The 141300-nt window shown below is 45.5% G+C and overlaps 5 protein-coding genes and 1 long non-coding RNA gene across 34 annotated transcripts in view; 3 read left to right on the plus strand and 3 right to left on the minus strand.

The window, feature by feature from the left end:
- Positions 1-963: 963 nt before the first annotated feature.
- Positions 964-30156, plus strand: STRADA (STE20 related adaptor alpha). 19 transcript variants are annotated; one of them, XM_082373126.1, is made up of 14 exons: positions 983-1385; positions 6207-6329; positions 9363-9442; positions 12149-12206; positions 14438-14466; positions 21053-21155; positions 21555-21676; positions 23441-23549; positions 23655-23778; positions 25373-25544; positions 26076-26180; positions 28367-28608; positions 28912-28954; positions 29236-30156. In XM_082373126.1, the coding sequence occupies exons 3-14, from the start codon at positions 9407-9409 to the stop codon at positions 29386-29388; spliced, it is 1296 nt and encodes a 431-aa protein (XP_082229252.1). In that variant the 5' UTR covers positions 983-1385; positions 6207-6329; positions 9363-9406; the 3' UTR covers positions 29389-30156. The 19 variants fall into 19 exon arrangements, with proteins under 19 accessions (XP_082229245.1, XP_082229253.1, XP_082229256.1 ...); XM_082373129.1 differs by having other exon boundaries at positions 9363-9418; XM_082373127.1 differs by lacking the exon at positions 6207-6329 and having other exon boundaries at positions 976-1100.
- A 145-nt stretch (positions 30157-30301) lies between these two features.
- LIMD2 (LIM domain containing 2) lies at positions 30302-35178 on the plus strand. Of its 6 annotated transcripts, XM_082373137.1 has the most exons (6): positions 30302-30561; positions 31457-31641; positions 33616-33710; positions 33895-33939; positions 34019-34158; positions 34256-35178. In XM_082373137.1, exons 3-6 carry the CDS (start codon positions 33669-33671, stop codon positions 34413-34415), a joined length of 387 nt encoding a protein of 128 aa, XP_082229263.1. In that variant the 5' UTR covers positions 30302-30561; positions 31457-31641; positions 33616-33668; the 3' UTR covers positions 34416-35178. The 6 variants fall into 6 exon arrangements, with proteins under 6 accessions (XP_082229263.1, XP_082229267.1, XP_082229262.1 ...); XM_082373141.1 differs by lacking the exons at positions 30302-30561; positions 31457-31641 and adding an exon at positions 32038-32483; XM_082373136.1 differs by lacking the exons at positions 30302-30561; positions 31457-31641 and adding an exon at positions 32666-32823.
- A 1464-nt stretch (positions 35179-36642) lies between these two features.
- MAP3K3 (mitogen-activated protein kinase kinase kinase 3) lies at positions 36643-98566 on the minus strand. 3 transcript variants are annotated; one of them, XM_082373112.1, is made up of 17 exons: positions 98125-98559; positions 90048-90169; positions 88341-88433; positions 79240-79280; positions 71169-71268; positions 66332-66445; positions 59543-59663; positions 49852-49985; positions 46203-46276; positions 44305-44372; positions 44004-44096; positions 43168-43359; positions 42485-42633; positions 41733-41864; positions 41118-41247; positions 40575-40752; positions 36643-39387 (listed from the first exon to the last, which is right to left on the minus strand). In XM_082373112.1, exons 1-17 carry the CDS (start codon positions 98126-98128, stop codon positions 39159-39161), a joined length of 1974 nt encoding a protein of 657 aa, XP_082229238.1. In that variant the 5' UTR covers positions 98129-98559; the 3' UTR covers positions 36643-39158. The 3 variants fall into 3 exon arrangements, with proteins under 3 accessions (XP_082229238.1, XP_082229239.1, XP_082229240.1); XM_082373113.1 differs by lacking the exon at positions 88341-88433 and having other exon boundaries at positions 98125-98560; XM_082373114.1 differs by lacking the exon at positions 40575-40752 and having other exon boundaries at positions 39220-39387; positions 98125-98566.
- Positions 98567-103629: 5063 nt separating this feature from the next.
- Positions 103630-110940, minus strand: TACO1 (translational activator of cytochrome c oxidase I). The gene is made up of 5 exons (XM_082373135.1): positions 110469-110940; positions 110058-110164; positions 108254-108381; positions 107582-107759; positions 103630-107246 (listed from the first exon to the last, which is right to left on the minus strand). The coding sequence occupies exons 1-5, from the start codon at positions 110746-110748 to the stop codon at positions 107046-107048; spliced, it is 894 nt and encodes a 297-aa protein (XP_082229261.1). The 5' UTR covers positions 110749-110940; the 3' UTR covers positions 103630-107045.
- Positions 110941-111131: 191 nt separating this feature from the next.
- LOC309618811 lies at positions 111132-117997 on the plus strand. The gene is made up of 2 exons (XR_014238631.1): positions 111132-111637; positions 115898-117997. It is a non-coding gene; the product is annotated as an uncharacterized lncRNA (long non-coding RNA).
- Positions 117875-141300, minus strand: part of DCAF7 (DDB1 and CUL4 associated factor 7) — a 25998-nt gene continuing 2572 nt past the window's right edge. The window contains exons 2-9 of one of the 4 annotated variants that reach the window (XR_014238629.1): positions 130507-130665; positions 129678-129789; positions 129166-129284; positions 126252-126461; positions 125171-125288; positions 122708-122945; positions 120321-120398; positions 117875-117938 (exon numbers count right to left, since the gene is read on the minus strand). Coding sequence is in view for 1 of the 4 variants with exons in the window: in XM_082373134.1 (XP_082229260.1) it covers positions 122773-122945; positions 125171-125288; positions 126252-126461; positions 129166-129284; positions 129678-129789; positions 130507-130665 (891 nt within the window). In the remaining 3 variants the exon portion in view is untranslated. Of the gene's footprint in view, positions 120399-122492; positions 122946-125170; positions 125289-126251; positions 126462-129165; positions 129285-129677; positions 129790-130506; positions 130666-141300 lie in introns of those variants that run through there. The other 3 variants (XR_014238628.1, XR_014238630.1, XM_082373134.1) reach the window with 3 other exon arrangements.

Here is a 141300-nt window from a genome sequence, read left to right on the forward strand (position 1 = left end):
TTCTTCCCCGTCTTGGAAGTGAGACCAGTATAAATCCGTGTCAAGGGTCGTAGCTGGGAAGGGCGAGTGTTCATTACTTGATGGCGTATATCCAGTTTTGGATCTAGCCCACCGCACCCCTGTGGGCGGAGTAAGTCACTGAAAAAAAAAAAGTCTCGCAGAAGGAAGACTTGCTCCATCCCTTACTGCTTCATCCTTTCTCAAGCCCTGCATGCCTTGGCTTAGGCTAGCTTCCCCAGCAAGGCAAACCTGACAGGTTTCTGCAAACAGAACATGTCTCTCAGAGTTGTGGGTAGGGAAGGATCCAGGACCAAAAAGATCCAGAGGGGGAAAAAAAAGATAGTTGAGATACTTTCCTCCTTTTACCTAAGGTGGCACAGAGAAAGGGTGGGATTCCCCTTTGTAGCTTGTCCGTCTTGTGCCCGAGAGGCCAAAGTGAGGGGCATTTGAGATATCTTCAAGGAAACTGCGAGACTGATTTTTCCACTGAAGTCCCACCACACGAAAGGAAAAAGAACTTTAAATAAGTACTCAAAGTAGCCAAGTCAGCAGCCAGTGTTGGTTTGCCTTATTCTAGTCCCCTTGACTCTTCATTACTGAAATCATCCCACTGCCTTCCCGCTTCGGGGGTGGAGGCTCTGGAGAGCCCTTTTCGGACCCCGAAGACCACACCAACGACAAGCTAGGTCTTTGGCTTCCACACGCGGGGGGAAACAGGTCCCCTCCGTTGGAGACCGAATGCCCTCAGGTATGCGCAGCGCGTAATGAGGTAACTCAGCACTGGAGAACCGCTCTGTGAGAGGCCGCTGCTGAAGGCCCGCCGCACCAGACGAGACGCAGGAACCCGGCAGAGCTTCCCCACCTGCCGGGCCGAGCGGGCCGGGGCGGGCCGGGGCGGGCCTTCCTCTCCGCCACGGGGCGGGGCGGGGCGGGGCCGGGGCGGGGCGGGGCGGTTCTCTACCAGCCCTCCCTGGGTCCCTCTACTGCGCATGGCACGTTGCGTACCTCCCTCCCAGCAACTGGCCTGGCGGCAACGCGGCCTTAAACCAAGGAGGCGGAGCTGAGATTGGGTCGGGATTGCTTGCTAACTCCAGGACCAGGTACCGGGCTGGCGGGGCCGCCTGGTGCGCTCCAGGAATCGGTCCCTCCTTGCCCTGACGCCGATACCATCTCCTCGGGGGCGGGCCTGCGGCAGAGCGGCCATCCTGAGCCCCACCTCGCCCTCTACGGGCCCCTTTTCACCCGAATTCTTGTCGATTCCCGCAACGAGGGGCTGCAGCCCGAGAGCAGAATAGGCTTGGGCCTGGCCCGGAGACACCGGAGCAGAGTTGCCGGGCGGAAGAGGCGAGCGCCTGCTGCCTCTCCTCTTCCCCTCTCATTTTCAGGTGGGAAACCTGGGGCCCAGGTGGCAGTTTGTTCTGATCTGGCAAAGAGGAGGCATATCCTAGGTTGCCCTCTCCCCGCATCCCCCACCTCATCCCCATCTCATCCCAGGCTGGATAGGCAGTGGGTCAAGCCCTCGTAAGGACAGAGATCAGGTACTCCCTGAATCAGCCTAAACAGAGCTTCTGATTGTCTTGTTTTCCAAAATGTTTAAGTGCCCACAGTAGATTGGGGTGGAGATGAGGGGCGGGGGTAGGGAAGTGAGCGAGAGGGAAGGGGTGTGGTTAAATAAAATTGTTCAAGTTTTCAGGAAATGGGGAACTAACTTCTCTGCCCAGCCTTCTGCTAAGATATCCTAGTATATTCTAACCTGACTTCTCCCAAAAGAGCAAAAGCCGTTCGAATTGATTCTTTTCTTATTGTAGTATCTGTTGGGGTAGAACCGTATTCCAATATGTATTTGTGGCATTAAAACAGTTTTTCATTGATTGATGGATACTTTTCTTTAGAGACCCCCCCCCCCAAGACTGTTTCTTGTCCCTGAGAGTTGAAAAAACCAAATCTTTTCTGATTTTCAAATCTCCTCAGGCCAGGAGCCTATTCAGCCATAAGTTAGTGCTGAACGGGTTAAATCTGTTGCCCTCCCCCCAACCCTTTAACTAGGTTTCTTAGAGGTATTGTGGCTCAAACGCAGTGTTTATAGTTGTATCGCAGACATGGAGGAAGTTTAGAAAACCAGTGACAAAAATAGGGAAAAAAGGAAAAATTAAATCAAAGTAAATGAATCTCCTTTCAATACCACTTGGCATCTGGTCAACCTCATTGTCAAATCAGGTGATGCTTTTTCAGTCATTATATCTTTGCACACACAGTCTTGACACTTCTCCCTAAGCTTCTCTGTTATCACTCATGGTTTCTAGAGCACAGGCTTTGGAACAGACCTAATCAGTCCTCCACCACTTGCCTGTGTAACTTTGTTTTTTTGTTTGTGTGTTTTTTATTTTTTGGCCATACCACACAGTGTGTGGAATCTTAGTTCCCCAGCCAGGGATCGAACCTGCAGTGGAAGTGTGGAATCTTAACCACTGGACCACCACGGAAGTCCCATGCCTGTGTAACTTTGGGCATTTAACCTCTCTGAGTCTTAATTTCCAGATCTGTAAAACGAGGATCTATAATACTTCTTGTGAGCTGATCTCCGTGAAGCGTTTGGCACAGATCCTGGCACATACTAAGTTCACATAAGTGTCTGCTGCTTTTATTATTTTTACCATTATTAATTTAACAGATACGGGAGTGCCAATATTAAGTGTTGGTCACAGTAGCCCCTGGGACTGCAACAGTGAATGAAATGCGTTCCCTGCCTTCACAGAGTCTCTATTCTAGTGGAGGAAACTGATAAATAGGCAGTTAAGAGAGTGGTAGGTATAAGCGTTGAATACAGAGGCCAGACATCTAACGTGGGTGGGGCGGTCAGGGAGGACTTCCTGTAGCACAGGACACCTGAGATGAGTAGTGAAGGACAGGTAAAAGTTAACAGATTGGGAGAGTGTTAGTGGTCCACAAGGGGAAGCAGGATCGTTAAAGTTTTCCCTTTGGGTTCCATTTCCTACCTGCCTTTCAAGCTCCATGTCCTAAATATGGACCTATCCCAAGGCTTACTTCCCAGCTTTCTGCTTTTCTCTCACCATTTTCTTCTTTAGTGAATTTTTGTCGCTCATATAGCTTTAGCTGCTAACTTTCAAGTCCACATAGCCATTTCTAACCCCTCTTTTAAGCATCAGTCTTTTCAGTACTTCTCTAACTGAATGCTATTTCTACTTGGGATATATAACTGTTTTCTCAACCTCAGTATGACCTAAAAACTCAAACTCATCTTTCCACCAAAACTTCCATCTCTGAGCTTTCCCATTTTGTCTTTGACACGCTACTCTTTTCCCAGTTACTTGGGCACAAAAAAAAAAAAAGTCGGAGTCATCAGAGTTGTTCACAGTTAGAATGGGTTCCCTGATTAGGTAGTGAGTCTCTGGCATGAGAAGTTTTCAAGCAGAGACTAGATAACCTTATATTCAGGAGTTTTTAAAAGCGGTTCTTCCAAAGGGTGGAGGATAGGCTCGATGACTTATGGTGTCCTTACTAACTAAATTTTTTTTATTTTTCCTTCTCCCTATCCATCTATTTCTTAATATTCCCTCTGCCACAGGGTCTTATCACCACAGATGTGGTCCAGTATAATTGTATTCTAACTGGCACTCCTTTCCTGGGTTATTTTCACCTCCCCCTCTCCCATCCCTTTGCAGATTAATATTCCTTAGAATGTTCCTTAGAACAAGGCTTCTCAAATGTCAATATGATGGTCCACAGATCAGCAGCATTACCATCATATGGGAGCTTGTTAGAACTACCAGGCCCCGCTTCAGACCTTCTGAATCAAAATCTGCATTTTAACAAGATCCTCAAGTGATGTACATGCACAGTAAAGTTTGAGAGACACTACCGTAGACCACTGTTTTGTGTTTGTCACCTTTCTGTTCAAAACCTACAGTGGCTTCCTACTGCCCGCTGAATAAAATCCGTGCTCTGGCATGCACTTAAGGCCTGTTAATTGTTCTCATATGTGTGGAGTTCTGCTTCTGTAACCGCCCTCACATTAATTGGAGAGTATATGCAAAGTGCTGAAATACTGCTCGGCACATTTGGTCAGTCCTTCAGTATTACTGAGTGCCTACTCTGTGCTAGGCGCTATTCTAGAAACCAGGAGATACACCTGTGGATATGTAAGCACTAAATAATCAGCAGCTAATACTATTGTATGCTTGGAATTCCCATTTTCTTTAAGTCCTGTTTGACATTCAAGCCCCACCTCTTCAATGAAACTATCCAGGTCCACCTAGCTAACTGTAATCTTTCCCTTTGCTGAACTTCATAAAGTGTTGCCCATTTCTACTTCTGCATTCCCCAGAGCTGCTGAATTAAAATTTTTGGAGGTGGGAGTTTGGGCGGGCATCCGTAGATTTTTCTAACTACACAAATTAATTTGAAACACATCCTGGTTTGGGAACCAGTGGTTCAGATCATTCGCGAAGCTGTTGAAGTGGCAGCCTAGAACCAGTTCTTGGGTCTCTCCAGTTGGGCAGTTATATTTGTTTATACAGTGTTTTGGAATTGACTTTATTTCTGTTTCCAGTGTTTTTTCCAGAGCATAGATAATTCCTTCTGAGGATAAAAATCATCTCTTTATCTACATTAATACTCTCTTTTCTTTCTGTTGTAGACTACAGATGGATATGGATGTTATTTTCTCTTAAATTTCTTTGGCATGATGCTTTGTGTTTAATGTTATTAGACAATGTGCATTCTAATAATCTTTTTTTTCCAAATTCAATCTATATTTTTACTATTTCATGGCAGGATAAATGATTCTCAACATGGTGGGGTGGGGGCTTCTATAAGATCAGGGTTGGGGTGAGAATAAATGCAATTTGGTAAAAATCTATAGATGATTTTGAAAGGTCTCCTCACTCCCCTGGATTGAAAACCATTGCTTTGATTTCTCTGAAGCAGTTCTAAGGATTTTTAGATTCTGTGTACCACACTAAGTCCCCACCCCCATTGCTGTACCACTGCCACAACCCCTCACAACCCTAGCCCCCCCTTAAAAAAAAGAAGGGAAATGTGGCAGGGTTTTTTCTAGATTCTTCAAAAGCATTTCTGAGTATTTATTTTAGTCATTTTACTTTTAAAATCAACTTTATTCAGATGTAATTCACCTATAACAAAATACACTTTTTTTGGTTTTTTTGGCTGCGCTGGGTCTTTGTTGTGGCGTGCAGGCTTCTCTAGTTGCGGCCCACAGGCTCTAGAGCATGCGGGCTCAGTAGTTGCAGTGTGCGGGCTTAATTGCGGTATGTGGGATCTTAGTTCCCTGACCAGGGATCGACGGGCCCCCTGCATTGGGAGCGCAGAGTCTTAACCACTGGACCACCAAGGAAGTCTCAAATACGCCTGTATTAAGTGTACAGTTTGTTGAGTTTTGACAGATACACTCACATAACCACCATGCAATAAAGATACAGAACTTTTCCATCACCCTGAAAAGTTCTCATGTGTCTCTTTGAAGTTGGTCCCTCATCTCACTGTTGGTCCCAGGCAAGCAAGATCTGCTTTCTGGGACTTCCCTGGTGGCTCAGAGTTTAAGAATCCACCTGCCAGTGCAGGGGACGTGGGTTCAATCCCTGGTCTAGGAAGATCCCACATGCCACGGAGCAACTAAGCCTGTGTGCCACAACTACTGAGCCTGTGCTCTAGAACCCGCGAGCCAAAACTACTGAGCCCATGTGCCACAACTACTGAAGGCTGCGTGCCTAGAGCCCGTGCTCTGCAACAAGAGAAGCCACCGCAATGAGAAGCCCGTGCACCGCAACGAAGAGTAGCCCCGCTCACCACAGCTAGAGAAAGCCTGTGCGCAGCAACGAAGACCCAACGCAGCCAAAAATAGTAAATAAAATAAATAACTTTATAAAAAAAAAAGATCTGCTTTCTGTTGTATTTTTACTTTTTCTAGAATTTCATGTAAATGGAAACAGTATGTAGATCTGTGTCTGACTTCTTTCACTTAACATGAAATTGTTGCCTATATCAGTAGTTTGTTCCTTTTTATTGCTGAGTAGTATTACATTGGTGTATGTACCACATTTTTAAAATCCATTTACCAGTTGGTAGATGTTTTGATTGTTTCCAGTTTGGGGCTCTTGTGAATAATGCTTTTACGAGCATTCATGTACGAGTTTATGAGAAAATATGTTTTCATTTCTCTTGAGTAGATTACCTAGGAGCAGAATTATTGGGTCATAAGAAGCTGCTAAACCATTTTCCAGCGTGGCCATATGTGTTTGCATTCCCACCAGCAACGTATGGGAGTTCCAGTTGGTTGATATCAACACTTGGTATTGTCAGTCTTTATGTTTAGCCATTTTGGTGGGTGTTTAGTGGTATCTCATTGTTGGTTTATGTACATTTCCCTGATGACAAGTGATGTTGAACATCATTTCATGTGCTTAGTGGCCACTCATATATCTTCTGTTCAGATCTGTTGCCCATTGTTTAAGCTGAGTTGTCTTATTATTGAGTATAGAAATTCTTTATATATTCTGTATATAAAGTCCTTTGTAGACACACACACTCACACACATATACATGCACACACAATATGTTTTCTCCTAATCTTTTCATTTTCTTAGTGGTGTCTTTCAAAGGCAGACATTTTTAATTTTGATAAAGATCAATTTATCATATTTTTGTTTTATATTTCATGCTCTTGATGTTCTTTTTTTGAATCTCTACTTACCCCAAGATCATGAAGATTTTCTCCTCTGTTTTCTTTAGTAGTTTTAACTTTCTCTTTAGTTCTATGATCCATTTCAAGTTAATTTTTGTGTACGATGTAAGGTAAGGGTCAATGTTCATTTTTTCTAAATAGATATCAAGTTGTATCCAGACTATCTTTCCCCATGAAATTACTTTGGCCATTCTTTTGAAAATTAATTGACCATATCATGGGTCTATTTCTGGATTCTCTGTTCTATTCCACTGATCCATTTGTCTATCCTTAGACCGAAGTACACTGTCTTGATTACTATAGCAATAAAGTAAGTCTGGAAGTCAGATAATGTAAGTCATAACTTTCCTTTTCAAAACTGTTTTGGCTATTTTAGGTCTCTTGTATTTCCATGTAAACCTTAGACTCAGCTTATCAATTTCTTTTAAGAGTTTGCTGGAATTTTGATTAGCATTGCACTGAATCCGTAGATCAGTTTGGAGAGAATTAACATCTTAATGATATAGAGTCTTCCAATCTATGAACATGGTGCACACCTCTTATCTAGATCATCTTTAATCCCTCTTATCAGTGTTTTATAATTTTAAACGTACAGGTCTTATCCATAATTTATTAAAATATTCCTAATTATTTTATGGTTTTGTAGGTATTATTGATGGTATTGTTTTTTAAATTTCATTTTCTACTTTGTCATTGCTAGTATATAGAAATACAATTGCATTTTATAATTGACCTTCTTTCTAAATTCATTTTAAGTATAATGATTTTTTTATAGAATACTTACAGTTTTCTATGTATACAATCATGTCTACATAGAAAATCATAAAGAATTTTACATCTTTTCCAATCTATATGCCTTTTATTTCTTCTTGCCTTTTTGCATTGGCCAAGACCACTAGTACAATGATGAATAGCAGTGATAAGAACATTCTTGCTTTCCTTCTGTCCTTAGAAGAAACTCATTCATTCTTTTTACTGTTAATAGATGTTAGCTATAATTTTTTTTAAATTTTTTAATTTAATTTTATTTATTTTTTTATACAGCAGGTTCTTATTAGTCATCAATTTTATACACATCAGTGTATACATGTCAATCCCAATCGCCCAATTCAGCACACCACCATCCCCACCCCCCAAAACTTTTTATACATATCTTTTAGCAAGTTGACTTGGTAAATTCTATTTCTATTCTATTCCTAGTTGACTATTCCTAATTGACTAAGAGTTTCTTTTTTTTTAAACTTGTGGGTTAGTGTTGAATTTCGTTAGATGCTTTTTCTCCATCTATTGAAATAATTTTATTTTTACTTGCTTACTCAGTTAATAAGGTAAAATGACATCAATTCATTTTTTAAAATTCCTTAAAATTGGTTGTTCTTTATTTGCAAACAACTTCAAACAAAGACAGTTTTGTGTACATTAATTCATTTTTAAATGTTAAAACAATCTTTTATTCCTGAAGTAAACCCCACTCGGTCATGATGTTTTACGCTTTTAGCCATTCTAGATATAAATTCTTAACTATAAATAGCAAACATAAAATAAGATCAGGATGATATGAAAAAAGATACATTTGAGAAATGGCAAAAGCTCTTGGAAATGGGTAACAAAAATGTAAAACTTAGTAGAAAGGTTGGAAAATAAAGTTTGAAGAAGTCTCCTAGAAAGCAGAGAGTTGTAAAGTATGAGTGAAATAAATACAAAATTGAGGGCTAATTCTAGAAGTACACCTTTAACTATTAGAGTTTCTGTTCCTATTTCTTGTCAAAGAAATAATATTCCCCAGAATTGGAAGCCCCAAATCTCCACACTATAAAGGCTGACTAAGTGCAACTGACTAAGCAGCTCACCCAGATTGCAGCAGGCTGGAGGGCCTCTGGAAGGCCGTCTCCAGGGGAAAATTGGAATGGATGAGTTTGAGTGTATGGAAAAACACACTGATGAGACTAATAGCAGAAATGTTGAAGTATTTGGAAAAGTTAATAGCTACATGGAAAAACAAGCAAGTGAAAAAATGAGGCAATTATTAACTCTAGGGGGAAGAAATGAGTGTATGGGAAAGAAGACGTGGTCATCTCTATTTGCCTCAGCGAAGAACCATGTTTGCATAGTCCTAGTAATGTAAATTTGGACTATTAACCAAAATTTATGTCAGAACTATGTTGGGAGAATGAAGGCAGGAATGTAGGGTGCCGGAAGTCGATGTAGGAGAGCTTAGTCTTCACCTACCGTGGTAGGAAGTTAGTAGATAAATGTCTAAAATGGATAAGTCATGACATATAAAGAGCATTTAAGAATGATGATAAAAAGGAGGATAAACAGACAAAAGAATTGAAGGTAATTGCTTCTGCAGAGGGGTCAGTGGAGGGTTGGGTCACAAGAAATTTAAAAATTAATTTAAACAAAAAATCCCTATAAAAAACTTCTCTTACAGATATTACAGTATTTCAGAATGTATTTGGCCAAAGTACATCCAGGTTTATTGTCACTGAAAGTTTCTCTAAACAAATCTTTAGAATCTAGAAATTTGTAGGTCTAGCACAGTGCTTTGAATGGTAGACTCATAGTAAGTTTTTGTTAATCAACAAATATTTCTATAAAAGCAGATTTGACTAACAGCCTGTGTCTATTTTCCTTTTAGGTTTAAATTTTTGAAATTGAAGTAGGTCTACACGTTAGGAACTCATGTCTTTTCTTGTAAGTAAACCAGAGCGAATTAGGGTGAGTGCTTCTCTTCTTCTGGCTTTACTATTTTTTATTTTCTGAAAAGCAGTGTGTTTGGCAGATATTGTAGGAGGTTTGGGGTTTTTTTTTTAATGTGGTGTTCAGAATCATACAGAAGTGAGGAATGTAGAAAGTAAAGCAGCTATTGCAGCCTCCACTCCTAAGAAAAGAACTTGCAGGGACTTCCCTGGTGACGCATTGGTTAAGAATCTGCCTGCGAATGTAGGGGACACGGGTTTGAGCCCTGGCAGGAAGATCCCATGTGCCGCGGAGCAACTAAGCCCATGCGCCGCAACTACAGAGCCTGTGTGCCACAACTACTGAAGCCCGTGCGCCTCGAGCCCGTGCTCCGCAACATGAGAAGCCACCACAGTGAGAAGCCCGTGCACGGCAACGAAGAGTAGCCCCCACTCGCCACAACTAGAAGAAGCCTGCGTGCAGCAGTGAAGACCCAACGCAGCCAAAAATAAATAATAAAAAAAAAAAAAAGAAACGAATTTGCAGAGGCTGACCAGAGACATAGAATATACCCACCAACTTGTCTGATAGAGAAGAAGCAAGGTGGCTTATTTTATGATTATCAGTCATTCAACATTAAATGAGTTGCTGGCCCTTTTCAGCATAGATGTGTACCCACTAATGATCTGCCTGTTTCCTACGTGTGTTCAGTGAGTTTGTGTGTTTTAAAAATCAACATCGGACTTCCCTGGTGGCTTAGTGGTGGGGAGTCCGCCTGCCAGTGCAGGGGACACGGGTTCGAATCCTGGTCCAGGATGATCCCACATGCCGCAGAGCAACTAAGCCTGTGTGCCACAACTACTGAGCCTGTGCTCTGGAGCCCGTGAGCCACAACTACGGAGCCCGCATGCCACAACTACTGAGCCTGCACTCTAGAGCCCGTGAGCCACAACTACTGAGCCCATGAGCCACAACTACTGAGCCCACATGCCACAACTACTGAGCCTGCACTCTAGAGCCTGCGAGCCACAACTACTGAGCCTGTGTGCCACAACTACTGAAGCCCGTGTGCCTAGAGCCTGTGCTCCGCAAAAAGAGAAGCCACCGCAATGAGAAGCCCACGCACCACAACGAAGAGTAGCCCCTGTTCACTGCAACTAGAGAAAGCCTGTGTGCAGCAACAAAGACCCAACGCAGCCGAAAATAAATAAATTAATTAATTAAAAAAAAAATCAGCATCAGATTGTAATCATTGGAAAACTTTTTTGAACCCGGGCCCTTGGCAGTGAAGGCACAGAGTCCTAACCACTGGACCACCAGGGAACTCCCATCATAGGTTTTAATTGAAGGCTTTTTGAAAAATTTTATTACACCTGAGAACTTCACTAGCTAAAATGACCTCAAGAACAAATACTGGGTTTAGCTTCTTTACAAGCTTCCTAAATGATTTCCTAAAAGACTGTCTTGTTTATTATCAAGTACTTAATTTCTAACTGCTGTAGTAATTATTTTAAAATTCTGTAACACTGTATGTGTACTATGAGACATTGGGAATATACCACTTTCTTTTTTTTTTCTTTTTTTTCTCTTTTGGCCACACAGCTTGTGGGATCTCAGTTCCCCCAACCAGGGACTGAACCCGGGCCACAGCAGTGAAAGCCTGGAATCCTAACCACTAGGCCACCAGGGAACTCCCTTAATATACCACTTTCTTTAAATATTAAGGTGTAAATTATACTTTGTGTTCCAGTGAATATAAATTTTTTATATCAATTTTTTTTAATTTACAGTGTTCTTTTTTTAATTTGGAAAAAATTGATATAGAGAATGATGTTACAGTTTCAATTCATAGTCCATATTATGCAACTTATTTCTGAATGTTCCTTAATCTTCCTTTTTCTTATGTTTATGCGGTAAGAATAATTTATATTGGAAAGAGTAAACCTCGCTATTAATTAAGAGAAACAAAACAGAATCCCTCCTTAGCCTGAATTCTACCCACTGGAAAGAATACCCCTAAGCCAAGGTTTAATACCAGCCCCTGAGTGAAATATAACCTTGATCCCATTGCTTTTATGTATGAGCTTCTTTTCTATTTCAACCTAACCTGATTCAGGTGAAACCAGACCGCTGATCAGTATGATGGAAATCCAATACTTGTTTGAAATAGTCCAGTAAAGTGAACCATAGATTAGTCATGCTAGTTTGGTCCTGTAAACTTGGTAGAAAATGTAAATGTTGGTGATGTCTTTAGAAATCCTAGTGGATGAAAGAATATGCAGTTTGCTATTTCCTTTTACAAACTAATAGAGGTTTGTGAAAAACTGTTTCATCCCTATTTTCTGTGTGTGAATTCCAGTATTTTTCAAATTGGCATTAATGATCCAAAGCATCTGTAATAGACAGTCATGGAATGAGTAAGATGGAACCAAAAGGCAGTTTTATATATAGGAAGGACAAAAGCATTCTTCATTATTAGGGCCAGTACTACTTGTTTCTCATCTGTCAGATTTAAGAATTTGTCATCAAATTAGGCAAAGAAGAATACAGAAAGGAATTAATCTATTGTTTGCAGTTGATTTAAATCCAAGATTCTTTTCAAAACTTTTCCATAGAAATGTAGCTTAACTGTACTGCATGATTCGCTTTTTGTAGTTGTCTTTTTGTCTGTCTATCTAATGGCTGATAGCTAATTTTTTGTGGCTTGGAAGAAATACTAATTCTCTTTGGGGTTTTCCTCTTTAGCGGTGGGTCTCGGAAAAGTTCATTGTTGAGGGCTTAAGAGATTTGGAACTATTTGGAGGTAAGTACAGTATGGCATTTAGCCATCACTTCAGGATAAATATCGCTGCCTTTTTTGTTGATTAAATCAATTTTCTAGAAATTAGCAATTTAAGGGCAAGTTGTTATATTTGTTTGGCTACAGCTGTTATATTTACTTGGCTCCTTTTTGAATCCATGCTTTCTCCAAAATTTGAGGACTAATCTGGCAGTTGTCCTTGGCCTGTCTTGATTGTTAGAAAGCCAGTATTTACTTAAAAGCACACGTGTTTCTTCTAAGTATTTGTCTATGAAATACATATCCTTAAAGGAAAAGAAGTAGGTATTTAAAAGTCTCTAGCCTTGAAGATTTAAAAAATAAAATTATAGTCAGGACAAAGGTAGCAGTGATATAAAAGTCATGGTTTTCTGATCAATCTAGTTGACTCATCTTTTCATGAGACTTAGAGACTAGAGAAAAAAAAATCTGTCAGGACAAAAATACTAACTTCCTGTTGTAAAATCTAGATGTTGATTCAGAAGTAAAGTAGGTTTGCAATTTTGAGGTTTAACAAATCCAGGCACTCCCCTTTGGCTATTTTCCAGTTGAGCTGTTTTGGGAACTGTGATCTTAAGGCAAGGAAAATTCTTTTTCTATAAAAATAATAGTAGTAAAGCCCCTTTCTTTTTATCTATACACCATGATACTCTCTTCAGCTCCTATAGCTAAAGAAATGGGTTATCAGATAGAGTATGTTGGTTCACTGATCCAAACTACCTCGAGAGCCTTGAGTAATTGAAAACTCAAACTTGTTAGTTACTAGGTGGCACCTATTAATTTATTTTCCCTACTGCCACTCAAAGAACTTCGGGAGTTGAATTATTCATGAACTTTGTCAAAGGGTTTTATAGAAGACAAATGAGAGTTTAGAAAAATGATGAGTTATTTTTGTTTTGGTTATAAAGAATAAAAATAATCTGCACAGTAAAGGAAAGGCTAATGGAACAAAAATACTATGTTCTGGTGCTGTTCTCATTTTTTTCCCCATCATTAATGGGAATACAGTGGTTTAAAAGTAAACATTGGCATTGATGGAAAATTGAGCTGAAAGTCCAGTTTACATTAATTAGCTAAAAATATTCCAGTTATGTGAATTAGATTAATGGATTTTGGTTTCAGTGTCTTGAGTGTAGGATCTCTGGATGTCTTTTGATAATTCCCTTGTCTCTGATCTGAGGAGGATGAAGAGATTGTTCTGTATATTGTTTACAACTTAATGAAGCGTATGTTACCAAGGTGATACAGCTTGGAATTTGCCTTCTGCTCTAAGGAGCCTTGGTTTGATTTCCTTTTACCTATTCACCTGGCTTCTTATCTTTGACTTGTAAGAAGCCCCTCTTAAGCAACCGCTCCTGCCATTTGTATACCAGAAAACTGATGTCCATGGCACACACACACAAATCTTATTTTGATAAATTGAGGCTAATTTACTCTGCACCCAATATCTAGCAATATAATTTAAGATATTTGGAGATGTGTAATCATTCCAATACTCTACAGTTAAAATCTTTACTTTGATCACTTTTCAGAACAGAGAAAATAAAAAGCACAGATACAGAATTTGTCTTATTTTGGAGCAGAAAGTCATTTAAGTTGTCCTTTGCTTTATTCATATTCATCAGGAGTAGCAGAGGGCCAAAAAGCCCTTGCTTTATTTTCATTTAGAATAGAACGTATCTGACTGGAGAATCAAATTGGGTAATGGTCCCACAAACACATGTTACTGTATTAAAACTTTTTTGTCTTTTTTATGGCAAACCTGTTATCTAGTCCCTGAACTCCCTGGGAAATAGCCAACCATGTATATAATTTTATAACGAATTTTTTGTTCACAGTATAAGACTCTGAAACTAGCCTATTGAAAGTAACATTGTGTGCTGATGGAAAGTAATTGTATGACCAGAACTATAGCAGTTGAGTTGTACTCAGTAAAGAATACCCGTAGAATAAGAGCCTTGCCAAGTTTTGAAGAGCCATAGATTCATGTTTAAAACTCCATCTATCTGCAGCATTTTTACTGTGGATCTCTGGGTGTGTGTGTGTGTGTGTGTGTGTGTGTGTTTATACGTAGCACTGCAGGCACTTTTTGCTGTAATGATTCTTAAGTGGTTTCCATGAATAAATGCAGTCCTAAGTGCAGTAATTGCTGTTCTGAATGTGGGTGTGTCTTCTTCCAAAACCCCAAATGCCGACACTCAATCTCTCCACTCCAGAGCAGCTTCCGGGTGACACTCGGAGAAAAGTAAGTGATTTTCCAGGCTCTAGGACTGTGGCTTGTTGCATGGAGGTGACTTGTGGAATGTTGTATGTTTTTTGGTTGGCTTATCATTTTATGTTTCTGCTCATCTGTCATTGAGTTTTATACGTGGTATAATTCTTCTGCTTGTGGGGACTTAGGTTTCACCCTAGAGAGATTCTGATGTGTACTTTGAAAACTGAAAAACTCTCAGGCACTTTTTCTCTCTCCTCCCCTTTGTAGCCCTACCATTCACCTGCCACCCCCTCCAAAAACTAAAAGGGACAGTTTCAACACTGACATGTGGTTATCTTTCAGTGGCTAGTAGTACTAGATTTCCCATCCTTAGTCTAGATTTCAGTCCACAGAGATAATATAGATCTCTGTCTAGATTATAAGGCAGGACGTCAAATCTAGTTTAAAAACAAAACCCCAGGTTTTAAAGTACAAAACAGAAAATGTATTTTTTTTTGGCAGAAGTTTCAAGACTCTTGCCCTGCTTCTTACTCTTCTAGTTTATTTTACCAGTGGAAATAACAGCAGCGTACCAAGCTGCTTTTATTTTTTTTAATTTGTTTATTTATTTTTTTATTTTTGGCTGCCTTGGGTCTTCATTGCTGCTCGCGGGCTTTCTCTAGTTGGGGCAAGCGGTGGCTTCTCTTATTGCAGAGCCCGGGCTCTAGGGCGCGGGGGCTTCGGTAGTTGTGGCATGCGGGCTCAGTAGTTCTGGCTTGCAGGCTCTAGAGCGCATGCTCAGTAGTTGCGGCGCTGGGGCTTAGTTGCTCTGCGGCATGTGGGCTCTTCCCGGACCAGGGCTTGAACCCGGGTCCCCTGCATTGGCAGGCGGATTCTTAACCACTATGCCCCACCAGGGAAGTCCCCAAGCTGCTTTTGATACTGTGAATCAGTGTCCTATACAGAGAGGATAAGAGCCCTTTTCTCCATACACTTCTTCCTCTTTGCAGATAACAGACCTTTGTGCCTTTTGCAGGCAGCTCCAAGGTGAGTGAAGGGTAATGCTACTGACTAGGAATTTCTTTCTGAGTAAAGCTTGGCTGCGCTTTACTGGCCAAGAGCACTTCACTATCACATCCCAATATTTTCCAGTCAGGAGACCAAAAACGTGCCCTATAGGATCAGTTGGGTATTTTTCCAGAGTACAGTGCCAATTACATATAGTTCTTATATTTTCACAGCTGCTGATGTTATACCAAAAGTTATCCTGTGTGAAACCTTTGGGAGGTTGAATGTACTTATTTGTTGGACATTTCATAAATATTGTGTTTGTGTGCTTTATTGTATTTTGTTTTACACTCTTTAAACAAAGTTATCATTTTATGGTCATTTCCGGATAGCAGTAGCTTATGTATTTTTCAAATGCTTCAAAATGAACAAAGTGCTTTTCATGGTGGGGGAACTAAGAAAAGACTTTGATAGAACTAGTTTCTTTCTCTAGGCAATTTGAGGTTATACATTATACTAATAAAACGATGCCATGCTATGTTTAAAGAGAATGGGCTAAATATCTCCTTTTCATCTGAATTTTGACCTTTTCCAAATCTGAAGCAGTATAATGGACTAACCTGCCTTTCTTCTGGTAAAACCAGACCAAATCTCTTCCTTTCAAAATACTGCCTTTGTTTGTTTGTTTTCCTAAATAAAGGTCGCCTTCTGTCTGAGTTCAGACTATAGAACATCCACAAAGTAGAAAGCATCCATTTTAGGGTCATTTCCAGGGAGTTGGGGACAGAACGGTAGAGGGGGTCACAGCAACAACCAGACTAGTTCATTTCATGCGATTCTGGATTGCCCAATGAACTCATATTCCCAATTACCTAAAGAATTTCATTTTCTAAAACTAACACTTTGAAGTAGTTTTCCATAGTCAACAAAGACAGTAGAAATATTGTCAGGTTACGAACTAATCATATCAGTAGTTTAATGAATCATTTCTCACCTAGGCTCAACAAAAGTGTGGCTTTAGTGTGTAGCCTGGTAGGTAGTATGTCTTACGTGCGCTCCTGGCAAGGAAAAGGGAGATAGGTAATTTTAAGAAAAAAGTATCCTGTATGTAGTTTATCCAAAGGGAGTTATTTAAAGTGCATATAAAAGAATTTTTTAAAATCTCAGGTCTCAGCTGTCCCTCATAGTCCTTTTTTTTTTCAAATTAGAGAAACATAAGGAGTTTGCCTAGAGATCAGAGGAGAGACCTTCAAATACAAAGTCGTTCTAGGTTTGTTCTCATTGGGGCCATATTGTTACCTGCTAAAAAACGCAGTACTTTCTCACATGCAGGTGTCAGATTCCGATCTGTGAAGTTCCCCTGGTAACAGGGAAGCTAGGGAATGTGTTGTAGGAGGGCTGGCATTTGCAGTATAAGTCAGCATATTGAACTGTCTCCAGTGGAACCGACTGGTACGTTTGCTCTCCTCTTCAGCCCATGGGAATAACAAGGTCATGGGCAGAAAACCTCCTGAGTTCAAACGTTGCTTAAATGATTACTTTTTAAGTAGATGCCAGCACTGTTGTAGGCATTGGGGAATACATCAGTGAAGAAGACAGACAGGCCCTGCCCTGACAGAACTTGCATTCTAGTAGAGAAGACAGGCAATAGACAAAATAACACGCAGTGATCACTATGAAGAAAATCACAGTGATCACAGCGAAGAAAATAAAGCAACATGACATAATAAAGTGACTGGGAGCTACTTTACTTGGCAGGACAGAGTCTTCAATGAATAGGTGACATTTAAGTTGAGACCTCAATGACGAGGCGGAGCAGCGATGAGAAAGTGGTGGGGCAGGAGTGTTCCAAACAAAGGGACAGCTGGTGCGAGTTTGCTAAGACTGCTGGTTCGCGTGGGTCAGGTGCAGTGAGTCAGGGCAGCCCTGTGTGGGGTGAAGTCGTGGAAGAGGGCAGCGGCCGGATCGTGTGGATCCTCACAGGCCAGAGTAGCGGGTGTTGGGTCTGAAAGCAACCCCCTGAGTTTTGTGTTAACTGGTGACACTGATTTTATTGAGGGCAGGTTGATACTTGAGAAAACAGCAAAGCAGAGCAAGAGTATGTGCAGCGGGTTAGAGGTATAAGGTTAAGATAGGACTCTCCAAAGTTAGCTTAGCCTGCGGCGAAATTCTCAACAGCTGGGGAGTCGCCATTTCGGAGCTCTTGGTTTAGGCTTTTTGCTCAAATTGTTACCGAGTCCAAGCTTGCTCTGCTCGCCGCACAACAGGTCACTAAATCGGGAGACGAGGTGTTGAGGCAAGGGATATGACTTTATTCGGAAAGCCGGCAGACCGAAAAGATGGCAGACTAGCGTCTCCAGAAAAACCATCTTATCGGAGTTTGGATGCCAGTTTCTTTTATAGAACAGAGCAGCGGGGAGGCGATGAGGAAGTAAAGTAAAAAGGCCATAACTTTTGCAAATATGCCCTGGGATGGCCAGCCTCGGGGAGGGGATGTGTTCATTTCTTCTCGCTTGCAGCCGTCCACAGGTGCACAGGGTCAGGATGCTTCCCTGAACAAAGGCACTTTGGTTTAACATTCAGGCAGAGGGGCAGGGTTCCCTGAGGCGGGCCATTGTGTATAGACAGTATCCTTTAGTGAACAAAAGCAATGGAAGCAAAGGTTAAAGTAAAAGAAACAGATCCAACATGTAGTCAGATTTGGCTCTTCCCTGTTACAAAATCTCTGCTCCGTTTTGTTCCTTGATTGTCTGTATCCCTCTCACCTGTGTGAGGCACTGGCGTGGCACCAGTATCTTGTTTTGAAGACAAGATAGTTTCAAGAAGCTACAGTGGCTATTAAGTCATCTTAGAATCTGTTTTCAGAGCATTTGGAAACACAGAAGCCTGTAAAAAACAAAATCAAACCAACTTTAACTATCGATCAAGCTCTATTTAGGAGTCTCTGTTTTCTCCACTTTCTCTGTTCCATCTTCTTTGCTGAACAGGAGAGTGACCAAAAAGTAGACAGCAAAGGAGAGAGGGGAAGAATAGAATTCATATTTACTGAATACCTGTGATACACCAAGTAGCGCTAAGCTCTTTACATATTTTATCTCATTTCATTGTCACAACAACCCTATGAAGTGGGAACTGTTCCACTGATGAGATGATGAAGATCTCAGGGCTTAGAGGGACCTGCCCAGGGTCACAGAGCAAGTGATAGACTGAGTTCAAGTTCTGCCTATCCCTGGCCCCTAAGCCTAGAGTCTTCACATTATACCATATGTTTTACTTAAAATAGCCTTTCCCAAATTATCTTCCCCCAAATTTAACAGATGTTAGGCACAAAAGACTTCTCTGGACAGGTATCTTTGGGAAATGTTAGGTTAAACAAAGTTAAACTTTGTCAAATTACAGAACTTCTCAAAGCCCTTAATATGGGAGTACCCCTTGTGATTGTCCATGAGAAAAGAGTGCGCTGCATTTTGTAACTTAACTGGACGTGTAAACTTTTTTCATGCATTAACTGGCAGGTCAATGTTCCATGGGGCCTACTTTGGGGAAATCCTGCATTAAAACAACTAGGTAGAAAAATGGACAAGAGACAGAAAAGGCATTTTCACTCTGGAGAAAACCCACATAGCCAATAAATAAATGAAGAGATGCTCAACTTCATTCGCACTCGGAAATGTAAATCAAACCCACAATGAGACTGGCAAAAATGAAGGCTGAATATACCAAGTGTTGGGGAAAAGATGGATCAACAAGAACATACATGTATTGCTGGCGGGAATGTAAATTGATACAACCATTTTGGAAAACAGTTTGGCATTTTCTTCTAAAGTCGAATGTTCATATACTCTGTGACCTCCAGTTCCACTCCTAGGTATAAGCTTTAGCGTAACTCCTGCATATATGTGTCAAGAAACACATTCAAGTGTGTTTTTAGTAGCACAGTTCATAATAGCAGAATGAAAAGTAACCGCAAAAGCCCATCAGCATTGGAAGGATAAATTGAGGTATGTTCACAAGATGAGTATTATACAATATGGCTAAATACAACAATATAGGTGAATCTTAGAAATATAAAGTTGATTAAATTAGAACTGTGATTTGCTAACAGGGCTCAATTCTGCTTGACTGGGTTCCTCTTAATGTTAAGTGGTGCTGGAAGTAAAACCCCATTTGGTTTCTTTCGTCATTGGCAGCATCAGTTGTTTTGAAACCACGTGTGTTTCAAACATCAGGCACCCCCCCGACCCCAAGGTGATACCACCACGTCAGAATATTCTCGACTCCAACACTTTTCTGTCTCGTGCTGAGCCAACAGCCTTCGTGTATTCAAAGGCCTTTTCCTGATCAGAGGGCAGGTTTATGAACGCAGCATATGAAATGTGAGCTGGCCTAAGGCTCTTTGTTTCAGTTAGACATACATCTCAAGAAAGAGGATCCAAAAGAAAGAAAAATACTCACAGTCCCTAAATCATACAAATAAATTTAGGTTTGGAAGAAGGAAACTGAACCTATTAAACTGAAGGAAGAGCCGTTGGCCTGCCATGTATTTTGCTGCGCACTTTTCCATCAGGACCTCACATGTGACACCCACATCCTAAATGGCTGGGATCCAGCTTCGTTTGCAGCCTGAGTGCACAGGGACGAGGGAGCAGGTCACTTCTGCTGCCTGGGGTGATGGCTGAGACCTGACAGCTCTGTTCCCTGCCTGCAGCCCAGTGTGTTAGCTGTTTTCTGGCTTCACTTGGAAATGTCAGGGAATGATTGGTCTGGCCTCTTGGTTTGCTAACAAGGGGGCCTCTTATGGCCACATTTTGCCTATAGCAAGATTCAGCGTTTGATCTTTGGGATTTTTTAGTCAGGACCTTAAAAATAGGACCCTAGGGACTTCCCTGGTGGCGCAGTGGTTAAGAATCCGCCTGCCAATGCAGGGGACACGGGTTCGAGCCCTGGTCCGGGAAGATCCCACATGCTGTGGAGCAACTAAGCCCATGCGCCACAACTACTGAGCCTGCGTGCTACAACTACTGAAGCCCATGAGCCTAGAGCCCATGCTCTGCAAAAAGAGAAGCCGCCGCAATGAGAAGCCTGCGCACGGCATGGAAGAGTAGCCCCAGCCCAACACAACTAGAGAAAGCCCACACGCAGCAACAAATACCCAATGCAAAAAAAAAAAAAAAAAAAAATACCCAACGCAGCCAAAAAAAAAAAAAAAGGACCCTAATGCAGCAGGAAATTCAAGAGAAATCCCACCTCTCCATTCCCCTTCTCTTTTCTAAATGTGCCTTTCTCCAGACATCCTTTCCCAAGTAAGAATTTCATAGTTTTTAGCAAATGAGCCAGCTGTTGGGAAGGAGAAGCAAATCAACTGTTGACTAGAACTGGCCCCCGTCCCCACCCCCATTTGTAGAGAGCGCTCACACTTACTCTGATATTAGTGCCAGTTACTGCATTGAACAGCTGATGTTTTACTTTATATTTCTCATCAAGTAGTGCTGGAACTGTTTCTTTGCTCCAGGGTCAGAATTTGTATGTTTGTTTACATGCCAGTCTCCTTGTGGGTCTGAATTACCATCTCCCCACTCTCATCCCGTCCCCAAGTTTCCCTTACTAACCTGTTTTTCTTTTTCTTTAGACCAATGAGGCGAGCGCAGAGTCGATAGCATCCTTCTCTAAACAGGAGATCATGAGTAGCTTTCTGCCGGAGGGAGGGTGTTATGAGCTGCTCACCGTTATAGGTAATGTCACGACTGTCATGCTCCAGGGACCATGGCAACCTCCTCAGCATCCTCAGGTGAATGTGTGCCAGAAGCTGTCAGCCAGGTAGCAGGATTCGTGGAGACAAAACTGGCTTTTGCGGTTCTTCTATGGTTTTCTTCTTCCAAGTGTGGGGGAAGAGACTATGTTTCCAGGAGAGACGCTCTTTTCAATTTTTTCTTTTGGGCTGTACACTTCTGGTGTCCTGGGCCATAGTCAGTTAGAATAGTTGGCTGAGAAGGAACTGATGGAAGAAATATCAAGAAATAAGAGAAATGAAAGTTTTAACTTGAATTTTCTTTTGAAATCAAGTCTCTTTAAGGAAGTTGAAAACCTGTGTTGCTCTTCTCCCTGTTTATGGCATTTCTCTTTTCTTTTAGGCAAAGGATTTGAGGACCTGATGACAGTGAACCTAGCAAGGTACAAACCAGCGGGAGAGTATGTGACAGTACGAAGGATTAACCTAGAAGCTTGTTCCAATGAGATGGTGACATTCTTGCAGGTAATCAAACGTGAATGTGACACTTGGAGGGAGGGCTCTTAGTTCCAGTAGTAATCACAAGGCATCTTTACATCTGTCATCTGAAATAGCTGGCAGGAAACGAAGGTAGACCAAGCCAAGAAGTTACGGAAGCTCTTGGTGAAGAATCTTGGGCATTTGGCATTAAGGGTTCTATAACACTGCTCAGCCCAATTTATATTCCCCTCTTCTTCACCAAATCCTCCTGTGACTCATTTATTCATGTATTTATTATTCAGGGAGGCTAAGTAACTCGCCCCTGGTCGCACACACTAGTAAGTGGCAGAGGCAGGCTTCACACCCAGACAGTCTCTTTCCAGGTGCGGGAAGCGGCGGCCGTCTTCCGACTCTTAGTGTCCTGCTTGCCTGAGGTTCCTTTCTTCTGGAGAAGCAAGTAGCTGCCCTGTTTTTAAACTGGGAGACGCTGTAGGTCTAGTAAGTGCCTGGGGATGAAGGCTTGCCCTGGGAACTCCCTAGATTTAGGGCCTGGCTCAGTGTATTTTCAGTACAGTTGGCTACAGCCCATCCCCCTTCTTCAATTACAATGTTTTTCTGAATGCACGCTTATCTGACAGTGCCTCAGTGTTCATGTGTTCAGAGTAGTTTTTGGGTCTGAGGATGGAACAGAATGTCAGTCCCAGCTCAGTTATTTGGGAAAAAACATATCTGAGTTTGTTCTAGAGCATATTGAGCTTTGTGATTCTTTTCTTTATCCTGTAGAGCCGTGGAAAGGTAGAAGGTGCTGCCTATTTGACCTTGGCTCATTTCCCAGAGGCCAGGACGCTGGAGTTGCTGCAGTTCTTTTGTCCAAATTTTTGTTCACATCTTTTGTCCAAATTTATTTTAAAATTCCATCGGTCTTACACTTTCCATAGCTGCTTCTGAGGAAGGGAGCTCTCAACCTGAGGTCGCTGGAGAAATCTATTCTAATGTTTAGTAGTTGTTGTTTGTTCTTTAATGCTTTCTTTCCGTGTTTCTATTGCTAACAACATTTTCCTTTATAATAGGAAAACACTTTTTTGTTTTATCTTTTTTTTTAATTTTTAAAATTTTACTGGGTCTTCATTGCTGCGCACGGGCTTTCTCTAGTTGCGGCAAGCGGGGTCTATTCTTCGTTGCGGTGCGCGGGCTTCTCATTGTGGTTTCTTGTCTTGTTGCGGAGCACGGGCTCTAGGCGCGCAGGCTTCAGTAGTTGTGGTTCGCGGGCTCTAGAGCACAGGCTCAGTAGTTGTGGCGCGCGGGCTTAGTTGCTCCGCGGCATGTGGGATCTTCCTGGACCAGGGATTGAATCAGTGTCCCCTGCATTGGCAGGCGGATTCTTAACCACTGTGCCACCAGGGAAGTCCTTGTTTTCTTACCTTAAAGAGGAGTTCTGTGCCTTGGCCCTTGAGGTTGAGCTAAGCTTCTAACTTCCTAAGTCTGCAGTAGGCGGTTTGTTTTCATGGCCTCCGAGGTGGTGCACTGTGGCCCTCTGCTGTGTTGTTAGCAGTTTCCCTGTTGGCAGGGAATGGTTTCTCGAGGTGGTTTAGGATCGGCTGGCAGAGCCCAAGTTAGGCAGAAGCTGGCGAAGCAGGGCTGGCTTCCCTGGTTCCTCTCATTCTAGGGGCACCTGCTCGGGCTGCTCCCAGGACTCTGAGCAGGGCACCCAGGGAGGCCTAGGTCCCCGTATTATTCATGCTGCCACCTTCATGTTGAGCGTCCTCCTCGGTGCCCCTTGGTTCTGACTGCAGCCACCATTGCTTTCAGGGGGAGCTCCATGTCTCTAAGCTCTTCAGCCATCCCAATATCCTGCCATATCGAGCCACCTTTATTGCAGACAATGAGCTGTGGGTTGTCACCTCGTTCATGGCATACGGTGAGTGGGAACGGGGTCCTGGCAGAGATGGGTTCTAAGAACTCTGCTGTCAGCTTGCTCATGTGCTGTCACCCTTTTCTCTGTCCCCACGATCCTCTTCCTCAGGCTCTGCAAAGGACCTCATCTGCACACACTTCATGGACGGCATGAATGAGCTGGCGATTGCTTACATACTGCAGGGGGTGCTCAAGGCCCTGGACTACATCCACCACATGGGATACGTGCACAGGTGCTTTCTTGGGCCTATTAACCCTTTATAAGAGTGGTATCTGGGCCCATGAGCCCTCAAGTAAAGGTTGACTGAAGTTAGTGAAGCCAGAGTTTAAATCAAGGGTCGAATCCTGCCCTCGCCTCTGCTGGGAGGGCAGAACATTTACCCTGTCAGTGCTAAAGCTACTGACTTTCTCTTTACCAAGCAGCTTGGTCCTGAGTATTGTATGAGGGGAACACCTGATGTGGGCCTCTGCACCCCACCCTCTTCTTCCTTGGAGGACCCATACTGGGGTGTGCCCTGGAGTCAGCCCTATGCTGGGAGGCTCGGGAGAAGACAGATTGCTCTGTAGATGGTATCCAGAAAAGCAGCTTGTGGTAGGGAAGATAATAAAACTAGGACCCCTACCTAACTCCACATACAAAGGAGCACTTCAGATTGATTAAAGGCCTACATGGAAACTATAGACTTAGATAGAAGGAAATGCGAGGAAATATTTTCGTGACCTGAGGCATACCATAACTTCTAAATGTTTTACGTGCACAAAACATAAGGCAAAAAATGGATGGAATTGATAATATCAAGATTAAAACTTTCTCTCCAATACAGGACACCAGGAACAAAGTTAAGAAAGGAGTTACAGCGTGGAAGATGTTAGTTTTGTCTAAAACACACAGGAGATTAGTAACAAGGAAATTTTGTGAATCAATAAGAAAAGGATAGCAAAGCAATAGAAAGATGAGCAAAGGATATGGAGTTTATAAAAGAAAACCCGAAAGACTAATGGTCGTATGAACAGACACTCAAATCTAGCAAGAATCAGAAAATCAAATTAAAACAGGAGGATGTCACCTTATACCCGTGGGACTGGCTGTAATTCAGAGGCTGGGTGAGGACCAGTGCGGTGAAGAGGTGGGTCTCCCGTCCGGATAGTGGAAGGTGGCCCAACACAGCCAGTCAGGGTCACTCGGAACCAGGACCATCAGTGCTGCCTCTGGGTGCATACCCCAAAGAAACCCTCCCACAGGCCCATCAGGGGACAGGTATGTGGACATCTTTGTTCATATTTGTGGTGATGAGAGGCAGCACGAGTGTCCTTCCTGGAAGAATGGATTAGTAAGTGTTAGACCCCACCCTAGAGTGCAGGTGGCATTTAGAAGCAACAATTAGGTGTACACAGTTGGCAACACAGATGGATCTTGGAAACATAACACTGCAGAATGGGCTGCATAACACAGTACCATTAGGTCAATAGAAAACGCGTGAGAAAAAACAATACACTTCCGAGAATACCTACAAACAGAAAGTACAGATTAAAGGCAGTAGATGGTAGAGGAAGCAGTGGTCGGTGAGCATAAAAGAGAACTTTAACAAAACATAAGTAAGTTTTAAAGTCTGGTGATATGTAAATGGGGTCATGCTATTTTTTTGTGTGTGTATGTTTGAAAATTTTCATAAAAATGCGTGTTCGCGTATATATATATGTAGGTATATGCGTATAGTACACACACACACCTGCCGGGGAGAGAGCTGACTGGGTCTAGTGTGTGAAGACAAAGGTTTGTGGTGTGAGGGTCTCCTGCTGCCCCGTGACCCCCTCCCCGCCCCCCAGGAGTGTCAAAGCCAGCCACGTTCTGATCTCAGCGGATGGGAAGGTCTACCTCTCTGGTTTACGCAGCAACCTCAGCATGATCAGCCACGGGCAGCGGCAGCGTGTGGTCCACGACTTTCCCAAGTACAGTATCAAGGTTCTGCCGTGGCTCAGCCCAGAGGTCCTCCAGCAGGTCTGTGAACTGGGTCTCAAGGAGCCCCCATTCCCCCACCAACTCGTGATTCCCCAAGGAGGCCTTCAGGAATTTCTGGGGGTGGGGGTTCCTAGAGGGAGGGCTTCCCTGGTGGCAGGTAGAACTGGGACGCCTCTCGCACGGGTGTTCCACGCCCTTGGCAGGTGATGTCGTTCCCCCCCCCCCCCGCCCCCGGGGAGGGTCCCAAACTGCGCGTGAGGCTCTCTTCAAAGGTGCTGCCATTTCCTGGGAAGAACGAGCATTGGGGAAGCGTTTGGTGCTCCCCGCATCCCTGTTGTAAGCAGGAGCACTTCCTCCTCCTCCCACATAGCATCAGCAAGACGTTCGTTCCTTCTGAAACAGCAGTGACCCCTCAGTAGTGCAGGCGAGGAAAGTCTCAGCAGCTGGTCCCGATTTGGGGACAGGCCTTCTTTTCCTCTCCCCAGTTTTTGCTCCACCCGCTTCTTTCTCTAAGAACAATGGCCAAGGCTACAGTGTGGAGTGACCTGTGGCTCTTTTCTCCTGATTTAGAATCTTCAGGGTTACGATGCCAAGTCTGACATCTACAGTGTGGGAATCACGGCCTGTGAACTAGCCAATGGCCACGTCCCCTTTAAGGACATGCCTGCCACCCAGGTGAGCCTGCAGCCCAGGGTTTCCTTCTGCCTGCCTGCCTGTCTGCCTTCCACAAACACTTGCTGAGGAGCGGCCACACTCAGGACACCAGCCTGGGATACTAAGATGAAAGACTCAGTTCTTTCCTTCAAGAGCCCCACCAGTGGGGAGATGTGTAACTGTTTACTTCTGTCAGTGGTATCTGTGGTGGTACTGGAGCCTCGGGGGGTGGGCTCACAATTTCAGGCCTGGAGCCCACACACCAGGTGTCTATTTAAAACATATAAATTAAGCTAACAGAGTTTTATAAATTTATAAAATATGTTCTGTCTTCTTACCTTGATCCATATGCCTGGAAGGCCCGTTTCTAATTTAGAATTCTTAGGCTTCTCAGGTTCTGTGCCACCACGTTCCAGTCAATACCTTTGCAGCCTCCAGCCTGCAGGTTCTACTTCTGTTCGTGCCCCTTTTAACCACCGCCCTTGGCTTCTAGGCATACACGCAGCTAGTGGCATCGTCCAGCCTTGGAGACAGACCCAGGGAAGAGGGTTATCCAGGTCTTATCAAGTCCAGGAAGTGGACTTGGGTCATTTGGGCAAGGATTACCTGGGTCCCAAGTACCTGGAGCATGATCTAGACCTGAGAGGGGGTGGGGGCGGGCGTGTAGGCTCTGAGTCAGCCTCTCCCTGAGCCCACAGACTGCTTGCCCTGTGGGGAGAGGAGCAGCTAGAGAACGGCCAAAGGGCAGCTCTAGAGGAGGGGATCTGGGAAGGCTTCTGGGAGGAGGTGACCCTTGAGACTTGACGGCAAATAGGAATTAACTGCGTGAAGAATGGGAACTGGAAGGAAACTCTTTTCGGCAGAGGGAGCAGCATGTGCAAAGACCCAGAGTCAAGAAAGAACAGGATCTGGGAAGAGCAGGTAGTTGTAAATGGCTGAAGTACGGGTGCTTCTGGGGGGCTGCTAGGTGACGTGGTTGGAGAAGGAAGCAAGGGCAGATCACGAAGGACTTTGCTTGTGTGCCACGCCAGGGTGTTTGGTTTCTGTCCCAAAGCATGTGGAGAATTGCTGAAGGCTTTTAAGCATAGGAGTGATAGTATCAGATACATATTTTAGAAAGATGACTCTCGCAGATGGATTAGTTCTGGCAGACTAGTTCGGACGGTATGGAAATCTATCTAGGTAAGGAGTCTAGAAAATCTAAATAAGACAGAAACAGATGCTCAGGAAAGACTTAAAAGGCCATTTTTAGGTAAACAAGATACGGATGCAGAAACAGCAGTGTCCAGGAGCACTTCCTGAGGTTATGGAAATGTTCTGTACCTGGGCTGTCCAACATGGTAGCCACTAGTCACCTGTGGCTATTGAGCACTTAAAATGTGGCCAGTGAGATTGAGGACTGAATTTTAAGCTGAATTTAAATAAATATAAATAGCTATGGGAATTCCCTGGCAGTGCAGTGGTTAGGACTCAGTGCTTTCACTGCTGGGGCCCAGGTTCAATCCCTGGTCAGGGAACTGAGATCCTGCAAGCCAAGCGGCATGGCCAGAAACAACCAAAAAAAATCTCTTTCTCTCTCTCTCTCTCTCTATATATATATGGCTACATGTGGCTGGTGGCTCCCACACTGGACAGCACAGCTCTAGAAGGATTTCCAGGTTTCTGCCTTGAACAGCTCATGAGGTCCATGAGGACAGCAGTCCCCAAGGTGGGCTGCTTTTACATGTGTGGAGTCTGAGGGCTTTGGAACAGCTGTCCAGGCCTAGCCCGCCCCTGGGTGCACTGCTCCTGTGCAGCCCGCTGCAGTGACAATCGGCCAGAATGAACCCCCTCGGACCCACCCGGGCGTGGCACACTGGGGCTGGGCTTTAAAGAAAGGACCTGGCTGCCACCTTGACCCTAGGGTGAGGGCTCTACAGTTAGAAAGATCTGATGCCTTATAAAGGGGGAGAGACTGCAAGCCCCTTCCTTCCAACCACGGTGGAGGCGGGTACTCTTTTGCAGCCCTCCTCCTCGTCAGTTCGGCCTCGCTGGGGTGTGGCTGCCGAGTCAGTGGCTGGCACTCCTTTGGAAAAGTCAGACTTTTTCCACTTCTTTCTTTACTCCCCCCGAATCACTCGTGTGTTGGGAAAAGTATACTTGTGAAGAAACGCTATAGGCCTTCCAGGGGCCCCCTCCAGCCTAGCCCCTGGCTCTGTCCTCCCCAGATGCTGCTGGAGAAGCTGAACGGCACGGTACCCTGCCTGCTGGACACCAGCACCATCCCTGCCGAGGAGCTGACCATGAGCACCTCGCGCTCAGCGGCCAACTCTGGCCTGAGTGAGAGCCTGGCCCCCAGCAGCCCCAGGACCTCCAGTGGCGACACGCCATCCCACCCCTATCACCGCACCTTCTCACCCCACTTCCACCACTTTGTGGAGCAGTGCCTTCAGCGTAACCCGGATGTAAGGTATATCTGCTGGGCTGGGAGTGGGCTTTGTGGGGAGCCCAGGGGGCTCTGGAGTGCAAGGCCGGGCTCGAGAGGATGCATCTGTCCTGTAAAAGTCTGGGTTCCTGGGAGGAGTCCAGAGCCCCCTCGGCAGGAGGGATCAGCCCAGGGTTTGCTAGGAAGCCAGCCTGGGTAGCTCTGGCTGTTGTTTCTTGGTGAGCGGAGGGAAGGAGAGGGGGCACTTGAGGGTAAGGTAGAAGCAGCAGGATTTGGGAAACCCGGGGCACAGGGCTGATGCTGGTCTCTCCTCCCCTTCCTCTACAGACCAAGTGCCAGCACCCTCCTGAACCATTCTTTCTTCAAGCAGGTACAGTAGCACTTTCCCAAGGCTCCCTGGTGGTTTTTCTTGCCTGTGGTTCCAACCACCCTCAGTCCCCTTAGCTTTGGGGTCTTTAGATATTCTCTCCTCCTCCCTTCAAATCAGAGAAATGACCGTGTTTCCAAAGCCCCTTAAAGGCGCTGCTCCTTCCTCCCATAGAGACTCTTGGCTCCAACAGCCCATCTGTCCCTGGGCCGTGGTCCCTTGCCCCATGATGTCCTGAGACTCAAAGCAACAGGATCCACCCCCAACTCTCTCTCCTCCCCCAGATCAAGCGACGTGCCTCAGAGGCTTTGCCTGAGTTACTTCGTCCTGTCACCCCCATCACCAATTTTGAAGGCAGCCAGTCTCAGGATCACAGTGGAATCTTTGGCCTGGTAACAAACCTGGAAGAGCTGGAGGTGGACGACTGGGAGTTCTGAGCCTCTGAAGAAGGTGCACATTCTCCATCCCGGGCTGTGTGAGCCTCCGGGACCCTTCCTGAGGGCTGGCTGCATTCCCACCCTCCTGGGGGCAGATTGAGCAGAAGGGACATTTCTGCCAGGAGAGTTGGCTGCTTACTGACTGGGAAAGAAATTCCTGGAAGGAAACTTTTTTTTTTTTTACTGCTCCAAAGGCTTTTGAGACACGAGGGAATCCCAACAACCAGGGATCGGTAGGGGCCTGAAAGCTGACATTCCCAGTCCTGTGAGCTCAGGTGACCTGACCTCTTCAGAAGGAATAGATGCTGTTCTGGTTGTGGCGGCTGAAGTCCAAGGCCAGGGTTTGACTCACCCGCCCAGGGAACTGTGCGACTTCTTCCCACTCTGGCTCTCCTACCAGCCTAGTTGCGTCCTTCTCCCCTGCTCTCAGATCCTATAGGTCCAGAGGGGCAAGCAATAAGACTCCCCTCCCCTCAGACCTCTCCCTAATAACTGAAGGCAAGGGTATTGTCTCTTTATAAGCACTAGGTTAAGGCTAGGGCAATCCATCCTTCTCCCCCTTTTTGCTTGGGCCCTGACACCTGAAACCATCCCTTGGTTCATCTTTGTAGCTCATTCCTTTCCCACGAAGAGTCCGTCTTACCGACTCCTGCCGGCCGCCTTGGTGCTTCCTCCAAGGGCCATGATGTTTTGCCTAGCCTGAGGGCCTGAGTCCTTATGCCATGTCAGTTTCATTGCCAGAACAAATTAAAAGTTCCAGAGAATCCACTGGAGAGCGACATCGTTGTGTGTTGGCCACGCAGGCCTGGACGTGAGTCATTCCACCCCGGGTTCTGCCATCTGAGAGTGCTCCCACAAGTGCTTGTGGGAGCACAGCGGTGACTTCCTTCGTTAGCCAGACAGCCTCACAGCACACATTTCTTTTAAAACCCGTAATGGATTTGCCTCTTAACTATCTAACGTTGAGACTATTAATTTTAGCCTGTGGCCATCAAACTGCTTTGGGGCTGGAAAGGTCTGAGTGCTGGAGACCGGCCGCTCTGCAGGACCACTTCTGGGCCACTGGAGCCCAGGCAGAAGAGGCTCACTTTTGTCAGGAAAGGAGGTGGACGGGGTTGTTCTGGAACAGGACTCCGTGTCTCCTCACCGTTGGGACTCATACTCAAAGAGCAGGTAACCTAAGACCCGGCCCGGCCCTTCCTGTCGTCCTGGCTGGCAGCCAGGGAGTCCGGGCCAGGCGATGAGCCTCACCTCGGGCTCCTGCACGCGCCCCCCAGCCGGGCCCCTTCCCCCACCGGTCTCTCGGGAGGGGTGCCCCTCTCTAGCCTGGGTACTTCAAATGTCAGATCAAGGAAGTGCCCCTCCCTCTTCCCTGTAGCTGCTTTAACCCGTCAAATGCCCTCACTTTCCCTTTCCTCAGAAATTGTAACATCAGTTTTAAAAAGAAAAATAGAAAACCTCTTCCCGTGGGCAGTTACAGGGGTTGAGGGGAAGGGACTCGTACCAGCCCGGAGGGCGTGGGGAGACCTGAAGCGGAGGGAGTGAGCAGGCCAGGTCACATTTATTTCCAACCCTCTTGCCAGCTCGTTTTTTTTTGTAAACCGCAAGTTCCCTTTTCTTAACACCCTCGGCAGCTTGTTTTTTCCCTCTCATCTGCTTGCTCCACCTTGCTCCACCTTGCTGTTGGCGCCCCAAGGGCTGATTCTGTGAGGCAGAATCCTGGGCAGGGCAAGGGGGCCTGAGGCGCCAGCCAAGCGCTGCTCCTTGCACCTCCGAGGGCTTCACGTCTCTTGCATCACCACGGCCCCCTGTGAGCATCTGACGACAGGTGTGGAAGCTTGGCTGGTAAAGATGCCCGTTAACAGTTTTAGAAGTTCTCACACACCCCATCCAGGGAGTTTGGGGGGCTGCAGCTCAACCCAAACGTACATCTTCCTCCAGAGAGGGAGGGAGGCTGAGGAGAAGAGTGAAGCACAGCCTGGGTGCCCTGAGCCAGCCAAGGGAACAGCTGGGGGCTGGGGATGCCCGCGGCCCCGCTCGCTCGCTCGCTCGCTCGCTCTCCTGCCAGGTGAGTGCCATGAGCTGTTCTGTTCCTGACAAGCGTGTGGGCCTCGCTCTTGAGCCACTAGTTCTGTTCCTGCCATCGCATGGGAACAAGCTATGCTTAGGGCTGTGCTTCGTGAAACAGCTTCCAGCTGCGACAGGGAGGTGGCTTCCCTGTGCTCCCCGCAGAGCTGAGGCTCTACCCCACAAGTGAGTGATGCTCCTTGGGACCCTTAGTGCCGGAGCCCAGGCAGCCGGCTCGGCCTGGGGGGCGGGGGGGCGGTGGGGGGAGTCAGGAGGCCTGGCCTCTCACGCCAGCCCTGCCGCTCCAGCTTTGTTACTTGAACGAGTCACTTTGAATCATCAGGCCTCGCTCCCTGTGTCAAATGAGGTTTGGATGAACCCAGGTTTGCTTGTTCGAAGGATGGAGATCTCTTTCCCTGTACGGGGTGCCGGCAGGGGCTGGGAGCGGGGGGTGACGAAGCCCTCAAAACCCCTCCACAGAAGCGCTTTAGGACGGCAGCCTCTGGGCACCACAGCCGCAGGCTCCCTGTTTCCCTCTCTCCGGGGCGCCAAGAGAAGGCGCTGAGGGCTGGTGGCCGAAGCTGACCGAACACGGAGACCCCAGGGCCCTCCTGCGGCGCGGGCCGGGCCTCGCAGCCTCGCGTGGCCGGACCGCGTGCCCGGCCGCCCCTGCCATCTTCCTCTGCGGCCGTGCGGGCGCGCGAGGCGCCCCTGGCGGCGGGAGGACTCGGCGCCCGAGGGGGCGTGGGAGCCGCACGGGGACGCTGGGCGGGCCTCCGGGGCGGCCCCCGCGGGTCCTTCGTGCCGCAGGGCCCACGGAGCGGGGAAATGGAGGCAGCGAAAGGCCCAGGCGCGCCGGGTTATCTTTTCCGCCGCGAGGGCCTCGTCGGGAGCGCCATTTGTCCCGCGACCCCAGTCATCTCCACCTGGACTCGCCCCTGCCCCGAGGCCTGCGGCGCGGGTCCTCCAGCTCCGGTCCCTGCCTCTGTCCGGAGCGGGCCGACGGGGCGGCCGGTTTCGCGAGGACGGTGAGCGCGAAGCCCGAGGGGGCGGTGCGGAGCGCTGGGAGAGCGGGGTGGGCGCGGAGGGCAGACAAAGGCGGGGGATGCCGAGCGAGGGGAAGACAAAGCGCAGAAAAGGGGTCGGTGGCGGCGCCGGGGCCCCGGAGGCGGCTCCGGGCGCGGCGGAGCCAATGGGCGGGCGCGGGGCGGGGGCCGGCGGGGGCGGCGCCGCAATAAGGCGGCGGCGGCGGCCGCCGGGGCCGCTCGGGGACCACAGGCAGCGGCGGCAGCTCGCGCCCGCGCACTCCTCGCACCCGAGGCGTTCCCCGGAGACCGACCCCCGCCCCGCGGCCCAGGCCGGGGCCCGGTGAGACCCGCGGGCAGGCCAGGGGAGGGGCCGGCATCACGCTCGCAATCCGGGCGGCCCAGGTGGGGGCTGTGGGCGCGAGGGCCGCCGCCCACGGGGTCCCGACGCCGAGCGCCTCAACCCGTCGCGCTCGCCCGTGGCCCCGAGGCCAGCGTCCGCCCTCCGGGTCCGGCCTCCAGACAGAGGCGGGGTCGAGGTCCTCTCGGCTGGACCCGCGGGAGTCCCGGGTCTGGGGTCCGGTACGCGGGATCGGGACTGAGGAGCGGGGCGCGCGGGCGGCGGCTCGGCCGGGCGGGGCGGGCGGCTCAGCCCGCGAGCGCTGTCCAGGGGCTGGGTCGGCCGAGCGGGGAGCGCCCGGGCCCCCGCGCCTCGGCCCCGCGCTGGGTAGGGTCGGGCCGGGGTCAGGCCGGGGCAGCGGATTCTGGCCGCGCCCCCCCGCCCCCCTCGGGCCCGCCCTCTCCTGACCTCCCCTCGCGCCAGGCGGGGTCCCGGTCCGCGAAGTGCTCCGGCTGCTGCGCGGAGCCCCTCCCCCAGCCGCTGCCAGCTAACTGTTCTTTCCCCGACACATGGTTCCACTCAGGGACCCCTGCCCCCTGCGGAGCCGCGTGGGGGACGAGCGGGCCAAGGGGGAGGTGGGTGAGGGGCGGAAGTGGCAAGACCCAGAGCAACAGGAAATGACTTAGGGAAAGTCCCAACCACGGCCCCCCAGCCCCTTGCCTGTAAACACCCCACCCCCACCCTGCGGGCTGGGGAAGGGCTTGTGGGGCCCTCTCAACCGACTTCCCCTTGCAGAACCCAGCGGGTGCCGCGGCTCCACACGGGGCCTCCATCGCCGCCAACGAGCCATGTTCCAGGCTGCAGGAGCCACCCAGGCCACCCCCTCCCACGTAGGTGATCAGCCGGGTGGGAGGGCACTCCATCCCCGCAGGTGTCTGGCCTGAGGGTGAAGGCGTGCCGAGCGGCGTGTTTGCCTGTCTCCCTTCCCCTCCTCCTGAGTTTCCCTGGGATCTGGGCTGGTGATGGTCTGGGGCACTCCTCAGCTGACCCTGCCCCGCCTGCCCTCTCCCTCAGGAAGCCAAAGGTGGCAGTGGCAGCAGCGCGGTTCAGCGCTCCAAGGTAGGGCCCTGAGGCTGGGGTGTGCGGGAGGGCGGGCCGGTCGCTGGTCAGGCCCCTGATGGGGTCTCTCCCGGATCAGTCCTTCAGCCTTCGCGCCCAGGTGAAGGAGACCTGCTCTGCCTGCCAGAAGACCGTGTACCCCATGGAGCGGCTGGTGGCCGACAAGCTCATTTTCCACAACTCTTGCTTCTGCTGCAAGCACTGCCACACCAAGCTCAGGTGCGCCCTTGCCCTACCCCCGCCCTTGCCCTACCCCCGCCCTGGCCTTCCTGACCTGACCCGACCCGACCTGACGGCAGCTGTTCTGCTTCTACAGCCTGGGCAGCTACGCGGCGCTGCACGGGGAATTTTACTGCAAACCCCACTTTCAGCAGCTGTTTAAGAGCAAAGGCAACTACGACGAAGGCTTCGGCCGGAAGCAGCACAAGGAGCTCTGGGCCCACAAGGAGGTGGACCCCGGCACCAAGACAGCCTGAGGCCCCTCTCACCGTCCACTCTCTCCTCCCTCTGTCGAGGGCCTGGAGCAGGCAGGGGGCAGGGTGGGAGAGAGGTTGGACCGGGCCCTGGTGGGGGCAGGGTGGGAAAGGGATGAGGCCGTCTTGCTCCGGCAGAGGGTCTTGGGGGCAGGGCTCTGCTCCGGGATTTCTTCCTTCTCTCTCCGTGGGTGGGGGGGTTAGGGAACCAGGACTGGGCTTTGCTCACCAGCCCGCTTCCTGCTGCTTCCAGCCTACCCCACCTCACCCCACGGCCCCCTGGGAAGGCCCCCCAACCCACCTTCCCTATCTAGGTGCCTTTTCTCCAGCAAGGAGTCAGCATGCCCCCCTCAGGGTCCCAAGCTCCCTCACTGCCACCCAGGGCCCTGTGTGGCCCCCACGTCTCCCCATCTACCTCTGCCCTTAGCCTGGTCCTGAGCCATGGAGACTGCAGGAAGGTGAGCCAGGGTGCCCCCTGCTGGGTCTCTCCAAATGCCCACCAGGACCCAGTGGGGGAGGGGAGGGAAAGTGGAAGAGCCCTGCCCTCCCACCCCCACCCCCACCCCCACCCCCCAAGGCGAGGCAGGGCATGCCCATTAGGGCTTGGGACCATCTCACACCACGGAAGCAGCAGAAGCTACAGCACCTGCCAGGCTGAGAGCCACAGAGACTGGTGGGGAGCTGGCAGGGTCACGTTTCCTTCTTCTCCCATTTCTGCAGGTTTTGACTGTTGTAATCAACCCTATTTTAAACATGTTTCAACAGATCCTGACTCTGTATTATGTGGCCTGATGGGGGGTTTTGTGGCAGGAGGGACACAGAGTCACCACACAGAAGTGAAGGGGGACAGGGTCAGCCCAAAGCACTCCTGGCCTTGTTGGTGGTGGGGGGCTGGTGGTGATGGGTGTCAGGGGAATGAATACTGGGCAGCCTGAGAAAAGGGGGTGTGCTTCCCAGCCAGGTCTTCATGCTGTCAAACCCAGAGTGTCTGATGACTGAACTCCACTTTGCACCTCAGTCTGTGTTGCTTAAGGTCAGGCCGTCAGTGGGTAATGGTGCTGTGCCTCGCTGCACTTCAGTATGTTGGGGTACAAGACAATCCTTTTGCTAAGTCCTTGTCTGAACCCCCTTTGCCCTGGAATTCAGGAAGGCATGGTGGGAACCAGCAGATCCAGCGATTTGTATCAAAGGTCTCCGAGTCTCTGTGCCCTTTCCCCATCTGTCCTCTTCCTCCTGCTTTTTCAAGCTCCAGGGAATGGGGCAGCCGTGGTCATCATCCCAAGCAGTCTAAGGAGAAACAGCTCGTCTGCTCTTCTGAGGGGACAACAGTTTACAACAGAGCAAACAAGGCAAGCTTGGAGGACCTAAGATTTCTGCCCCCCCGCCCCCACCCCAGCAGAATACAGGCAGGATGTCTGGCTTGTCCTGCCCCAGACCCAACCATCCTGATTCCCCCCAACTGCCTGTGGACTTTGTGAATTGGTGGAACAAGAAGGCAGACTCCTGGGGGATTTGCTACCTCCACCCCATACACGTCCTTAAGTTCCTAAGTGACCTCATGCCCATAGAACAGGGCAGGGAGCTGGGCCTCAAACTCCGATGGCAGGTGGGCAGGCCACTGTGCTATGTTGCCCCTGGAAATGGCAGAGCTAACAGCAAGCAGAGTTGGCACCCTGAGCCTGGGTCCTCAGAGCGTGAGGAGGGCTGCTGAGAGCCTCACTCGGGGCAGGTTCAACGTCTGTACCAGAGGCCTCAGACGGGGACAAGGATGGTCTTTCTCTGCTCCGAGCTAAGCAACAGCAGCAGATAGCCCTGGGGGAGCTATCAATCAGAGAGGTGGCTCCTGGAGGTGCCCGATCCCTGCCCTGCAAGGATACGACTCAGGTGAGTCCTTCCCTGGGCTGGGAAGACCAGTGGATGCCACAAAGGTCCTGGAAACTGAGCCGCATTGATACTTGGGTCAGGTGAGCTGACAGTGCCACCTCAGTAAGTCAGCTGTGGTAGAGCCGCCCTCGGCAGACCTCCGAGGAACGGGGGGGAAGAGAGGGAGCCACTTCTGAGCTAGCAGTGGTACCAGCCAAGTCACACCATCCCGGGACCCCTCTTGGAGTCATTTCAAGTTCTCATCTGCTAAGGGAGGCAAGCTTGTTGCCAGGCGCCGTACCCAGCTTCTCCCAGGTAAACACCTATTCCCTCCACCCCCCAGCCAAAAGCACTGCCACAGGACCCCTTGGGTATAAATGATCCCTTTTATTATAAGTAATGCACGACACTGGCCTGGCTTTGCACTGCAAGCCCTCGGTCAAGGTATAGTCAAAGTAACTATGGCTGCAGGTTCTTCTGCACGATCCACAATTCAGACACAGACACAGAGCTGGGGTGGGCAGGAGGGGCAGGAGCGTGGTGGAGTGTGGACTGTTCCCAGCCCTGGCCTCTCCGCGTCGGGCTGGCCAAGGCTGACATACCCCACGGAATGATGAGCAAGTGGTGGCAGGCCCTTCCCACAGCCAGCCTGGGGCTGCTAGGAGACGGCCCTTCAGATCCTTTGGGCCGGGCCACCCTAGGCCCCACAACTTTTCATCTGGATTATTTAATAAAAAAACAATAAATTAAAATTAAGCAACAGCTTGGTCCTGAGGATGCTGAGCCAGCATGTCCACAGTTTTTGGCACACCAAAAATCAGGGTCTTGGTTTTTTGGAGTGTAGGATTTGTTGGCTTGTTCGCAAATTCATTTTTAAAAACATTCCCTGTGCGGCAAGACCCCGGGGGGGTGGGGCTCTGTGAGAGCCTGAACCTGGGACACAGAGTCGTCTCATCTTGTCGGCACCGGCACCACGCCGTTTCCTGTTGGGGGTCAGGGACTGGGGGTGGGGGTGTGGGCCCAAGAAGAGTGCTACAGCCATCAGGACGGGGTCGTGGAGAGGCCGAGCTGCCGCTCGGCAGCTTTGGTCGAGGCAAGGGGCCAGTCCCCACCCTGGGCAAGAGCCAAGGTGGAGGCAGGCAGGAGCACATGCTCACTGTCTTCAGAGCGCCCGGCTGGGGGTGCCTGACAGAGGCCCCTGGGGCAAAAAGGATGGAAACAGAGGGGCCCAGGCCCAACTGGCACCGTGCAACACACATTCCTGCAAAACCAGCTGCTTTCATTTTCTCTTCTCTCTCTTGAGGCGTCCATCACCTGTAACAGTCTAGAATTGATATATATAAAAACCATCAAATATGATCTGAGATATAAATTAACAAGTACAAGGCCTCACATTACATGATGTGAAAAGGCTAAAAACAGCGATAGAAACTACATTCATAAAAGTGCATCGTCAACATACAACGAAGGCTTTGGCTTGTTCTGGTGCCCGTGGGGAAGTGGGCAAGGCTGGCAATGAGCTACCTGGCGCTAATCCCCAGCTCCTTGGAGACACCCATCCCTGGGCACTGGCTTTTTTTTTTTTTTTTTTTCCTTTAATGACAACTCCCAAGGAAACTGGGTGTTGAGAGGGAGGAGCTCTAGCAATAGGCACATTTTTGGAGGGGAGGGGCCGGAAGAAAGGACCAGCGCCCAGGCTGAGGTAAATAAGGCCAACTCTAAGCTGCTTGGAGATACTGGCTCCCTGACCCCTGCTGCCATTCCTCCCCCATAGGAGCAACAAGGGAAAGAGGCTGAGACCTCATGGGGATGAGCAAGGCTGGCCAAGGAGGAACAGAGCTTTGCAGTTTTGGACACGGTGGCATCAGAGAGAGCTCTGGCCTAGCGGGTCGTGACCCGCAGACAGCCTGCTACGACTCCCCCGGCTGCCCTGAACGGCCGGCTCAGGTGCCTTCACTGTGTTGTCCATCTTCCTTCTGCCCCAGGAGGGGAACAGGTGCCGGGCCAGGAGCACAAAGGCCATGACCTTCAGCTCTTTCCAATCTGGCCCAAGGCCCAAGCCCACAGCAGGGGTACTCAGAGCCCAGAGGGCACACGAAGTCTCCAGTTTAGAAACTGGGTACAGCATAAGAGTGACTCCAACTTGTAAAACAGAGACAATTGCATTGACAAAACTGGGTCTCCCGCTCAGTGGGGGCAGTTCCACATCTCAGGCCCCTGCTTGAGGGTGGGAGGGGGTCAGGGTCAGGGTCATGGGGGCAGGCAGGACAGGCTCCTCCTTCCCTGAATAAGGCAGCATAACATTTGCTTCATTCATCTTTGGTAAAGGACAGGGACTGGCAAAGCTGGCCTGGGGCTCCAGGGAGAGTGCAGCCCAGGCCTCCGCTTTCCATTGGCTGCGGGATGCTGGGCTTTACCTCAGGCTTGGCTGGGCTCATCCAGCCCAGAGATGCCCTGGCGGTCTCCAGACATGGGGAGGAGAAACAAAATAACACTCTGAATGAAAGTAACACTATTCAGACCCTCGTGTCCATCCTGTGCCCCCAGACTCTCTGGGGTCTGGTGCTGACTGCGGTGTCAGGACACAGTCCCGAGGGTGGGGCCCACGGCGCCTCGCACGCTGTTGCTAGCCCCTTCCCCTCCAGGCTGAGCTTGGGACGCTGGAGCTTCAGGTCTGGCAGGCTGGGGGCTCCCAGTCCGTGAGGCTGCAGCCACCCTACCTGGCTCTGGGCCCCGGCAGCAGAAGGGCACAGACAACGCGGGCCGGACTGCAGCTCCGTGGCCCACAGCCTCGCCTGGGAGAAGCAGCAACTTCGCTGAGCCCCACAGCAGCCCCTTGCCTATGCAGCAGGGGGCGGCCAGCAACAGCGTGGCCTTGAGAGCTCAGTACACGAGCTGTGCAAAGTGGTGTGTGAGCAGCTCCTCGGCCGAAGGTCTCTGGCGGGCCTCCACAAAAATGCGCCTCAGGAAGTCCCGGCCGTGCTCAGAGATGTGGGAGGGCAGCTGAGGATTGGTGGGCTGGGTGGCAATCTTGAAAATGGCGGCCATGGCTTCATACTCTGCCCAAGGTGGTTTCTCTGTCAGCATCTCCACCACAGTGCAGCCCAGGCTCCTGGTGAGAGAACCCCAGTGTCACCCCCTCAACCTGCCCCAGGCTCCCAGCTGCCCTGCCCACTGTGGTGAAAGGAGGTGCCCTTCCCAGAACACACTGAGGCAGGATGGGCCAAGCTGAGGGTTGACACCCCTGTAGAGGGTCCCCAAGGCCAGGAGAGGCTTCAAAGCCCCGTCAGCTTCGTCCACGTGGGCTTCATCAACCTACACCCACCCAGATGCTTCTTGACACTGGGGAAGAGAACCACTTCAGCATGTTCAGAAAGAGCTCTGAGATAATGGTATTAGTTCCTGTTGCTGCTGTAACAAATTACCACGAACCTAGTGGCATAAATTTATTATCATTTTGGAGGTCGGAAGTCTAAAATGAGCCTCACTGGGCTAAAGTCAACGTGTCAGTGGGATGGTTCCTTCTGGAGGCTCTGAGGGGAGAATCCATTACACTGCCTTTTCCAACTCCTAGAGGCTGCCTGCATTCCTTGGTTCATGGCCCCTGCCTTGCGTCACTCCAACCTCTTGTTTCCTTTGTCACATCTCTTACTGCCCACTCTGATATCCTGCCTTCCTTTTATAAGGACCTTTGTGCTTATACTGAGCCCATCTGGAAAATCCAGGATCATCTCCCCATCTCAAAGTTCTTAAATTAATCTGCAAAGGCCTTACTGTCATATAAGGTAACATTTACTAATCCCTTTGGCATTAGTACGTGGACATCTTCAGGGACCATTATGCATCCCACCACAGTAACATTCTAAGAGGAAGTGATGCTCTCACAACTTTCAGGCCCTTTCAGAGGATGGACATGAAGTTAGGTAGAGCAGATGCAAGCCACCTGAGCACTAGGAGGGAGCGGAAGCCTGCTACTGTTGAGAGACAGATCCAGGCCTTCACATTGGATCCTAGTTCTTTCAGGGATTCAGCAAACATCAGGGATGTTTTCCATGGCCTAAGTTCTCAGTGATAACAAAACAGCTGCTCTTCAGAGTTAAAACACAACGCATCTGCTGTATGTACTGCTGCAGGCACCACCACCTCTGCCCACATGGAGCCTGAAACCTGGCCTCGCTGGCCAGAGGTGAGTTCTCACTCCCTCCTGCCACACTGCAAAGCCCCCAAGCCTCATTTCTAAGTTGGAGCCACTACAGCCCAGGCAGGGAGATGGGGTCCCAGCACGTCCCCAGTGCTCACCACACGTCTGCCTTCCTTCCGTAGCCCTCACCGCTGATCACCTCAGGGCTCATCCAGTAGGGTGTGCCAGTGACTGAGCGCATGCCCGTGCCTGACATGCAGATGGTCTGCAGGCGCTTGCTGGCCCCAAAGTCCCCCAGCTTCACATTCCCAGCAGAGTCTCGGAGGATGTTGGCTCCTAAGGCATGAAAGGTCATAGGCTGCAACCCTGGACCCCTGGGCACTTTCCACCATCCTCCCTCTGTCTCTCCCTCCCAGGTCAAAGGGCTGCTGGGGAGGATGGGAGGCTACCATGAATTAGACATGAACTGCACAGAGCAAACAGGCTAGTGACGGGAAGCCTCAGCCCTACAGCACCAAATCATCACCATGGCCAACATCTGCAGAGCACTTCGCAGTATTTTCCCAAATTGCTTAACTGATCTTCATGCCAATCCCCCAAGGAGGCAATTAGGGTTCCACTTTTCAGAAAGTTCAAAATGACCAGGCCGAAAGTTCCCAAGTAACTAGGTCACGGGGACCACACAGCCTGCCCCTGCTCACCCTTGATGTCCCGGTGAACAATCATGTTACTGTGCAGGTAGGACATGCCCTCCAGGATCTGCCGGGTGTATTTTCGGGTCACACTCTCTGTCAGAGCTCCGTAGGCCTTCAACTGGTCTTTCACTGAGCCCTAAAGCCACAGGAGTCAGAGGGAGTCACTGCAGGAAGGCGGTGGGAAGGGGCAAGGCTACTTCCAGCCCCCAGCATTCGGCAAAGGAGTGATTCTTCCAATTCCCATTTGTGATGTGCCAGGCACTTTGCTAGGGGCTGTCAGGCAGCTTGAGAAAAGTCTGAGACAGTCCTTTCCTCAAGCAACGGATGACCCAAATCCAGAAGGGAGGTCTGTCTGCTCCAGGTAAAGGCGGTACTTACTAGACAGTGCAGCTGCCCTGTAAGCCTCAGGTTAGGGTAGCCTGGGACATTTCTCATCCCACACCATCACTGCAGCCAGACGCAGGGCCTGCTGACTCCAAGTCCTGCCACTGCCTCACCTTCCCCCCTGAGCCTCTGGAGTCTCAGGTAATCAGACCCATGTCAAAGGGACCCCTTCTCCACAGCCCCCAGCCCCAGGAGAGGTCCTCTCTGGTGTGTCCCACATGCATCAGGGGCACATACCCCCGGCATGTACTCCATGAAGATGGTCAGCGTCTTCTCGGCACGGTCCCGCAGGCAGCCATAGTACTGCACTATGCGCTCGTGCTGCAAGTTCTTCAGCAACTGGATCTCACACTCCAGTGCACTCACCTCCTAGAGGAGAGGCCCAGTGGTCACCTAGGCTTTCAGGGCCCTGGTTCTACCTGCCTAGGATCAGCTCAGCTTGCCCTAGTCAGTGGCCTCAGAGGAGTCTGCCTGCCTTGGGAACTTCAGCTGGAGAAAAGGGGGGACTCTCTCAACTGTTTGGCCCTTGTCCACAATGCTGGCTAAGCCTTGGGATGGTGGCACTCCCATGCTGGAAGACAGCAGACAGTGGGGTGGGAGACGGGTTTGTGGGTGCAACTAAGCAGTTTAGATAACCGCTGTATTTGTCCACTCCAACTGGAATGAAGGTCACATCCAAAGCTAAGCTCCAAAGACAGGCTCCTTCCTGGTCTGAGAGCTAGGAGAGAGAGGCATGTCTGGTGAGGGTGGGGCAGGTACTGCTCTTTGTAGCACTGGCCATCACCTCCCAGTTTGGGCTGCTTGGTACTTTGGCACCAACTCAGTTCCTCATACCCAATCTCTCCCCTGGGCCAGGGTCAACAGCAAGGGAGCTTGGGAGGAAGAATGATGGAAGAAGCAACCTGCAGCATCTTGAGCAATTTGTGCAACAAGACAGGTATTTTCTTGAGAGGGAGGAATTGGAAGTCAGACCATGGGGAAGGCAGTACCTTGCTTGTCTCTGGACTGTCTGGGTCAAACTGGACCTGCTTGGAAGCAAGTTCTCGTCCTGTGTCCACATCATAGCACAAATAGACCCTGCCAAAGGCACCCTGGCCCAGGAGCTTCCCCCGGCGCCAATTGATGGGGGCACTGGGAGCTACAGGAGAACAGAAGGAAAGAGCATCAGAGTTCGTGCACTTAGTTACCGATATCCTGCCTCATCCTACAGAGGCCCGAGCTGCCCCCTCACCCGGCATCATCACATCTCTCAGCATAGCATCTCCACGCCCATCTGGAACAGGCTCAGTGCCCTGGTCAATCAGACCTTAAGGCCCAAGGCCTGAGAAGCAGAGGATTGGCTAAAATAGTGGTTAAATGTTCATCTGAATTGATTAAATACCTTCATACTTCCAAGGCCCCCAAATATCTCATTATGTCAGGGATTAAGGAGACTGCTCTTCAGTTTAAACATGGAAAAACTAAAGGCCAGAGAGAAGTGGCTTGTCACACACCAGTGGAGTGAGGACTAAGGTCCAGGGGATCTGCTGCCCACCCTCGGGCTCTTCCACTGGGTGCGGATGGGCCAGAGCTGCCACTGCCAACAGCCCCGGTGGACCCGCTGGCCTCCCGCCCTGCAGCTGGTCTGAGCATCCCCTGGGCAGCCTCCACTTGGCCAGGGCCCACTCCTCACACTTGGTTGGCACGTTCCTCTCCTGCACAGAGAGGGCGTTCTCACTGTCCGCACTCCGCAGGCGCCCTCGGGGGTCCAGGTACTGCACCGCCAGGCCCATGTTCTCGCCATTTGTGCTCAGGGAGCGGCTGGAGGGCACCAGGGTGAACAGGTTGCCTTGATGACGCCGTATTCGGGGAAATGTTCTTCTGCCTGAAGGGTTGCAGGGGCCAGAATAGAGCAAGTCAGACCCCTGGCCACAGGCTGAATGTGCAAACCGGGCCATAACAGCAGCTCCAGTCGGGTGAGCTCTCCAGAACCTATCTGCCCTCCCACCTGACTCGTGCCAGAATGGCTAATGTCTCAAGCATCCTGAGAATCAGGACAAAAGCAGGAATTAGCAAGCAGCCAGATGGTTTAGGGAAACCTAGCCAAAGCGAAAGCATAGGGCTGGCCCCTATGTCCTACATCACTCGCAGGGCCAATCCACGGCTGATCTGTTTTCCTTGGCATCCTAATCCTAGACCTCTGAGGAAGCTCCACTCCGTTTGCTGCGTGAGGCAGAAGAGGGCGCTGGCGAGCTGGCGCCCTGGAGCACGCTGTGCACTCAGACAAAGGACAGAGTTCCCAGAGGCAGCAGCAGTCTACAAATACCAGCCTCCCTCTTTTTCTTTTCTTTTTTTTTTTTTTTTAAACCCTGACTCTACTGCCTCAAGCCTGGGCACAGTTCCTCAGGAATAAAGGAAACATGGGGCCTGGAGTGCCTGGGCCACCCGCTCCAGTGGCTTTTCCTGGAGGAGCTTTAACCACGTCCCTTCTGAGGTGGCCAGCAGGGGGCAGGGTGGAGGCGCACTCACCGTCATTGTAGTCCTTGTGGTGCACGGACACGTGGTAGCGCCGGGGGTAGGTTCCACCTTTGACCCCTTTGTCATAGAGCTGAGTTTCCCGATCTGAGTAGGAGAGAGGAATCACTGGCTTCTCGACAGGCCAATGTTAGTGATCCATTTAAGCCTCTAGGTCACCCGAGACCTCAGAGCAGCAAGCCCGAGAATTAAAATACAGCCCTGGCTTCTCTTCCCAACTCAGCCGTCAGAAGCAGACTGCCTGCAGCCCCACCCGGACACCCCGCAGTGCTCACCCAGGCTCTGGAGAACTCACCCGAGAATTCCTGTCTGTTGTCTGGGAAGCTCTGGGCTCGGGACATTCGTGATTTCCGGAAGGATGGGCTAGAAAAACAAAATGAATCACAAAGTAGACTTCAGGGTACCTCCAAAGCAGCTCAGCAGGGCAGAAGGCAGGATACTCAGACAGACTGCTTCTCCTAGCTCCTTCCCACACACGTCATTACATGGTAGGAAGCAGAGTTGGAGAGAAACAGCCCTTTTCTCAGCCTACTACTCTCTCTTCACTAGTCTGAGGCCCACATCTGACGGGACCCTGAATAACGAAGCCCTCCAGTGCTACCGACCTCCACCCTGGCTGCACAGTGCTTTATCTTACCCTTTCCTCCCACCTTGGTGACAGGGAAAGAGCTGCACAAAGTCCCTTGCCCAGCGCAGTAATAAAGACAGCAACAGCATCTTCCTTCCAGACGAATCACCACCGTCCCATTTTAGAGACGTGGAAAACTGAGGAATAGAAAGGTTAAAGGGCTTGTCCAAAACTATTCAACTAGTATTTGGTGGAGCTGGGTCTATATGGCTCCAGATCCCATGAAGGGAAGATGAAAGCTCTGACCTTAGGTTATGCTGGCCCTCAAGGAAGTAAAGTCCAGGTCACTGAGTCTGACTCCCAAGGAGAAGAAAACAAAGCATTGGAGGGACAGAGGAAAAATTCAAGAATCAAGTGAATTATCTTTCCCAGCATCCACCTGAACGGTTCTTTCCCTCATGTGAGAGTGCCTTTTGAAAAGGTCATAGGTCAGAAACTCTCAAGGCAGTGATGCAGGGGCTGTCCCCTACTTCCCAACTGCTAGACCTTCTGTGGTCCTGTCCCACAGCTCCCCTCCCCCGCCAGCGTGGCCACAAAGCTTAGAAGAGAATTCAAAGCCAGAGTCAGTTCCTGTCCTGGCAGAGCCCTCAGTTTGCAGCAGCAACTCTGGCACTTTCACCTGTGCCTTCTTACTCTTTTGGTTGGAAAGCAAGCCTAAAATAAGGCCGCAGATTGGATGCCAACAAGCAACTGTGACTGTTCTATGATACCGAGAGGGGAGACCACGCTCACCAGCTCACAGGTCTGTTAGGAGAGACACGGTACAGATCTGGCCACGGTCACAGGGTGATGACCCATGTGAGCAATTAATCAGTTACACAAAGAAAAGAAAATCCCCAGAACTGTTCCTTAGCCTCTGACCACAGTCCTAAGCCCAGCCGGACGTGGTCAAAATGTGCTCTTGGGCATAGTAAGGTCAAGGAGAGAGACTGCCTACATCAATGCCAAAGCCACCTCCAAACACCCCCGCTGACGGGCAAACCAGCTCCACAGAACCATGTGGTGTGTAAAGGATGACGCTTGTTCCCTCCCAAAGTGTAAGAACGAGATTACACACCAAGCATGCAGTGTGGTAAGCTAGGCAGTCTGAGTATCTTGTTTTCTGGTTTTTATATCCCAGTTTCTTATTCCACCAGAAAGACTTGGAGAAAAAAAAAGAAAGTAAACCCAAAGGTGATAATTCAGTTTTGTCCCCCAAGCACTGAAGGTCGTCCAGATCTCAGCAATGAGGCTAAGGGTACAAGGGCAGCATGTGTTATGTGGGAAGTCAAAACATGTAAAGTGCTTGGAACAACAGAGCAAGCATTTAATACATGTGAGCTTCTATTATAACCTATTACATTCATCTAATTATACAAACATAACATTCTCCCTGTTTGAAAAATTAAGGAGAGGGCTAGGAATGCTAGCGAGAGGTTTCTTTCCCAGAAGCGTGACGTTTTAACCATGGGCCTGCAGACCAGTGTGTAGTTCAGGGACACACAAACTAGCCGACTCTATTTCCTCAGCTCATCAGTTCCAAAAGTGCCTATGCACTAACCCCCGAACCAGCCGCAGTCTCATACCTGTCTGCGGACCTGTCCAAGGACTGGCAGCTTCCTGACAAGGAATTTTCAGCACTGCTCAGGGGATCCAGCATCTGCAAGGCAAGTCATACAATAGAACCCCAGCCCCAATCCCTGCCAAGGCCAGCAAATGGTCCTTTTTCTTTTCCAAAATATGAAAGTGCCCTTTCTCCGCCAGGGCAGTGGGAAGAATGGTTAGGAAGGTACCATCCTCCCCCGCAGTCTGAAAGGCAAGTTTCCAGGAGTGAGAAAAATGCCTGGCTGGCATCCCAAGGAGCTCTGCCAGGAGAGCAGAGCAGAGACGCTGCTGCTCTTGTTGGCATTTTCTTGGCTTGTGAGCGCTGGAGCTGGTGCTGGAGATGGTCCTACCCTGCAGAGGCTTCCATTGCATTTGGGTGGGACCATAATGCTTCTGTTTACACTCCACAATTTATAATTTACAATTTATAATTGTATTGCCCTCATTTCACAGACAAGCCACTGCAGGTCTAGAAAGGTTAGGAGAATTGTCTGAAGTCATGAAACTAGTTAGTACACAGCTGACACAGAACAAAAATTTCCCAGTTCCTGGTTCTCATGCAGAGCCAGTAAGTATCTATGTAAGTTAAAATGTTTCTCTGGCCCTTGGTCAAATGCAGTAACAAAAAGCCTTCAGATTAGCTTTTTCTCCAACTAATCTCCCCTTTATTTTGCCTATGGGGGGTATTCACTATCAGAGAATTTATTATCTGAGATCCAAAGTTAAACATTACATAGGGAAGCAGAGGATCAGAACTATGAAAATTCATGAACAACTTTCATAAAATAGGTTATCTCTTCCCATTTAATGCTGGAGTCCATCTCACCTATATTGTCACTCATATATTGTCATATATGATTTTTTTTTTAACTGCCAATCAAGGCAAATTAATTGCAAAGTAAAATCCCCAAAATCTTGCTAAGGATATAGGATTTCCCCAAGAGGATAAAACCAACACGGGAAAGAATTGCTCCCAAACCATAAAGTGCATATTTGGCAAAGTTAGATCAGAAAACAGAAGAGAGAATGAGCAAGTATAACAACATGACAGGTGTGATGAAGGAGGAAGAATACCAAAGGTTCAAGAGAGGCCTTTGGAAAATACACTGAACCCCGTGAAGGCTTCTGTAAAAAAAAAAAGGAGCCTCTTTAGGACAGTGCTGCCGAAGTCAAAGAGGAAGTGAAGGAAGTTATGTTGTGCTAGTAAAATTTTTGTTAGAAAAATTAAGCCAAAAAAAATTAGCCTGAATCATGCTTTGTTCATTCTAAAAATCAGCAAATAGATGCAACTATTACTCAAATCTGATTAAAGAAAAAACAAAATAAAGTTATCTTAGTTTCATTTTTCAAGAAAGTCCCAGTTGGATATTCTTTCACTATATACTATGCTGTTTTGGTCTCTGTTAAGTGGATTTATCTTGAATGGTCCATTAGCAGCAGCAATTCTCTTCAGCTAAAGAGGCGGGCACTGGGGAAGGACCTATGCATTCTCCTGCTGCCACCTTCCTTGGCCTCTTTCTAAAAGTCTATCCTCACTACAAGTCTAAGACTCCCATGCCTTCCAGGGCCAGGCAGGTAAAGAAGTAAAAGGACCAGGATATAGGACCATGGAGAGGGATAGAGGGCAAAGGCAATCAAACTCATTAGCAAAGTCACCCCTAGCACAGCTGATGTCCGGAAGCACTCTGGTTAGAGAAAATGGAAAGGATGGTCAGTAAGATATCCAAGAAGGGACTCTGCAGCTAAAAGCACTCTAGGTCACTGTTCTAAACCTAAATTTATCTGGAAGGCAGGACTGTAGAAGAGAGAAGAGGCAGTGTAAAAATGCTTCTCATAGCCTATATAGTTTGAACAATGCTATACAGAGATTAGCTACTGAGGGGAAAGAAAAGTTGTAAGAATCAGTTTTAGGAAAAAGAAGTTATAAGAATCAGGTTCTTTTGGTAAAATCCCCCATGTGATGGTGCTGGCCTTCTACTGGATGCTTTTACCCTTAAGAAATTTCCCCTTTCAAGATCAAATCCCAAAATTTGTAAGACAGATGTTTTTCTTGCAATCAAAGCTCATTGAAAAAACTTCAGAATGAAGCCAGAGATCTCATTCTTGCTGAATTCACTAAGCCAAAGTGCCATTTTCATCAAGTGGGCCACAAGTTAAAAAAGCTAGCCATTAAAATGGGTAAGCCATTGTGGTAGACGCACCCTAGGATGTCCCCACTCCACCCCATCCCAGTAAGTCAAAGCCTTGCATAGCCCCCGACCCTTGAGTATAGGTAGAACTTGTAATTTGCTTCTAGTCAATAGACTATGGCAAAGAGGATGGGATATTCATTCCCATAATTGTGTTACATTATATGAGACTTCGTCTTTTTTTTTTTTTTTTTAATTTATTTATTTTATTTATTTATTTTTGGCTGCATTGGATTTTTCGTTGCTGCGTGCGGGCTTTCTCTAGTTGCAGTGAGCAGGGGCTACCCTTTTGTTGCAGTGTGTGGGCTTCTCACTGCGGTGGCTTCTCTTGTTGCGGAGCATGGGCCCTAGGCGTGTGGGCTTCAGTAGTTGTGGCACACGGGCTCAGTAGTTGTGGCTCCCGGGCTTTAGAGCGCAGACTCAGTAGCTGTGGCTCACGGGCTTAGGTGCTCCGCGGCATGTGGGATCTTCCCGGACCAGCGCTCAAACCCGAGTCCCCTGCATTGGCAGGCGGATTCTTAACCACTGCGCCACCAGGGAAGCCCGAGACTTCATCTTTGCAGACTAGAGCAAGAGATTCTTCTGCTGGCCTTGAAGAAGCTACCATATTTTGAGAGGGCCACATGGCAAGGAACTGCAAGTGGCTTCTAGGAGCTCAGAGTGGCCCCTGGCCGACAGCCAGCAAGAAAACAGGGACCACAGTGCTACAACCACAAGAAACTGAATTCTGCCAACAACCATGTGAACCTGGAAGGGAACCCCAAGGTTCAGAAAGAAATGCAGCCTGGCTGACACCTGAGTGCAGCCTTGTGTGACCCTGAGTGGAGAACCCAGCTAAGTCATGCCTGGATTCTGGACCCAAGGAAACTGTAAAATAATAAATGTCTGCTGTTTTAAGCTGCTAAGTTTGTTGTTGTTTTATTTAGCAATAGATAACTAATACAGCTGTCTACTATCATTAAAAGTCCACCCAAAGGAGCCAGTCCTACTTTGGACTGGTATACTCGTTACCTTTCATTAAGAAAAATCAAAACTAAAATCTGGTTGAAATGAAAAACAAAATCTGTCTGTTTAGGACTGGTCACATGTTAAAACTCTGCTGAAATGACAGGTCGTTGTAAGGAAGTATACAAACAGCGGAGTGGTGTTCTGCAGGGAGACCAGTGAGAGGACCACGGAAGAGGAAAAATCTGCCGAATGCACATCCAGCACCAAGGAGGCTAGGTAGCTTAGATTCTGTCTTTGGTAGGAATTGATATTTGGCCCCTAGAAAGGAAAAATTCATATTTGGGCAGGCCTGGTTTACAAAAAAGCTACTGGATAGGACTCAAGTCCCTCACCTCCACACCATGCCCACTGAGAACTCCCCCTGCTAAGCTTGGTCCGACACGTCCCAAGACACACCCCAGCCCCCAAACCCCCAGCCCCAGACTATACTCACGCACTGCTCGCTGGTCTCTGGGATGAACTCCCCCTCGCTGTTGATGCTGGTGTAGGACCCCTGTCGGGCAATCCGCTGCTGCCGCTCAGGCACATAGCCAGGGGGAGGCGAGCTTCGGCCAGGGTTCTGGGAGCCTAGAGCACAGAAACATGACCTTTGACTGCAGAGCCAGGACCTGCAGCCTGAGAGGAGCAGACCTGGGGCCAGCTCAGACCAAGCATCTGCTTGGTGGTGGAGAGCTGGTTTGGCTCTTTGAACATCCTGGAGGAGAGGGAGGGCCTAACAAAGTGCTGAGGTTCAAGGAAATTTCCTGAGCCAGGCAGCTCCCCCCCCTAATCCAAGGACCCCAAGAAGGAAGAAAAATACTTAAGAGAAAAGTTAAAGAATGGTGGGTAGGGTTGCTCTTTGAAAGATAGGCTTTAAGATGTTTTAAACTATTATTTTCAATGTCCTTCAAGAAACTGACTCCTTCATTCTTCTACACGAAGTCCGTCGTTCAGAATACAAGGATCACGCGGTTTGTAGGGATGCTACGTTAATGAATTCACCACCAAGAGCACTTGGTGCTCCAATCTCTTGTTGGAGGCATCAACCCATACTCTCTCCAAGAACCACTGACACGATCTCGGGTGGGAAGGCTAACCTGAGGCTCTTGGTAGTCTGGCTTCCCCACTTGACTCGAGGGCAGAGGCCAGAAACCAAACTGCTCTAAAAACAGGCATAGAATTATGCTGGATTTCCACTTGCAACACCTCACTCACAGGGTAGAGGCTACCGATTCTGAGAATAAGGAGGTACCTGAACCATGCCTTTCAAATGATCTCAAACAGCCCATGGAGGAAAGAGTCTGTTTGTCCACGTTTTCTAAGCCCTGGCAGAAACTGATGCTGCTCAGAGTATAAATTTAGGGATGTTATGCCATGAACTAACAGAGCAATGCAATCAGCCAAGGAAATTTTTCTTTTCTTTCTCCGCCCCCCCCCCCCACAACCCCCTGGCCACCTGCGCAGCATGCGGGATCTTAGTTCCCCGACCAGGGATCGAACCCTCGTCCCTGCAGTGGAAGCACGGTCTTAACCATTAGACCGCCAGGGAAGTCCTTCTTTTCTCTTTTATACTCTGTTACCTTGTCTTTAATTCTCACAACACTCCTACAGCGGAGGTGCATTATTATCATCCACAGTGTGCAGAAGGGGAAGCCAAGGCCCAAAGTCATGTAGTGTCTTAAGGGTGGTGCTGCATCTAGAAAACAGGCCTTGTGACTCCCAGTATATTTCAGCCACGGCAAGTTCGAGACCACAGTTTATTTCCAAAAGGGGCAGCCATGCTGCTCATACGTTCCCCATAAGCAATCCAAACGGGGGGGGGGGGGGCGATCCCACCGGGATCCCACCCATGGGGAAATGTGACAGCCTTTCTGCAAGGAGCAGGAGGGAGGCAAATATGGGGGTTTCTTGACAGCACAAGGGCAACACAGTGCCATGTCTCATGCAGCTCAAATTCAGAGTTGTTCTGTCAGTGACCACTTGTGAGTTGGATGCAAGATGCCATCTGGCTGACAGAGGGCTCGAAGGCAATGACAAGATGGAGGTAAGGGGAAATCGAACAAGAAAGCTACTCCATTTTTCAGAGGGCCAGATGTCAAAGATCCATGCAGCTGGCCATTTCCCTTGCCACTGTAGCACAAAATGCCAGTGTAACCATGAAAAAAAAGATAGTTTTCTTAAGCCCTAGCATGCCCCAAAGCACAGAGCACTTTTTTAACACATGGCTTACAAACATTAGCCCAGTGCCTACTTCCCACTTCCGGCTTTGGAAAACATTCTAGTAGCCCACAGGTTCTATGGAAATCCAATCCCTATGCTGGCAACATTTGTCAGCAGCAGAAGCGACCTAAAAAGGTGAGCAAGGTATAGTAAGAAAAGCCTAGGCTTGAAAATTAGATAAACAGAGGTTCAAATCAGGCTTTCACTTATTAGCTGAATGATTTAAACTCTCATCTAAATTTCCTCATTTCAAAAATGGGAACAACTATCTACCTCATAACCGTTTTTGGAAATTATAAATGAAATGTGGTAGCACAGGTACACATACACGTGGTAGGAACTCAGTAGAATTCCATTCGTTCCCTTCACTCTGTGTAGCAGATATAATGGGTTAGATAGACTCAAGAGCCATTCTACCCTTCTAGTGTGCCTTCCAGCACTTCAGAAGTTAATCAGCTAAAAGCTATTCTAAGACCTCCTTTCGGTTCAGCCAGTCAGACACACTTGTGTGAGATCTGGACGGCTTCCTGCTGTTCCTGGGCACAGTCCTGGAAGCCTTGGTTTTTCTGCTGCAGCACTAGCAGAGGCCCCACACCTGATCTCTAGTTTTCCTGATGTCAAGACACAGGTGCAGGTATCCCTGTGTAAGTGGTGTGTGGACAGAGCAGAGGCGCCCTGTGCTTCTGGATCTGGTGGCTTCCTCATTACAGAAGGAAGAGGAGCTCTGCAGTGTGTCTTTAGACTTAGAGTCTGTTTCTCACTCTTCATGATTTTACAGCCAGAATGTGCACCAAATGCCTCTTCCTGAAACTAGTCCGAGTGGATTCTGTTCTGTGCAACTGAACCCTGACCAATACATTCTGGAGAGAAAAGGTATTACATATTTGACCTACAACAAACAAAAAATGTCTCTTGTGAGGAACTGATGAGAGAGGAAGAAAAACTCTTACGTATTGATGATATCCGACACACTGGTCCAAACTACCCCCAGGTAGGCTGAACTACCCGCGATCTGTTACACGGAGCATCTAGGGTGAGACCTCCCCGGCATAAAAGATCCCTGGCCCCTCAACACCCATTCTCTCCTTCACCGGCTGCCACTGAACTCTCCCCTGGTTTTGCAGGTGGGATGGGACTAGCTCACATGAGGCCAGCAATACAGACCCAGGAGGGGCTGGGGGAAAACAGCAAAGGTTTTCTGAGCTTTTATTTCCAGCCAGAGACTTTCACTTTTTCCAATACACATTGCTGCCTGCCGAGAGCCAGCCTTGTTATCTGATGGGCAATGGGCCAGGGGCTATTGTGCACAGGCCCACAGCTTGGGGCAGGAAAGGGAAGTCTCCCCAAACCAATGGCTATCAGAGGAAGCGAATGGAAAAACCAGGAGTTGGCAGAACTGCTCCAGAGCATTTTCAGTTTTGTTTTTATCTTCATTTCAGAAATTAGGGGCTAATGAGACACACAACAGCATCTGAGAACGAGTGAGACAGGGACCTGAATAGGACAGGACACTGAACTGTAAGACTACTGATCCTCACGTATTTACCAGCAGGGACAACAGTGAGCCAGACGGCACGCACACAGTGCTATGCAAGACGCCGCTCATGCTAGGTCTCAGAAGGCAGGCAGCTTCTCTGGGCCACCCTTCCCTGGCATTCCAGCCTGATCTTGCTCTAGTCTCATCAGGCCACTCATACCCAGGGGCCCCCTCTCAGCACCAGCGGAAGTAAAAGAACAGAGTAGTAATCCTGTGCTCAGAAGGCTCTCTTCTGAACAAGGATTTCAGCTGCCAGCTGTCTGCATTCCTCTAGGGCTTGCTGGCTCTCTGCTTGCCTCCTTGATCTGGGGCAGCAAAACCCTTACCCTAGGATACGGTTGATTCTTTTGCTCTGTCTTCTGACTCAAAGCTGAAAGCTAGGTTCTCAGACTCTAGCCCTTCTCATAGGAGACTCCTGTCAGGAAGCTGATGCAGTCGGGAAGTTGCCTCCACAGGGAGCTAGTTCTAGGGCTTTGGGTCAGTGTTAATGTGCAGGTCATTGCAAGTACAAAGAGAGAGCTTTTTTCGGCCATCGACTATTTTCTCTAAACCTTGTTCTCTCTTAGGGAGCTGATGAGGGGAAGAATCAAATCTTTTTTTCTTCTTCAATATCCTCGCACTGGACCAGGTTGTGCAGAACAGAGCTTCTCAATATTTTCATCTCGTAAGACCTTGAGAACATCCTGTGTTTCAACTTTCAAAACTCCCATTTTATTTTGAAGTTGTGACCACCACTAAACAGTTTCTGGTCTCATCTAGTATCACAGAAGAATTTTTAGCAAGAAGGAGAAAAAAACCTGTGCAGTGAAGGAAGCTGACCTTTTTGTTTCCATGTATGTGGTCACTACCTCTGCAGTCCTGGTTTCCACTCTTGCGTATCTGTACCAGGACTGGAGGTTTGCGCTGTGTGTAGCTCTCTAACTTGTTACTGCCTGGGTGTCACTGTAAGTCATCTCATCCTTTCAACATTCCTTTTTTTCCTCTGCCTGAGTTTTTCCTCCTCTGCTCTCAGAGGAAGAGGGCTGCCCTCCTCCTTACCAAGGCACTATAAGCCCTCTGCCTGGACTCCCCAGTTCACCCCCAGCAGGAGTCAGCTCCCCTATGGTCCCCTCTTCACCACCTTCAATCTCCTTTTCAGCTGTCTTTGTGCCTCCCTTGATAAACATGCTCAGATCGCTAGCCTAAAAAATATCCTGACATTATTTCTGCCCACCTCTTTTTTTCTTTTATGGCCAAACCCCTTGAAAGAACTGATTGCCTCTACTCATCAGCTACCCATTTCTTAGTGGGGCAATCTGGCTTGCCCCACTGTGGGACGCAGTGGCAGGACGAGGAGCAAGATGGAATAAGAACCGAGGCGAAGGACTTAAGATGCACTAGACCAAATGGGAGTCAGACGTGGCAGGGACAAGTCCTTTAGTTGATGGCTTAAGGGCACCACCCACTGCATTATGGAAGAAATAGTGATTGAGCTCAGCTTCAAAGGTGATAGAATTTCTACAGGCAAAGACACAAGGAAGGGTAAATTCGCGTAGGGAAATTCCATTTGCCTTGTCTGGAGATCTTCCCACAGGGGTCTCTCTTTTGGGTTAACACATTCCCTAGTAGGTTTTATTTATTTATTTATTTATTTATTTATATTTTTATTTTATTTTTAGCAGACTAACGGGCTTGAAAAAAAACTGGAATTCAAGGTATGTATATTATGATGGAAAAAACAAAAGGTGAACAGGATAGCTGGTTTCAAATATCTGAAAAACTGTCATATGAAAGATGTTATCTGTGTTGCTCAAGAGAGCAGTACTAGAGTCAATGCGTAAAGTGAGAGAAGGCAGAATTTCAATTCAAAATAAGGATGAACCTCGAATAAAGAGAGCTGTCTAAAATTGGGGTGGGCTTCGTTGCACTTCCTCATCACTGAAACTGTTGCAGTGGGAGCTGAAGGACCTGCGCGCTTGGTCTGTCACTCACACGCACTGGGAGTGCAGGTACAGTAATGCTGGTGGAGGAGGAGGGCAGAGAGCCCCCTCCTGCTGGTGGGGGGTTGAATCACTAAGGCTTCTGGTTTAACCCCATTTGTAGAGCTAGGACTTCTCCTAGTCCCTCATGCTTAAAACTTGACTCCTCTCTTTCTGTTTCCTTCTATTCCAGAAGGCCTTACCCTGTACCAGCACAGCAAGCACTCAGACATTTGTGGATGAAAATGACAAGTTTGTGTCTCTTACTCTTGGTCTGTCCTTTCCAACCTGGCTGGTACCATGTAACGCCTTCTTCCCACCTTCTCTTACTTTCCCTCCTACTCCTCTGGTCACTCCTTTCCTGCGTCCTTTGCAGGCTCATCCTCCTCTAATTGGCCACTGTCCGGATTTCTAAGGCTCAGTCCCAGGCCCTCTTCTCATCTCACTTTGTAGTCTGTTTAGAAACTCTCATCTGGGCCCGTGGCTTCGACTGGACAATTTCCAATTGTTTCTTCTACCTCTGGTTTTCTCCCCTCTCAGCTAGAGATCTGTATAGTTAGCTGCCCATCTGCTATCACCTCTTGGCTGTCTCTTTTTTTTTTTTAAAACACTAATATGTTTATTGGTGAATCGATAATCATACCAAAATATTCATAATTATACCAATTCAACCTGTCTAAAACTTTAGGTCTGCCCTTCTCAGTGCCTGAAACCAGGCTCTCTTCTAGTCTCTGTCTTGGTGGAAGGCACTGCCAATTATCCAAATCCACAAACCAGTAACCTACGTCCTGCTGTCTCAACACCTGAAAATCCAATCCAATACCACAGTGGTTCGTAAACCTTTTGAACTTATAACTCTTTTCCACTTCTAAAATTTGGGACACCGAAGAGCTTTTATTTATAGGGGTTATATCAATTGATATTTATTGTATTAGAAATAAGGGTCAAAAAATTTTAAAACACAATAATACACAAGTACACATTCCATTAGCCATAGAGCAATGACATTACCTCAGGCAGGTAACCTCTGGAAAATTCCACTATATATATGTGAGAGCCAAATCATGTCTTAGTATTATTATGAAAATAGCTTTGACCTTGCAGATCCTAAAAGGATCTCAGGGACCGCCCCCACCCCCGCCATGTCCCCAGACCACGATGCCATGTTCTGTTGGCTTTACCTTCTAAATGCCTCAAATCCACCTGTTCCTTCCTCTCTCCACTACCCTCACTAGCCTAATCCACGCTTCTGTCTTCTTTCACCTGGACCACTGCATTAGCTAATACGGTTCTCCCTTGGATCCATGGTGCCCCCCTTTGATCGGGCTCTCCACACTATATGCAGCTGGAGCAATCTTTTCAAAATACAGATCTGAATATGCCACCCATTCCTCTTCACTTAAAAATCCTAAGGTGGATTTTCACTGCTTTCAGCGTAAGGATCAAAATCTTCATCACGGTCCCCAAGGCTCGGCCTCCCTCCCCAGCCTCAGCCCATCCTCCTTTCCCTTGTTCTCAGCTCTCCAGCCCTCAGGGCTTCCTTCTGTTTCTCAAACACACCACACTCCCTCTGCCATGAGGCCTCTGCATGAGTAGCTCTCCCGCCTGGAGCTCTCCTCCCTATATCCCCTTTGAGTAACTCCCCTTCATGCTCTGGGTCATAGCCTAAGGCTTCTCTGGCCCCGAAATCAGGTCACATCCTTCTGTTACACGTGCTCACAGCACCACACACCTTCTGGTTGCAGCCTGTAATTATAGATGGGTCACATCATGACACATAAGGTCTGACCTCCCGCAGGTGTGTAAGGGCCATAGGGACAGAACTGTGTGTTTTGCTTCCCATGATTCTGGCACACAGCAGATACTCTGGCAATTATTTCTTGAATGAATAAATGAACAAATGAGTAAAAATGCAGTTTGACAGGGAGAGGGATACAAAAACAAGACAATGTGATAAGCATTAGAATAGAGATGGGTACAAGGGGTCACCATTCCCAGTGGCTTCCCACCGCCCACCGAACAAGCCCACGTGCAGTCAAGGGTCCCCAGCCAAGGCAGGCATTCTTTCCCAGCCTTCTCTACTTCTCCAAATATCAATACACGAGCCAGTCTGAAGGATAAGTGGGATCTCCACCAGCAAATCACTGAAATGCCCTCTCTCCTCATCCTTGCTTATGGAAATCCTCCATAATCTCTAAAAATCCCAGAATGCATTTCCCAGGTCATTCCAGTTAGAAATAATCTCTGCCATTTTCCAGCTTTTAGAAAGGCTGGCAGGCTCTGCCCACTTCTCTCGTCAAACCCACCATTCCAAACCACCTGGGGTTCTCAGAAGCCACCACCTTCTTCTGTGATCGTGCCTGGCAGATGCCCTTTTCTGTGCCCGGAGTATCTGTCCCTGTGCTCAGTAAATCTTCCTTCGTTTGTCAGCTCTGATGTTCCCTCTCTTTAGTGAAACCTTTCCCCAAAGTCCTGGGCGCCGTTGGTTACTGCCTGCTCTGTGCTCCCGCACCACCCTCAGCCTCCCAGGTGCCTCCCAGGTGCCTCCACCGTGGCACTCATGCCAGCCCAAAGGCTGGTACCTAATGCTTGCTGACTGAGGGAACCCAGGATCTGTGTGTGCTGGGAGGCTGTGTTGCCCATTCTCTAGATAGATAGGAAGTCGTTCATAGAAATCTTACTCCCAGTGAGATTTCAGCCCTCTCAGACAAGGAAATTCCATATACGGCCCCTACAGTGAGGGCCCAGCATTTAGCCTCCACACACAAGTCACAGGCACTTGCTTAGGAGCCGGAGGCCCAGTCACTGCCCTGTGTCCATCCTCACGGCTTACTCCGCAAAGGAGCAATGCTGCCCTCCTCCAGCCCCTTGCTCTCTGCAAGGGCTCTGGAACAGAGGCCAAACTAGCAGAGATTCCCAGGTTCCAGGGCGCCTGGATTCTAGGGCCAGAGATACTCTGGATAAGGTTTCCTTGTTGGGGTGCTGGCTCTCTCCTCAACCAGCTTATTGAAAACGCAGCCACCAATTATCCACAATGTTAGGGAAATATGAAACACATATACAGACTTTCAGCTTGGCAACACTTACTACCAGTGCTTGCTAGGGTTCCAGAAATTACTCAGTGAGGCAAAGTCAGTGCCTCAGCAACACATTCTTCCGGCTGCCCCATGAGGAGGCTTATCACTCCCAGACAAGCTCAGTGACAGGACTGATGCTCAGACCTCCCCAAGCTCAGCTCTAGATCTCCAGAGAGCAGCTCAGTTTGATGCAATTCTACCTGTATGGACAGACCCTGTGTGGACAGACCCTCTGTGGATAGACCCTGTGTGGACAGACCCTGTGTGGACAGACCCTGTATGGACAGACCCTGTATGGACAGACCCTGTATGGACAGAACCTGTATGGACAGACCCTGTATGGACAGACCCTGTATGGACAGAACCTGTATGGACAGACCCTGTATGGACAGAACCTGTATGGACAGACCCTGTATGGACAGAACCTGTATGGACAGACCCTGTATGGACAGACCCTGTATGGACAGAACCTGTATGGACAGACCCTGTATGGACAGACCCTGTATGGACAGACCCTGTATGGACAGGCCCTGTATGGACAGAACCTGTATGGACAGACCCTGTATGGACAGACCCTGTATGGACAGACCCTGTATGGACAGCAGCAGGGGTCTCAGCAACGTTAGGGCAGCAACCTCAACAGAACTATTGTTAAGGCCAGACTTCCCTCTTGAAACAAACTGCACAATTCACGAAATGAGCTTTCTCCTCAGACTGTGGGAAATGGAATCCAGAGCAAAACTGAATCGCCTGGTATAATGCACAGACCTGATTTAGATTCCTTTCCTGGGGAGGCCTGGCAGCAGCTACATAGCTTTCTTCCTAATGAGCCAACTGTATTTACTACGTCAACAGTCTCCTGTCCTTCCCAGACAATTTAGTTTGACTCTCCAGGAGTTTCGTTGGAGAAACTTCGTTCCACCTTCCTTGAAGCATTAGGACTCCTCAGGAATCACAAGCAAGAGGTTTGATGTCAAAACTCAATCTTGGACCTGATTCGTAACTTCACAAGTCCCCAGTCCTTTGGGGAAAGAATGGTCAAAAATGAGGGCATAGTGCTGCTGGAGGTCTTCACGCAGATGTTTGAGGAGGTCGCTTTTTCAGGGCTGCTGAAAAGGAATCTGATTCCGCCACCACGTCATGAGAGTGTGAGCTCCCGGAGGGTCAGGACTCCATCCCAGTCACTTGTCTATTTCTTCTCCCCAAAGAAAAGCATGGAAGACTATTCCGAACAGCGTAGCAGTCAATAATGTTTGATGACTGTTTCATAATAATTAATTTTTTAAAAGAATATTAAAAAAAAAACATGGGCAGATAAATCAGATGAGAGGAAAAAAGGGGTGAGATACTCACTGACAGAGAGGTGCCTGCTCCTGGGCTCAGGGGGCTGGTAGATGGTATTTATGTCTCCCGCAGACTGGGAAGCTTTGATCCGCACCTGCCTGGACACCCCGGAGTGGGGAGGGGAACTGGTCTGCAAGATAAGAGGAAAAAGGCTGAGCTCGCTAAGCAGGCAGGCTTAGAAAGGCCCCCCGCCCCTCCCTCGGACTCCCCATGCTCTCAGCCGCCATCACGCTTTCAATACATGAGCTACCCAGCTTTCCCTCAAATCTCACTCCTCAATTCATCTTGGCAAATCACTATTTACTCAATGCAGTTATCCAGCTTCACTGATATAGAGCACTGAGACTCGGTGCTCCAATTTATTAGGTGATGACCCAGACACAGAAGAATAACAGGCATTCCTGTAATAATGTGCCAAACAGAAAAGCGTTGTAAATACCCTCTCATAAAACTCTCCAGAGAGCTTGGGAAGAATAGCAGGAAAAGCAGGAAATTATTTCAGTGGCAAGATCACCTGCCACGTGGGGGGTCAGAATGGAGAATGGTGGCAACTTCTGCACCAAAAATTCTGGTTGATAAACTTTTAAAAAATAGCTTGATATGCTGCTTCTTCCCCAACCATAATCACTCCTGGAAAATTAAGGTAAGAAGATCTCAGCTGCTTCATATTACTGGGGTTTACATGTGAACCATCTCAGGATTGCGTTCATCTCAGAAAGGCTATCACGGTACCATTCTGCCAGAGGTCAAGGACTTCAGAACAGGGTCAGCAGCCTTGCCACACCTACCCCACTTTGCACTGACCCAGTTGGGCCTCAAGGTGAGCCCTTGAGAGAAAACAAAGCAACAGAAAGGGGCCCTTGCACTGAGAAAGCTTAAAACTGAAGCTTGGAGGTGAGCAAGTGATGTCAGGATGTGCTCATAAATAAGGAGAGCACTATGGAGAGTGGGAGCTCAGAATTTATAAATAATTTGGGTCAAAGTTTCTACTTGTTTCTCTCTCTCTCTTACCTCCTGTAAGAAAAAAAAAAGGTCCAACCTAAACAAACTATATCCTGTCCTCCAGGAAAAAGGCTTCCCGCTCTCAGGGCTAAGTTCAGCTGCCAAGCAGCCTCCTCTAGTCCCCCCACGCCAGACTTTATCACATGCAGGGCTGTCTTGACAAACTGTCTTGCTCTAACGGGAAGTCAGACCAAGGGGAAGTGAGTGTTCTTGCTAAAGCCTCCAATGTGCAATAGCTCTCTGCCGAGGGTCAGAAAGGAAAAAACAATCAAAGCCACACGCTGGGGAAGCAGGCCAGTGAAGGGCAAGGAAAAGGCCACAGCCTTACAGTCAGAAAGAGAAGAGCTGCACGCTGAGCACCCCAAGGACACCTGCTTAGACACGGGGCCTTACGGAAGGTGGGACTTCAATACATCTTGGCAGCACGAGTCTGAAACGTACCAAAGAACATACATTCTGAACTCTCAATTTTAAATCTAGAAGCTGAGCCAGGAGGTTCAACAGCCAGCATGAGCACAGGTTTCTAAAAGGAAAGGCTGACTGTGGCAACAGTTGGAAAACAGATAAAGGGAATCAGGGAAGGTTTCAAAGCAGGGCTTCCCACATTTTCATGTGCACACAAATCACCTGGGACCTTGATGAAATGCAGATTCTGATTCAGTAGGTCTGGGCTGGGGCTGAGAATCTGCATTTCTAACAGCTTTCAGGTGATGCTGACGCTGCTGGTACATGGACCACACTTAGGGCGAAGGTCTTAGGAGGTGAGTCACACTTGGGTTTAAGGCGATGGTTCTCAGCCCGAGCCGCCCAGCACAACTGCCTGTGGGGTTTTTAACACCTCAGGCCAACTACAACAGAATCTCTGGGGGTAAGGCCAAAGGATTGGTGTTTTTTAAATCTCCCCCAAGTGTTTGTAATAGTCAGTCAAGTTCAGAAAACCCTGATTTAAGGAGATAAAAAGAATGGCATGGTAAACAAAAATGAGGTTGATGCAAGGATTCAGTGAACCTTGAACAAGACCTAGAAGTGGGAAAGAGAGGAAGGAGGAAGGTGGGACTAGGAAAAATAAAAGAGACCTGTAAGAGAGTGTAAGGAGAGCTAACAGGTATAAAGTGTGTAGCTGGCAGAACATTCTAAAGACAGCAAATAGAATGGTCATTTCATTTGACCATTCAATGAAAACCTCACTGAAAGGCTCTGGGGGTAGCAGTGTGCTGTGGCCGACACAAACAACATGAAAAATTACCAGGGAACCACATGCACAAAGACTGCAGTCACTGGAAGCTAGGAGATTAGCAGAAAAAGAGATTATAAAAGTTGACCCACAAATCATCTCAATAAAAGATTTGGTGGTATCAGACAAAGGGAACAGGTGAATTCAACGATGCAGGGGGAAAAGAAGAGGTGTGTGTGTGTTTGCTTTAGTTTGGTTCACGGACACATGAGCTGAGAAATGGCACCTTGGATGTCACTAGTCCTCTGCTTCAATGGTGGCAACAAGAGACATTTGCATGGAAGACCATGACAGTTATGATAGCTGTGGAAGAATCCAGGTTATTTAATAGATTTACAGCTTTAACATCCATGAATTTATTAAAAGCCTTAAAAAAATCTGCTTTGAAGCTATACAACTTGAATAAAGGATGCCATGTTTATACCCCTTATACAAATTCTTATTTCCGTTTTGTTCTATGATAATCCTCAATATTCAAGGGGTTCATTCAAATTGAGATTAGGTGAATAAATCTGTATTTTTATTATCCCTACTCTTCAATGCATCACAGACTTTGTTTATACATATGTATGCTTCGGCTTCCTTTCCCGACTAAAGAGTTCCAGGCTTTTTAGGCCATACGCATATAAAACTGACCCCAACCCCTTATAAAGTTTGTCTTCCCTTGGACCTTTCCTAGCTCAGTTAACCTTCTGAGCTGTGGGGAAGAGAATGACACATCTCACAAGTTTTCCTCACGGGCAACATTATACTTTCTGTTCTGTTTCTAATGAACTGTGAAAGAACCTGGGTGAGGTTTTCCAAGGACTACAATAATTCTAAGATCCCTTTCCTGGATGGTATCTAATACATACTGGACTACAGTCTGAACATCTGCATTCAAGACCAGCTCTGTCACTATTTACTGTTTCACCTAGGGCAAATCACTCTAAGCCTCAGTTTCCCCAAGGGTAGACTGGCGATAACAGATGCCTAACCGATCGCTCAAAGTTGCAAAAACCGAATGAGAGATGAAAGTACCTTATACATGTAAAGTGTAATGATTTTTAAACAGGGGCCAGACTGAAGCTATTCTGCCCAACAAGTTTCATTTTAACTTCCTGCACTTGCCCCATTAGTTTCTTGGAAAACTGAAAATAATTACCATTTAGATTATCCTTGATATTTTGAACTTAAATAGTGTCAAATTCATCGATGGGAAATTTGGGAAGTGGGCAACATTTAGATGAGAAGATTGTAAATTTACTTTTGTCAGAGAGAATCTGAGGTAACAAAACAAAATGCCATTCACAGTTTAAGGTGGTTGGGTATTTAGTTTTCATCATATGCAGATACAAGTGACAACAGAATGTTAAGCTTGAGATTATGTTATGACAGTGGAAAGGTCGAGAAAGTTATAAGAAAGTCAAGAGCAGAAAGATAAATTAAGAGTTAGATGCACAAATGTTTAGAAAAGAAGTCTGTAATAGGAAAATAGCTAAGAGCTGATGGCCCAAGGCAGAGGGCTAGGGCAGCAAGAACTACTGAAGGAGACGGTGAAGTATCTTAAAATGGCAGTAAAACCAAGGCTAGAGAAAGACTCTTCAGACTAAGAGGAGGTTCTGTGATTGCCCAAATCCAGGAGTTCTCAGGTAAAAACAATATTGAAGCCTAAGACCCGGCCTTGGCCAGGTGAGATGGGAGGAGTATGACTTTCCACCTTGGTGAGGGATGAAGACAGAGGAAAGATCAGAAGCTGTCATAGAAAGATCAATACAAAAGGAATCCAGAGAGTAGAAAGAGATAGTGCATTTAAAAACAGGAATAAGAAGGGAAGTAAAGGTATAGGTGGTAACAAAAGGTGGATGAGTTGACAGATTGCTAAAAATGGAGGAAACTAAGTAGAGAACAAAGTGGCTGACAGTTACCATCAAGAGGAGATGAAGACCAGGTCAATATGGTATCCTGGAGAAGTGTATGTAAAGTGTGATCTGTGGGCTGGTGCCAGGGTACAACCTGTGGTGTATACCAGTCCTCAACAAGGTAAATACCAAAATGGAAGAGCAACTCTTTAAGCACTTTTACAACAATTTGGCAGTGACTCATGTCTATTGAACTTAACAATAAAAGTTGTGGGCTTGTATTTTATACGTCTCTAGTTAATTTTTCCATTTCACCTTTCAAGTTTTTAAAAAAGAATTGGTCCATAACAGATTAGAAACTAGAAGAATAAAACTGATATTTCATCACAAACAGAGAAGCACTTCTAGAAGTAGGACTCCTAAGCACATAGCAATTTTGACTCATGATACCTCTGTTTATTGAGAAGCCTGAGGTCTAGCTGAGGAAGTCCCCAAGAAAAGATTTCATCACCACCAATGCCACTATTAGTCTTAAATGTAAATCTTTATAAATGCAAAAAATAGGAGTAGCTTAAGTGTTCCAACAGTAGCAAAAATGGTTATTTAATTAAATTATGGTATATCCACTCAATGGACTTATGCATCCTTATAAATTATAATCATGAAGACTGTATATTAACAGAAAAATGTACATGACAATGTTAAGTGAAAAATTAAAGTAGAAAATTGTATAAATACCATGACAACACTTACAGTGTGTATACATATGGCCAAAGAGGGGCGTATGCAAAAATCAATCAATTGTGTTACGGTGCTAGGATTATGTAAGACGGTCCTCTTTTTTTTTTTTTTAAGTTTACAATAAGTTATACTGACTTTATAATAATTTTAAAAAATAAACATCCTTAGAAAGAGAGGCATCAATGTGGCACTTATTTTATGCGATATCTAATGCCACGCCATGAGTGTCAGAGCTCAGGTGGTCATCTCTCAAACAGCTCTGGTGTTGCAGCAGTATCTGCAGCTGAGTGCACCCCTTAATGGATGGGAAAGAGAATGCAAAGAACCAGTCGTCTACAGCTTCTCATCAGGGGAGTGGAGGGATCACCATCAGGGGTGCTAGTTCCCAGTTAAACAATCACATCATTAAACTAAACCCCAATTCCAGCTTCTTCTGTAAAGAAGGGGTTTGCAGAATATGATTTCTGCTTGACTCCTGCTAACAATTCAAGAAGTATTCACTGTGTTCTCTTAAGCGGATAGGTTCCAAAACAAGACACAGCTCCTGTTCTGAAGGAGCTTATAATCTTTTGGGGTAGAACTTACAAATATGCAACAACTAGAGGGCAATTACTCAGGAACCTATAAACTAGTGTGCAAATTATATCCAATGACTAAAGGAACAGGGAATAATGAAAATGGTCTCAGTCAAAAATACTGACCAAACTGCAGCAGGTAAATCAAGCTAGAGCCTTAAAAAAGGTTGACAACCATGGTCTGGCAAAGAGGAAGAAGGAAGACCTGCAGAATAGTGGAAGCATGCTGAAGAACTTGGAAAGATGAGACTGGGGAGTTGAAAGGAAGGGTAGTTAGTGATAAACCTTGGGTGCTAGGCTACATTGAGATCGTACATGATAGGCCACAAGGAAGGACTACAAGGAGCAGGTGAGTAACTTGAACAGAGAAATGAAATAATAAAGTACATATTTTACTTCAGAATACTTCCCAAAACACATCCAGAAAAAAAGACATTGTGAGAGAGAAGACCAGTCCTCATGCTCAAGGACACTTCGATAATATTAGAAAATGTCTTCTTTATTCTAAGCCTTCCTAACCGCATTCTCCTGTGTCTTTCGCTAATCAATAGACAGTCCAAGGTCTCTTTAAATATAAATGGTCAGCATAAAGCACCATTCCATCTAAACTCTGTCCTGGTATGGGGTGTCCATAGTTCTCAGGCAGTAATGTCAGCCGTCCACAGTTGGCTGTCTTCAAGCATAAGGAAAGGAAAGAGTGCCAAGAAACCTGCAGGAGCATGCATCTGAAGAAAACTGGTAGAGCCATCAGTGATTAGAAGACAGACCCAGATTACAAGCATTCTTGTGAAATGTAGGCCCCCAGGGACCCTTTAGGAGAGGAAACTACATAAGGGATGATCCCTGGCTTCTGAAGGCCCCCATAGATTGCTGCCATTTGGTAAGGTATCAGCTGGTAAATTACAAGAGGCCCTTTAGCCCATGGCCTTTTTCCCACTGAACAGAAGGGAAAGTTTGTTTCCTACATGTGTCCCAAGGGAAAGTCACGGTTGCCGAGGAGTTGCGGGAGTTGGGTTTACAAAGCATGATAGTCTCAAATCCTTGACAGCCTCTGCTAATTAGCTCCCCCACGCTGAGCAAATCTCTCTTGCTGGGGTCCAAATCTAGTCGAAAGAACATAAATACAGAGAAAAAGAATTTCCTCCTTTATCATAAAATGTTTCCCTTCCTCCCACACCACAAGCCAAGTCACCTTCAGTTGCCATTTTAACACCAATGATCTGGCTTCGCAGTAAGATCAAATGCAGAAGGCTAAATGGCTACTGCCCCGGTGGGCTGGGCCACACCTACGTTCTCGCTTTAGCAGTGACTAAGGAACACAAAATTCTGTCGAGGAAGCAAGGTGGAATCCTGAAGGACAGCAAGCTTTGTCTTCAGCTGTCAGGCCATGACAGGGGCTACTTACATGGTTTCTGTCGTGGGACAGCAGCAATATCCTAAGGCTTTTCATGCTTGAGCTTCTATCCAAAATATCAATTGCTTTATCAAGATCATCTTGGTTCTTCAGCAGGATGGAGAGCTGTGACACAGGACACAGAAAAAGGAAATCACATAAAACATAAGTCTTTAGTTTGCAAAAATAAGCAAAAAAAAACAACAAAAAAATAAATTTGGAGGAAAACAATCTCAGTGGATACTATGGGGTCTTAAAAGATCTAACTGAAACCATAGAGATATTTTCTTTTCCTTTTTATTAAGTTTACAATTCAATAATTTTTGGTAAATTTACAGAGTTGTGCAACCATCACCACAATTCAATTTCAAAACATTTCCATTGCTCCAAAAAGATCTCCTGTGCCCATTCATAGTCACTCCCCTTTTCTACATCTTACCCCAGGCCACCACTAATCTACTTTCTGTCTCTAGAGATTTGCATTTTCTAGACATTTCATATAAATGAAATCACACAATTCATATTCAATTCAATTCAATTCATAGTCTTTTGCATCTAGCTTCCTTCACTTTGCTTAACGTTTTTGAGTTCATCCATGCTGTAGCACATATCAGTACTTTATTTCAAGGTATTTTTTTTTTGATGGTATAAAAATACTTTAAAAAAATTTTTCACTTTTTAAAAAAAATTTTTATTGGAGTATAGTTGCTTTACAATATTGTGTTAGTTTCTACTGTACCGCAAAGTAAAACAGCTATACGTATACATATATCCCCTCTTTTTTGGATTTCCTTCCCATTTAGGTCACCACAGAGCACTGAGTAGAGTTCCCTGAGCTATACAGTAGGTTCTCATTAGTTATCTATTTTATACATAGTATCAATAGTGTATATATGTCAATCCCAATCTCCCAATTCATCCCACCCCCCCCCAAGATATTTTCTAAGAAAAGCTTCATCTCTAAAAATACCCTTTACTCCAAAGCATCAAATCCGAAACGGTTATAGGCCCCATATTTCTTCCCAAATTAAGCAGTAGAATCATGTCCCATTCTACCCTGTGCTGACATTAACAGAATAAGCAGAAAAGGCACAGGAGGAGGAGGGGGCAGGCAGAGGATGAAAACGTTACTCAAATAAGAAGACAAACTTAGACTGCATAGAAGGGTTTAGTATCTTAATGTATAAAGGTTAAAAAAAATCAGTGACTAGAACCAAAAACTACTTCCTCTGTTTTCATTCCACTGAAGTATTAAAAGAGATGGTTCTTGAGGGTACAGATAAGCCTGACTCACTGTTAAAAGCAGAAGATATTATGAGTACTTAGTATTAAAACATGCAAAAGTATGCTTTGCCTAAGACGTAAAAAATGTCAGATCTTATGTATTTGGGGCAAACATAAAGCAAAAATCCAATTAATTTCTTCAGTTCCCGATTCAGAATACAAGGAAATGAGAACTCTAAACCCCTGGCCAGGAAAAAACAAATAGTAAAATCAGTATTTAAAATAAAACCTCGAGACAACCCATGGAATGGGAGAAAATTTTACAAATCATATCATATTGTAAAAGAATTCCTTCCTGGGTAACATTCAAAGTAGGGATAAATAAGGACTGGTGTTGGGGGAGGTGGGGAAGGGGCGGGTGGAGATAGGGGAAGATAAAGAAATTACTGGAGTAGGTTTTAACTTAAAAAAAAAAAAAACTACAATTTTGCAAATGTATGATAAGGGTCTAGTATCCAGAATATATAAAGAACTCTTACAATTCAACAATAAAAGGACAAACAATCCAATTTTTTAAAAGGGCAAAGGATTTGAATAGATATTTGTCCAAAGAAAACAAACAAATGGCTAATAAGCACATGAAAAGATACTCAACATCATTAGTCATTAAGGAAATGAAAATTAAAAACCACAATGAGATACCACTTCACGCCTACTAGGATGGCTATAATTTTTTTAAAAAAGAAAAAAAAAATAGAGAGAATCACAAGTATCGGTGAGGATGTAGAGAAATTGCAACCCTCGTACATTGCTGGTAGGAATGTAAAGTGGTACCAGTTGATATGCGAAAGTTGGGCAGTTCCTCCAAAAGTTAAATACAGAGTTTCTACAAGAACCACCATTCCACTCTTAGGTATATTTTAGAGAATTGAAAACATTTGTACATATAAAAGTTTGTACACAAATGTTCACAGCAGCATTATTTATAATAGCCAAAAGTGAAAACAACTCAAGTGTCCATCAACAGATGAATGGATACACAAAATGTGGTATATCCATATAATGGAATATTATTCAGCCATAAAAAGGAATGAAGTATGAGACATGCTACAACATAGATGAGCCTTGAAAAGATGCTTAGTGAAAGAAGCCAAACACAAAAGGCCACATATTGTGTGATTCCATATATATGAAATGTTCATAACAGGCAAATCCAGAGAGACAGAAAGTAAATAAGTGGTTGCCAGGGACTGGGGAGTGGGGAGAATGGGAAGTGACTCCTAAGAAGTAAAGGATTTCTCTTTGGGGTGATGAAAAAGTTCTGGAATCAGGTAGTGATGTTAGTTACACAACTCTGTGAATACACTAAAACCACTGAATTATACAGTTTAAAATGTAAATTTAAAAATAAAAGGGTAAATTCTATGGTAGGTGAATTATATCTCAATAAAGCTATTATTACAAAAATATAAACATAAATAAAATAAAATCTCAACAGATTTTTTCATTTGTGGTTCACAAATCCTGACAAGGCAGGGTTTAGAGGGCAAAGAAAAGAAAAATAGTTGAGACATTTGAAATTAATAAGATGTAAATTAGTCAATTCTTGGTCACTGACATTAGCAGACTACAGAAAGACATGAATGATTTAAAATAGTAACAATTATGGGAGTTCCCTGGTGGCCTAGTGGTTAGGATTCCAGGCTTTCACTGCCATGGCCCAGGTTCAATCCCTGGTCGGGGAACTGAGATCCTGCAAGCCGTGCAGCGTGGCCAAAAAACAAAAACAAAAAACAACAAAAAACAAAGTGATGAAAAATAAATGCTCAAATAAATTAGTCTTCACTGACTCAAAAAAGAACGACAATTACTTACATTTGGCTCTAAAACCAGTATCTGTATAAACATCTGAATAAAGGAGTGCCCAACATTCTGGGCAGTCACTCCCCTGGCAAAAGAGTTTGAAAACGGATTTTGGGACATCTGAAATTCTTAATGGAAATATTAATGGAAAGAGAAACGAGTAGTACTAAATCATCCAGAAAAGTCTTTACTAACTAAAGAACACCTTCTTTAATGCTGATTGGCTAGCTGACTTTAGCCTCACTTTCTTATATAGTCATTGATGCTTGAGCTGAAATTTTTTAAACTTCTATGGATTTGACATTTGTATTTGGGAGGGTTCTCATATCCTGTATTTAAAATGTGTTACTTTACATACTTTAAAATACTTACATCTGTGTTATTTATTAACTATAGAGTTAGTGGTTTATTTTTCAAATTTGCTGTATTTCTAAAATTTATCCAAAAAGCAAAAATCAGATGGTGTTATTTTTGTTAACTATTTGGCAGTGCATATATCCAGTTGTGGTTGTACATTTTATATGAAGAGGACCACAGAGTTTTTGCCAACAAATCTCATCTCCTACAGATTTAAGCCCCAAAGTAGAGGAAATTCTTAACTTTTCAACCAATAACATAAAACTACAAAGTAAGGGGGCTTCCCTGGTGGCGCAGTGGTTAAGAATCTGCCTGCCAATGCAGGGGACATGGGTTCAAGCCCTGGTCCGGGAAGATCCCACATGCCGCGGAGCAACTAAGCCCGTGTGCCACAACTACTGAGCCTGTGCTCTGGAGCCCGCAAGCCACAACTACTGAGCCCATGTGCCACAACTACTGAAGCCTGCGTGCCTAGAGCACACGCTCTGCAACAAGAAAGCCACTGCAATGAGAAGAGCGTGCACCTCAACGAAGAGTAGCCCCTGCTCACCGAAATTAGAGAAAGACCGCACAGCTACTAAGACCCAACGCAGCCAAAATTAAATAAATATAAATAAATAAATTAAAAAAAAAAGACAAGAAAAACTACAAAGTAAGGACCTGACTCTCAAAGAACCATGAGGTTGCCCAGCTTTCCTGTCTTGCCCCCCAACTCAGTTCCCTCAAGGTGCAGGCTCCTTACTGGGCACAAACACAGTGCCTTTCAGACTAATGCAAAGCACCAGCCTAAGCAGACTGCAGCCTCTAGCACGTTCCTTGGAGCTGGGAAAGCAGCCAAGTAACTGACATTCAAAAGAATTCCTTCCTGGGTGATGTTCAAAGTATGAATAAATAAAATGGCTGTTGGGAGGGGTCAGGAGGACTAAGAGTTAAAGAAATCATTAGAGTAGGTGCTAACGTTTGGAACCAGCTACAATCAGAAGTTAAACTCTGAGAGACGAATCCAGCATTTATGCCTGTCAATAGAGGATCTACCCACCAGTTTTCCACACCTCCCCAGCCCTACTGAACCCTCTGCTACTAAGGCTGTGCTGGAAGGAAAAAGATAACCTACAAAATGTAAAGGAGACAATATAAGCCCTGAACCTAATCCCGTACCTGATTCCACCATGGAGTATTAGAGCTACCAGCATTGAATGAGCAGAGGGAATGGACATAGCTACGTAACCTCCCATGTAGTAAAAAAGAGAAATCGCAGAATTACTGGAATTAAGAAAAGAGGCTCCAGAAAATGAAAACCTGCAGATGACATTAAAGGAACAAACTAGGAAATCCTCAGTTAAACAGAGAGAAAAAAGGTAGGCAGCTGTGCCTCCCTTGCCCGCACACCATCCACCTTTCGTACCTCATTGTTCATGTAATGTAGATCAAGAGGCTGCCCAAACACTGTCGTCACCTTGTGCTCCACATCTTCATATCTCACAGGCCGGCTGAATGCTATAATTCTGAAAAGGAACAGAAATCATGGTTAACTGTATATTTTAAATGCAGGGTTTAGAAGCTATGGCTCCTGAGTGTTATCTTCCTTTTCTTTTCAACATAGAATTCTCTTTATTTTTCATGCAGCTTGCCTTTCTCTGTATTTTTTTCTTCTCTTACATCTACCTTTATCTTTTCACCCTTCTTCTGAGCATCTCTCAGGTTTGTCAATAGTACCTATGAGCAGTACTCAATCTCAACCATTGTTCTTCCACTTCAGCTCAGCTCTTTTGGTCATTGACAGTGCAGTATCATAGGAGGATACCTGGATTTAAAAACTATGCTTCAAATATTCCTGTTAGGAAGAAAACCTGGGGATTGGAGCAGCAGTCCTGAAAACATGGTCTTAACTCCTAAACGACTCAACTCCAGGACTTGAAAGGTCTCTTCCATTGTTCATTTTTGAGATGCCACAGTAATCTCAATGCTGATTATCCTCAGAACTGACATTTCCTGCCATAGTCACAGGAATTCCCCTTGAGTTGGTTATATGCCTGATCAGTTTTCTTAACCAGTGACACATGTGTGCATGTAAGTAGTGTTGATGTTGATGCTTTTCTAGAGAGACTCTCCAGGTCAGTTCAAAGAACAATTTCTATAAATAGATGGTAGAGTAAGAACATGCTCAAAGAGGTCTTAAAATGATTTGTCATTAAATGTCACAGCAAAATTTACAAGTGGGGATAGATGAAACAAGGTTGGCAAAATGTTGATAATGTTGAAGCTGGGTGACAGGTCCTTGGGTGTTGAGTATCATATTCTATTTTTGTGTGTGCTTCAAATTTTTTTAATAAAAAGCTTTAATTAATGCATCAGGTTTAACTATATGATACTGGACGTAGTCAACCACTTTTGCATATAAAAGTGGCAATTTTATATGGGACCAACCCAACACTCTAAAACTTAAATAATTAAAACAAAAATAAGCAAAGAGGGACTTCCCTGGTGGCGCAGTGGATAAGACTCCACACTCCCAATGCAGGGGGCCCGGGTTCCATCCCTTGTCAGGGAACTAGATCTCACATGCCCTCCGCAACTAAGAGTTCACATGCCACAACTAAGGAGTCCACGTGCTGCAACTAAGGAGCCCATGAGCCACAACTAAGAAGCCCGCCTGCCGCAACTAAGACCCCACGCAACCAAATATTAAAAAAAAAAAGCAAAGAGATAAACAGAATAGAATATCAGAAACCCATATATATTATATATATACATACATATATATATAAAGAAAATATAGGATTGAAAAAAATATTAGAGTAGGGAAGGTCTTCCTAAGCATTACATAAAATAGAGAAGACAAAAAGGAAGAAGACAAGTTTGACAACAAAAATTTAAACTTTGATGGGAAAATAAACCATCAACAAAGTTAAAAAGAAATACCAAACTTGGAGAAAATACTTGCAAAAATCAATAAGAAAAAGACAATCCAATAGAAACACAAGCAAAGGATATGATGAATGGCTAATGAACACATGAAAAGATGCTTAATGTGATAGGGGAAAATGTATATTAAAACCACCTTAATCTGTTAGCATGTCTAGACTTAGATGAAATCTGACTAGTGTGTGGCAGACTAGCAGCACTCAGCCATCAGCCTCTATAGTTCTTGCCCTCCTCCATACTGACAGGAAGAAGTGTGTGGTTCTTCCATATACTCCCTGCTCCCCCAGAGTGGGAAGTGGTATAACCAGAGGAAGAAGCAATAAGCCACAGGAAAGAGGGATCTAAGCCATTTTTTAAAAAATTTATTTTATTGAAGTATAGTTGATTTTACAATGTTGTATTAATTTATCCTGTATAGCAAAGTGATTTAGTTATACATATACATGCATTCTTTTTCATATTCTTTTCCATTATGGTTTATCATAGGATATTGGATATAGTTCCCTGTGCTATATGGTAGGATCTTGTTTATCCATTCTATATACAATAGTTTGCATCTGCTAATCCCAAACTCCCAATCCATCCCTCCCCCACCCCCCTCCCCGCTGGCAACCACAAGTCTGTTCTCTATGTCTGCGAGTCTGTTTCTGTTTCATAGACAAGTTCATTTGTGTCATATTTTAGATTCCACATATAAGTGATATCATATGGTATTTGTCTTTCTCTTTTTTTAAAAATAAATTTATTTATTTATTTATTTTTGGCTGTGTTGGTTCTTCATTGCTGCCTGTGGGCTTCCTCTAGTTGCGGTGATCAGGGGCTACTCTTCCTTGTGGTGCACAGGCTTCTCATTACGGTGGCTTCTCTTGTTGCAGAGCACGGGCTCCAGCAGTTGTGGCACATGGGCTCAGCAGTTGTGGCTCGCGGGCTCTAGAGTGCAGGCTCAGTAGTTGTGGTGCATGGGCTTAGTTGCTCCACAGCATGTGGGATCTTCCCAGACCAGGGCTCAAACCCGTGTCCCCTGCACTGGCAGGCGGATTCTTAACCACTGTGCCACCAGGGAAGTCCTGTCTTTCTCCTTCTGACTTACTTCACTTAGTATGATAATCTTTAGTTCCATCCATGTTGCTGCAAACGGCATTATTTCGTTCTTTTTTATGGCTGAGTAGTATTCCATTGTATATACGTATCACATCTTCTTCTTTTTTTTTTATTAATTTATTTATTTATTTATGGCTGTGTTGGGTCTTCGTTTCTGTGCGAGAGCTTTCTCTAGTTGTGGCAAGCAGGGGCCACTCTTCATCGCGGTGCGCGGGCCTCTCACTATTGCGGCCTCTCTCGTTGCGGAGCACAGGCTCCAGATGCGCAGGCTCAGTAATTGTGGCTCACGGGCCCAGTTGCTCCGCGGCATGTGTGATCTTCCCAGACCAGGGCTTGAACCCGTGGTCCCCTGCATTGGCAGGCAGATTCTCAACCACTGCGCCACCAGAGAAGCCCCATATCACATCTTCTTTATCCATTCATCTGTCGATGGACATTTAGGTTGTTTCCATGTCTTGGCTATTGTAAATAGTGCTGCTATGAACATAGGGGTGCATGTATCTTTTGAATTATAGTTTTGTCTGGATATATGCCCAGGAGTGGGATTGCTGGATCATATGGCAACTTTACTTTTACTTTTTTGAGGAATCTCCATACTGTTCTCCATAGTGGCTGCACCAATTTACATTCCCATCGACAGTGTAGGAGGGTTGCCTTTTCTCCACACCCTTTCCAGCATTAGTTATTTGTAGACTTTGTAATGATGGCCATTCTGACCAGTGTGAGGTGATACCTCATTGTAGTTTTGATTTGCACTTCTCTAACAGTTAGCGATGTTGAGCATCTTTTCATGTGCCTGTTGGCAACCTGTATGTCTTCTATGGAGAAATGTCTATCTAGGTCTTCTGCCCATTTTTCGATTGGGCTGTTTGTTTCTTTGTTATTGAGTTGTATGAGCTGTTTGTATATTTTGGAAATTAAGCCCTTGTCAGTTGCATCAATTTGCAAATATTTTCTCCCAGTCCATAGGATGTCTTTTCGTTTTGTTTATGGTTTCCTTTGCTGTGCAAAAGCTTGTAAGTTTGATTAGGTCTCATTTGTTTATTTTTGCTTTTATTTCTCTTGCCTTGGCAGACTGACCTAAGAAAACAGTATGATTTATGTCAGAGAATGTTTTGCTTATGTTCTCTTCTAGGAGTTTTATGGTGTCATGTCTTATATTTAAGTCTTCAAGCCATTCTGAGTTTATTTTTGTTTATGGTGTAAGGGTGTGTTCTAACTTCATTGATTTACACGTGGCTGTCCAGCTTTCCCAACACCACTTGCTGAAGAGACTGTCTTTTCTCCATTGTATATTCTTGCCTCCTTTGTCAAAGATTAATTGATGGCAGGTAATGTGGGTTTACTGCTGGGCTCTCTATTGTGTGTTCCATTGATCCAAATGTCTGTTTTTGTGCCAATACCACACTGTTTTGATTACTGTAACTTTGTAGTATTGCCTGAAGTCTGGGAAGGGTATGCCTCTTGCTTTGTTCTTTTTCCACAGGATTGCTTTGGCAATTCTTAGCCTTTTATGATTCCACATAAATTTTAGGATTACTTGTTCTAGTTCTGTGAAAAATGTCATGGGTAATTTGATAGGTAAGCCATTGGATTTTAATGAAATCTGGCTGGCTGAAATCAGTAGGCACCATAAAAGCTGTTATCATCTAGAACTGCGCTGTTCAATATGGTAGCCACTAGTCACATGTGGCTATTTAAATTCAAATTAAATTTTAGAATTGGCTCTTTCAGTCCCACTAGCCACATTGCAAGTGCTCACTAGATACATGTGGCAAGTGCCTAGTATACTGGAGAACACAGCTATAAGTCGGCCCTCCATATCCACAGGTCCATATCTGCAGATCAAAAATATCTGAAAAAAATTCCAGAAAGTTCCAAAAAGCAAAACTTGAATTTGCCGCATGCTGGCAACTATTTACATGGCATTTACATTGTATTAGGTATTATAAGTAATCTAGAGATGATTTAAAGTATACACGAAGATGTACATAAGTTATATGCAAAGACTGCACCATTTTATATAAGAGACTTGACCATCCAAGGAGTTTGGTATCCACAGGGGGTCCTGGAACCAATTTCCTCGGCTACCAAGGGATTACTGTAGAACCTTTCCATTACAGCAGAAAGTTCTACTGAACAACATTGATAGGATATTACTATAAACCATAATCTATCCTTCACACAAAGCCTAACATCTCAGGAAGATAATTTCTCTATAACTTTTCCTTCATCCATCACTACCTTTCATTTTTGGAAATTATACTGCTGAATGTATTAATTTATATCCACCAAGAAATCCATCCATATTGTAATCCTTATATTTTTTTTCCTTCAAATCAACTGTCCCAAGCAATAATTAGGTGCGATCTAGATATGGGTTATCTAGATACAAGTGTTTTCTGGATTCTTTTGAGAGAATACCTTTCTATTAATTCAAAAGGGGCCAGCCTTTCTTTCTTTTTTTCTTTTCTTAAATTTATTTATTTTTTTGGCTGCATTGGGTCTTTGTTGCTGCGCGTGGGCTTTCTGTAGCTGTGGCAAGCAGGGGCTACTCTTCCTTGTGGTGCACAGGCTTCTCATTGCGGTGGCTTCTCTTGCTGTGGAGCATGGGCTCCAGACCTACGGGCTTCAGTAGTTGCAGCACGCAGGCTCAGCAGTTGTGGCTTGCAGGCTCAGCAGCTGTGGCTCACAGGCTCTAGAGCGCAGGCTCAGTAGTTGTGGCACACAGGCTTAGTTGCTCTGCAGCATGTGGGATCTTCCTGGACCAGGGATCGAACCCATGTCCCGTGCCTTGGCAGGCAGATTCTTAACCACTGCACCACCAGGGAAGTCCCCAGGGCCAGCCTTTCTGAATAAAATACCAGGAGATCACTCAGATGTCTCTAGCACAGTTAGAAAAACATCAGGCTCCGAGATAAGTTTTCCTGCATTTGGTCTGGTGATGAGCCATTCAAAACCCCCAAAAGCAGCCCAGAAGTCTGGTCAAGATCAGAAACCAGCACTCCCAGGTTTGGTAAGATCTAAGCTGCTGCTACCACCTTGAATAACAGACATTTTTAGGCCAGTACTTCAAAGAGGGGTCTAACACCCAGGACAACCATCCTCACCAGTGTTCAGACACGAAGGGAAGGAGATCCTAATCTACAGTCCTCTTCTGCCCTCCTGAGGCTAAGAGGCAGGAAGGGTAGAAGTCTGATGCCCACCCTTCCAAAGCAAAGGGAAAATCAGCCCACCAGAATGGATACCTGGCAATGATGAATGGGAAAAGTCAGTACCTCTTTCCTCTTTTCTGTAAATTCTTATTCTATAAGGGCCTACAACATTTAGGTAGATACTGTCCATATTCCCTGTAAAAAGTAAAGAAAGCCCACAATAACAGTTTCTACAAAATCCTAAGACATGAAATACACGAAACCAGAGCTGTCTGGCACACAGCAGCTTGAACTTGGCTTTCCCGCACCGACTTTATAAAGTCCTCAATTCCACACACAGTACACAAACAGTGAAACGCCATGGCTCCCGAAAACAGCTCCATAAAAAGAGAATGCAGTTTTCAAAACCTTGATACCAACACTGCCGCTCAGGGCTTCAAAAGCCTGACCACCTTAAATATTTGTGGTTTCGATCTGGCAGCATCTCTGAAACTAAACACATACACTTTCTCAGTGTAAGTCCGCTCACTGTTAACTGCATACCACTTAGGGAACAGGAATTCAGGAGAGCGTAACTGTGTAATTAGGCTCCAACACAACTGAGCTTTTGATTTCATATCTTCATACTTCTGAAAACTCTCTGCTGCTCCAAGTTTGGCAATCCCTCCAAAACCCAGTCAGGTCAGAAGTGTGAAAAGGAGCAACAGTGAAGTGACAATTTAAGTTCCATGCTACTGGCAGGTCATAGGACAAACAGCTGGGGACAGAGCTCAGAAGACCTTCTTCCCTCCAGCCCTGGAACAGCCCTAGAATTCACATGGCGGCAGCAGAACCCTGGCTCTGCAGACCACTCTTTGTACAGTGTTTCCATCCGGCAACCTCTGACAACCTTGCAGGCTTCCGAATGTATTTTTTCAAGGGAGAACAGCAGCCAAAGATCTCCTCTGGAGCTAGTTTCAAAGTGGGCTGAAAGATGCCAACAGTAGAGAACTACCAGTACAAGAGCATTTGAAGGCACTAAGGTCCGCTGGTGGGACTCCTAAAGTAGGTGGATCTTATCCTGATGGGTATGCTCTTTGCCCCTCCAAATGCTCAAAGCAAAGGAAAAAGGGTGGGGCAGTTATCAGTGGGAGAGAAAGGCAAAGAGGGGGAAAACTGATATTGAAAAGCATGCTTGTGCGCATGCTTGTGCCACATACATGCACACACAGGGTCTCAAATATCCCCTGACCAGAGTTCTGTATGCTTTCTTAAAGGTTTTCCTTAAAATAACTTGAGAAATTCAGTGGAGTCATTTTTCTCCACTGAGAACTTCTACCTTGACTTCCTACAAAAAACTAAATACTGACAATGGAGAAAAGGATACAAGGGTTTTGTAACATTACTTTCACTTCCCTAACAAGGTAAAATACAGAATGCAGACTGAAAACCCCCTCTTTCTATGTCCTCAAATGAACTGAAATCTTTCACAACTGAGGTACTTGATGCAGCTTCCCATGACCTAGAGACATTTTAAACTTTTTCTTTTTCCGCTGAGTTGGGTCTTCATTGCTGAGCACAGGCTTCCTCTCGTTGTAGCGAGCAGGGGCTACTCTTCGTTGTGGTGCGCGGGCTTCTCGTTGCGGTGGCTTCTCTTGTTGCAGAGCACGGGCTGTAGATGCGCAGGCTTCAGTAGTTGCAGCTCGCAGGCTCTAGAGCACAGGCTCAGCAGTTGTGGCGCAAGGGCTTAGTTGCTCTGCAGCATGTGGGATCTTCCCAGACCAGGGCTCGAACCCGTATCCGCTGCACTGGCAGGCGGATTCTTAACCACTGCGCCACCAGGGAAGTCCCAAGACATTTAAAAGAAAAACTTCCAATTCACCAACCCGACCCCTGATGTGGACAAAACCAGGGACACTCTACCAGGGATGGGAATGGCACCACGTAACAGGAGAATCCTCATCTCCCTCTGATGCCCATGGCTGGCACAGTGTCAGTGTGTCTGGAAGCCATGACTCAGTAGAGCTGGGGTCCTGACTTCCTCCCCTAGCACAATGGTGGATCTCACAGTAGCAAAATAAGAGCAGAAGAGTAAAACATCAGCAGTTGAAATGGCTTCCAATTTTAAGACCAGAGACAAGGTTCAATCAGTAGGCCAAACCAAGGGTGAAACTTTCCCCTTTATGCCCTACCAACCCCATTCCCCAGCCAGTGACCCCACAGGAATCACTCCAGGGCAACGGCTTCCACAAGCTGAACGCTTTCTAAGAAATGCAGCACACATGAACACAGCCACTCATCAGAAGGCAAACTTACCGCCTCTCCCCGTTGTGCTCGAACTTGATTCTGACGTCACTCTGCCAAAGAAATGATAGACAGGTCAGCGGGTTCTCTGGCGTGTGTCACTCCTGCCCTTCCCAGGTAAGCCTCAGGCAGTCCTTTAGCAACCTTAGGCAGACATCCCTGATGGCTCCTGTTAGAGCTTCTCTACCCCGACAGGCATTCCTTTCAATGAGTTCTAACCTCAGCGGCAACAAAGCTCTTGGGACAAGATCCTTTGGTGGCTGCCCCAGCTCAGGTGCTCTGCTCTGACATATCATTTCTAAGTTCAAACACTCTCTATTTCCACAACTGGCTCTGGAGTTTCTCCCACTATACCACCACCTCCTGGCCAGGACACCGTTCCTTCTGGGCTGATGTAACTAGACGGAAAAAGAAGTCTTAATACTGATACTTCCTAGCTCTACGACCACAACCAAGTTACTTATCCTCTATAAGTCTTAGTTTTTCCATCTGCAGAGTAGGGCTAAACATACCTAATTCACAGAGTTGCTATGAGAACTAAACGAGAAAATATAAGTAAAATACCTAATACATAGTAGACATGCAATAAATGGTTGCTGCTGCTACTAATGATTTCCACGATCCTTTCAAGGCTGCCCTCAGTGGGAGTAAAGTGGCACTCTGGACAAATACCTTATAATTGTCCCCAGCTCTAGCCTAAATGACCATCATGTGTACCCTATAAGCTCCAGGAGGACAGGGATCATGTCTCTCTTGTTTCTGTAGCTTCAGTGACAGCAAAGGTAATAGTATATATCTGTGCTTACAATATTTATTAAACGGATTAATTGATTGAAGAATAGAGTTGGGTGTAAGTGTCAGAAATTAAGACGAGGTAGGAGTGTTAGAATGTTAAGGAACAAATCAGGGAGGACGAGAGATACTGTAAAGGGCAAGCAAACAACCTGAGGGAGTTAAAAATGACAGGAAAAGGGAAGAGATATAGAAGAAAAGAACAGGTACATGGGAAAAAGAAAACTAAGATAGTCGGGAAACCAACAAGTAATAGAGGGGGAGGTAAGAAAGTTCATGGTCAGTGAATGAAAATTATACTGAGATTGACAAATTAAAAAACTGTGGCTTGGAAGAAAGAAGAGGGCTTCAGAGTATCTGAAGATGAAGAACATACAGCAGACAGAAAAGATGACAGAAAAGGGAGAAAGTTGAAAGGTAGGGTGGGTGCACACAGGACTTCCTTTTCCCAAGAGATTGGGAGGCTAGAATTCCCTTCCAGTCAAATGAACTAGACTGGTGTTTCTAATTTACACTCTAAAAATTATTGAGGACCCCAAAAAGCTTTTGTTTATGTAGATTATATCTACTGATATTTGCCACGTTAGATATTAAAACTGAAAAAATTTAAATTTTATTTAAAAATAATTAAAAACCGTTATGTGTTAACATAAATACATTTTAATTAAAAAAACTTTAAAAAAGTGAAGTGAGAGAATGCCAGTCTCTTTAATGCATGGCTTAATAGGAGACAGCTGGATTCTCATATCAGTTTTTGCTTTCAAACTGTTGTGATAATACGTATTGTGTAGCCTCTGGAAAACTCTACTGTACATTCTTAAGAGTATGAGGGTATAAAGGGCAAGGAACATCTTAATACTATTATGAAAATAGTTTTGACCTGAGGGACCCTCAAAAGGTTCTTGAGAACTTCCTAGGGGTCCTAGAACACACCTTGAGAGTCAATGAATTAAAATATAAGAATACAGCCTCTAACTCACTATTTTAAAGACAGGGAAATGGAGGCTCAAAGAGCTTCATGACCCTGAAAAGCTCACATACTAAACAGTGGACAGCAAAGCTCCCCTGAGGAGCAGGCCTGCGATGTGACAACTTTTCAACCTACAGCCCTGAGACAGCCCTTTCATCCTTTGATGTAACATATGGGCCACTGGATCCCATTACTAATAATATGACAATAGTTAACATTTACTGAGGATTTACTATATACTAAGTCTTGTTCTAAGCATGTTACATATATCAATTAAACTAACCCTCACAACAGGTACTATTATTGTGTCTATTTTACAGGAGAACCTAATTTACAATGAAGTTAAACAAGCTCTCTCAAGATTATAATGCTTTAAAAGAAGCCCAGATATGCTACAACTTAAGTGTCACACAGGCAAGGGAGATTTATTTTACTCACAGATGCAGGGCTTCAATGGGAGCACTGAAAGAAGGAAACTATCAAAGGATCTTTTGAGACCTTACTTTTCAGAACTCATGGAGGAGATGGAGTAATAATGGAGCCAGCATCGGGAGACCAGGGGAGCAATCATGCAGGAAGCTATGGGGCCTGGGGAACCAGTAGGGGAGGCTCTGGCTGAGGCTGTGCGTAGGTGGAGATGGAGGAGGTGGCATGGGAAGGCAGTGTGCCCCCTCTGGTGTGCGTTCCAGGTGAGAGAGACTGTGTGTGTATGTGTGCACATGCGCGCGTGAATATGAGTGCACAAGCAGAAAGATGAGGCACTGCTGCAGAGGAAGTTATCATGGGGCTTCAAGGTTTGCATGAGTGACAGCAGTGTTTTCACTGTCTTCTTTTTCTCCTTCCCCTGAACTACTAAGCAGTTCCCGTGGCAAGGCCCTCCGAAGCACAGTGCCTGCAACACGCTGCCGCATCGGACATGCTGTCTCCAGCTTCCCATGCTGTCCGGTTCCACAACTAGCTCTGGAGTACCCCAAGTGCTCACCGCAGTTTGCAGTCCTGTCTGTCCCTACAGCTGGGTTACCACTCCTTTCACCTCCTCCTGCTCACAGCCCAGCACACCTTGGTGTAGCACTCATTATTATTATATTTTATTAATCGATTCTATTTTTAGAACAGCTTTAGAGTTACAGAAAAATTGAGCAGATAGAGCAGAGAGTGTCCATATACCCTTCTCCCCCCTCCACCCCCCAGTTTCTCCTATCAGTAACATTAGTATGGTGCATTTCTTTTTGTTACAACTAATTAACCAATATTGATGTGTTAAATAAAGCCCATAGTTTATTCAGATTTCCCTTTTTTCCTGTTGATTAAAAAAAAAAATTTATTCCTCTGTTGATTTTTATCTAATTTTTTATAGTAATAAAAAACACATAACATAAAAACACATAACATAAAAACACATAACAATAGCTCTCATTCTAAACTGGGGCATTATATTTAGATGCACCTATGAAGGAATCCCCTCTGTCCCTTTGTGGGACTGAAGGAACTAAATTTATTTCATCGTGGGCCACAATCCAAATACTATTCTACTTGAATTTAGTGAGAAAGGGAATTAAACTTTTGCCTCAAACCACAAATCACTCCTACTCAAGACTAACCTAGCCTGTGATTAGTAAGCAGTGTAAACAAAGACGCCTAGCCTTCTGAATCCCTTGTCTGATGTGGCTACAGCCTTTCCAGAGCAGGATGCAGGCCCATGACTGGCTTCCATGTACCACATGGTGTGCCCAAATCTGCCAAGTTCCTAAATCTGAGTGACCCCTGTCAGGCTGACTAGAATAGCCATAGATAAGAAAGTTCAGATAAAGCTAACCAGATTCAATTCCTTCCTGCCCACCATCCTCCTTGCCCCTCCGAGGCATTTCGCACTGGTACCCGCGTCCTCTGTTGTGAGGTTCTCTCCTCTTGCCTCTGTGACTCTATCCCAAGCCAGGGAACCTGCCACCACTCTAACCACTTCTGCTTCTTCGCTGGTTCCTCTTCCTCATGCCGTCTCACACCCCTCCCCCAACACGTAACTGTGCCTCAGTGTTTGGACTTTTGGCCTCTGGATTTCTCTCCCTCTTCTCACATCTTCTCCTCGGCAGGAATTAAAAAATCAGGCAACCTCTAAATAGAAGATTCCCAACTCTCTATGTCCAGCCCCGATTTCTCAAGCGAAACCTCAGCTGTCTGCCACGGATACAAGGCAGACAAGTCATTGTTAGGAATGCAGCACTAGAGTCAAACTGTCTGGCTTCAAATCCTGGCTCTATAACCTCCTTGTTGTAACCTTGAACTAATCTCTCTGTGACTCAGTTTCCTCATCTGAAAAGTGAAAATAGTGACAGTATCTATCTCATCGAGTTATCAAAATAATTAAATGAAATAATTGGATAAAGATATGAGAAAAGTTCCTGACATATAATAAGTGCTCAAAAAATGGTAATACAGGTCCTTTATCCTTTAGCCAAAACCCTTGGGGCCGAAAGTGTCTCAGAAAGCACTTTTGGATTTAGAGAGGTAGCGGTACGTGCTCTGTGCGTTGAGCGATGCCCCTCCGGGGGAGGTGTCTGGGCAGCACGCCACGGCAGAGCAGACCGCTCACAGGCATTCCGTGCACCCCTCTGCGCTGCTTAGCCTCTCCTGAAGTTAGTCTGGGGTTCTGTAACTACTTCTGACCGGCAGCTGGGAACAAAGTTGAGTTCTACACTCTCTTCCCTGGTGTGCCAGGTCAGTGGAGCCACTGTCAGTCAGGGTCCTTCAGTGACTGTGGGGAACGCTGTCCTCCCCTTCCCTGTGCTGGCCATATCTGTACAGTCACTAAGATTTAGGGTTTACCTGTTAAGAGCAAAAGCTAGTTTTTGTATTGAAAAGTATGAATATTCACAATTAGTCAAATAAATAAAGACTGTAAATAGCCCTGTGTCCATTCAGGCCAAGTTTTGATGCCAAATGAATTTGCTGCAAATTTAAAAATAAATAAATAAAATTTAAAAAACACCTTTTAGTTTACAGTACTCTCTGGATTTTAGAGTTGCAGATAAGGGATTGTGTACCTGCAAAAGCAATATACACACATACCTGCATACACTCTCAGAGTATTTCACTGTAATCACAAACTCAACCTAGCCATGTGTGTCTGCATCAACTACCCTCCCGAACTAGTCCCCCTTCTCAGTGTTGCCATTTCTAATACTGACTACAGGCTCAAACCTCTGAGTTCTGCTTGATTCTTTCTTTCTTTTCCCTTTCTCACAGCCAGACAGCAAGTTCCAATTCTCCCCTCCAGGGACTCCAGTATGAGACTCTGCGTCCCATTCTCTCAGTTGTCACTCTTGGAGCCCCTTTCCCCTCCTGAATTCCTGAAGCAGCCTCTGTACTTCTCAGCTCCCCCCTTCCAGCACATTCTACATTCCTCCACAGTTTCAGTCATCTTAACCACCGCTTTCACGACATCCCTTCTTTGTTCAAAAAGTAATCAGTGATACCCATGACCTATGGAATAAAGTCTAAGTTCTTTACTATCATTCAAAGCCCTCTGGAATTTAAGCTCACTCAGTTTACCTAATCATCTCACACTGTTTGTTCTCAAAGGGAACCCTTTCTTCAGCCAGATCAATGCCCACCCTATTTCCTGAAAGATGCCATATTCATTCCTTCCCCTAGGCCTTTAATAATTCAGCTTCCCAACCTGGAGTGCCATACTTCCTCCTTTCCACCTAACTAAACTCTTATACATCCTTCACTGCCTGGTTCCAGTGCCACCTCTTCCAGAAATGACTCCATAACTCCTTCGGCCCAAGTTCATCTTTCACTTTCCTGGCCTCCTGTGGCTCTCAGTATCTGTACCATATATTTAGGCATAGTCACATCCTAGCTTAGTTTCTTTTTTTTTTACATATTTCTCATTTCTCATAAGACTGCATGATTCCTAGGGTACAGGGAATATAACTTATATTTCTTTGTCTAAGAAGGTTGAGTATAGGCCCATGTTGAACTGAATGGAGAGGTGCCACAGCTGCTGAGAAAAAAGTTCTAGTACAAAAATTCAGATCTAGGCAGGTTCAAGTCCCCTGCCCACCAGAGCTAATTTGGTGAAAGGAAGAGTGAGAGCCATGCCCAGGAGAAGGACAGTGCAGGCCTCCAGGCTGAGCTACAGATTTGGGAACTCAGGGGGCAACAGGAGTAACCAACGATACCAAACTTAAGTAGACATGACCTTCTCAAAGTTTGAACTCAACAACTGAACATGTAACCCAAGAAGACTCCCAAGAATTCAAAAAAAACCTTTATTAAACAAAGGTTTGTGAACCTTTGACCTGGCAAAGGCCCCAGCTAGCCATTGTCTCTGGTGCCCGCTCTCTGATTCTGCAGTGCTCCCCCTCCCTGTAGTTGCTATATACCTTTGGCTCCCACATCTCTGGCACTGGAGTCCTTATTTTGCCAAAGAAAGTAAATAAATGAGAAGAAAAGAGCAACAAAAATAATTTTGTGTGACTCAGGAAAGTCCTAAGAGATCAGTGGAAGAGGTGATTATAAAGCAACCCTCTTCCCTACCCTAATTCTTTCTGTATCCCCAGTCCCAGCATTGTGCCTGGCATGCAGCAGGGGCTCAGTGAGTATCTGAATAAATCAATGATGAAATAGTGTATTAGTTATTTACTGCTAGTTAATAAACTACCACACAAAAAAAGGAAGTTTCTTACAAAATAGAATATGAGGCTTGTATGCTGTATTATGTTTTATTTTCAAACTAGCCAGCCTATCTTATCAACAACCTTTGAAAGAGAAAGGAAGTCCTGAAGAGTCAGGTCTATCACAGTAAAAGCAAAAGGCAGTCTGCTCAATCACTGACCCTGTGGAGGAACAGCTCCTAGAATTCTCCTCCTCTATAACTGATAGCCAAGAGCCTGCCCTTCTAGTGCTTGCTATGAAGAAAGCAACTCTTCCATTCTTAAGCACCCACTAGTGATCATCTGGAGGGTCAGACCCAGACCCTGGGCTCTGTTCAAGCCTCTACCTACCACCGTGATAAGATTCAAGGGAAACAGGAATCCATGGTAATAAGGATTCTATTTTTTCTTCTACTGGGACTTTCATATATCAGGTTAGCTTCATAAGTCTGCAAAGGACCATCTGATAGATAGTAATGTCAAATCCAATATAGGTAGAAAACCGTAACCCTTTCAGTTCCATGACAATCTGCATACTTCTGGTTAGAAGCTTTCACTAGCGCTCATACCCACAATGCCCGAACATAACAGAAGTGATGTAGTCACTACCACTTTACACCCGTACCTTGTTTTACAATGTATAAAATCTTTTATACTCTATGATCTTACAACAACTTTCAGAGGTAGACACTATGCCTGTATTTTCAGATGGAAAAACTGAGGTTTAAAAAGGTTATCAGACTTACACATGGTAAAATTACTGTGACCGGGACAGACGATCTGGGTTTGCTTCCTGGCTCTACTTAATATCTTTGCATAAGCACTTTGTAAACTTTAAAGTATTATACACATGCTTATAGTTTAGCTTATAGTTGTTGTTATTGCTGTTAACTGTTGTTGTTGGAAGCACTCTCTAAACTGTAAAATCCCATGTTAATGGATTATTAACAACTCAATGACTTCTGGGCCACTGCTCCTTTCACTACACTAAGCTGTCGCCCTCACAGAGAAATAGCACCTGTTGATAAAGGACTGTTAGTTGATGACTGCTAAAGGGTCTGCCCTTCATGGCCTATAAAACCATCCCCAGGCCCCAGCTGAGGATGTGCCACACATATCTAAGAACATGCAGCCAGCTCTAACCGGCTGCAGGCTTCCAGGGACCTAATGTCCAGGTGGGAGAATACAGAGAGCGCAGATCCTAACTCTTAGCAAATCGTTGAATAACCAAGCGCCTCATACCCCTGTACTTCCGTAGCTGCTCAGAATGCTTAGTTTTTCTCAAATGTATTCTCTTTTTCAATTAATTGCCTAGCTTGTTTACTCAGGGAAGAGGATATCTGAAGTCTTGCCAAGCAGAGGTATTAAATTACGATTTCCCGTTCTTCCAGGCCTCAGCCCCCACACGATTCTGTCAGTGAACCCCCAGCTCCTGTGGCATTCCTTGCTGTGCCAAGCTTGAGCCCCATGAGGCTATGACAATCTCAGCGCTGCCATTCTCACTCTGAAGCGCTGCTTGCCTCTGCCAACATCATTCCATCCCTGAACAAACCACCTTTCCCGGTGGCCAAAACACTTGGGTACTTTCAACTGGGACTCTGCAATTTGAATCTTTAGCCCAATTTGACATTTCTTAGACCAATTTGGCATCTCTTAGCCATTTACATTAGGTTTTTATCTTTCAGTCCTCTCTCCTCCTAAGCATGGACCTTCTGACAGAAGAATTGCTACTGGAGAAAACCGTTTAATCCTATCCTAGGCCCAAGCAAACAAAAACAAGAATTTTTCAAAAGGGAATTCACTGTGTAAACTGTAAAGTCCTACGTTAACAGATTATTAACATCTCAAGACTCAGGCTGGGCTCTTTTCATTACATTGAGCTGTAAACACTTCTCCCCCTAAATGTTCCCACCATCCCCATCTCACCCCATCCTTCCTTGGAAATGCAATCACTGAGACTCTCTCTCTCCTTCTGCTTTCACGATTTTGCTGAAGACTATTCCTCCTGGTCAGAAGCTGAACATCTGCTATACTTCCCAGGAGAGACCATTCTACAATCTTGACTTTATTAATGGGAGAAGCTATTTTGACATTTTCATTGCCCTTTTACCCAATATTAGCATAAAACTTTGAGCTTCAATTTCTAAACAGCCATGCTAGTTCCAAGCTTCATATTCCCCCCAGATCCCCATGCCCCCTGGAATAGACTCTTAGCTGGGATTCCCACTGATGAGCTTATCACAATGCATAGAAACTCATGACCTGTGTGGTGGAACGAATGTACCAAGGAGATGTACACATCTCCAAGCATGTACTTAATTTCTTGCCCAACAAATCAACAGTCTCTTATACAGTATATAAAGTTGTGCTATCCAAGACAATAGCCATTAGCCATATGTAGCTATTTAAATTAATTAAAATTAAATAAAATGTTAAATTCAGTTCCTCAACTACACTGGGCAGTACAAATATAGAACATTTCTATCATCACAGAAGTTTACTGGACAGCACTGACCGAGGTTGCTTATGAATAATACTGTTGTGAGAAATGGTGACAGCACACAGGTAATGAGTAACCAGTGCTCCCTGCAAATCCACTAAAACTATTTGTCCAGGAAATGAATTCCACACTCTTCCAGCACTAGTAGATTTAAAAGCACATTTTAGCTTTAACGGGTAATTTTGTTCCTTACCAAAAATTTCTTTTTCTCACTGGCCCCTGCACATGAGCTTGTTGTTACTGTGGGGCTGTTCAGAAGGGCTGAGCTGCTGCTGTTGTGTTTTTTCTTTAAAAACAAAAAAACTGAGGTTAATAATTTGTATCCTTCATGCAACAGATAATGTTTGACGATATTCAAGTAAACTGTGGGTCCAAAGAGCTAGTACCGCTTGTTAAGATTATTTCCTCTATACTAGTCAATCCTTTTCACAGGCTTCTACCTTCATAACCACTGCCTTCACCCCAATAACACAGCAGCAGGCATGGTAAAAGATCAGGATTTTTCTTATAATAGCTTTTAGGCCTAAACAGGATTCCTAAAAGGTAATCTCCCTTCAAGGAATGATCAGAGACCACTCCACCCCTCCTCTTCTCGGCAGAGTCCCTTTGGGCCTTCCAACTCAAGAAAGTTTCCCCTTTTCACCTACTAACTGACATCCACGCTAATAGTCCCATTTGGAGAAAGATCAGCTGACTGGAGCAGCGTTAACAAGCACACTCCACATAGGAAGACAGGAAGGAAAGTGAGGTCATTAGGCTCAAGCCTGGGGGAGGGGATTCACTTCTGGTAAAATGCTCCTTCCAAAAGCAGCTTTGAATAGAAGTGAGTTACAGCAAGTGAGAACCCACACAATTAGAATAATGTATGAAAACAGTACAAGAATGGGCCCTATTCTGTTGTTCCCTTAGTTCTGTAAGGTAAACACAAAAAATAAAAGCAGCTTTCTAAACTATTCCTTATGTTGTAACTGAAACAAAAGGACTTGGGGTCCCTAGTTTTCCTAAAGGCAGGAAATACTCTGGGAGGCTATATCTAGCCAACCTCAGACAGAAAAAGTTCTAGTCCCTTATACTTTCTCCAGGAACCAAGAGTACTTCTGAAGAATTCGTAGACAAGGTGCAAATGAGGAGAGAGAAGGTTAGCTGATAACGAAGAGAACCACAAGGAAGGATATCATCAAACACACCAAACTCAGCCATCTGATACCCACTAGGAAGGAAAGCTCCCCGTCACTCACTCCTCTCTGTGGGCCAAACGGCCTAGGCAACAGGGAGGTCAGTGACACTGGAAGCGAGAAGAAGGTTCTCAACAGCGCACAAGTTTAAATGTTAACAAAATAGAAGCTGTTTTCCTAAAGAAGCACGCAACTCTCAATAAAACAGGCACTCTCAACTACCTGAGTTAATGGGGGGAAACAACTGTAAAAAACAATAACAAAATCACTCATTGTTACTTTCAGTATATGTTGTTTTATTAAATAAATTTCCCTTCCTAATTACATTTTAAATAAACCAATACTAAAATTAATTAATTTTTCCTGAGTATATACTGTAAGATAGCTAAAAAGTTTCTGAGTTAGGGATCGTGAATCTGGATAAAATATTTGCCAAATGATCAGTAAAGGAAAAAGTATACGAATACTGTCCCCATAATTAGCGAAGAAATTATTCTTACTCTCCACAAATGAAACACTATTTACAAGGTGAGATGCACAAGGCATTGGGACTCCAGATCACGACCCACACCTGGTTAGTACATATCACTTACCATTTAACACACTGTTAAGGGAAGGGACCAACAGCATTCAAGCCTGTATCAGAGTATCATTGGCTTCTCACATATTTCCCACCTGAAAACCCCTCCCCAACAAATTTAGTTAACAGCCATGGCTGCACACACCTGCCTATTTGGGTGACCCGTTTCTTTGTTCTTCATGGTCTCATATCCAGGCACCCGGGGACGTCGGCTCATCTGGAGGGCCACCAGATCCTTCATGATTGAGTTCAATGCCTCCTGTTCGTCTGCAAAGAAAGAGAGCACGTGGGCTAAGGTACTTTAATACAGACCACAGAAGTACTTTCACAAATTATATGACTAATACTCAGGGAGTTCTGCCCAGGTGAAATGAGAGACCCTGTAACTATAATCACATGAATTTGCTATCTGTGAAAAGTAGATAACTGAGGTCAGACTATGGCGATTTGAATTTTAATGGATTCTTAACAGCTCTCCAATCAGATTTCTGGCAGCAATACCTACCAATTCACTGGGGGCAAGGGAGGTGTTCAAAAAGACCAATTCTTCCAGTGCCAGAGAAACTCAACCAGGAAAAATAGATGAAAAGTTGGAGTGAAGAACAACACAGCACAGTGTAGCAGGGTACTGAGTGAAAAGATGAATTCATGGGAGAGCTGATTATGGGACAGAGTCAGTCAGACTTATTCCTAAACTATCGTACACAGGAGAGCATACTTAAAAGGTACCAAACAAGGACCTCAGGTCGCTGCTTTGAACAAAAGTTGCTTTACAAGCCTAGCCTCTGAATGCCCCCTCCCAACTCTTTACAAGTTTATAGGCCTTCTGCTTCCCACAGGGAAGTCAAAAGGCAGTTCTATTGTTTTTCTTCCCTAACTGACCAAGCAATGCATTGTCTCTGCCTTACTGGTATTACTTTTAATCCCCCTTTCTTGACATAGCATAGAGCACTAGAGTTCTCATGCATTGAAGACAACTGGCCAAAACCCAGAACCTAAACCAGCCCAATTCCATGTTTTGCAAAATCCTCCTAGGTCCTTCAAGAGATCCTTATCTACTCAAATAGCACTGGGGAGTTGGAAATAAATCTGCTGATCTGCAAAGAAACATGAGGAATGAGCTGTTACACTTGCTTTAGTGACAAATGAGTCACTTAGGGACTTGCGGCACACCTTAAAAGAAGTACAAGACTCCACCCACAGAGTTTGCCTATCTTCTGCGCTTTATCACTGTCCCTTGAAAATATTCTAACACCCTGTGGAAAGGAAAGAGCACCATGGAGTATAGGAAGTAAAGCGGCGTTATTTGCCTCTCCCCTCTTCCTAGACCAAATCTGCTCGGGTGCCCTACATGCCCTCTGAGGAGGTGCAGGAAAGGAAGGAGAAGGGTGCCCCTGAAGAGATTTTTGTCTGCTCAGAAAAGTAAAATTAGATTTAAGACTTGCAGGAAAAACACCAGTAAAGTAGCTTCCCAACTAATTCCACTTCAAAATACATACAAAAGTATGAGAGTGATATCGTTGTAGTATGAAAAGAATGAGGTAAATGAGATAACGAATGAGGAAGTGGGTGTCTACAGAAAGACATCTGTCAAAATTAAAACACATACATCCCATCAATTATTTTATACTTTCTCACAATTTACCTATAGGCTCCTTAAAGGGAACTTGCTTGGTTTTTGTTTTGTTTTTTAACCTCCCAACCAAGATTTTAAAACTAGAGCATAACATCTAAGCTAGGATGACTAGCTTATATATATGTATAACACATATATATAGGCTTATATACTAAATTGGCTTATATATCATTAAATATTACATATGTATAAATTTATTGGGCCAACTGTAACAGTAAATTGGGGTCATCATGATTATGACTAGGTGGGTGTTTTCTGAGGAGCATTCAGTGATAGTCCTAACAGCAGAATGCATGTAGTTTTCAGTATCAAGGTAATCAGCCTTAGAATTGAGAATTTCAGTTGTCTCAACTCAGATATTGAAACAAGATGGATGTGAATATACACACACAGACACACACACATGCTTTTCAAGTCAAATCCATGACAAGTATGACTAAAGAAATTGTTTCTAATTCTGTATAAGATGATGCTATTATAAGAGCTGGTTTATCAGGTTGACAAATTCTGTTTCCAGGAAGCTAACCAATGCCTGGCATTACTTAATGGATAAAAACTTGTTTGGTAGTTCCAGTGCTGAGAACACACTAGAGGAATGGTTTGGTTCTATCTCTTGAAATCTGGGACAACTGACACAAGTGAAACAAAGTAATAGAATCTGATTTTGTGTCAAAGTTGCATATACTTCTAGAGGCAAACGGGTTCTTTTTTTTTTTAATAAATTTATTTATTTTATTTATTTATTTTTGGCTGCGTTGGGTCTTCGTTGCTGTGCGCGGGCTTTCTCTAGTTGCGGCGAGCGGGGTCTACTCTTCGTTGTGGTGTGCGGGCTTCTCATTGCAGTGGCTTCTCTTGTTGCGGAGCACGGGCTCTAGGCGCGCGGACTCAGGAGTTGTGGTGCACGGGTTTAGCGTGTGGGATCTTCCCAGAACAGGGCTCAAACCCATGTCCCCTGCATTGGCAGGCGGATTCCTAACCACTGTACTACCAGGGAAGCCCTGGTTCTTAAACTGATACTTCAAACTGAGAACATGGATAAAGACAGGAAGCAAATCGAGTGGTTCTTTTAGGCATTTCTTCCTGGATTGGGATTTTAACTGAATTATCTGTGCTACCGTACGCATTCCTTAAAAAATAAAAACAAACAAACAAACCTTTTAAAAACAAATAGCAGCTTTCTTAGAGTGCAGTAGTCAGTTATATGGACTTTGGAGTCAGAAAGACCTGGCTTTAAGAGGCCTTAAACAAATTACTTATTCTCCCTAAACCTCAATTTCCTCATCTGTAAAATGGAGATAATAAAAGTATCATTACACAGAGTTGCTGTGAAACTTAAGGGAAAAAACAAACAAATAAACAAAAAACCTTACAAATTATTCCTCATGGTACCTAACACTTAGTAATGCTGAAAAAAATGCTGGCTATTATTATTAGCAATGGAGAAAAGGTTAATGTTGAAAAAAATGCTGGCTATTATTAGCAATGGAGAAAAGGTTAATGGGAAAAGACTGGAGGCCACAATCTATCCTAATATTTAATTGTATTTCTGAATTTTTATTATTAATCATTAACAACAACCATTTACTGAATACCTATCATGTATTATACATTAGACAGTTTTGAAAGATACTTTAAGGTATTCAAACTCTAGGAGTAAAAAGACAAAACACACAAATACAAGGTTACACAAATAAAGAGACTGAATTAGACAAGATACAAACCAGAATACATAAACACACGTGTAAAAAATTTTTTTTACAGTATGAGTAGCAAGAGATTATATAGATGATTTTACAGCATAAAGAGTTTTCCAGAGAAGCAAGCTGTTCCATCTATGCAAGAGAGCTTTACAAATAAAGGAGAAGGACATGAAAGCAAGTGAGCGGTGGAGGAAAAGAAAAGAAGGTCAGGGACTGATCCTCAGTGAACAGTAATGCTGTCAAGTAGAGTAGGAAGAAGGTGTGCTGGTACAGAAGCCTTTAAGAGGATTGGGAAAAAACAAGAGTGACACCACAGAAGCTCAGACCAAAGAATAGCAGGGGCAGGCAGAGGCCAGGCAGGTCCAATAGGGTAGCAGAGGCAGAAACAATTTTACAGGGAATAGAGAAGCTGGAGATTAAAAGAAAATTGGAAGTAGTGGAAATCAACAATTCATTTATGAACTTTACACGTGAACAAGTTGAGGCAGAGGTAATAGTATGCTATAACCTTGAAAAGATTTCCGAAGGATGGGGGTGGTCTGACACACTTAAAAGCTACCAGAAAGAAGCACAGAGAAAGAAGTTAACTCTAGAGATTAGGAGGTTAAGGATCTAGAGGTGAGGAATATTCACAGAAAAAGAAAAGAAGGGATCTATGAAACAAGGTTTACAGTTCAGGCTTAAAAAGTGGAAGCTCTTCAGCAGTCTCAAGCAGACAGCTATCCGTAATTATCCAGCGGCGTGTACTTTTCCTTCTCCCCATACCCTGACCTAAGGCATGGGGGCTGCCAGGCAACACACTCGTCTCTCATTAGTCCCAGCAGGAAGTCACTCTTCCAGACTGAGCTATTACTTCTATCTAAAGGCAGGGTCTGAAGGCACTCCCATTTACAAATTCCCTTGGCTAAAAACCCAGAAAAGTTTCCAGAAGCAACACGTCCTTCGATAAACATTGTTGTCCTGCATGATGCCAGACACTCACTCTTTTCCACATATACAACCCCCAAATTTAATCTTTGTTTTCATTTAACAAACTACTTCTTCACCTTGCTCTACCCAGCTCTGCCAGATCATCTGATCACACTGCTCACTCAGGAGATCCTGTGCTGCAGAGTGTCTGTGAGTCAGATTTTACTCTCTTACTGTTCATGACATGTTACATACTCGCACTGCCTCCACCCTCTCCATACCTGGGCAAACATCATTTCATAGTAAGTATAAGCAAAAAGGTCTGATCCTCAATTTACAAGAAACATTTTTCCTTTTTCCTTCAAGGCCCTGGTTGAATCTTTGCTAGATCTCAAAGTCAAATTTTGGTGTTTATTTTTCTGTTTCTGGGATATAACTGCCCTTCAATATTAACTGATGACTTAAAATTTAAACATGCATATTATAAAGTAAGCTATTGCTTCCTCATAAAAGTCAATATATCACCATCATATTTTATTTTAATGGTTAATGAAATTAACCTTAGAGGTCTGAGGACTATAGGATAATGTATGTCAATCCCAAAACTACAGAATTGATCTCTCCCTCCTATGTACCTTTACAGTTTTGACGAAGTACCTATAACACCTCATTGCACTTATTTGTTTACATGTTTTTGGTTCACCTCACCTAACTGTAACTTCTTAAACACAGGATAAACGTATGTACAGGGCCTAACACTATATCTGACACATAAGAGATGCTCAATAAATGGGCAAAGAAAAAATGGATAGCTTACATAGTCAGAACCAAGAAAACTGCTTCTTCCTCTATGTATTCCCCTAAGTAACGCTAAGTTGGACTGATACTTACTTTTTACAAATGCCTAAAATTCAGTTTTAGAAACCAACCATCATTTTGTAAAGTATCAGAAATCTAGTCGTGACATAGCCATATTGATTCGTTAAACTGTGATCCCAATTTCAATCAAAACAGTTGCTAACTATTTAGAGTATACACAGGTGGTCAGATTCTAGTCAAACTGAATTGAGATTGGTCTAATTGGGAGCTCCCAACAGCCTTGAAACCCTAGAGACACAAGGCATCTGTAAATCACAATGATTCTGACTTCAAACCAAGTTATCAAACCAGAACCACAATATCCTAAATCCTATACTCAGTTCATGATCGTTTCCAGTAACATTTCCAAGTTGTTGCATATTTTTCAGTAATACTTCCCACTAAATTTTAGATTGCATTTATAGAGTCCAAATAAACACTAGTAAATTAATCTTAGGTGTTATTAACAGCATTTGCCACTGTAATTACTAAAACTAGGAGAGAATTTTGGTGTGACCAAGAAAAAATGACCAGTCAAGCCCAAATTTTTTTTTATAACCACATAGTATCAAAGCCAAAAAAAAAAAAAAAAGACTATTTCCTATTATTTACAAGGATAAGTGTAATTTCCACTAGAAATTTACTGGGGCTAACAGCCAATACAAAATCTGACCTGTTTTCATTACCAACCCAAGTTGTCAAACAAGCTTGAGTCTGGGGCTTAGAACAGCTCAGGAAAATATGACTATTAACCAAGGAACCTGCAGGGCAGGGACTCAAATTAGTTTTAGTCCTTTCCTCACTGGGCTGGAGTTTAACAAGTATAAAAAAATATTAATAAGTCTATGCTTCTCTCTTATTACCACTTGAATTTATTTAGGACTGCATGCAGCACTAAAGCATACTAACCTGGGAATTTGATTTTTCATCATTTATATCACCAAAATGGAAACTAGTATTTAAGAGAGACTCTGTGTGTCTGTGTTTGTACATATATGCTTGCTGAGCCCTATACAAAGCAAACTAAAGGCCAGGTTCTAAGAGAATTCAGTATCAGCTCTAATTGCATGTCAAGGTCATCTACTAAAAGGAAACCGAGAATGGTATGAGGGGAGAGTGCTGAAGAAAGCCAGGCAGTGGTTCTTAAATCAGCTTGCCTAATATACTGCAACCACCAGGCAAGTTAATTCTCCTCTCACTGTCTCACTTTCTTCATGTAAAAACTGACATGGGGACAAATGGGAAGACACTGAGTTTTTGGTCCTTTTTCCTTTGGGGCTCTGGACCCTACCTATATAGTTCCTTTCCTCCTCATCATTGTCTCTCCGTATACTCACACACTTAAACTTTTTGAAAATATCTTGAAATGTGAAAACAGGCTGACATCTATTTTATTGTTAGGCATGAAACGTAGTCAACGCATCCGGACACTCTAACTGATTTAGCAGTTGAGAAAGTGGGGAGTAGGCGGTCTGCACACCCTCAAGTATTTCACACTCCCCTTTGGGACTTAAGACTGTCCCCGCAGGACAAAAAGGAAAGACTTAGAAAGATTATCGCAAGTGTAGGCTCACAAATCAATTCAAAGATTTAGTTCAATCATCAAATTCCAGAACACAAAATTAATGTGTGAAACCTGGGGAGGACAAGAAGAATTATGTGCCCCATTTATAGTAAATGTTCAATGAGTATTTGGTGAATTCTGTATTTAAATACCAGGCCTCACTGGGTTCCTTTTCTGCTTACTGTCACAGACGGTTCCCAGAAAAGCAAGCACTTCTGAAGTAAAACATGGGAAGGAAACAGTAAGCCCAACAAATGAACAAACCCATCTCTTACTGTATGAGGGGCAGCATGGAACAGAACAAGGTAATTCATTCAAAGCCAGAGTGTAAAGATGGGCCGCAAAAGAATATCTGCCCCATGTGACACAGCAAACATTTAACCTCCTACAAAAACGACTTGACCTTGCTATAGGGCAAAGCAAACATTAATGTTCCCTCTTCACAGATGCAATCAATGGCTGTGCAAATGATCTTTTTACTGACGTTTACCCCTTGATTATTTATGACAATACCAAATACTCTGCAAAACTTGCCACTGCAAACACTATCAAAATAACTGATCCAGCAAGAGAAGCAAAGTACATCTAAAATGTTATTTGCTACTTAATCTAGTCCAATAGTCATTTGGTAAATTACCAAAAAGGACCTGAAATATAATTCAGTTCAAATGCTGCGTGTGGAAGACATTAAAAGCTTTTCTTAGATTACATCTTCACAACAGAAATTGCAAATATCGATTAAAAAGGAAATGATTTCATAGAGATTCTTTTCTGTAGTGAATGTTTCTCTCTTTCAAAAGTTACATAATTTCAAGGATACAGCTAGATTAAAATAATGGATGTAAAACACTGCAACAAGATTTTTCGAAAGGTAGGATGTGTATTATATCTGGCAGCCCGCGACCAATTCCTAACCTCCAGCAATCTGCGTGCAGCTCGCATTTCTCAACCGCGCGGTTGATAACAGTGATTGCCGTTTTAATCACCTCCCAACCTATCTCTCTGCACGCCCTCCCCCCTGCGCTGGGGCGCGCACAGGGCTCGAGAGCAAGCCCCGGGAACTCTCACAGGCCAGCCTGTGTGAGCAAAGGGAAGGAAATGACACAGGCAGGAAAAAAAAGCAAATCAAGGAAAAGACACAACAGCAGCTGGGCCTGCACCAGCCTCCAGCCCGGGCCCCACACTGCGCTCGCGCTCCCCCGCCCTCGGGCTCGCGGTCCGGCTCGCTCGGCCCGGAGCGGGCTGCCCCGCCGAGCAATGGCCCTCGACCCGCCGCCGCTTCCTTGGGATGCGCCGGCCGCGCTGCCCGGAAGGGGGCCGCCGAGTGGGCTCCGTCGGCCGGGGCCGCCCCAGCGGGCCGAGAAGCCAGAACCCCCGCCTGGGCCGCGGAGCCGCTAAGCCGCGAGCAGGGCGGGCGGGCGCCGGCGGTCCGCAGCCCCGGCCCGGCTGGCTGTCCATGCCTGTCAGGCGGCGGCCCAGGGTCCTCCTCCCCTCAGTCCGGGGCGGGGCAACGCGAAGCAGCGCGGGCACAGGCCGGGGCGGTGGCGACACTCACCCATGGTGGCGATGGCGGCGGCGGCGTCTTGGGCCCGAGTGTCACCTCCGCAGCCGGGGCTGCATGCCGGGGGCCCGGGCGGCGGGGACGGCAGCGGGCCTGGCTCCGCGCAGGGGGCGCGGGCTGCGCTCAGGGCCCCCGCCGCCTCCCCAGGCTCCGGCTCCGGCTCCGCCCGCAGCCGGGCGCTGTGGCATGGGCAGGGTGGCCCGCTACATCCCCGGCGCTCCTCGGCTCGGCCCAGCCCGGCCTCGGCGGCGCCGCTCGGCTCGCCCGACCGCCAGTCCCTCAGTCCCGCAGTCGCTCGGTCCGGCCGCCGTTCTCCACCTCAGGAACGCTCCGAAAAACAAACCGCTGGTCGCGCAGCTCGCCCCCTTGTCTGTCACTCACCCCAGCGCCCGCCAATCCTAGGCAACCGCTGGACCTTGGTACCACCCCCCCACTCACTTCACCAGCCAATAACAAGGAGGAAGTCGCTGCCCCTGCCACCCCTCCTTCCCCCCTGCTCTCTCTCCAACATCCTAACTCTCAGCCGCCAGCTAATCATCAGCACCACTTGATGAACCAATCCCGCCTACTCTCGCAGGATGCCAATAGGCGAAGGCAAGGCAGTTTCCGAGGGCTGTCTACCGCCTGCCAATCATTGAAACAGCGCCCGGTTCACTCCGCTGCTAGCCAATCACATAGAGGGCTCTGAGCACCCTCCTCTGCGCATCCCTCGCAGGCTTGCCCGCCCTCTCTCCCTGGGAGGTGTGGGTCGCTCCAATCACAGCTCGCGCTTGAGGCTCCGCCCACATTCCCACCTCCCGTCAGTCACCCAAGGCTCGGCGGGCGCGCGGGCTGGCGCGGTTCCCCGCCGGCTACTTTGGGGCTGGAGTTTGGGAAGGCGGCTGGAGGGGCCCCTTGGCCTCCTGCCCTCCCGGCTCTCGGCGGTCTCTGAGGCTGAGGTCCTGCCCCTCCCTGTGCCCACACCGGGCGCGTAATAAGCGGGGAAGGTTCTGGCTCTGAGCGCTTGCCGGCATGTGGCCACCTCTGCCGCCGGATCCCCAGGCAAGTCCTCCGGTCCAGACGCTGCGCTTGCCGGGAGGCAGGAGCGGCTTACCACTGCCCGCCTTTTCCTGGGTCTCACACCTCCAGGGCCACACTCTCCAAGGGGCTGAGATAGTGCCGGAAAGTGGGTCCTAGGAATCTGCTGGCCAGGGCCGAAACCATTAAGTGCAAAGCCAGAGAGGTTCTTTCGGGAAGAAAACTTTTTTTTTTTTTCCTGGTCATAAAAGCAATACAAGCTCTTTGTATTAAAATTGAAAAAAATAAAAATAAAACTTCCACCCCAGAGATAATTTTATCTTTCCTACCTAAATATACAACGTTTGATAAAAACGGCTTCACATTGTTTTGTAGTGTGCTTACATTTTATCATAAGTGTTTTCCGGGGCCACTGAATATTGTTCCAAAACAATTGTACTGGCTGCATATTTCAAAATAGAGATGACCATAATTAATTTTCCCAACCCCCATTGTTCAACATGTTATACACCCAGATCTTCAGATTCCAAGTCCTCCACAATCCGGGTTCCCTTCCTCTGGCCTCTGTTCTACTGTAATATAAATCAGACGCCAGAATCATCTTCCTCTTGTCGCTTTCAACTGTAAACTAAGAACCTTTAGTGGTGGCTTTGCCTTGGTATCAAACCTCTTAAGAATTACCTTAGATTTCTCTCTTCTCTCTTTGTTTACCCTCACCCCTCCCCCCCACCCCCACCATTCAATCAGGCCCCTTGTCCTGTTATTTTTTTCCTCCAACAAGCTTTTAAGTCTGTCATTTTCCCACTTGAGTTGATCCCTACCCAGTTTATGGTAGTTCCTTAACTATAATAACTTCTCTTTTCTGGGAACGGGAGGTAAAGTGGAGAGAACTAATATTTATCAGTCATTTTCTATATGCCAGGCACATCCTCTCAATCTTTTCAGTAACTTTTTTTTTTTTATTCAGTCATCAATTTTATACACATCATTGTATTCTTTTCAGTAACTTTGAGGTAAGTAGTAGTACTGGTGTTTGAATGGTGAAGGTGAAGCTCAGAGAAGGTAAGTATCATGTCCAAGTGGTAAAGCCAGGATCCACATCAGGGCTTTCTGACACCCAAAGGCCATGTTCTTGCACATTTCTCAACTGTTTTTTTCATTATCACCCCCCAAGGAGAAAATTTTTAATTACTTAATTAAATTTAAATTCTCCTTAATGTGAGAAATTAAATATTAAGGGATAAGATTTTGTCAGGTAGGGCTGAGCTTTGAAGCCCATATACCATCATATTATCGAAGATTTTTTTCACCTCGTAAGAATCATTTTTCGTCCTGTTGGGGATATCACCCTGTTAAGAATGTGTGTAATAGGCCAGTGCTGGAGGTCACAATCTGCCAATCTGAGGCTCAGATCTGACCCTTAATTTTATTGAGCTGTGAAATAAATATTAAAAAAAAAAAACATTTATGCCAGTGGAAATGTAGCACCCACTCCTAGATTTAGGAATACTTGCCTGTATTCAAAGGTCCATTCAGCAGCTTCTCTTGGAATGTCTAAAACACAACTCCAACTTAATGTGTTTTAACACTGAACTCTTGATTCTTTCCCCCTTCCCCCACAAAACTTGCTCCTCTGTTTTCCCAATTGTTAAAATACAAACCTAGGAGGCGTCTTCCTTGATTTTACTCTTTCCCTAACGTCCCTATATCCAGTCATCCAGCAAGTCTTTTCAGCTCTCCTTTCAAAATGTATCTGAATCCAACTACTTCTCACCACTTCCACCCCAGTGCAAGCCACCACCCTCTCTACTGTATAACTGCCCTAGCCTCCTAACTGGTTTCCCTGTTTCCTCTGTGGCCACCCAGCAAATGATTCTCCACACAGCAGCCAGAGTGATCCTTGTAAAATGTAATTCAGATCATGTCACTCCCCTGCTCTCAACCCTCCAATGGCTTCCCATCACACTTAGAATAGAATCTTCCAGGCCCAACAGGAGCTGGCTCCAGCCATCCTCTCCTACCTCAACTCTCCTCCTCCCTCAATCGCTCCAGCCACACTGGCCTCACCATACTTTGAACCAAGCTCAGGACCTTTGCATTTGCCATTTGTTCTGCCTAGAATGCTCTTCCCTAAGATGTTCCCACAGCTAATTCTTGCATTTCATTCAGGTCTCTGCTCAGATATCAACTATTCAGAGCGCCTAAACACACCATCCAAAATAGCCCCTCTCCCCTCCATCATTCTGTATTTCCATATTCTGCCTTATTTTTCTTCATAGTGCCTGAAATTATATACTTATTGTCTTTCCTCCAACTACAATGAACATAAGCCATGTAGGAAGAGGGATTTTGTCCTGCTCACTGCGCTATCACCAGCACTTAGAACAGTGCCTCGTACATAGTAGCACATGCAATACAACTACATTAAGTCTTTAGCTGAAAAGAGCCTTCTGATTTTTCTTCTACTTTCCTACCAACTGCTTTCTTTGAGGGCTTCATTTCTGTCGCCTGCTGCTTAACCAGCCATCTCAAGCATTCCCATGCTGCATTTACCGTACTGGGCTTTCTTCTGAACTTCACAGGCATCACCCACTGAGCATCCCACAGGCACCTCAAATTCTACAGGTCCAAACTGACCTGATCATTTTCCTCCATAGCTCTCTATATCCTCTCTCCATCTTCAGTTCCCCGAGTTGGATGCTTTTGAGTTATCTAACTTGGAGAGCTCTTCCTCTCCATTTCCCTTCCCCCACAGCTAATCTTGACCATGTCTCCAATCTGTCCACTCCTCTCCCAGCCCCAGCTCCACCATCCTAGTTCCAACCCCCAAAATCTCTCACTTGGATTACTTAGTGTAACAGCCTCTCAAGATCACTCCCATCACAGGGTGATCCTTTAAAATGGATACCTGATCCTGTCATGCTCTGCTTAAAAACTTCAGAGTTTCCCATCACCCTTAGGACAAGTCGAATACCTGAATATAGCTAAGAAGGCTCTTCAGGACCCAGGCCGTTCCTTTTCCAGCCACAAGTTTTTCCATTTCCCAGCTCCAACAACCCCATCATTCAAATTCTGTGTTCTGGCCACACAGAACCACCGGAAGTTCCTCAAATATGACTCTCTTTTGCCTCTAACCCCTGCATGTGCTATTTTCTCTGTCTCGAACACTCCTCTCCTCCATTCTTGCCCCACCCCCATTCTTTCAGGGAAGAACTAAGCCTAAACATTGCTCCCTTCAGGAAGCCTTTCCAGGCAGAAACCCCTAAATCTGGGTACCAGAGCACCTAGCACTTTCTTCATCAAAGCGCTTATCTTACACTATTGTAATTGCCTTTAAGAAAGTAAGCATAAAGACAGAGGCTGTGTCATTCAAAAAAGATTGCCTAGCATCTCTCATAGCACATTCAAAAAAACAAATATTTGGGACTTGCCTGGTGCCACAGTGGTTAAGACTCCGTACTCCCAATGCAAGGGGCCCGGGTCTGATCCCTGGTCAGGGAACTAGATCCCACATGCATGCCACAACTAAGAGTTCACATGCCTCAACTGAAGGAGCCGGCGAGCCGCAACTAAGACCCAGCGCAACCAAATAAATAAATTAAATAAATATATTTTTTTTTAAACTCAGAATTCACAAGATATAATTAATTAAGCTTCACTCTACTGGCTATTAAAAACAGTCAAAGTGTTCAACATATAATTCTTAAAAAAAAAAACAATTATTTGTTGAATAAATAAGTGAACTTCAAATGGGGGTGTTAGTAACTGAATGTAATTTCCACAAGTGTGCCCTTTTAGCTATGTATTTTATCTACTCTATGTTGTCTCTCTCCTCACTCTTCATTTTCCCCATGTGAAGCCTCCCAACTGGGCCAGGCCTTCTCAAGTCTATTCCCCTAGTTTTACACTGAGTAGATGCTCCTGGTTAAGCACGTGAGCCACTCCTGACCCCAAGACTCATTAGGCAGCCAATCACACACCAGCTGCACATTTTCCTTTTTTCTTCCAAGAGCATAGGACACATGACAGGGAACAATAAATACAAATGAATAAGTTTCCTTAAGGGATAGCTCAATGAATTTGGTGTAAAAAAGAAAACAAACCAAAAAACCTATCACCTAATTTGATGAAAATTCTTTTAATTCAGAGGTAAAGTGGAATATATTCAGATTACCAGTTCAACCAGTTTATCCGCATTGTTAAGGAGTGATGTACACAGAAGATTTTTACATCTTCTTTACATTTTTATATATGACATTTACTTCTAAAGAAAAATTGCTTTTCGTTTTGAAATTCCGCTTCTATAAATTTATCCTAAAGAATACTTTGCAAGAGAGCAAAGGTAAAGAATGTTCATCGTAGCATCTTCTGTAAGATAGACAACCCAAATGTCCATTGACAGAGACTAGTTAAATAAATTATGGCACATTAATTAATACAATAAAATACTATGTAGCTACTAAAAAGAATGAAGCAGACGTCTCCATTCTAATGCCAAAAGGAATCCAGGATATATTTGGTGGGAGGGGGCGCAGGAGACAGGTTATAAAGCAGATATACACAGGGTGATCACATTTCAGTTTTTAAAAATGTTCTTTCACACTTAGTGGGAAAAAAGGCCAACATACACTGAACACTTACTGTTGCCATGCACTGTTTTAAGTGCTTAGCATATATTATTTAATTCTCAAAACAACTCTATGATATAGATGCTATTATCCTCATTTTATAGATGAAGAAATAATTACAAAGAGGTTAAGTTCTTCCCCAAGGTTGCTAGCAACTGACAGAGTCAGAATTTGTTCCCCAGCAGATTGATACCAAGGAGTAGAGCCGACTGTTAATGGTGGTTGTTATTTTAGGAGGTTAGGATTAGATGGGACTTTTATTTTTTTGCTGTATATTTCTATAAGGTTTGACTTTTTAAAAAACAATAAAGGTTACCTTTTTGGCACAAACCAAAGAAAGATAAAAAGAGGAAAAAGTAAAAACTTCTATCCCATCACTGTCTGGGGATAGAATAAAGAGAGAAAGTGATTTCAGTCAAGACGAGTGTAGTATCTATCATGACACTCTCTTTTGTGAGACCCAATGGCTCGTTTATTTTCTCTTCATAGAATGTCTTCAGAGGAGTCCCCAGGGATTCAAAAGTTGAGGACTCTTAGAGCGTGAAGCTTTATTGACAGCTGTGCTATATATTTCCGAGAGAAAAAAAAAGTAACTCAACCACACGACTGAGTTTCTGTAGTTGGCTAGAGGCAGAGTTTTCATTGTTCCTGTCTGATTCAGCGGGGGCCCCTGGCAGAGCTGGGGCAGCTACATACCACACGAGCGCTTCTTGTAAGAGTCAAGGCTATGGACAGAGCCTGTCACTGATACTTCCATCCCACTGAAAGGAAACTTCAAAATGAGCCCGAGCCAGCTCAAGGCTTTAAATGGTTTTGTGTTGCTAAGACAATGACCAAAGATAAGGCAAAGGCAAGCCAGGACCAGATCCTATTCTTCTGACTTTAAGGTACACCTGAATCCCACCCTCTCACATGCTGTCTCCCTAACAGGACAATAATGTGACTAGTTTTCTTTTTAAAAAAATGCTTCCCTGATAAAAGTAAGACATGATTATTGAAAATAAAACGCAATTATAACATCACCACCCAGAGATAACCAGTTTTGATATTTTGGTATACTTCCTTCTAGTCGTTTTTTAAAAATTCATATATAAAGTATGATATATATTTTAAAATTTGGATCATACTATACATATAGTTTTGCATCTTTGTTTTTCACTTAACATTATATTGTAAACATTTTCTCTGACACAAAATATTCTTTGAAAAATAATTTCTAGTGGCAGAATAACTCATACCCTCTTTACTTAACTATTCAGTTAAATAGTTAACTATTTAACCTATATATCTAAGGGTCTCTTTACCAGATCTAGAGGCAGAGCAGGTCCAAGTAAGCTTTCATTTCTGCCTTTCCCATACTAACTGCAGGAAAGACTGCAGGGCACCGCCAGGGGTCAGTGCAGAGCTGTTCAGTATGTCTTGATGCAAGAAAACTGGTTACACAAGAATTCACATTAACAAACCTTATCTATTAGATTAGAGGACTATTCACATGAGTAACCAAGTTCCCTTCTAGAGCAGGCTTCCTTAGTACAGATTTCTCAGATCAGAATGACCACATTCCTCCAAATTAATTTATATTCAACATTTACAATAGACCTTGGTTTATTTTATAGAGATGTAGTTCTCACCTGCTTGGTAAGAGATCATCTGTGCATAAAATACTTGGCCTGACTATTTTATAGGTTTGTTTTGAAAATCAAATAAATAAAATATGAAAGTATCTTATAAATTAGGAAGTGGCATTTAAACTTTACATTGCCCTATTTTAATGATGTGCTATTCAGATATTTAGATGAGTTATCTCCTATAAAAACTAAAGAATGCCAGGTAGCACCAAAATTATGAAATGAGGTATAACAGCGTATGCTCTGGCATGGTAACAGATTATTTCATTGGTTTTCCTCCCTCTAGCCTTCACTCTCCAGCTGTTGAAGTCATCATGGAATTAGTAATCTGTTTTTCCTAGAAGGTGAAGTTATCATTTATAGCCAATTTGGTTTTAGTTCTTTTCCATCCTCATTTACCTAAGAGTCCTTCAGGAAAATTACTCTGAGCTCAGAACTGGCTTAAACAACTTACAAGAAGGTGAATAATAAGGATCAAAAAGCCTCTCCAGGCCCGACACGCTTGATGGGCTCCAGCACAGGTGGCTGGCACTCCTGGTCTCTCTAAACCCAGAAGTGACTCAGGAACAAAAGGCACCAAGGCCCCTATTTCCCACCTGGCCAGGCTTCTGACTCAGCCTTCTTTCTCTTCTTATTTCCTTTCCAGTTCCCAGTGCCCCATCATCTGGCATCAGGGATGAAAAGGAGCCAGGGTTGGGCATTCTGGGGATCAAGCAGCTTTCAAAACCAGCTTGGTATAGCCCTTCCTGAGTGCAGCTCACTGACAGGTCCACTCCGAGCAATCTCAGAACACAGAGGACCCAGGCAAAGCAGGGCCTGGAGTCCCTTATCATTGGCACTTGATCTCCTCCGGGGCTAGAGCCTTAAGCTCTCTGACAGAAGAAGGGTACAGAGGCCACATAAAGAGAACAAGGATGCATGCACAGCACCTCACATTGCCCTGGGACAGCTCCAGTAGAGAGCAATCCTATGTCTTCCCCCTGAGGTCCTATGTCTTAAGAGTGGATCTAACGCAGGGCATCAATTGAACAGCTTGTAAGTGCAGTTCCTGGTACACAGTAGGTGTTTGATCAATATTGGTTACGTGAAAGAATGGCAGGTTTCAGCCATGAGATGAGCACTAGAGCACAAAGTACCTGGAGGGAGCTACATTTCTATGGTCAATCAAAAAAATAAAGTCTTGGGATTGGAGTAGTGGAACTAAGCCTATAGACTTGAAAGGAAGTCAAGAGGGTCCCAGCAACTGGACACAAACCCCAGAAAACTCAAGAGTCATACAACAGCAGTGCAGCAACCCAAGTCAATCACTGTTATTATTTAGGAGCAGTTTCTAGTACATGGGCCCTCAGGGCACCTACCATCCCCACAAGGGCCAACTTCCTGAGATCAGAATCTGACCAGCTGACTGGCCTCACTCTACATCCAGAAGGATGTGGAGGGACTCACCTGGGAGGGCACTGAGACACCAGCAGAGCTGCCAAAGAGGCTTCACAAAAGTGCAGGGATTCCACTGACCACAAACTACAGGTCTTATGCTTCCTAACCTGCTAGAACACCCACCGCCCTGACCTACTTGAGTCTCAGAGGACGCTGCAGAAGCTTGTGCTCCAGAATAGGCTGCCGGGGGGCACGTACAGCCTGGCTACTCAATGTTGTCATAGACGTGGATCACGTCACCGTGGTTGCCGAGAGCCTGGATGAGATGGGCAGCCTGCTCCAGGTCAGGGTCAGCCAGCCGCACCTTTGTGTTGGGGATGAACTCTAGCATACAGGACACAGAACACAGGCCCAGGGAGTCCAGCTTCTTCCTCACTTGATGCAGTGAAGAGACATCACAAATAAACTAGGAACAAAGGAAAGTCAGGAGGTAAGTAGCCAGGAGATAACAGGACAAAGCTGGACAGAAGTTTGCAAAATCTGAATGGAATTATTCTAATGTATCACTGGGTTTAAGTCTTCACTGCAGAAACAGAGTTTTCAATGTTCTGAATCCTTCTCATCGTCCTCAAGAGAGTAAGCCCTATCCGGTATTCTCTTAGTAAATGTCTGTGCAATATGTGAGCTCTTTATCTCACCTGTACCCCGGGCACAGGAAAGAAGAGACTGACAGAAGCATGCCTCAACGTGTCAATCAGGGGCCTCTCAGAAGTCCACCAAACACTAAGGCTTCATACTCACTTTAAAAATGTTCGTTTCCTCTTCATCTTCAGCTTCCTTGACATCCTCAGCTCCTGCTTCTATTGCCAGCTCCAGGGCACGCTCTAGATTCACAGCTTTCTTCTCTTTGTCCTCCACTCCAACCACGATCACCCCCTTTTTGTCAAAGGAGTGGCGAGCTCCTTCAGCCATCATTCCCCTAATAGGAAAGGAAATGGGCCAGAATGAATGCCTTCAGACACTCATTCCCACCCAGCCCCTGGAGTATAAACAGACATGGAGCAGCTCTCTTCCTGAGGCAGATGCAGCTACCACTGGGCAAGGGAATAATCCAAACATATCCCCAACCCTCTATTTTCTGCCCTGTCTGGAGTTTGGAGGATGCAAAGACTTTGCTCATCAATTCCTGTGCAATTAAGATTCCATTCCTGGTTGTACATTTTAAGACCTGGACATTATACAGACAGATGGGATAATGGGACAGAGAGCTCATTCTACACCTGATGAACAAGTCTTTTGGATCCTGCCCAGTACAGAACACATTAAGGGAGAATAAATGATCCCATTTGGATTCTGCTAAGGATGAAGTGTGTGTAAAACTTGAAACGCCACCAGGAACAACAGGACTTCCCCTGCACAGAATCGGAACCTAAAGACTCTGTACCCTTCTACTCTCCCCAGACACACACCTACCCATTCTTGTTCAGGATATGTTTGATGTCCGAGTGGCACTTGGAGCTACTGTTAGATAACGCCTCAATGAGAAGAGAAGAGCCACCAGGGCCTCGGCCCTCATACAACAAATAAATGTCCTTGGTTTTCTGCAATAAACAACATAAGCACATTTTCCGGTTTCCTAATTCCCTCCTACACGCCAGCCCAGGCACCACAGGCACCACAAAGTTGACTCCATGGGATGGGCTCCCTGGGCTGGAGCCTAGGCTGTTAAGGCTTCAATTTTGTCCTCCCCTCTGAGAGAAGGCCCTTGGGACCAACTTTTGAGATAATTGGAAGTATTATCCCTTATTTGGAAGGCAGTCTGTTTCTCTTGTCCCTGAACAATCAATCTGCCGTATCCCAGCTTTGTTTCCGTCCCTCCCCAGCTGAATCCCACATCCACCCCGCCATAGCTGCTACTAAAACTCATTCTCGTACACCTTATCCCGTGTGAAACCCAGCTGTGTTCCTACCCCAGGGCTGCTGAGTACTGCCACGTGAAATGACACATCTGGGCCTTATCAAATAGCATAGCCTCAAAATTCAAACAATCAATCAAAAACTCTAATGACCAATCTCATCTGGATCTCCCACACTGCCTCTGCTCATTCTTTGCCCATGCATCCGATCTTCACCACTCTCTCCATCACCCTGCCCTGCCGTCTTCCCAGGAACTCTCAACTGATGACTTCTCCCTTCCTCTTTCACAAAGGAAATTAAGGACACCAGGTGGGGGAAAATCCTCTGCCTCCACCGCCTTATCTGTACCACACCTGACAGGAGGGCAGTATGTATGATGGTTAGGCATAGGCTCTGGAGTCTGTCTGGTTCCCAGTCTGTCATTTTCTGTGTGACGTGGTCAAGTCGCCTAATCTTTCAGTGCCTCAGTTTCCATTTAAGGTTGTTCTGAGGATTCAGTGAGGTAATGCATACGAAGTTCTTATCAAAGAACTTGGCCTGGAATAAGCACTCAATAACTGTTAGCAATTAAGATGACTACTACTTCCTCAGATCCTTCCCGCTTGTCCTAGAGAAGAGATGTCCACTCAGCTGGGCTTGAAGACAATTCCCACACCTAGCCTCTACATCCCAGCCCCTCCCACTATCACTATCATCTGCACCCTCTCTCTTTCTACTGGCTTTTCTCCTTTAAGGCATAAATATCAGAAAAACAAACCCTTCCTCAAACTAACACCAGGGCTTTCCCTATACTGTGCCCCTTCTTTTTACCCCATCTCCTCAAAACTCAGCTCAGCAGTCCTAGGCTATATAGTTCTATACACTGTCTATATATCCTATTCCTGACTGTGCTCCCATAACCAATGGCCGAGAGAAGAGTCACCAGAAGGCTCTGGGTTGAGGGTGTCAACAACATCACTACCCTTCTCTGATAATTTAAAGAGTGTGTGGTGGCCTTCCAGACATGTGCCCTGTAGGGGCTGTGATCAAAAACAAGAAAGTTGGGCTTCCCTGGTGGCGCAGTGGTTGAGAATCTGCCTGCCAATGCAGGGGACACGGGTTCGAGCCCTGGTCTGGGAAGATCCCACATGCCGCGGAGCGGCTAGGCCCGTGAGCCACAACTACTGAGCCTGGGCGTCTGGAGCCCGTGCTCCGCAACAAGAGAGGCCGCGATAGTGAGAGGCCCGCGCACCACGATGAAGAGTGGCCCCCGCTCGCCGCAACTAGAGAAAGCCCTCGCACAGAAACTAAGACTCAACACAGCCAAAAATAAAAAATATAAAAATAAATAAAAAACAAGAAAGTTAAACTGAGGACACACCTCCATTTTCAGTGCTGCCTCAATTGTCGCCTTGGGCATGTGCTTGCTGCGACACACCTCTAAGATGCTGGCCAGGTTGCTATTGAACTCGGGGTTGGGGCCTCCTTCTGAGATAGAAAAGAGTAAGCAGAGATATCTCATTATGACATGAGAGAAAAAAGTGATTTCCGCCTCCTACCCCCATCAGCCAAAAGAGCGACAAGTCAGCACTTAGATCTCGGTTCGTTTAGGACACTTTATCCAGTGTTTGAATGAGATCTGGGTAAGTATTTTGGAAAAGAAGGTTTCAATTCGCTCTGAATGAAAGGCCGAGGATCGGGGTGGGCCTGGCCCAACTCTAGGAGGCAAGCAAAGCCGTGGGCATAGTGAGGGCAAGTGGCTACCACCGGTGGGTGACCGTCAAGTTCTCACCTTTAACCGCTAGGCGAATGCTCAAACTGAGCTTGGAGAAGATGCGACTCCTTTCGGTGTCCTTGGGACCCTTGATGTGCCGGACTTTGGACCACTTGTTGTGCCCGGCGAGGACTTCTGCCGTGAGGTGCAGCGTCCGGCCCCCACAGGGGCTACAGCCTGGGGGCTCAGGCTGGAAGGCCGGGGGGAAGCTCGGAAGAGCCACCCGGACGCCGGGGCCTCGCGCCCACAAGCACTGGGCAACGGCCCTGCTCAAGGTGACAGCGGCCCAAGCCGCCATCGGCTCCGACCCTGGGCCAAGGTCAGCAAGAGCAGCGGCCGAGGTCAGTCCGCCGAGTCCGCCACCGAAACAAGCAGGTCCAGAGCCTGCAGCCTCCTCCACCCGTCACTGGAGAGCCAAAGGCTCAGGCCCACCCCGGGCAGCCGGAACACGAAGTACGCCGCACCTTCCCCGCGGCAGCCGGGAGTGGGTACATTCAGTGGTGTAGCACACTTCCTTTTCCCGGTCCGTTCCAAAAACGCGTCCCCACCGCCCACAAAAGCCGTTCCGTCGCGTGGTACTTGCTTTTCCGTTGCAGCTGCGCAGAGCCTGGGCGGAGGTGGGGCAACCCTGTGCTCAATCCGTCCTGGTTGCCTGGGGAGCGCCGGACTTTTACTTCCCACAATGATCTAGTAGAGATATATCTGAGTTATGAAACTGATTTTGCTTCAGAATGACTTCGCAATTCTAAGCAGGCCTAGAATGATAAATGTTTTGTTGTTGCAAAGAAATAGGTAGTTCAATCACTTCACTTTAAGGTAGGGAAATCGCCGCCCAGAGACGTGATTTATCCAATCATTTAGTCTCTCTGAACTTCCTCTTCGATATCTGTAAATAAGGATGCTCCTACTTGCTTTACCAACATAAGAGGGTTGAAAAAAGCTCTTGGAGCTTTAAAGTAATAAAATCTTATGTAAATAGCAGCAGCGATCATAGTGATGAAGTCCCTAAATGCAAGAGACGCTTGCCATCCTGGAGGGGGAGAATGATCAGAAGAATTTCCTGGAGCCTAATTCCCCTCTGCATTTTCCCTCTGCTCTCCCAGAAGAGAAAACCGATGGCATTAGGAGGAGAAGGTATAGAAGAAACAAAGCAACTGTGAACAACTTTCCAGTGGCTCCCCATGTTGGTGAGATTAAATCCAAAAACTTGGTGTGTTAGATAGAGAGCAGGTTAAGTTTGTGGCCTCTGCTCTGAACTGGTGGGTTCAAACCCCGGTTGTTACACTTACTAGTGTAACCTTGGGCAAGTTCCTTTACTTTCCTATATTTCAGTTTTCTTACCTGTAGAATGGCCTTGCTATGATTAAATGGGATAACGGATAAAATACACAGGCATAGGTTTTATGTTATTTTTTAGTTATTATTATGTAAGAACCTTCCTAATCTCAGATGTACTCATTTTTCTGGTCTCATGTCCTGACACTACAGTCCAGTTGGAGGGAATTATACTCACTGTACTCTGAATACAAGTTCTTTATCACCTCTTTGCCCCTATCTGCTTGGAGTGAACTTCACTGTCTCGGTGATAAAATCTTCATCATGCTTCAAGACCCAGTTCAGCTGTCCCCTCCTTGGTTAAAGCCGTCCTAAGAGTCCTTCTTTGAGTTTTTAGCTGTAACTAATAGTGCACTTATGAATTGTTAATTTATTATTTTTTATTATCGAAACTACTTGGGCTGGGCACTCTCCTCCTTGTACTTTGCAGATTATGTAGAAACAACAGATTGCTCCTACTGCTTCTCCCAATTCTTGTATTAAGCACAAACCTGTGTCTTTGCTGTTCTACCTCACTTCTGGCTAATTTTTGTTCTTCCTTCAATATTCAGCTCAGGCATCATTTCCCACCAGAGGAAAACATCTCCAAATTCTCCGTTTGGGTTCAGATGCCCTACTCTGTGTGTTCACATAACCCTTCATACATGTCTGTACCTTAACACTTACTTTTTTAATATCAAAATGTTTGTCTCTGCCATGATATTAAATTCTTTGAGAGCAGGACTGTACTCCTGTGCCCAGTACAGCTTTTTTTTTTTTTAACAAAAACTTTACTGACATGTAATTTAAATATCATACAAATCACCAGTTTAAAGTGTACAGTGTTTTTTAGTATATTCAGATTTGTGCAGCCATCACCAAAATTTTACATTTTCATCACTCCCAAAAGGAAGTACCCATTAGCAGTTACTCCCCATTTTCCCCAGTTCCCCCAGTCCTAGGCAACCACCAATTTACTTCTGTCTCTATGGGTTTGCCTATTCTGGACATTTCATATGAATGGAATCATACAGTATGTGGTTCTTTCAACTGGCTTCTTTCATTTAGCATAATGTTTTCAGGGTTCATCCATGTTGTGAACTAATGTTCCATTGCATGAATATACCACTTTTTATTTATCCATTCATCAGTTGATGGACATTTGGGTTTTTTCCACCTTTTGACCATTCTGAATAATGCTGTCATGAACGTTCACATACAGGTTTTTGCGTAGACATATATTTTCATTTCTCTTGGGTATATGCCTAGGAGTGGAATTGGTGAGTCATACAGTAACTCTATTTGATCTTTTGAGGAACTGCCAGAGTGTTTTCCAAAATGGTTGCATTGTTTACACCCCTACCAGTAATGTGTGAGGGTTCCAATTTCTCCACATCCTTGCCAAAACTTGTTATCATCTCTTTTTGACTCTAGCTGTTGTCATCCTAGTGTGTATGAAGTGGTATTTCATTGTGGTTTTGTTTGTTTGTTTTTTCTCATTGTGGTTTTGATTTCTATTTCCCAAATGACTAATGATGTTGATCATCTTTTCATGTGCTTGCTAGCTGTTCATATAGAGTATTACTTTTTGTAATTTAAAAATATAGCTTAGGGGCTTCCCTGGTGGCGCAGTGGTTAAGAATCTGCCTGCCAATGCAGGGGAGAGGGGTTCGAGCCCTGGTCAGGGAAAATCCCACATGCTGCGGAGCAACTAAGCCGGCGAGCCACAACTACTGAGCCCACGTGCCACAACTACTGAAGCCCACGTGCCTAGAGCCCGTGCTCCATAACAAGAGAAGCCACCGCGATGAGAAGCCCGCGCACCGCAACGAAGAGTAGCCCCGACTCGCCGCAGCTAGAGAAAGCCCGCGCGCAGCAATGAAGACCCAACACAGCCAAAAATTAAAAAAAAAAAAAAAATTAAAAATAACAATAATAAATAAGAATATAGCTTAACATAAATGTTACTTCAAGTAGCAAAAAGCAAATGAAGGAAATTTATAATTATGAATAAGAGTAGAGGCCAAAACAAAGTTTGAGATAGTCCTGGTCCAATCAGCCTAAACCTACCTGGGCAAACCTGTAGTCCAACAATGTCAGGCTATCAACTCACTGCAACAAGGCAAACTGCACACCAGAGGGATGGTGGAGTGTCTCACTAAAGGAAAAGATCGCTATTATAGAATTACGGGAATGAGTGGAGGTTAGGTGAAATTTCAGTGAAACAGAGTTTGATATACTCAGAGGAATACAGAGCTGTATGAAAAGAGGGTCAACATCAGCTCTGGACTGCAAAGTGGGCCCAAGGTTCAATTTCCTTGAAAACTACAATGTTAAATGTGGAATGTTGTGTTCAGAAAGCCCTGCTCTGAAGTTCTACACCTGGGTTGGACATCAAGGCTGCTTTTCTGTCAAAGCAACTTAGATTCTCCAAGCAAGACTGTAAGACTTCATTCTCACTGACATAATTTCAAACAGGAAACTTTCCAACAGTCTGTGATTTTATTTTATTTATTTATTTATTTTTGGCCACACCACGTGGCACGCGGGATCTTAGTTCCTCGACCAGGGATTGAACCCTGCAGTGGAAGCATGGACTCATCGCTGGACCACCAGGGAATTCCCAGTCTGATTTTAGAGAACAGTTTCTTAGTGAATTTTTAAAAGTCACCCAGAGAAGGGAATTATTATCTGATAAGTTGCAGTGTGTGCTTGGGAGAAATATTGTTTCCTGTTAACTTTGCAGCTGGTTTTATCTGTGTCCGTTTATCTGTGATGAATGGCAGGGCAGATTTTTACTTTCTCAGTCTGAGCTAATATTCATGTCTCAAAATGAATTCATAGGTGACTGAACCGTCTCTAGAGACCTGGCTGTCAAGATCATTGAAATTTTTTGTTGTTGGTTTTTTTGGCTGCTTTGGGTCTCGCTGCTGCGCACGGGTTTTCTCTAGTTGCTGTGAGCAGGGGCTACTCTTCATTGCAGTGCGCGGGCTTCTCATTGCAGTGGCTTCTCTTGTTGCAGAGCACGGGTTCTAGAGCACAGGCTCAGTAGTTTAGGCACAGGGGCTTAGTTGCTCCACGGCATGAGGGATCTACCAGGACCAGGGCTCGAACCCGTGCCCCCTGCATTGGCAGGCGGATTCTCAACCACTGCACCACAAGGGAAGTCCCTGAAATTTTTAACTTACAATGAACCTTGGATTCTAAAGACTGGCTGAAGGCATCATTCTACTAGGTTTGAACAGGTGTCGTCTAGTACTAACGGCTCTCAATGAATAGAACCACACTCGTTACTATTCCAGATACTCTTGCTAATTTCATGGTGTGGTGGAGACATTACTTTATTTCCTCTTCCTAGGCACACAGGAAAAATACATTCCTTGCAGTTAGGTTGAATGACGTGACTAAAGTGGAAAGCACTTACTAAATACTGGCTCACTGAACCAATCAAAATTTCTTTCTTCTTTTCCCTTGAAATGGCTCAACAAGAGCACAGAATGAAAATAAAAATAAACAGAGGGAGAATTCATCTAGGACTAACAGCATTTGAATAGCAGTGGGATAGAACTCCTCCATCCTATCACATTGGGGTACAGGCTCGGGAAACCAGCTTGGACTTGGAAATTCTAGTCAGCCATCAGAGCCAGATGTCCTCACCCAGGGGACGTGGGAGTTATCATTTCTTGGTCAGCCTTCACAGCCAATAGATTACTGAATCCTGATTAGTCTGTCCCTTAAATCTCTTCAGTTGTGCCCTGCCCTCTCCTTCCCTGCTGCTCCTGCCTTAGTTCAGGCTTTTGCTTTTTCTTATGTTGACTATTTTAATAGGTGAGGTGACTCCTTGTCTCACCCCCACTCAGAGGCATTTTCTTCACTGCCTCCTAAAATGCAGAACTGAGCATGACTTCCCTCTGTGTAAATTTTCCAAAGTCTCGTACAGGAGTAAGGTCTAAACTTTCTACAAAGCACAAGACCACCTGCTCCTGCTCTCCTCTCTAGACCCACTTCCCACCACTCCCCATACAAAACCCCACATCACCTTATCATTCTCTGAATAGAACCATATTCTTCTTGCCTCTATAGATTTATACATAGATGTTCTCTCTGCCTTAAATGTCTTTCTTTACTCCTAGAAAACTCCAACTCAGCCTTCAAAACCCAGTTCATACACTATAAAGCTACAGTCATCAAGACAGTATGGTACTGGCACAAAAACAGAAATATAGATCAATGGAACACGATAGAAAGCCCAGAGATAAAACCCACGCACATATGGTCACCTTATTTTTGATAAAGGAGGCAAGAATATACAATGGAGAAAAGACAGCCTCTTCAATAAGTGGTGCTGGGAAAACTGGACAGCTACATGTAAAAGAATGAAATTAGAACACTCCCTAACACCATACACAAAAATAAACTCAAAATGGATTAAAGACCTAAATGTAAGGCCAGACACTATAAAACTCTTAGAGGAAAACATAGGCAGAACACTCTATGACATAAGTCACAGCAAGATCCTTTTTGACCCACCTCCTAGAGAAAGCGAAATAAAAACAAAAATAAACAAATGGGACCTAATGAAACTTAAAGGCTTTTGCACAGCAAAGGAAACTACAAACAAGACGAAAAGACAATGCTCAGAATGGGAGAAAATATTTGCAAACGAATCAACGGACAAAGGATTAATCTCCAAAATATATAAACAGCTCATGCAGCTCAACATTAAAAAAACAAACAACCCAATCAAAAAATGGGCAGAAGACCTAAATAGACATTTCTCCAAAGACGACACAAAGATGGCCAAGAAGCACATGAAAAGCTGCTCAACATCACTAATCATTAGAGAAATGCAAATCAAAACTACAATGAGGTATCGCCTCACACCAGTTAGAATGGGCATCATCAGAAAATGTACAAACAACAAATGCCGGAGAGGGTGTGGAGAAAAGGGAACCCTCTTGCTCTGTTGGTGGGAATGTAAATTGATACAGCCACTATGGAGAACAGTATGGAGGTTCCTTAAAAAACTAAAAATAGAACTACCATACAACCCAGCAATCCCACTACTGGGCATATACCCTGAGAAAACCATAATTCAAAAAGAGTCATGTACCACAATGTTCATTGCAGCTCTATTTACATTAGCCAGGACATGGAAGCAACCTAAGTGTCCACCGACAGGTGAATGGATAAAGAAGATGTGGCACATATATACAATGGAATATTTATTACTCAGCCATAAAAAGAAACGAAATTGAGTTATTTGTAGTGAGGTGGATGGACCTAGAGTCTGTCATACAGAGTGAAGTAAGTCAGAAAGAGAAAAGCAAATACCGTATGCTAACACATATATATGGAATCTAAAAAAGAAAAAAAAAAAAAAGGTTCTGAAGAACCTAGGGGCAGGACAGGAATAAAGACGCAGACGTAGAGAATGGACTTGAGGACACAGGAGGGGGAAGGGTAAGCTGGGACGAAGTGAGAGAGTGGCATGGACATGTATATACTACCAAATGTAAAATAGATAGCTAGTGGGAAGCAGCCGCATAGCACAGGGAGATCAGCTCGGTGCTTTGTGACCACCTAGAGGGGTGGGATAGGGAGGGTGGGAGGGAGACGCAAGAGGGAGGGGATATGGGGATATATGTATGTGTATAGCTGATTCACTTTGTTATACAGCAGAAACTAACACACCATTGTAAAGCAATTATACTCCAATAAAAATGTTAAAAAAACAACAAAAAAAACCCCGTTCAAGCATCCTTCGTCTTATGAAGTTTTCCCTGACCCCCTCTGGCTCCCACCCGGACACAGGTGATCACCTCCTCCTCAGGGCCACCAGGAAACCTGAACACACCCATTGCTGCACAACAGTGCCGGTACTTCTTTATGTAGATGTCTCTTCTGGTTGACTGTGAGCAACCTGAGGGTCATGGCCCCCAGCAGAGAGTAGGTGGTCTGTATTTTGTTAAAGGTGATGAATTAGGCCATCAGATAGTGTGATGGGCTGGGGTGGAGTTCTAATCCCCCAGCCAGTGTCTCTGGAACATGACCACAGTGGCAGAATGGGAAGAACTGAACTCATCACAAGAAGAAATTCAGTCAGTCTATACATGTTCAAGTTTTATTACAAAGTATGATGGGCAGAAAATACGGTACTTCTTATACAGGAGGCTGAAACAGAATGAAAGGGTGAAAATTAGGTTTAATATACTCAGGAAGCAAAAATAAAATCATAGATATAACACTCCACTTTCAGGTACCTTTGAAGTAGCCTTCAATGGAGATTTACCATCATGGTTTCACAGCACAGTGTTAAAAATTTTTTTACAAGCCCTGTGTATAATCAATCCTGTGAAAATAATGTTTTTTTAAAAAAAATGGTTACAGTACAGTTCTGCAAGGGGCAGCTTCCTCTCCACCTGACCATGGGATGCCACAAAGCCTATAATGTAGAGGAAAACTTTAAATATATAACAGGAAATTAAGTTCAGACACACTAGGCTAAAGGGGACAGAAATGGATTGGCTAGCGCTTAACACTTCAGAGAACAAGGAATCTCCATTTTCTCTACATAGAGATTTGTACAATCATGCTACAAATTCACGCTCGGGGGAGGAAGGATGGAAAGTCACTGACAGAGGGGTCATCAAATACACAGGAACCATATCAAATGATCCATATTCGACTCAAGCAAGTCAAAGCTTTAGCTCCACAAGTTTCATAACACACTGTATTACCACAATCAACCCAAGGTGAGAACATTCTTTTAAATAGCAGGTATCACACGTTCTTATTCACTGGGTTTTCCCAAAGGCCAGTACTTGTAAGTTTTCCAGCTCTTACACAGACTGCCAGCATCCTCCTTCCTCTTGAGTTTATACTTTGATTAGCTGATCTGTTTCTGGCTTGATACACCAGTCCAAGCCTCTTGAGAAGGCACCTGCATGTTTCTATACTTAAAAAATCACATCCAGGAAGTAGGCTGAGAGGAGCTGGCCCATCCCATGTGGCCACACATTTGACTTTGACCACCAGCAGCAATGACAACGGTGGGAAGAGAGGCCGAGGCTCTGCAACACTGAGTAGCTGGCCGAGCCAGTGCAGGGATGGCAATTCTTGGAGAGCCTGGCCCAGGGTTCACAGTGACTGCTCAGCTCAGCTTTCCTCCCAGGGAAAACCCAACTTCAGTGCCAAGCATGACCCTCCCTCCTCATCCTGGAGCACAGACAGGAAAGGGGAGAGGCTGCTTTGGGGCTTCTACTTTAATGGTCTCCCTTCTCCCAAGTCAGGCAGTCAAAGGAGCTGGGGACGGTGGAGGGAAGTTACTAGGCTGGCCTCCCATGGTTGGTAGACCCTGCAGCTCCTGCACACCTTATAGCCTAGGAATTCAAGGCCCAGGTTGCAGCAGGGACAAAGTTCTACAGTGGAAAGGGAGTGGGAAGGTAAAGAGGAAGAGAAAAGAGAAAAGAGAAAAGGGAGGGGGGAAAGTCAGCATGACTGTTTACAACCTCTGCTTCTGCTCTCTACAAACCTACAACCAAGAAGAACCATGGTCTGGAATGATCGAGGGACTCCCACTCCTGCAAGTTTCTACCACCAAATGACACTAGGGCTGAACTGCAGCAGGAAGGGGTCCCCCTGTCACCCTGTCCCCAGTTACCCCGCATCACAGGCACCTGATGAACAGTCCAGGAAGGCTGGCACAGGCCGAGAGCAAGGTCTCACTCCATGGCCACGTGACAGACAGTCTGAATGCTTCCCCAGCTCAGACCTTTACTGCCCTCTAATATTTTCTCCTTTGTTACCACTGCTTTTCTCCCACATCCTAAATCTCCTCCTAAAATTTCAGCCACACCTGTCATCAAAAACTTGTTGGAGTCTTCATGTTTTCTGTTTCTTAACTAGTTCTCTGAGAGCCGATCCTGGTTCTGATAAGAAATTCTCACCTGGTTATCAAATATCTTCCCTCTTCAAGTCCTCATCTTTCAGCCTGGTTCCTCCCTGGAAAGAGAGGCTTCTGACTCCCCTGGGTGTAAACAACTCAAGCTCTTGAAGGACTTGGATCCATTCACCAGCTCTCTGATGGGGAACCTGAGGCCTCATTTATTCAGCACCCCCCTCCCCTCAGAGCAGACAAGGAAAACAAAGGCGGCTGCGGTTCAGGGGGCCAGGAGCATGTCAATGGGCCGCCGCCCAGAGAGCCAGAGCCCAGAGGTGCTGCGGCACCCTTTCCAGTGCCGTCCCGGCAGTGGCTCTTCTCATGTTCAAGGAGAGCAGAGGCAGAGCCTCCCAACCTATTCTCGCTGGCTGGCCATCTGAGAACCTAAACAAACTAAACAAACACTTGCTTTTGAAACTACAACAGATCTCTGCTTCCTGTAGCGTGGCTGACTAAGAGGCTTTCTAAATCCTGAGACTACAGAAATCCCCTCCTCAGCCATAAGGCCATCTGGCCCATGGCATAAAGGGAGGGTGAGGGAGCCGGGACTTCAAAATCCCAGCATGCCAGCTACTGTGTGTCTGTGTCTGCTTGGGGGGACTGGGGAGTCTCACCTGGGCCCAGGTGGGATGTTGAAAGGAAGAGGACCAGACCACACTGCAGGGCCTAAGGAGGGTGACAAGGCTGGGAGACTGCAGAGCAAGGGAAAAAAACATTCAAAGTTGTTGGTTTCCACAGTAAATAGCAACTTTATCCAAATATATCCCTATTCTTATTAACTAATTTTTTTTCTCCAGATTATTTTCAAGTTAGAGTGGAAAAATCTTCTCACCACTCAGACCACGGAAGTGCAGATCAGGAAAGGAATCTTAACTCAGAACTCAGTGTAGTTAAGCCCTGCCCCAGCAGGACCAGCCCCCTCTACCACTAGACCTCCATTTCAGACCCTTTTCCACAGGAAGGAACTGATGGCCTCCTAGAGCAAGTGACATTCAATTTAGACTTGCTACCCTTGAGGGAAGGACCCTGGAACCATCAAACACAATAATAAGCAGAGGAGGGTTCTGACCAAGAACTCTTCGCTTTACATCTCCAAATGATGCAGTGCAAATCTGGTGGTAAATGCAGGAGAGATGATGACCTCAAGCAGACGGCCAGCCAAAGAGCCTCAGAACAAAGTATAAAGGGAGAAGGGAAAATACCCTGACTAAAAAAAAGAGCCTTTTTCTTTGGGACAAGCCCCCGTGTATTAAAGCAAAGAGCTACGACTTTGGGGATACAAATACATCTGCTTCTGAAAAGGAAGACTCAACCAAGAGAGTTTAAGTGCCCAGAAGCACAAAGCTAACTGCTTTGTTTCTCAAAAGAAGATGAGAACTGGACAAAACCATTGGCCTCGAGGTCTGCTTCTCTCCTACTCTCGGACGCTCAACTCAGAGGGTCTCAGAAACCTTCCGGCACTTGGCAGAGCACGGCAAACTCCCCCCACCACCCCCCGCCCTGACTCTGAGCATGTCCCCAACTCTGCCTGCCCAAGGATTCACCTACCACCGGAATCACACACAAGCCCCCTCCACGGAACTCGTTCATATAACGGAAACAGACACCCACAGCCTACAATCCTGTACTGCTCAGAACCTAAACTGGGGTCAGGGTGGCTGACAGGGGTTCGTGGAGTTCTGAACTGGCTGACCCTGGGTCTCTGAAGCTTTTCTTGCTCTCTATATAATTGATGGCCTGGGATCACCACAACCTATTGGTCCATCCTTTGCAAGAGCTGACAGTCTCCCACACTCTAAAGGAGATCCTGTTCAGGCTAGGTGCTCAGATTGTGCACCTGTCAAGCAGGGCTCTCTCACCTCAGAGCACTCTATCCAAAGACTGGCCAATATACTGCCAGTCACAGTAAACTAAACAAACAGAGATACTGAAGTTCAGCTTATACTTCGTTCTTGCCTATCATTCAAGACATGAAAGAGAATGGCTGGGGGCTTATATCTGGAGGGAAAAACAGACTCTTAAACTAGGTACTGGGAACATGCTCTAAGCTCAGCTTTCCTGCCACTCTTCCCCTCAGTCAGGCGCCCCAATCAGCCTGGCTAGCTCAGCGCTAACACGTGCCCAGGAGGTCCCGGGGGGCTGGACAGGGGTACTACATGTGCCCAGGAGGTCCCGGGGGGCTGGACAGGGGTACTACATGTGCCCAGGAGGTCCCGGGGGGCTGGACAGGAGTACTACATGTGCCCAGGAGGTCCCGGGGGGCTGGACAGGGGTACTTCAGGGAGTAACAGAAGGAGTCACATGTCTGTTTCGGAGCCCAGAATGCCCTTGAGAAGAGCCAGGCTGGGCAAGGTGTGAGAGCTGGCTGACTTCCGAGCACCGAGGCGGTTTGGGACTCCAGGTCAGGTATGTTCCGCTCAGGCAGTGATTCAAGAAGGCAAACTGCTCATGGGGTCAAGGGCCTGGGGCCAGATCCAGGCAGGGAGGGAAGAGAGGAAGGTGCTAACAGGGAGGGCTATGAAACAAAGGAAGAGACCAGGGAGTAAAATTCTTTTTGTAAAAAAATTAGCCTGATAGATAAAAAATATACAAAGTTGAAGTTTGTTAAAGACACTGATAACAGAGAGAAAGACAACTTTGAACTGGCGTTTGTTCCCACCTAAGTGCTCACATGGACACGGACAGATAGCTGCCCCGGGCAGCAGCAGACAGAGACGTCTGGGACAGATGAATACAAACAGAGCCGGTGCCCACAATGCTCATTAACACAACGGCTGACAAACAAATATACAGAAATTTTTAATTGAGGAACCAATGGAGATGAGGAGAAGAGAGAAAATCTTAAAACTCAGCCCTGGGCTGAGGAGGCGCCACACAGCACTGAGTCCGGCCCAGAGAGCGGTGGGGGTGACTGGCCGGGAACTCCTAGAGCAGCTTCTGGCAACAGTGGGTGCAAAGCAATGAAAGACGTACTGGCCACCGGAAACATGTTTCTTCTTACTTTGGGGGTGGGACAGAGGCGGGAAACACACAAGCCCCTGCCTCGTGGGCACGGCGCCACCGACACTACACTCTGAGTATCTCCAGGCAGTTGTTGTAGCAGATGGCAATCCAGTCGGGCTGAGTCGACGCCCACTGCACGTTGTTGATCTCTCCCTCGGCTGTGTAGGCCAGGATAGGGTCCTCGATGGCCCGGGGCATTTGCTGGATGTCCCAGATGAGAGCCTGATGGTCATCCGCTAGGGACACAGAGAGCCAGCAGGCAAGGTCACAACTCAGGCAGTGAGGATCATGACCCCTGCATCTGAGCGGGGATCACAGTTTACAAAGCATTCACTCACCAAAACCCCAGTGAGGGAGGTTTTACTGCAAGCCCCCATTTTATAAATGAGGAAATGTTAAGGCACATGCCCCAAACCACAGAGCTATGCAGCAGTGAGCGGCACAGCCCGGACGCAAAGCAAGGCCGCTGTCTCTGACCCATTCACCACAGCAGAGCTAGGATGGCGGAAGGGACTTGGATGGGCACCTCATCTCATCTGGGGCGGGCATCAGGAAAGGAAGAAGGGATGGGATAAAAACGATCCCCAAACATGTCATTTTCAGCCACTTAAAGTACTTGAGTGATTAAAGATCCCTCTCTGACGATTCAATTATTTAATGGGATTTGTTTCCCTCCATCTTATGGACGTTTATACATCAATGAGGTGTTATACAGATAATGAGATAAAGTGCTGTGGCGACATGTGCCAAGAAAAGGGCCCTGGGAAATACCAGAAAGAAGGAAAGCACCTTAAAAAGACAGATAAGCACATGAAAAGTGACTGGAAAGAAACATATCAAAATGAGACCAGTGGTACCATTAGGACCACAAGGTTATGAGTTATGTTTACTTTTCTCTAGTTCCTAAGTGATGTGCAACGTGGTGGTCATGTTACTTTTACAATCAAAATAATTAGTTCTTAATTTAAGAGAGGGAAAAAAGGGCAATGACCTTCCACACCACAGTGTCCCCTAGTCCCATCACCCATCCCGACGTGAAAGCCTGTCTCTCTCCTGAATAAACCAGACCCTCAGAGGCCGCATAACCTGGGCACGGGTGAGAGACGCCCTTCCCAGGACTACCCGCATCAAGAGATCTGGGAGGTTGTTTTAAACACTCGGCACCTCTAAAGCACTAAGTGCCTTTTCCTCGACGCTCAACTGAGCACGCTCTTCAGCACCAGCTCCTGCCGCTGGAAGGACACAGGGCGGGTGCGGCACCCAGGGCAGCAGCAGGTCTGCAAAGGCAGCCACTGGGAGCCGAAGGTGGGCTTCTGCTGGGTGGGCTGGTACTGTTCTCCTTTCTTTCTTTTTTCTCCTCCTGCCCTTCCCTAGCCACACTCCTGGGAAAAAGCGGGCAACGGTGAAGAAGTCAGGCCACAACATGAGGCACGCGGGACGGCGTTGGGCCTCAACTGCTCCACAATGAGACCGACAGGCACGAGCAGAGGGCCCCAAACAGGAAGAGCTTCATGCCGTTCGCATTCATGCTAAAATGGCAGAAAACCACCAAACTACATTGCTCCTCTGGCTCCATGATGAACGAGGACAGGAGGATAAGCTACTGCTTTGTGAGGAGGGGAAAGGATGCTAGAAGGAAACCCAAGGCTCTGAAAAATAAGGAGCAGACCATTATGGGGCTAGAGTGGAATCCCGTCTGTAAAATAAAGGGACAGGTATTCACATGGGAGGGATGTGCACGCATGGATCCACCTAAAAAGGTCTGGAAGGAGACACACCGACCGTTGTGAGAGGTGTCACCTATACAAAGTGGGGCTGAAGTGGAAACGGGAAAGGAAGGAGAGAAGACGACGTTCACCTTCTGTTTTTTTTACATCTCTGTATTGTTGAATTTTTTTGTTGTTGTTGTTGTTGAATTTTTAATAGCAGGTATTGTTTCTAGAATACAAGCACACCGACGGCCAGCGTATTTTTAAGGGGTACTCTTTTGGGTCTGGCAAATGGAGAAACGGGAACTACACGTCACACACCACTGACCCGGGCAGGCTGGGCAGGCCCTTCCATGCACCCAGAGCTCAGTGCAGGGGGCACGTGCTTTCGGCATCTCCCAGGCGACAGGCCCAAAGAGTCAGTTACATCCAAGAGAGACTGCCCCCTCCTTCAAGTTCCTGGACGAGCGCTCTGTGCCGACCTAGATTTCAGAGGCGCACAGTAGTTGGCACAAGCCTATAACGGGTACACGATGTAAGTACCATACAGATGCTCTGACATCACTGAGGGTACAATAGCATCTGGAAATCTGGACTGCTTCAATTTCACAAGCATAGGGAGGCTCTCAATGGAGTTACTCTGTGTAAACCTCTCAAACTATCCTTGGAATACAGTAAGGATTACAATTCTAAGGAGACAAGAGGAAGATCTCCTTACCGCTCCCTCCCCATCGCCCCCTGCCAGTAATTACCTGCAGTACAGATGTGGCAGGATGAATGTGGGGCCCAAGCAATGCCATTGACACATGCTCGGTGGTTGTTTAACCTGGCGACAGGCGTGCAGGGAACTCGAACGTCCAGAATCACTACCTGCAGAAATAACAAGAAAGAGGCCCAGAAACTTCAGGGTGTGACAGAAAAAACAAGGCACTACACAAGAGAGAAAAAAAAAATGTTTAACTTGTTCATTTGTAGATTTAAAGACTCTTAGAGACAGAGGGTCTCGGTCCCCAAAGTAGCTACAGGATTGAGGAAAAAGAACAAAAAGGCACAGCTAGTTTCTAGTCTGTGTCATAAGCAGCTCAGGGCCTTTAGGCTGCAGGGGAGAAGTCGGAGTAAGTAACACGAATTTGAATAATCCACCAAGTCCTATTAGGTGCCTGTGCTAAGGATTCTGTGCGTGCTCTCAGCTGGGCAGCGTGGAAGCCCTCTCCCCCAGCCCCTGAAGCAAAAGGTGAAAGGTAAGCAGCCCAAGGTACTGGTTTCATCAAAATAAAATTAATCACTGCATCATCTCCACCCACAATTTACTGCTTTTATCAAATAACAGGCTACAGAGTTGCCACTTCCACGTCTGTTCACTAAGGCTGGCAGAATCTGTCCAGACTACAGAGGGGAAATCTGCCTGTGTCTTTACTCGGCACCATAAGCACGTATGATTTGGTTTACTCTTTAGATACTGCTTTTCTTGGCTCCGACTCCAACTCTCCAAGTAGTAAAAGTGCTTAACACACGGTCCTTGTCCTAGATCAGGTTCTCTCAGTTTCAGCACTCCTGACACTTCGGGTCGGTAACTCTGCGCTGTGCGGAGCGGTCCTGTGCGCCACAGGCCGTGCAGCAGCAACCCTGACCTCCGCCCACCAGACACCAGGAGCACCGCCCCTTCCCCTCCCACCCCCGAAGGTGGGACAACCAAAAATGTCTCCAGATAGTTCCAAAAATCCTCTGAGGAGACAATGGCGACCAGTTGAGAACCACTCTTCTAGATACAGTAAGTAAGCGGAGCCGGAGCTGAGTGGCAGGGCCTATGTTAGCCTCAAGCGGGGCTCTCACCTCCATTCCGTCCATGGCCATGGTGGCTAGGTAGTTGGGGTCCTGCTTGTTCCAGCAGAGGCGAAGCAGTGGGTGATGCTGTGGGTCTTCGTAAATGATGGTGCTGTGTTCTAGATGACGGAGGTCAAACATCCGCACCGAGCCATCAGCACCCACAGAGGCAAACATGTCCCTGCCACCCCCGGCCCGGCTAAATGCAATATCATAGACCTGTTGGTGAATAAGAAGCGTCAGTCGGATTCAGGTCCGTCACCGCCCTTTCCTGTAACAGAGAAATCTGCTATCCCTAGTTCATCTAAACCCTTGCTCATGACCCAGAAGGACGTAAACAAAGCCAAACAGCGCCTGTGAGGACTGGGACCTGAGAGTGCTAATATCAGTGACTTTCCAAAGAGTGAAGGTCATTCTGCTCTGGAAACTGGCAGGCTTCTTCTCACTTCCTGCTTTCCAAGGACTCTTCCTCCACCTCCCGTGATAAAACAAAGAGCACATACCCTGCTGACCGACAGAGCACAAGTAGCTCTGAGCAAGTATTCTGTAGGCTTGGACACGCTCAGTGAAGCCAGAGCCAGTGGCTGTCTCCTGCCACCCTGTTACAAGATGGAGACATTTATTTCCTGGGCCTTCGTGGCTTTCATTTGTGTGTGATCAGAGGCAAATCCATGAGCACATTAAGGCCAAGATCATCGATTTGCTAGGTGGAAGCAGCCACGGTTCTGCTGAGAAACCTGGACCTGAGACTCATTTGCGAGAAAGAGGTAACAGCAGTTTTGAATCTCGGAAGGCTCAGGTGTTCCTATACTTACGAAGAGGCTTAATACCGCTCTCTTGTCTTAGGACACGCTATCTCTTCTCCTAGTTGATTTGTGTTCATAAGTGAATCAATTTAGGTTTTGAATCATTGTTTTCTGCACTTATTACTTGCTGCAAACATTGCACTCTGCTAACGTCTATGAGAAAACAGAGGCACAGAGCAACAGAGAGCTTCAGAGAAAGAAAGGGACAAAGAGAGATAGACAAAGCCAGAGCCAGACAAGCGGAGAGAGAGAATCTGAAAAAGGAAAACAAAATGCCAAACAAAACCCATCTTCTGGGGCCAAGGACAATACCAGCTGACTTCTGGGGAGACATGAGTGGAATCCCTCACTCAGTACCGTGACTCCAGCCTTCTGGAGGTTCTACCTGCTAAGCGACACTGACAAACAAGCATCCGTTTCTATTCAACCTCATAACTTCCTTTTCCTCTGGCTGACTATGAAGAAATTACACTTCTCTTTCTGTAGTAGGAATTAGGAGTGGTTCAACAGGGAACTGGGCTGGTCATCACAGGAGGCCTGACAGATCAAGGCTCTGTCCAACACCGACCAGCTACCTTAGGCCTGGGGTGTGTTTATCCATATGTGCACCCAAGGTTGGCTCCCAGTAACTCGCAGGGACAGGGACACCATGGCAGGACCACTAAGCAATAAGGTTCCCACAGGCAATATGGCCGAGTGTGTAAAGCTCAGCTCTGACTGCCTCTTCTTCTGTGCTCCACCAGTGTATATCATCATAAGCCAAGGGAGGGAAACAACTCCCAGATATATGCTACCCTCCTCTGCACCAATCCGCCAGTAGCAACGAGAACCTCCTGGCAAGTCTTTACTTCAACAGAGAGAGGTGGGCTGAGAAAAATCTAAGGTGCCAGGAGGCGTCATGTTTCTCTCAGAACAACCACCCTGAGATTCATTTCTTCGAGGCCGGGGTGCTGGTCCAGGGCCCGTTTGCTGTTGAGATCGCTGCTCCCATTGTCTACATTACCTCACTGCAGCTCCGGTGTGGCTTCTCAGCTTTACCATCGTCTGTGTAAGCAATCTCCTCATTAAATCCCCTCAGTTTAAATATTTAAAGTAGCTCTAGGTTTCTGGGTTGGACCCTGACAGAGAACAGCAGGCTAAGCTGTCACAGAACCAAAATGCAACAACCTGTTCCACTTGATGCCAAGAGGGCTCCCAGAACCGCCTTATACCGATCTTCTCGGCAGGACGAACTCTTCCTTCGCCCCTTGGCTTATGGCAGCCAAGTCCGGCAGATTTGTAACAGATCTTACGTTGGGAGCACAGAAAGCCAAAGAACAACCTCTCACTAAGAATGATAATCTGGTCACCAGCTTTCCATTCTGTGGACAACCTCAAGTTTCTCACCTAATGTCAAGGCATCCTTTTTATCGGTACAGATATTAACAATCCTCACTGTGCAGGGTACAATAGAAAAGAAAACACTACCCACAGGAAATGTCCTGTAATTTTTCTGGTAGAGGACCAGCATGCAGCAGCTCTGGCAGTTAAAGATTTATGACCATTTTACAAAGTCACTCAGAAGAACGCTTTGTTAACACAATTACAGATAGCTTCCTTTGGCTCTTCCAATAAACACAGGAGAAACATCACCATCAAAATAAACCATATTCAATTCCAAATAGTATTAAAAGTATAAGCATTAAGTGAACATACTAGAATTTCATAAAACAAGTTTAGAGAAAAATTAATGATTTCGTTTTGTCTGCCAGGAAATTTTCCCTCTTCTTGCCTCCCTGCTCCCAAAAAAGTAAATATATTTCAAGATAAGTGTTACTCTAAGATTATTTTTTAATCACATCAAGTCCAAGTTTGTCTATAAGAGATCTCATTATTAAAACCCAGCAATCTCTGGCACAAAAAGAAAAACAACAGACTACAGAATGTTTACACCAGCCAAAAAAAAAATACACTCATTTATAACAGTGCTGTTTTCCACTGTTCTGACACATTACTATTTTCAATTTAGACAAGACGACGTCAGCATTACGATTTTCCACGTCATTTGCAAAACAAGGAGAGAACAGCCTGACTTCACACCAAAGGCACAGAAAGCAGCTGCGCACCAGCATCAGTACCTCTTTGTCATGGGCAATCAGCTGGGTCTTCACATGGCCGGACACAAGATTCACTCGCCCCAACACCTGCCCGGTCTCCAGCCCCCATATGGTACACGTCGTGTCAATGCTGGAGGTACCTGGAAACAACCAGTGCAAGTCAGCGGCTGACGGGGGTGAAGTTCCCACGCCAGCTTCTCTCCTTGTGCCTATTCATCTGTTCAGCCCAGGAGACAACGCACTGCAAACACTTCTTGAGTACAGGGAGGGAGAGCCCAAAAGAGTCACGTACTCCATCCTCACCCCAGGGCCTTGGACTCTGCCTGGAGAGACAAGACATGCACACATGGGAAGCTCAACTCCATGGGAGGAATTAATAACCACATTCCATATTTAGCCTCTTCCCCACTCGGCCCCATTTCAGGATGTTGCACGGACCTCAGGGCCCTGGTTAAAAACTGGCCCAGTGTTGTATCTGAGAAAACGTATCTTTGCTTCTTCACACCGGACTACACCCTCCCTCACTCCCTTACCTAAAAGATAAGGGTCCACCTCGTTCCAGTCAAAGGAGGTCAGAGGAGCACAGAAATCCGAGTTCTTGTTATTGTTGAGCAAACATTCCAGTCTGGTCTCTGTTTCACCAACCTGAAGGAGCAATAATTTTTAAAAACTCAGCCAGTCTTATCTTCACAAAAAATCTGTAAAGCCTCTTTTATTCGATATCTTAGTAAATTTAAGACATTTAAATGTCTTAATGGGGGACATTTTTATCATAGAGTAATAAAAACCAGGGGAACTACTTGAATGCTACCTCTTTCCAAGCTTTCTCCTCTGCCCTGCTTTGTTCCCCAAACTTTCACCCCCAAATCCTTCTAGACGAGGGGTCTTCTCACTCTGCCCAAACCGGAGCATCTGTACCCTGCCTGGCTGGACGCCACACCTCCAGCTCCAGGAGAGGCCATGGTGACGGCTCGGCAGAGGGGAGGGGAGGCTCCAGGATCCACTCCCACGCTGCACTAGAAGCAGCGGCCTGGATTTTGTTTCATTTACTCAAAAATATCCTGGCTGTACATAGAATAAGAGGCCGCCGGTGTCCCCACCCCTGCAGAAGGCGGGCCCTCGTGCTTACATCACGGTCACTGAGCCTTGAGCTTCCAGGCCGACTGCAGCCGGCAGCAGGACTTGAAGGAATCTTGGCTGGACTCACTAGGAAATCTGCTGAGCCAAACAAGCTCAGTCCAGACCCGCTCCCACTTGTCCTCCCGGCTGCAGTGATCTGGCCTCCAGCCCCGGCCTGTTCTCCGAGAGTCCACGCTGCTACGAGCAGCTGACTCTGAGGAGGCCCGTCCAGCACCCGCTTACCCTCCACACGCGGAGATAGTCGCCGCTCGTCGCCAGCAGGTCTGGATAGACGCCTTTTGTGTCAGGGATCCACATGAGCTTTGTGGTGGGGTACGGATGGTCGAAGGTGTTCCGGCAAATAAACTCCGAACTCTCTTCATCTAAACCAACAAGCTGGACCTGTAACACAGCAGAATCCAGCCACGTAAACATCTGCTTCTCGGGAGCAGCACCAAATACACCAGATCCCTGTCAGTGACAGCCGTCCTGACGCTGTACTACCCTTCACTGCAGAGGCAAGAACTGAGGGAGACAGGGCATCTAGTCCAACGGGCCCGCTGCTCAGACGAGGAAACCCAGCCTCGGAGGGGCTGAGTTACACTGAAGACTGCAGAGCTAGTCAGAGGCAGAGACAAAATCTGAATACAGGTTTTCTGACTCCAACTCCTGCCCTCTTGATCCAACACCCTAGAGCTGCGTTATCTGCCCAGCTGGTTACCTTCCCCCACAAGCCGAGGCACTTGACAACGTGCAGCCGTGGTTTTAATGACCCCACGACTAGAAGTGCTGTGGACATTTAGTGACATCCAACAAAGGAATGTCTCACCTAAAAAAGGCAATCGTAGGGGCTTCCCTGGTGGTGCAGTGGCTGGGAATCCACCTGCCAATGCAGGGGACACGGGTTCGATCCCTGGTCCGGGAAGATTCCACATGCTGCAGAGCAACTAAGCCGGTGCACCACAACTATTGAGCCTGCGCCCTAGAGCCCGCGTGCTGCAACTACTGAAGCCCACGCGCCTAAAGCCCATGCTCCGCGACAAGAGAAGCCCGCACACCACAACGAAGAGTAGCCCCTGCTCCCCGCAACTAGAGAAAGCTCGCACACAGCAACGAAGACCAAACAGCCAAAAATAAATAAAATTAATTAATTTAAAAAAAAACTTTGTTAGAGTCACAGAAAAACTGGGCAGAAAGTAGAGAGAGTTCTCTAATACATTAAAGTTCACTCTTTGTGTTGTACAACCTATAGGTTTTGACAAATGTATAATGACATGTATCCACCGTTACAGTATCTTATAAAACAGTTTCACTTCATTTTTTACTGGGTTGTTTTATTTATTGAGTTTGGGGAGTTCTTTACATGGTCTGGATACAAGTCCCTGGTTATGTGTTTTGCAAGTATCTTCTCACAGTCTATGGTTGTTCTGTCATTTTCTTTCAGTGTTTATTGAAGAACAGAAATCTAAAATTTTGAGGTCAGTTTACTATTTCTTTTCTTTAACAGCTCATGCTTGTTGTGTCCTAGCTAAGAAATTTTTGTCCAACTCCAGCCCACAAATATTTTCTCCTATGTTTTCTTCTTCCTTTCTCCTTGTTGAGAATCAATTGACCATGTATTTGTGCATCTATTTCTGGACTCTATTCTGTCCCATTGATGCATATGCCTGTCCATAGATCAGGACCACACCTGCTGCCACAGCAGCTTCCAAGTGAAGTCCTGAAATCAGACAGTGTCAGTTCTCCAACTCTGCAGTTCTTTTTCAAGATGGTTTTGAAACCTACTCTATATGTTTGCTTTTCTGTGTAAATTTTAGAAACAGCTTGTCAAATTCTACAAAAAACCTGTTGAGATTCTGATTGGGATTGTGTTGAATCTATAAATCAGTCTGGAAAAACTACTGTCTTAACGGTATTGGGTCTTCTAACTCACAAACAGAACCTATTTCTCCACTTATTTAGGTTTCCTTTAATTTCTCTCAGCAGTATCTTGACGTTTCCAATGTACAAGTCCTCCTTTTCTTTTACTAACTTTATTCCTAAGTATTTTTATGCTATTATAAGTGGAATGGTTTTTAAAATTCTATTTCCAATTGTTTATTGCTACTATATAAAAACACGATTTTTGCCTATTAATCTTGGATCCTGTAACTTTATTAGTTTTAGTAGCTTTTTTGTAGATTCCTAAGAATTTTTCTATGTATATTTGTAGATCTTTCCATCCATATCTGACTTAAAAATCCATATGATGACTAAACCTAAATATTCATTTTTATGGAGCACCTACAGACTGAGGGAGATAATGTATGAAAACATAAAAGGAGAAAAAAACCCACTGCCCTAAAACACAACACTGCCCTAAGACAGCAATAAAAGTGATGTCACAAGGTAATACACGATTAGTTGCTTATTTATAACACAGATATAAACAAACAGCTTAGAGGAAAGAGCAATAATTCAAAGTAGGCAAGTGAGGAAAAGGAGCTGGGATCTGAGCAGTCTTCAAAGGTGTATGGAGGGACTTCCCTGGTGGTCCAGTGGTTAAGATGCCGTGCTCCCAATGCAGGGGGCCTGGGTTCGATCCCTGGTCAGGGAACTAGATCCCACATGCCGCAACTAAGAGCCTGCATGCCACAACTGAAAGATCCCGCACATGGCAACGAAGATCCTGCATGCTGCAACTAAGACCTGGCGCAGCCAAATAAAAATAAATAAACAAATAAAATTTAAAAAGGTGTATGGAAAGGTTCTTAGGAGGCGCAGAAACGGAAGGCGTCCCCAGCAGGTGGGGCTGAGTTACTAACTAGATGAGCCACTTGGCGGGCAGCAAGAGGAACCATCTGGGAGAGCCCCGCAGAGGAGGCTGGGGAAACGTGCCTAGGGCAGGCTCGAGAGCCCTGACAGCAAACTGAGGACAGAGGTGGGCTTTCCCCCGTGAAGGCGTCTGAGAGGCAGCGGTAGGACTATGAGGCCCTGGAGGCATGAGTATGGGGCCTGGAAATGCTGGGCAGGACTGACTGGATCCAGGAAGAGGCTGGAGGCGGGGAGCTCAGCCTGGAGACCCACAGGGGAACAGGTGGGAAAGGTTAAGGGCCTGTGGTGACCGGTAGTGCGAATGGCAAGGGATAACCTGAGATGGCCACAAGAGGGATTCTGACAGAATGAACAGTTCTTATGGAATTAAAAAGTTGACATTCTGACCTTGGCAGAAAACAAAACGTAAAGGAAGATTCTAGATGGAACAGGGAAAATTGGCATCAGGCTTGGTGGGGGAGGGAGGAGAAAATAGATGAGAAGGTAAATTTTGTGGCTCACTGGGCAGAATAAAGCATAAACCTCTCATATAGATTCTGAGCCAGATATTGCACTCATCTATTTATTCAAATATTTACCGAGTGGCTATTAGGTGCCAAGCCCTGTTCTAAGTGCTGGGGATGTGGCAGCAAGCACAAAATCCCTCTTTCTAACCATGCAGGTAAGGCTAAACTAGAAGGGGAAAATGCTGCTACTGCTAAAAGTTGCTTTCCAGCCATTGGAGGCTTCTCTGCAAACCTCAAAATATCAGCTCCCGCGAGCACGTGCCACTTAGGATGCGCTTAAGCAGGCATTCAAGGCTCTCCCTAGCCTACCTTACCTTCCGCTTGCATTCATCTAGGCATTGCGGCCCATCCCTCTCCTTACGCTGCCCTCACTTATAAATCCTCATACCTCCTTCCGTCGATCCAAATCCTGCCCAGTATTAATAAAGAACAGCGGCATCAGCCTCCCAGGCCTCCTTACTTACCACTTGCTAGTTGTAGGACCTTGGACGTGTTACTTAACTTTGCTAAACCTGTTTCCAATCTGTAAAGTGAGGATATTCACAGTACCTACACCTCACAGAGTTGTATGTAACACCTTTTGTTTGTGAACTGTTCAGTATGATGCCTTCCTCAGTGTATGAGCTTTTAATATTCTCACACCTCACCTCCTTCATAAACCATCTGCAGTCTTCCTAGCACAGTGGTCTCTCAGTACTTATCTATTCCATCCATTTGGTGACTAATCCCACACTGCCTCATGAAAGCACTTGCATGACTGTCTTATGCTATTTCTCTTAGTAAATGCCTTAAAAACAGGGCCTGTATCTCACTCCTGCTTGTACTGCCAACAGCAATGGTTTTCAAATCTGGCAACCAGATTTACCAAGAGTGCTTTACACATTCCTGGGCTCCCCACCGCTAGCCCAAGATTCTGATTCAACAAGTGTCAAGTGGGGCCCAGGAGTCTATATTCTTAAGACCCTCCCTGGTGATCTGATTCAGCAAGGTTTGACAACCTCTGCACAACAGTACCTAACCTAGGGAAGAAGCCAGGAAATGGCTGGGATCTTTCCTGATCTTCCCAAAGAATTCATGTGTTTGCACAGACTCGTGTTTCATCCTTGGCCTAACTCGCTTTAGCTCTTCTGCTCCAAATTGCCAACCAAGTACTGAAAGGAACAATACTTTGCTTTCACTGTTGTTCAACTGTTGTTCATATACGCAGATGTTAAAAATTTAATGAAAGAGCATGTAAGTTCTCTTGAATATTCACATAATACAGAATGAAGTGGTAAAGTCTCCCATTAACTTCACCCTCAATTCTACTTAGTGACTCTCAAACCAGTTTGATATGAACTACTTTCCAAATGGTTTTTCCAAACAAAACAACAAAAAAAACCCAGACAGGTTTGGACCATAAAATGTATTCTGTAACTTGCTTTTAACAACATCTTGGAAGATCTCACGTCCGTACGAATGGCTCTACCTCATTCTTCCACAGCAGACTGTGGTAAGCACACCATAATTTAACTATTCATAGTTACTGTGGTTATAGCCCATTGTTTTGCTATTATAAACAATACTCTGTACATATATGTGTAAAGGCTTTTATCGGTCAGATTGCTAAAAGTGTAACTGCTGCATCACATTTTAGATGTTAATAACACAGGAACTATGAGATAATAAATGTGTGTTGTTTTAAGCTAAAAAAAAAAAAAAATCACAGATTCCGTCCAGCAGCCTTTGAAAAGGTTGCTTCTATTTACACTTTCATTAATAGTATATGAGTGCCAATTTCCCCATACCTTTGAAAACACTGAAAATAATCTTTAACATTTTTGTTAATCTGAGAGATGAAAAATGTCATTTTACTACTGAAGGTGAGCATATTTGTTTATTATTTTTACTTCTTTTTTTTTTTTTTTTAATGTCTGAAACATTTATATTAACATATTTCCATACATATTTCCATTATTTTTACTTCTGAATAATAATTTTTAATATGAGTGCTTATAATGGACCAAGTATAAGCATTACACTTACTGCTTTACATGCAATACCTCATTTAATCCTCTCAACATCTCCATGAGGTAGGTACTATTATTCTTCCCACCTTCCTAAGAGATGGAGTAAAAGAGATGTTAAGTATCTTGCCCAGGATCACAAAGGTTATGACTTCCCCATACTATCAGCAACACTAGAAGCAGTAACTTAATTTTTATAAATTTGAAAGGGAAAAGTAACATCACAGGGCCAACTCTCATTTCCCTTAACTACCTGAGGTTGAATATCTTTTCCTATTTATTGATCACTTGCATTTTCTCTTCTACAAACTGGCTATTTATACTCTTTGTTCATTTTTCTATCACACTAAGTAAATTAGCTCCTACTGGCTGTCATGTTTTGAAAATATTTTTCCTTGTCCTATCATCTGTCTTTTTTGTCCACAGGATATCTTTTCACATAGAAATGTTTTATTTGTATGTACAGCTGACCCTTGCACAAGGTGGGGGTTTACTGCACGTATAATTTAGTATCTGAGTTCTCTGCATCTTTGGATTCAACCAACCATGGATGCTGTGTAGTACTTAATTGAAAAATATCCACTTATAAGTGGACCTGTGCAGTTTAAACCTGTACTGTTCAAGGGTCAACTGCACTATAGCCTGTCAATCTTTTCCTTAGTTGACTCTGGATTTAATGACTGGCTTAAAGATCACCTTCTCTGGGCACCCTCCACTGCCCCAGCACAAATTTCATAGTCAATTTTCTTTTACTATGTTTGTGGGACTGTTCTTTATTTGATCTGGAATTGATTTTCATATATGACGTGAATTAGGGGGCTCTCAATTTTTCTGCCATACAATTTATTTTTTTCCCCAGTGAGTTAAAGTTCTATCTTATCACTAACTACATTTCTATATATACTTAGATCTGCTTTGGAACGTTCTGTGTGATTGCACCAACTATATGTGGTATTGGCTGTAACTATACCAATTCCAGTATGTTTACTCTGATCTGGTAGGCAAGTGTTCCCCTGTTTTCAAAACATTTTTTCCCTTTTATTTTTTTGGACATCAGTATACATTTATTTTTAAGACTCTGGAGACAAATAGTATTCCAGTTCTGGCCTCACATTTACCTTCTATGTCACTTTGGGGAGTTACTTAGCACATCTGGGCCTCAGCTTCCTCATCTTCCCATAAGTTTTGATATGTATTATTTTTACCAATCAGCTGATTTCCCTTAAGAAAATTTTTTTTCTTAATACATGGTCAATTTTTATAAATTATCTTTTTAAAAAGTGCATTCTATTCCCCATATAAATCTTATATACTCAAGTATATTTTCAGGTATTCATAGTAGCACAATCTGTAATAGTTGCAGATTTGTAGACATTGCTCCATGCCTTCTATCATCAACTGTGGCTAGCCTGACTTCTCCTTCCCCTCTTCAAGAGGATGTGATCATTTTGCCTGGATGTCCAAAGGTTCTTTCTTCACCCTTAAAATGTAGACACTTTCCTAGGGAAGTTTTCAGTGCCAATTGTTTTGTGTCCATTTCTCTTGAGGTACAGTTTGAACTCATTACTTCAAACCTTTATTCTATAAAGTCTTCTTTAACGACATATTTGAGTTTTTGTGTTTCATTTCTTTGGTCTTCTTCAGAGACACCAATTATACCTAAGTTAGACATTCTTTATTTTCTGCATCTATTATAGTCTTTCTAATTGTTCATTTCCACTTCATTTTCTCAATCTGTCTTCCCTATCTTTCACTGTTTTCAGCAGTCTGTATTCATTTTAATTCTCTTTCTAATGTGGCTTTTAGGTCTGTGATAATTTTTGTTTTCTCTTCCACTCTTTTGCTGGGCTGTACCTGCTGGTGGTCCCATTTTCTCTTGTCACTATGCCTTATTTTACCTGATCTCCTGTATCTCTGCCTGGAGTTCTTTATTTTCTTAAGTTCTTTGAATTCATGGTGGCAGGACTGGCCATTAATTTTCAACTAAGCTGAAAACATTTTTCTAGTGTAGACACTTTACCTTCCATTTGTTTCCCATTTTTCCCCCCTCCTTTCTTATAGTATCTCTCTATTGCTACTATGCTGGTTCCTGAATGAGGCAAGTTCTTTCTAGATGATCTGAAGGAAGTTCCCATGGGAGAGAGGTCAGGGCCATGTTCCAAGTTAGCATAAACACATGAGGCTTCTGCATCTTCTCAGCCAACAGAGATGAGGAGCTGTCAAGCTGCTCACAATTCAATCTCTTCCAACCTGCCTCATCTAGTGCTTCTAGAGATGATGGCATGTCTCTGTGTCTCCTTGTACAACTTAGCTTCCCTCTCATCCAAGGTGTCGAGTGGGGTCTAGAGAAGCTCCTGCTGCCAGCTGCGCACCCTCTTCTCACTGTCCCAAACAAAGGACTGTTGATTTTGCCCATCAACATCCTATCCTGGAGAACTGTGCTCTTCTGAGTTTGAACCTGCAGCCACAGACATCCTTTCTCAGCATCTTCCTATACCCATTTGATCTTCATTATACTGCCGTCCTTCCTCACTTATTGTGGGAGCGTAAGGAAAAAGTATGACTTCAATCATCTTGTCAACACTTAGGTTACCCCCTGCCTTTTCTTTCCTCCATAGTCTTCCCTGTCCTCCTGCTAAACTTCTTCTATCTCCCACCTCCACTGCCTTTCTGCAACTATTGCTTCACAATGCTTTACCCCAACATATGAAACAAATGCCCCCTAAAAAGAAAAGACTGTGAAACAAGATCATTTTGACTTATTTTTAAACTGTGGATATTACTATGTCAGATATCTCCTAAGGAGCAGATATAAAACATAAAATATTTATTCCTTGGAGGCATGACCACAGCTTCACTTTCAATTACTTTCATGAACAACATAAATTACTATTCACATTACTCATACCTTACATTTTTTAAAAATTTAAAAGCTGCTGTGTTTATCTTGTTACTATGCTCCTTGAAGGAGGGAACTGTGTATCCCTCTTTAACTACGTGCACTGCTAGTACCAGAACATGAAGGTGAATGCATGTGAATATGTGTGTACATATATGTAATTAATAAAAAAAAACCCCAAGTTATCTAAACCAGTAATACCACTCTTGACAGTGGAACATTTCCCCACAATTGTTAATATAACCAAAATCAGCTAAGGCAAAATTCTGACAGAATAAACCAGCTTTTCTTGGTCTTTTCCATTTGTCCTCCTTTCAAGCCTGTTCCTGACTGATTATCGTTGATCAGCATCTGCAGAGAGGTCCTGCCTTGTCAAACTTTGAGATGCACTCTGGCACGGCACCCCTTCGGCTCCTGGCTCAGAGGCTAATCAATCAGCTCTGGCATCACAGCCCCAGGCAGGCCAGACGACCTACAGAACACAGACTCACTCCTTGTTCAAATCACAGCATCTCCAGCAAGTCTGTGTGAACCAGGTTAGGGCAAAAAACAATATAGCAGCAGAAGTTTTATTCAGTGGTCTCATGGAAGAATTAGTCCCCTCACTGTCTAGAAAAAAGAAAGGAGGAAGTTAAAACCAGAAGAGTTTTATACTTTAAATTCCCCTGCTGACAGTCTTGGCAAGGACTGATGGAGCACTGCAAAATTTTAAATATCTATCAAAAACACTTATGTGTACTAAAACACTTTCTCTTTATTGCTACCAATCTCAGATCTGCTAAGAAAGGATACAAAAGGTTACCAAGTATTATCACTGTGCCTAAAACACAACAAATAAATATTTGTTGAATTAATGAACAAATGAATGAGAATCCTGAAAGGCTGACAGAAATACTGAGAAATGAAAACTTATACGCCAGGGTCAAAATCATTATGTGCCAAATAGATAAAGTAATTCTGCATTAAAGATCTCATAGGAATCAACACAGGCTGACAAGGCAAGCATTCATCCCATGTGCATTTCAAGTACAAGGTAGTCTTACTCAGATTCACTACCAGTATTCTTCAAAAAGCATCAGGTATACCTATGGTTTCTTTCCTCAGAACCTCAAAAAATGTCTTCTAGATGCCAAATCTTAAAGCACAAATGGTCAGCTAGTTAAATATTAGGGCAAAATAAATCCCAATCACGCTGTCAATTCTATTCAAAACCAACCCTGAAACATGCAGCTAAGAACAGAAGCCCAGGAACTGCTACCCATCTTTCCCCATAAAACAAGGGAAATACCACTTGTCTAAAGATGACAGATATTGTCAAAACTCAGGAGAAATACCAGAGTTCTTATATCAGAGTTACTGTGTCTAAGCCAGGTAGAACAAGAGAAAATGGGCTTAAACTAGCATATTACAGTACTTGGAGTCCAACAACAAGAAGCTTCTACACCACAAAATGGGTTTGGTTGAAAGGAACCAAGAGAATTTTTTCCCCTGGGTCTTTAAAAGGCAAAGGAATGAACATAATGACCTTTTGAGGTACCTTTCTGACCTAAGGTCCTGATTTTTCTCTGGAAAATACAGAAGTCAAATTTACCTAATACCCATACAATTCTCCTTGATTATATTTCAATTACAGATAGAGTAGTGATGATGTTTAAGTAATAATAGCTAACATTTCTAAATTGCTTACTATGTGCCAGGCAGAGTTCCTAACTCCATTACATTATTAACTCATTTAATCTTTCTTATTACTCCCATTTTACAGATGAGGAAACTGAGGCACAGAGTTTAACTTGCCTAAGGCCACACAAAACTGGGAAGTGGCAGGGCTGAGATCTCAACCCAGACTCCCTCAAAGAGGCTATCTGGTAACTGAGCTTTTTTCATGGGATGGAATCAATGTTTAGGCACATGCAGACGCCAAAAGAAGGATTCCTGTCTCTGGTCAGGAGATGCCAAGGTAACTCCAGGGTAATGGTCTTAGAGCGCCACCTGGACCACCTGTGTCTGAATCACTTGGCTGTCTGTTAACTAGTGAAGCCTGAGAATGTATAAGTCCCTCCAAGGATTCTTTGACACAAGCTAAAATTTAGAAAACCATTCTCCAACACCAGTGCTGCTCTATCCCCCAGCAGAGACCACAAAAAAAGAACATCAAACACAATTACCAATAGTAGGACTCTTTATTCCAGGTGTAGTTGATAGAATCTAGTTTACTCCACTACAACTCCCGAATTTATTCAGATGATGGAACACCTGGAAGTCAAGTTGTTCTTGAAATGCTAAGAGATTTAATTCCACCGAACTACAAATAATTTTACTACAGGAAAACGTGATGACATGAACACAAAATTTTTCTTAAATTATAATCATGTTTTCTTAATGTCTCACAGTAAAAAAAGATGACCGTTTCTAGGCTTTTTCATCAATGTTAATTTGCTGTGTCAATTTATTTTGTCCTCTACTGGCAATTACTATTGACAGCAAACAGGAACCAAAGGTCTGAGAATTTCAACCAATAATTTTAAAATTCCTCTAAAATATGAAGTCTGGCACCTTCATGTCCAGGTTTCTCAGAAACTGAGCCTGATAATCACTGTGTTCAAGTGAGATTTACTGCCCGCCAGCCCCTAGGCACAGATCCTCTACAGCAGGGTTTCTTACCTTGAGGTCCATGAACTTGAGTTGGAAAATCACATTTACATTTTCACAAACTCTAGCCAAAATTGATCATTTCCTTCCATTACAAATGGAGGCAGCTACTCACCATGGCATCAGGATCTGTGATTTGTTACCAATAAAAATCACTGATTTT

Source organism: Balaenoptera borealis, assembly GCF_965194805.1.
Source record: "Balaenoptera borealis genome assembly, chromosome: 20".
NCBI classification, from domain to species: domain Eukaryota; kingdom Metazoa; phylum Chordata; class Mammalia; order Artiodactyla; family Balaenopteridae; genus Balaenoptera; species Balaenoptera borealis.

What these genes read in the sequence shown, in the direction of transcription:
- MAP3K3 (XM_082373112.1), bottom strand. An exon ending in CAACAGACAGGAATTCTCGG is followed by an intron (nt 44,097 to 44,304) that starts GTGAGTTCTCCA and finishes TCTCCTACTCAG; the next exon opens with ATCGGGAAACTCAGCTCTAT. An exon ending in TGTTCACCGGGACATCAAGG is followed by an intron (nt 40,753 to 41,117) that starts GTGAGCAGGGGC and finishes TTCATGCCTTAG; the next exon opens with GAGCCAACATCCTCCGAGAC.
- STRADA (XM_082373127.1), top strand. Translation starts at nt 9,407, where the DNA reads ATGTCTTTTCTTGTAAGTAAACCAGAGCGAATTAGG. An exon ending in CACCTCGTTCATGGCATACG is followed by an intron (nt 23,550 to 23,654) that starts GTGAGTGGGAAC and finishes CCTCTTCCTCAG; the next exon opens with GCTCTGCAAAGGACCTCATC. An exon ending in AGGACATGCCTGCCACCCAG is followed by an intron (nt 26,181 to 28,366) that starts GTGAGCCTGCAG and finishes TGTCCTCCCCAG; the next exon opens with ATGCTGCTGGAGAAGCTGAA.
- TACO1 (XM_082373135.1), bottom strand. Translation starts at nt 110,748, where the DNA reads ATGGCGGCTTGGGCCGCTGTCACCTTGAGCAGGGCCGTTGCCCAGTGC. An exon ending in CATTCGCCTAGCGGTTAAAG is followed by an intron (nt 110,165 to 110,468) that starts GTGAGAACTTGA and finishes TTTCTATCTCAG; the next exon opens with AAGGAGGCCCCAACCCCGAG. An exon ending in AGGAAACGAACATTTTTAAA is followed by an intron (nt 107,247 to 107,581) that starts GTGAGTATGAAG and finishes CTTTGTTCCTAG; the next exon opens with TTTATTTGTGATGTCTCTTC.
- LIMD2 (XM_082373137.1), top strand. Translation starts at nt 33,669, where the DNA reads ATGTTCCAGGCTGCAGGAGCCACCCAGGCCACCCCCTCCCAC. An exon ending in GCGCGGTTCAGCGCTCCAAG is followed by an intron (nt 33,940 to 34,018) that starts GTAGGGCCCTGA and finishes CTCCCGGATCAG; the next exon opens with TCCTTCAGCCTTCGCGCCCA. An exon ending in CACTGCCACACCAAGCTCAG is followed by an intron (nt 34,159 to 34,255) that starts GTGCGCCCTTGC and finishes CTGCTTCTACAG; the next exon opens with CCTGGGCAGCTACGCGGCGC.